Source organism: Bos javanicus, chromosome 25 (assembly GCF_032452875.1).
Source record: "Bos javanicus breed banteng chromosome 25, ARS-OSU_banteng_1.0, whole genome shotgun sequence".
NCBI lineage: Eukaryota > Metazoa > Chordata > Mammalia > Artiodactyla > Bovidae > Bos > Bos javanicus.
This window is the reverse complement of record NC_083892.1, coordinates 33,103,142-33,220,048: the sequence shown is the minus strand read 5'-3', so window position 1 is coordinate 33,220,048 and position 116,907 is coordinate 33,103,142. Positions and strand designations below refer to the sequence as shown.

The 116,907-nt window shown below is 51.2% G+C and overlaps 4 protein-coding genes, 1 long non-coding RNA gene and 1 other non-coding gene across 14 annotated transcripts; 4 read left to right on the top strand and 2 right to left on the bottom strand.

Moving 5' to 3' along the window:
* Nucleotides 1-8,536: 8,536 nt before the first annotated feature.
* On the bottom strand, nucleotides 8,537-11,175 carry LOC133238595 (uncharacterized). The gene is made up of 2 exons (XR_009733576.1): nucleotides 9,428-11,175; nucleotides 8,537-9,225 (listed from the first exon to the last, which is right to left on the bottom strand). It is a non-coding gene; the product is annotated as an uncharacterized LOC133238595 (long non-coding RNA).
* LIMK1 (LIM domain kinase 1) lies at nucleotides 11,113-36,982 on the top strand. Of its 3 annotated transcripts, XM_061401883.1 has the most exons (16): nucleotides 11,113-11,249; nucleotides 12,942-13,038; nucleotides 20,219-20,357; nucleotides 20,674-20,783; nucleotides 22,344-22,550; nucleotides 28,588-28,693; nucleotides 28,793-28,959; nucleotides 29,974-30,157; nucleotides 30,678-30,764; nucleotides 31,073-31,204; nucleotides 31,574-31,633; nucleotides 31,969-32,034; nucleotides 32,397-32,553; nucleotides 35,130-35,185; nucleotides 35,411-35,568; nucleotides 35,678-36,982. In XM_061401883.1, the coding sequence occupies exons 1-16, from the start codon at nucleotides 11,195-11,197 to the stop codon at nucleotides 35,838-35,840; spliced, it is 1,944 nt and encodes a 647-aa protein (XP_061257867.1). In that variant the 5' UTR covers nucleotides 11,113-11,194; the 3' UTR covers nucleotides 35,841-36,982. The 3 variants fall into 3 exon arrangements, with proteins under 3 accessions (XP_061257867.1, XP_061257869.1, XP_061257870.1); XM_061401885.1 differs by lacking the exons at nucleotides 11,113-11,249; nucleotides 12,942-13,038 and adding an exon at nucleotides 16,487-16,629; XM_061401886.1 differs by lacking the exons at nucleotides 11,113-11,249; nucleotides 12,942-13,038 and adding an exon at nucleotides 18,382-19,846.
* A 20,094-nt stretch (nucleotides 36,983-57,076) lies between these two features.
* On the top strand, nucleotides 57,077-78,345 carry EIF4H (eukaryotic translation initiation factor 4H). Of its 2 annotated transcripts, XM_061401881.1 has the most exons (6): nucleotides 57,156-57,404; nucleotides 69,666-69,853; nucleotides 71,988-72,052; nucleotides 72,134-72,230; nucleotides 76,208-76,345; nucleotides 76,430-78,345. In XM_061401881.1, exons 1-6 carry the CDS (start codon nucleotides 57,346-57,348, stop codon nucleotides 76,567-76,569), a joined length of 687 nt encoding a protein of 228 aa, XP_061257865.1. In that variant the 5' UTR covers nucleotides 57,156-57,345; the 3' UTR covers nucleotides 76,570-78,345. The 2 variants fall into 2 exon arrangements, with proteins under 2 accessions (XP_061257866.1, XP_061257865.1); XM_061401882.1 differs by lacking the exons at nucleotides 69,666-69,853; nucleotides 71,988-72,052; nucleotides 72,134-72,230 and having other exon boundaries at nucleotides 57,077-57,404.
* On the top strand, nucleotides 70,723-70,845 carry LOC133238980 (small nucleolar RNA SNORA32). Its single transcript, XR_009733713.1, has one exon. It is a non-coding gene; the product is annotated as a small nucleolar RNA SNORA32 (small nucleolar RNA).
* Nucleotides 78,346-83,711: 5,366 nt separating the features above from the next.
* LAT2 (linker for activation of T cells family member 2) lies at nucleotides 83,712-100,466 on the top strand. 5 transcript variants are annotated; one of them, XM_061401880.1, is made up of 13 exons: nucleotides 83,712-85,123; nucleotides 89,311-89,428; nucleotides 89,896-89,935; nucleotides 93,592-93,635; nucleotides 93,818-93,869; nucleotides 94,094-94,131; nucleotides 94,384-94,419; nucleotides 94,501-94,531; nucleotides 95,085-95,140; nucleotides 96,449-96,511; nucleotides 96,751-96,822; nucleotides 97,291-97,413; nucleotides 99,710-100,466. In XM_061401880.1, exons 2-12 carry the CDS (start codon nucleotides 89,329-89,331, stop codon nucleotides 97,389-97,391), a joined length of 633 nt encoding a protein of 210 aa, XP_061257864.1. In that variant the 5' UTR covers nucleotides 83,712-85,123; nucleotides 89,311-89,328; the 3' UTR covers nucleotides 97,392-97,413; nucleotides 99,710-100,466. The 5 variants fall into 5 exon arrangements, with proteins under 5 accessions (XP_061257864.1, XP_061257862.1, XP_061257861.1 ...); XM_061401878.1 differs by having other exon boundaries at nucleotides 83,713-85,123; nucleotides 89,303-89,428; XM_061401876.1 differs by lacking the exon at nucleotides 83,712-85,123 and adding an exon at nucleotides 86,012-87,538.
* A 1,011-nt stretch (nucleotides 100,467-101,477) lies between these two features.
* Nucleotides 101,478-116,323, bottom strand: RFC2 (replication factor C subunit 2). Of its 2 annotated transcripts, XM_061401873.1 has the most exons (11): nucleotides 115,399-116,323; nucleotides 112,759-112,828; nucleotides 111,214-111,255; nucleotides 110,800-110,906; nucleotides 108,001-108,102; nucleotides 106,662-106,762; nucleotides 105,710-105,867; nucleotides 105,390-105,455; nucleotides 105,064-105,144; nucleotides 103,214-103,327; nucleotides 101,478-102,478 (listed from the first exon to the last, which is right to left on the bottom strand). In XM_061401873.1, the coding sequence occupies exons 1-11, from the start codon at nucleotides 115,503-115,505 to the stop codon at nucleotides 102,368-102,370; spliced, it is 1,059 nt and encodes a 352-aa protein (XP_061257857.1). In that variant the 5' UTR covers nucleotides 115,506-116,323; the 3' UTR covers nucleotides 101,478-102,367. The 2 variants fall into 2 exon arrangements, with proteins under 2 accessions (XP_061257857.1, XP_061257859.1); XM_061401875.1 differs by lacking the exons at nucleotides 110,800-110,906; nucleotides 111,214-111,255; nucleotides 115,399-116,323.
* Nucleotides 116,324-116,907: the final 584 nt, after the last annotated feature.

The window sequence follows — 116,907 nt, the reverse complement described above, 5'->3', positions numbered from 1 at the left end:
GCAGCCCCGTGAAGGCCCGCAGTGCCTGGCCAGAACGGCCAGAGCCCAGGAAAAACGGAGGATGGGTCAGAAGGGGGTAGGGGTGCGTTCGCAGAGACCGCAAGGGGCTGCGGTGACCATCAGTGAGGAGGGACAACCTGCCCAAGAGCAGTGGCAAACGAGATCGATTCATCACTTATTTGTTCATCGAAAAGATCCCTTGCTCATTACTCCACAAGCTCTCCAGACTCTGAAATTTGGCCGGCTCCAGCATTCAGCCCTGGGGGCCCCCTGCTGTGGTTTCTCATAATTTATGACTTTAAATACCATGTACGCATTAGCAATTCCCAAACTGATACCTCCAGCACAGACCTCTCCCCTGAACTCTGGACCTGCACGTTCACAGCCAGTTCCTAACATCCCCACCTGAAAGTCTCATAACCCTGAGTGGCATGGGTTCCCCCCTCCCACCCCCACCATAACCTGCTCCCCTCTGCCCCTCGGCACCTTCCCCATCTCAGTTCCAGGGGTTCAGGCTGCAGCTTAGGAATCCTCCTCTCCTCCCATTTCACACACCAGATTCACCAGCAAACCCCAGGGCACCACCTTCAGAGGGTGACCAGGGTCCAACCACCCCTCCCAACCTCCAGGGTCCAGGCCCTGGTCCACAGCAACTCTTGCCTAGACAACTGACACAGCTTCCAGACTGGGCTTCCCCATCCTGACCTGGCTCCTTTTCAGCCTTCGCTTCACACAGCAGCCAAAACAATCCTTTTAAAACGTAAAGTCAGCTCAGGTCATGCATCTGCTCAAAATCCTGCAGCGGCTGCCGTCTGCCCAAGCCAGAGGCCCGTCCATGGCCGAGGAGCCTCTTAACTGAGTTAGACCAGCTGTTCTGATCTTGCATCCTGCTACCTGGCCCCCTACCAGCCACCCAACTACCCTGCCCTCTCCCCATTCCTTGCGGGCAGAGGCCACCCCATCTCCGGCCACCACCTCTGCTGTCTCCCTTGCCCAGAACGTCCTTCCCTCTGCTATCGACGTGCTTGGCACCCTCACCTCCTTCAGGTCTTGACTCAAATGTCACCTTCTCAGAAGGTGCTCCCCTGACCCTGTTTCTGAAATTGCAAACTCTAGGGAATTCCCTGGTGGTCCAGGGGCTTCCCTGGTAACTCAGCTGGTAAAGAATCCCCCTGCTGTGCGGGAGACCCCAGTACAATTCCTGGGTCAGGAAGATCTGCTGGAGAAGGGATAGTATTCTTGGGCTTCCCTGGTGGCTCAGCTGGTAAAGAATCCGCCTGTAATGTGGGAGACCTGGGTTTGCCCTGGGTTGGGAAGATCCCCTGGAGAAGGGAGTGGCTACCCACTCCAGTGTTCTGGCCTGGAGAATTCTATGACTTGTACAGGCCATGGGGTTGCAAAGAGTCAGAGATGGCTGAGCGGCTTTCACTTTCTTTTCCAGTGGTTGGGGCTTCCCAGGTGGCGCTAGTGGTAAAGAACCCACCTGCCAAAGCAGGAGACATGAGTCCGCATGACTGAAGCAACTGAAGTGGTTAGGATTCCTGACTTTCACTGCTGAGGGCAAAGGTTCAGTCCCTGATTGGGGATTTCGAGCTATACCTTCCTCCAACACTAGGCCCTGCCTTCTCTTTCTCCAAGCACCCGTGACCAACACCCACTGTCATGTCGCGACGTAACACAGCACACTTTGTTGTTGTCGTTTAGTCATTAAGTCGTGTCCGACTCTGCGATCCCATGGACTGTAGCCCGCCAGGCTCCTTTGTCCATGGGATTTCCCAGGCAAGAATCCTGGAGTGGGTTGCCATTGCCTTCTGCAGGGGATCTTCCTGATCCAGGGACGGAATCCGCGTCTCCTGCACTGGCAGGCCGATGCTTTACCGCGGGGTCATCAGGAAAGCCCAGAGTGCACTTTGCTTCTTTGTTTACTGTCTATCCACACCATAATGCAATTCCCTGAGGATAAACTTTGTTGTAAGAATAAGAGAGATTAAACTCCCTGCTGTCACTAGTTATACACGCTGGGAGAGAGATGGTGATTTAGTCGCTAAGTCGTAGCCGACTCTTGCGACCCCCGTGGACTGTAGCCTGCCAGGCTCCTCTGTTCATGGGATTCTCCAGGCAAGACTCCTGTGCCAGGCTGATAACAGTCTCAAGGAGACCTGGGTCCTAATCCCCGAAACCCTGTAAATACCACCGCTTGCTAGTAGTCTGTTCAGGCTGCCATAGCAAAGTGGCACAGGCTGGTTGGCAGAAATTTATTTTCTCACAGTTCTGGAGGCTGGAAGTCCAAGATCAAGGTGTCCACAGGGCCAGTTTCTCCTAAGGCCTCTCTCCTCAGAGTGCAGGTGGCCGCCTTCTACCTGGGTCCCTGCATGGTCTTCCCTCTGTGCATATATGTCTCCTAACCTCCTCCTCTTATAAGGACACAAGTCGTAGTGGATTTGAGCCCATTCTGACAAATTTTTATTTATTATTCTGACACCATTTTTATTTTAGTTCTTGTATTCATTTCATTTTTGTGTGTATTTTTCAGTATTGATTTATTTGGCTGCACCGGGTCTTCGTTGCCGTGTGAGGGCTCTTAGTTGTGGTATGGGGGAGTCTTAGTTCCCTGACCAGGAATCGAACCCAGGCCCCCTGCATTGGGAGCATGGAGTCTTAGCCACTGGACTGCCAGGAAAGTTCCCGATGACCTCATTTTAACCTAATCGCCTCTTTAAAGATTCTATCTCCAGACACAGTGACATTCCGAGATGTTGGGGGTTGGGACTTCGACATATGAATTTTAAGGGGGCATGAATTTTAAGCCCATGGCAGCTACCTTATATGAAAAAAGTTTTTGCAGATGTAATTAAGAATCTTAAGATGAGGATATTATCCTGATGGGCCCTAAATGCCATCACAAGTATCCTTAAAAGAAGCTAGGAGACTTGTGTGCCAACAAATTGAATAACCTCCAAAAAATGAATAAATTCCTAAAAACACACAATCTGCTAAGACTGAATGGTGAAAAAAAAATAGAAAATCTGAACAGACTAATGGCAAGAAAGGAGAATGAATCAGTAATCAATCCTCCCAACAAAGAAAAGCCAGGACCAGATGGTTTCACTGGTGAATTCTACCAAATATTTAAAGAAGAATTTATACCAATTCTCCTGAAACTCTTCCAAAAGACTGAAGAGGTGAAACAGATCCAAGTTCATTCTAAGAGGCCAGCATTACCCTGATACCATTTCGTTACTCGGAAAGCCGGACAAAGATACCACAAGAAGAGAAAAATACAGAGAAATGACATTAGCAAGGTTGCAGAATAGGAAGTCTTCAGCCCACATACCCTCACAGAAACAAGCCTAAAATTCATCCAGAACCTCAAAAGACCTCAAACAGTCAAAACAGTCTTGAACAGGAAGAATAAAGCTGAAGGCATCACTCTTCCTGACTTCAAAATACATTACAAAGCTACAGTAATAAAGAAAAAGAGAGAGTCCAATGGAACAGAATAGAGTCCAGAAATAAATCCATGCATTTACGATCGACTGATCTTCAAGGGCTTCCCTTGTAGCTCAGTTGGTAAAGAATCCGCCTATAATGCAGGAGAACCGGGTTCAATTCCTGGGTTGGGAAGACGCCCTGGAGAAGGAAATGGCAACCCACTCTAGTATTCTTGCCTGGAGAATCCCATGGACTGTAGCCTGCCAGGCTCCTCTGTCTGTGAGGTCACAAGAGTCGGTCACAACTTAGCGACTAAACCACCACCACCAATCTTCAACAAGGGTACCAAACACACAACGGGGTAAGGATAGTCTCTTCAATAAACGGTGCTGGAAAAAACTGAATATCCAGATGCAGAAGAAGGAGGGTGAACCCCCATCTCACACCGTACACAAAAATCGACTCCAAATGCATTAAAGACAACTGTAAGGCCTGAAACTATCAAACGTTAGAAGAAAATAAACATGTAGAAGAAAAATATATTAGAAGAAAACATAGAAGACAAGCTTCCTGACCGTGGTCTGGGCAACAGTTTTTTTGGATAAGACCCCAGGGGAACAGATGGCAAAAGCAAAAATGAGCAAGTGGGATGGTTTTAAACTAAAAAGCTTTCTCACAGAAGAGGAAACCATCAACAAAGCAAAGAGACCACCGATGAAATGGGAGGAAATATTTTTGGATCGTATCTTTGATATAGGTAAATAGCAAAATGTATTTGAAACTTAAGCAACTCGAAAATCTTTTTTTTTTTATAATCCAATTTTTTAAAATAGGCAAAAAATCTGAGCAGACATTTCTCAGGAGAATGCATCTACGTGGCCATTTGGTAAATGAAAAGGTGTTCAGCATCACTAATCGTCAGGTGATGCAAATACAAATCAAAACCACAATGAGATATCACCCCTTTCCTGTTAGAATGGTTTCTTATCAAAAAACAAAAGATAACAAGTGTGGGAGAGGACGTGGAGAAAAGGGAACCCTTGTATACTGCTAGTGGGAATGTAAGTTGGGACAGCCATAATGGGAGAATGGTATGGAGGTTCCTTGAAAAAATTAAAAATAAGGATTTCCCTGGTAGCGCAATGGATAAGAATCTATGAGTGGATCGAACCCTAGTCTGGGAAGATTCCACATGCCTCTGGGCCTGTACGCTAAAGCCCACGAGACACAACTACTGAAACCCGTGTGCTTAGAGCCTGTGCTCCGCAGCAAGAGAAGTCACCGCCAAGAGAAGCCTGTGCACCGCAACGAAGAGCAGCCCCTCTTGGCCGCAACTAGAGAAAGCCCTTGCGCAGCGACGAAGACTCAGCGCGACCAAAAATAAATAAATTTAAAAAAAAGAAAAGAACTATCATATCAGCAATTTCACTTATGTGTATATAAGTGAAGAAAATGAAATCACTGTCTTGAAGAGATATTTGCACTCCCATGCTTGTAGCAGCACGATCCACATTAACCAAGATATGGGAACAAAATACGTTTCCAACAACAGAGGAATGAAGAGAGAAAATGTGGAGTATTATTCAGCCTTAAAAAGGAAGGAAATCCTAAAAATAAATAAAGGAAGGAAATCCTGTCACATGCTACCACACGGAGGAAGCTAGAGGACACCTTGCTGAGTGCAAAGCCCGTCACAAGGGAAATTCTGTACAATCCCACTTGGATGAAGCCTCTAAAGTAGTCAAATTCATGGGAAAAGAGTGTAGAACGGTGGTCACCAGGGGCTGGGGGAGAGGGGGAAAGAAGATGGACTGTTTAATGGGTTCAGAGCTTCAGATTTGCAAGATGGAAAAGTTTTGCACTCCGTGATGATCTATATGGGAAAATACTCTTTAAAATTTTTTGGCTATATGTGCACATATCACTGATTCACTTTACTGTAAACCTGAAACCAACACGTATTGCAAATCAACTATATTCCAAATAAATAAAGAAAGGCTTTTTTTCCCCAAGTATTGGGGAATTCCCTGGTGGTCTGGTGGTTAGGACTCTATGCTTCCACTGCAGGAGGCACAGGTCCGAGCCCTGGTCGGGGAACTAGAATCCGGCAAACCAAATGGCATAGCCCCCCAAAAAAAGAAAATTAAACTTTTGGAGATCTGTTTCACAACAGTGTGAATGTACAGTTTACCCTGGAACAACATCCATTTCAGCTGGGAGTGTCCATTTATATGCAGATTTTCTTCAATAAAGATAGTACCTGTATTTTCATTTTACAGGTCTTTGATGAAGTGTGGGGAAAAGTTTGTGTTTGAGTAGAGATCGAAATTTGTAGAATCAAAAGAACAGGGAGTTGAGTCCTGATTCTTTCCAGTTTCGGCTTCCTGGCCTGGGTGAGTCATCATCTATCAACTCTTTTGGTTTTAAGGCAGAGATAGCAGTGTGCAGATTTTACGACTGTGTGTGTGTGTGTGTGTGTGTGTGTGTGTGTCTGTGTCTCTGGGGGCAGTGGGAGTGGGCGAGAGGGGGTGTTGGTGGCCCTAACCCCCTGAATTGTTCAAGTATCAACTGTACTTAAACCACTGACATGTACACTTAAAAATGGTCAAGATGATTCATTTATACTATGTGTGTGTTTTTTAAAACACAATTTTAAAAGGAAAAGAAGCCGGAAAGGGAAAGGAACAGATTCTCCTCTAGAGACTCCGGAAGGAATGCAGCCCTTGATTTTGGCCAGTGCATCTGAGTTGGGACTTGTGGCCTCTGGCACTGTGAGCACAGTAATTTGTGACAGCAGCCACAGGAAGCGAACACAGTGAGCAAACAATTAATCCTAACATCAGGCGAATCAGTGCTATGGGGATCAAAAGCCGGGGACGGAGATGGAGAGTGAGGAAGAATGTTAAGTCAGTTGGGATGGTGGGGGACACCTGATCTCAGGTGAGAAGCCCTGTGACAACCCCTTGCTTGGGAAGTTATGAGAGCAGAGAGGTGCACTGTGGTTATTGAAAAAGAGCAAAGGAGAGAAGAAACAGGAGCAAAGAGTAATCAGGGATGAGGTCCCCTAATGGCTGCGGTAAGAGTTTTGGATTTGAAAGTAAGGAAATGTCACACTTTGACCCACGTGTGCAGAGGCATCATGGGGGAATAACCCGGGGGCAGTTGAACCCAGCTAGACCAGGGAGGAGGGTGGCTGGAGGGAGAAGCAGTGGAGTTTGGGATTTACAGGGAACCAGTAGAATCTGCCAATAGGATTTGCTGATGGATCAGGAACTCGCCTGCCAACGCAGGAGACGTAAGAGAGGCAGGTTTCAATCCCTGGGTCAGGAAGATCCCCTAGAGGAGGAAGTGGCAACCTGCTCCAGTATTCTTGCCTGGAAAATCCCAGGGACAGAGAAGCCTTGGGGGGCTACAGTCCATGGGGTTGCAAAGAGTCGGACACAACTGAGTACACACACGGGTGCAAGAAAAGAAATAGGGAGAGAGGAGTTGAGGATGTCTTTGAATTTTGGCTGAGCCACTAAAGGACAAGGGTGTCATTTACTGAGATGAGAAACACTGAGGGAGGAACAGATCCGGGCACCAGTTAAGAGCTCTAATCTGGATGCATTCAGTTTGAGGTGCCCATGTGTCATCCAAGAGATGCCACAAAGATATTTGGGTCTTTGTGTCCACAGTTCAAGGAGAGGGCAGGGGAGTCACCGAGCCACGTGTCTGGGTGAGGTCACACAGAATGGGCAAGGAGGGGGCAGGCTGTATCTGACAGCAGGGATCCTGTGATGCCAGCTCTCTGTCCCTCCCTGGGCTAGAACACTGCAGGCTCTGGCCCCTGTCCTGGGTCACAGTCTTGGGCTCATCCTGTCGGTGTTCCTATGCAGCCTTTTGGCACCAGCTTGTGTTCAGCCAGGCCACAATTTGGCAATTTGGGCAAATCCTAATCACTGACCTGGAGTAAAAGTGAAAATGTTAGTTGCTCAGTTCAATTCAGTTGCTCAGTCATGTCCAACTCTTCGAGAGCACACCAGGCCTCCCTATCCATCACCAACTCCCGGAGCTTGCTCGAACTCATGTGCATTGAGTCCGTGGTGCCATCCAAACATCTCATCCCCTTCTCTTTCAATCTTTCCCAGCATCCCAGTCTTTTCCAATGAGTCAGTTCTTCACATCAGGTGGCCAAAGTCTTGGAGCTTCAGCTTCACCATCAGTCCTTCCAATGAATATTCAGGGTTAGTTGCTCAGTTGTGTCCAACTCTTTGCAACCCCATGGACTGTAGCCCACCAAGCTCCTCTGTCCATGGGATCCTCCAGGCAAGAATACTGGGTTGCCATTCCCTTCTCCAGGGGATCTTCCCCACTCAGGAATCGAACCCAGGTCTCCTGCATTGCAGGCAAATTCTTTACCGTCTGAGCCACCAGACCTGGAGTAAGTCTTTCCCAATAGGGCTCTGGACCCCTAATCCCAAAACTTGTATCACAAACACAATCATTAAAATATTTTTTAGCAAACATCACATATATATTTGCCACTTGGATGGCAAATGGGTACCTAAAACTTAACACCTCTAAGCCAGAGATCTTAATTTGTACCCAAATTACTATTTGGGAATTCTGTGGCAGTCCAGGGAATTTAGGACTCAGAACTTTTGTTGCTGGGGGCCCAGGTTCAATCCTTAGTAGGGAAACTAAAAGCCCATAATCCGTGTGGTACAGCCAAAAAATAAAAATTTAATATTTGTTCCCCAACACACACATAGACATATTCACTTACAAATTACATACCTTCTTGTTTGTATAAATTATTTTTAAAATGTTCGTCACATAACAATGCAAAAACAGAATCTAAGAAGAATGTTCTAAAGATGAAAGTGAAAAGTGGAAGTGTTAGTTGCTCAGTTATGTCCAACTGTTTGTGACCCCACGGACTAGAGGAGCCACCCAGGCAGGGTTCTCTAGTCCATGGAATTCTCCAAGCAAGAATACTGGAGTGAGTAGCCATCCCTTTTTCCAGGGGATCTTCCCAACCTAGGTATTAAATCTGGGTCTCCTGCATTGCAGGCATATTCTTTACCGTGTGATCCACCAGGGAAGCCCCTGGTTCTAAAGATGAGATGAACAATATGTGAATGTTTTATTTATTAAAAGTAAAAAGTTGGTTTGTTGCTTTCAGTTAAAAAGAGACTTAACTTGGATGAGCAATGCGACTGAATATGTCAGATCTGATGAGCTGGTCCTCGGTTTCACGGAAAAACGTGGCTGCCAAGGAGCTCCAGCAAGAGAGGGAAGTGTCAGCTCCGTCTTCTCATGCGTCTTACAGCATCAGCATCATCTTCAATCTCTGCTTTCTTTTCCAGAATCTTACACAGCCACAAGTCTATTCTGTAAGGGTTAATTGTGTTAAAACTGAGTGATTGTCTTCCAGCTAACTGGGCACAGGCCCACAGCACCTCTACATCCCCCTTGGTAGCCCCCTGCACTGGGGGCCTCTCCCAAGCCCCTTCACCCAGGAGTACTAACTGCTGCCACACTGAGGCTGTGCCTGTCTTCATGGATTTCCCTTAACTCTGCCCAGTCCATTGTCAAATCTCCTTTATTAAACTCCTCAGTAATCCCCACTGACTGCTCCTGTTTCCTATATCAGCCTGGACCCTGCCTGATACATACCTTGAAGGAAATCAACAAACAAGCAAAGACGTTGCTGGCCAGCCTCTGAAGACCTACACACCTCCTTAGGACACTTTACTCTAAGTACTTTAGGGCCATCTGACCAGCATAAAGTGAGGACAAGCATCAACCCTGCATGTTAAGAAAGGAGGGAGGAGGAAGAAGGGAGGAAGGAAGAAAAAGAAAGAAATAAACAGGTAGGGAGGGAAGAAAGAAGGAAGAAAGAAAAATTATGTTTTGTTTCCTCCCCCAGGTAGTTGTTTTGCACCCAGAGGTGACTGCCCCTCATGTAGGCCACTGGACAAAGCCCTGGCTAGAGAAAATTTATACACACGATGGCTGGAGTTGGAGCATAAACAGCTCTGCCCCTTGTTCACTGGATGAACTTGGGTACGTGGGTCAGCCTCTCCCCGTATAGGCTCCCAGGCAGTGGGATGAAGTGGGAGGGTGGATCTCAGAGAGACAGTTGTAGGCAGGGTGCTCCATACTTCCAGGGCTGGAAGGAGCACCTGCGCTTTGAAAGTGAAAGTGAAAGTGTTAGTCTCTCTCAGTCCTGTCCGACTCCTGGAACCCCATGGACTGTAGCTCGCCAGGCTCCTCAGTCCGTGGAATTCTCCAGGCAAGAATACTGGAGTGGGCAGCCAGTGCCTTCTCCAGGGGATCTTCCTGACACAGGGACGGAACCTGGATCTCCCACAGTGCAGGCAGATTCTTTATGGTCTGAGCCACCAGGGAAGCCTGTGCTTTGGGGACCACCCAATTCCTCCGGCCACTTCTCTCAAAACCTCCTTTTAGCGGTACCTCCTCCTGAATCCTGGGCAGGGTGGCGCCAGCTCCAGGGCTCTAGCACTGGGAGAAGCAAATCCCTGGGCTCAGTTGTCACCGTCTCCCCTGGGGTCTGAACCTTTAGCACACTGCCTGGCTGGTGAGGGCCTCACCTCTCCTCCCCACCCAGCACCCCACCTGCCCCTGGTGGGGCCAGCTCTCACTGCAGGCCTCAGAGAGGGAAAGGATCTGGCCGAGGCCCCTCCCCCAGGCAACTACTATGGACCTCAGGGTCCCGCGACGTCTCTTTCCGATAGGGTCCCGGTTCTCAGCCCCCACCGAGCAGGCCTGGATCAGACGGGCTCTGCGCAGGGAAACCGAGGCTCCTAACTGCGGGCTTCTGGTTTTTCCAGTAGTCATGTATGGATGTGAGAGCTGGATCATAAAGAAGGCTGAGCGCCGAAGTATTGATCCTTTTGAATTGTGGTGTTGGAAAAGACTCTTGAGAGTCCCTTGGGCTGCAAGGAGATCCAACCAGTCAATCCTAAAGGAAATCAGTCCTGAATGTTCATTGGAAGGACTGATGCTGAAGCTGAGACTCCAATACTTTGGCCACCTAATGCGAAGAGCCGACTCATTAGAAAAGACCCTGATGCTGGGAAAGACTGAAGGCAGGAGGAGAAGGGGATGACAGAGGACGAAATGGTTGGATGGCATCACCGACTCAACGGACGAGTTCGAGCAAGCTCCGGGAGATGGTGAAGGACAAGGGAAGCTGTGCTGCAGTCCATGGGGTCGCAGAGTCGGACACGACTGAGCGACTGAACAACTGCGGCTTCTACACCCTCTAGGTTGCCGCATCAGAGCACACATCCCACCTAAGCCGCAGTTTTCGGATTCCGGATTTGCCTAGGGACTCGGAGGAGTGCTCTCGCTCTGGGAAAGATGAATGAAAGGAGGAGTGGGGCGGGGCCCGGCGGGGAGGGGGCGTGGTCGCTGGCGGGGCGGGGCTGCGGGCGGGGCGGGGCCGCGCAGGGCCGTTCCGCAGCTCGCCGGCGCCCCGCCCCGCCCCCGTGCCGCAGCTCGGAGGCCCCGCCCCGGTCCGCCCCTCCGCTCGCTCCCCAGGCCGCCGCGGTGCGGAGTGGTTGCCGGAGCCGGTATCCGAAACGCGGCGGCGGCGGTGCCGCGAGCCCCGAGCCCAGCCCGGCCCGGCCCGGCCCGCGCTCTCCGCCCCTGCCTCCCTGGCCGGCGGCGGCGGCGGCGGCTGCGGGCGAGCGCGCGGGGCCCGGGCCGCCCCCAGCCCCAGACCCGCCGGGCCCCGCCCCCCGCCGAGTGCATGAGGTTGACGCTACTTTGTTGTACCTGGAGGGAAGAACGTATGGGAGAGGAAGGTGCGCGGGATGCGGGCGGCGGTGGCGCCGACCTGGGGGCCGGGCGGGCGGGGACGCTGCGCTGGGGGGGAGACGGAGAAGCAAGGGGGGCCGGTCGCGGGGAGGGGGCCGGGCCTGCCCGCCGCGGAGGCCGGGTCTGCGGCGAGGCCGCGCCCCTGTGTCGTCCGGGATGAGCTCGTCCTTCAGAAGCCCGCAGGCCCCTCCCTGGAAAGATCCCATCCCGTTTTCCCCTCCTCGGCCCCGGTGAGATGCTCCCTCCACCCCTCGCTGGCGGAGAGCCCCCTCCTCCCTTTCATCCCCGCCTTCTCCCATCCTCCGACCGACGACCACCCCGGAGGAAGCCCGGGCACAGCCCACCCGGCCCTGGCCTCCATCCGCGCGTGCTGTGTCCATCCCAGGCTCGCCCTGGGCCACCCCTTATCGCGTCTCTAACCGGCCCTTGGAAGAAAGAGTCGTTGGGAAAGCCGCAGCCCTGCGTCCGAATCGCAGCCCCAAGTCTGGGCCGGCTCTCTGACCTTGAGCCAGGCGCTACCTTCTGGGCCTCAGTTTCCTTGTTTGTACAGTTGGCCCCCGCATAGTTGGCGTGCCTGGGAATCTAGGGGCAGGATGGGCAGAGCAGAGATATGAGTCCGCCGAAGCTTGTGGGCAGCGGCCCCCACCCCACCCCCTCCCTGCACCAAACCCACTGCCTGCTGTCAGTCTTGACTGGGAGGATGATTAGTCTTTCTTCTGCCCCTTTCACCTACTACGGTCCAAGGCTTGGGTTTGCAGGACAGTTACGGTAGGAGGATCCCCACGATTCCCTCCCTAGCGTCTCCTTTCCTGGGGTTCCTCCTCTGAGCCATCTCATAGGCCCACCTGGTCCAACAATGCTTCTACTCTGCCAGCTCCTCCAGCCCTGCCCTCCCCCCAGGTCCATGAAGGCCCACTTGGAGCCACCTTACGGAAGCTCCTAGGCCCCTGAGTCCTCTTGAAGGGGCAGGCTGTGGCCTTGGAGCCTGGTTGGTGACCTTGCAAGCTTTATCTTGTCCAGGGCTCAGTCTTCCCATCTGTGCAATGGGAAGGGGCAAGCTGGGAGATCTTGCAGGGCCCACCCTGCTCCGAGGGTGCCAGGCCCCAAGGATGACTAAGCATGCCTAGTGGCCCAGCTTAAAGAGGTGCCAGGCCTCCCTGGGAGCAGGTGTCTGGGAGCTCAGCCCTGAGGCCCTGGCCCCTTGTGAGGCCAGGGCATAGCCAAGCCTTCCAGGGGTCTTTAATACAGGATGCACCAACTTAGTGCTGTCCACTCCCTGCCCTTCAAAAGAGCTCCTCTTCCTGGGCAGGCAGCAGAGGAGAAGGGGCTGTGACGAGAGTGCCAGCCACTGCCTTCCATCTAAATCATGCTGCTTTCTTTTTTCACATTTACACTGCCAGAGCCTGAGCTGAAGAATGCTCTTGCTGGGGGGTGGACCTCTGCTACCTCCTCCTTAGCTTACATAGAGAAAAACTGAGGCCCTGGGGGCTTGGAGACTGAGCCATGGTCTCAGCAACTCTCATTCTGTCTCCTGCTCTGCACGGACACTGCTCAGCTTGGGTGCTGCGTGTGTACAGGGGGCTTTGTGGAGGTGTACATGGGGTCCAGCGAGGCAGGCCAGGCCTACAGCAAATGGCCCCTCCTGAGTATGGTTCCTAACGCCCTTTCCACCCCTGCAGGAAGCGAGTTGCCCGTGTGTGCGAGCTGCGGCCAGAGGATCTACGATGGCCAGTACCTCCAGGCCCTGAATGCTGACTGGCACGCAGACTGCTTCAGGTAGGGCAGGCTAGTGGGGGCTGGGGTGCCCGAAAAAAGGCTTGCCAGAGGCAGGGGGATCTCTCTCTGGTCCTGGGCCTCAGTTTCCCATCTGTAAAATGGGGCATCTGGCTTAGAAGCTCCCTGGAGGCCTCTCTTTTTTGTCATTCTACACCTCTGAAGAGAGAAAAGGAGAGATCTGCATTTATGCTGATAATCCCAAGGCCTGATGGCACCTTGGCAGGCAGGGGAGTGGAGGGTGATCCACCCTTACCTTCTGGATGCTGGTGCTTCAGGGAGAAGAGGCAGACCAAGCAGGCCTTGGGAGGAGACGGGCCCCCGTCGTGGCCCCAGGCTCCTTGCAAAGATGCCTAACCAGGAAGACCAGTCCCTTCCGTCCAGGACACCAACTCCCAAGTATAGGAGAGAAGGATCAGGGTTGTGGTGGTGCACGTGGGGACGCAGAGGTGGCCCAGCAATCCAGTACCACCATCCTGAGAAACAAGGCCAGAGGAGGGCCTTAGAGAGCCCTGTGGGGCCTGAGCTGGGGTCCAAAGGATGGGAGATTTCCCAGGTGGAGAAGTGTGGTAGGAAGCAATTCTAGACAGAGAGCCCAGCAGGTGCAGAATGAATGAATGGTAGAATGAATGGTGACGGGGCCTGGCCCAGTCAGTGGCCAGCAGAGTTCAGGCAGAAAAGCACCAAAAAGGAAGGGAGGTAAAGTTGGGGAGGCCCTGCTGGGGTCAGGGCCACTACCACCAGCTGAACGAAGGGTTAAATTTGGGCACTGGGAGCCGCCAACGAGGATTTTTTTTTTTTATGTTTGAAAAATAATTTCTAATATTTTCCACACTTTAGCAAGGGCTGGACACTGGTTTAAGGACTCTGTATAGTTGGATATGTGTGGTCTCCTTTAGTTGGGACACAGAGTGGTTAATTCTCTTGACCAAAGACACACAGCCGCAGGGGTGAAATGAACATTGGCTGGGGAGCCCAGAGGAGAGGTGAGGTGGGTTCCATGTCCTGGGCTTCCCAATCAGGTGTTCAGAAGGAGGCATTCGAGGAGGAACGGGGCTCTGAACAGGCAGAGAAGACCACATGCACGGAGACAGGGAAGGGGGAACAGTGCCAGCAGCTGAGGCATGGGAACAGCTCATCTGGTTGGAGAGAGTGAGTCGAGGGATGTGATGAGGAGGCAAAGTTAGGACTGATGTGTGAAGGGCCCTGAATGCCAAGATAAGGAGCTTCTGAAGGCAGTAGGGAGCCAGCGGAGAGTGTCAGGAAGCAGGGGAGGGTTGTGAGCAGAAGTGTTACTGAAAAGTGCCATTCCAGTGGGCAGATGGTGGTCAGGTGACAGGGAAGGGACTGTCACAGTGGTTCAGGGATCTGTGCTCATAAGACCCGACCTGGGACAGTGACTCAGAGCAGAGAGAGTTTCAGATCTGAAAGGGACGCTATTTGGCAAGTTAGTCATATTAGCCACTGTTCATCAGTGACTCCTGGATGTCATGTCCTCAAGCCTTCACCACAACTGTAGGAGGTACCATCATTTGCCCAATTTCCATGTTAGAAACGGAGGCTCAGAGAAATCAAGTAACTTACCAAAAGTTGCAGCAGCGGAGCTGGGACTCGAACCTGTATCTGTCTCACTCCAAGTCACTGCAGAGTTGAAGAAGTCAGGGACCATGGGGGAGGAGCTGGGGGCTGGTGAGTGGCAGGGGCACACTAATCTAAGCCATTTGGTTCTGCACCCCCGGGTGCAAAGGAGACGAGTGGTCCGTTGGGTCTGGTGGAGCTGGGGGCCAAGTTGGCCATGAGTCATGCCCTGTTCTCTTTGAGTTGGAGAAGCAGTAGGTTAACCAGAGTGGCCCTGCCCTGCCCACAGCTGGCCGAGGTGATCTGAGACCAGTCCCAGGCGGAGAGATCAGAGAAATCAGCCCACTGAGGGCCGGCAGAGGGGATTGAGATGAGGCTGAGAGAAATCAAGGGAAGAACTTTGGGGGTCCCTGTGTGTGGGGTGGGGAGGGAGGGAGAGTCTTGGGAGACGTGGGGAAGGGGCAAGAGTGCGCCTGCAGAAGCCACAGAAGGGCAGAGTGGGGCAGGACGTGTGGAACCCAACTTGGGAGGGGTCCCTGCCCTGTTCACCAGCAGAGGAGGGAGGCCCCAGGTGGGGACAGTAGGGAGGGGGCACGTTGGGTTTGTCCCTGGTGTGGTGGGGCCACAGGGAAGGCTCCCACAATGGGGCAGGGGCCCACAGGCAGTAAGAGTCGTGGCTTCCCCTGCTTCCATGACTCCCACAGCATTTCAGGCCCCACGCTGTGTGGTTCTCCCAACAGCCCCCAAACCTGGTTAAGGCCACCAGTCCTCACGCCCATGACAGGAAAGCAGCTCATAAAGGAGGGACTGCTTGCTGGGCCCCCTGGAAGTGCTAGCCCCTGGGCTTCAAGGCCTCGCAGTGGGAGGGTTGCTGTGGGCCCACGGAATGCCTCTGGCGTTAGCACTAGGGGTCGCTGTCACGGCAGGGCCACCCCCTTTCTCTGTCCCAGCCTTCTAGAAGGTTGGGGCCAGGCCCAGGGTGGTCCAGGCTTCCTTTGGCCCAGCTGTTGCCTCCGGGAGGTCCATTCTCAGAAAAGCATGATGCAGGAGCCCCAGGGCTGCTGTAACTCTGGTAACATCTCCCTGGAGGCTGGTGGGGCCTGGAGGGCGAGAGCTCAGTGCGCAGCTGGCACTGGGGGCCGGAGCCTGGGCTGGGATGCCCCCCCCCTTTTCAGGGGACTTTCAGGGAAGGAGGATAGACTGTTCGTGGAAGTCAACCTCTGTTCCCTTGGGGGCAGCACCGGAAGAAGCAGCTGCTCCCTGTCCCCAGAGAGTACCCGGAGCCTTTCAAAGCAGAGGCCAAGGGGGACTTCCCAGGCAGTCCAATGGTTCAGATGCCACACTCCCAGTGAGGGATTCTCAGGTGGAGCTAGTGGTAAAGAATCCAGTTGCCAAGGCAAGAGATGCAAGAGACACGGGTTCGATCCCTGGTTCGGGAAGATCCCCCTGGAGGAGGAAATGGCAAGAATTTCAGGAAATTCTTGCCTGAAAATTCCATGGACAGAGGAGCCTGGCAGGCAACAGTCCATGGGGTCACAAAAAGTCAGATATGACTGAACACACACACACACACTCCCAATGCAGAGGGTGCAGGTTCGATCCCTGGTCAGGGAACTAAGATTCCACAAGCTATGCAGCAAGGCCAAAAAAAAAAAAGAGGCTGCGGGCTGTGGAGGGTGCCTTTCTCTGATGGTGCAGGGCTGAGGGCAGGGTGGCAGCCAGGCCTCCCTGTCTGCACCAGAGCCCAGGCAGTAGGGCCTTCAGCTGCTTCCTGTTCTGAGCTAAGACCAGGTCCGCCAGCACCCACACTGCCGCATCCTCCTCCCCTGCCTCGTGGCCACGCTCGCCCCTCCCTCGGCAGCCTCCAATCCTGAGTGCCTGGAGTGGGACGGGGAAGCAGCTCTGTCGGCCCACCCCTGTGCTCCCCGCAGCCTCCGGGGGACCCAGAGATAGGCAGCAGCGCAGGATGCTGGCCTCCCCCCTGAGAAGACGGCGTGTCTTCATCAGAAGGGCCAAGTAAGTGGAAAGCCCCCCTCCTGTCCTGTCCCAGGCCTCAGGCAGGGCCTGCGGTGTGAGGGCTGGGGCTGGCTGGGGCCTGCTGGGGCCGGAGGCCACGGTGGGACAGACCCACCTGAGGCCGGGTTCTGGGGCAGGAGAAGTGAAACTCCTTGGTCACTGTTGGCTGCTGGTCGAGGGGGAAGCAGGCCGAGGCTGCGGCCCCTGGCCCTTCTGGTACAGGTTCCCATCAGGCTGGTCCCCCAGCTGCTCTTTTGCACCCTTGGTATCCAGAAATATGATTCTGGGTAGAGGGCACCCCTGGGAGGGATTGCTCTTTCCTTGAGGGGGTCATCCCGGTTTCCCAGCCTGGCCTGTTCAGCCCCCCCCACTCCACCCCACCCCACCCCACCCCACCCCACCCCCAGTGCCCTTCTCTCCTGCCCAAGGTTGGCTCTGCCATTGCCTGCTCTCAGGGAAGGTACAGTATCCTGGGTATTCCTCTCTGGACACCCTTTGTAGGGACATGACCTGCCCCACCTGCCTCCTCTGGCTCCTGCCCAGATAGGGGCCTGAGGGATGAGGGGATGCCCAGGGTCAGGGGCTCCTGTGTGCCTGCCATCAGCAGAGTCCACCGAGGCCCCAGGGGGCCGGCCACTAAGCCTCTGTGTGACCCTAGGCTGGGTCCGCTCTCTGAGGTGGAGGTCCCCTGGCCGAGGTAGAAGCTGAGCCCCAGGCTCCTGGGAGCAGTCCCGAGGACGCTGGCGGATGAGAACTGCTCCAGGCTGACGGAAACACTTATGTTCTCCGCGAGCGGCGAGCACCGTTTAAAGGTGCCTGGCCTGGGCCCTCAGAGAGCCGGCAGGTTAAAATGGCAGAGGCTGGGGGGATGCAGGCAGCGTGGGGAGCCCGTGGTGGGGCATCGGAGCAGGCTGCGAGGAAGTGGTTATTGGGGAGCTGACTGCAGTCTCAGCGCGTGAGTGAATCAACAGTCGCGTCTTCCAGGGCTGCTGCAGTGTTGAGTGCGTGAGCGAAGGAGTAGTTCTCCGGCAGAAGAGCAGTCTCTGCCCTGGAGGAAGGTGACTGCCGCTGTCCCGCCCACTGGGGCGGGGGAGGGGGCTTCCAGCCGCCCGGAGTCGGGTGAGACTCCCGCGGGGACACTCCCGTGACGCGGTGGAAGGGCGCAGTGACTCCCGGATCGGGGTGCGGGGCGGGCGCGCCCCGCCTCTGTGCGGAGCCCGCTCTCAGGCCGCCACCTTCCCTTCCGCGCTGGGTTAGAGCCCCCCGGGGGCTGCGCTAGGGACTTCCCCTAGGGACCTCCCCACCCTGGGCGTCCTCCCGCCCCCTGGCTCGGTAAGTTCCTTGCCCGTCGCCCACCCTGCGGTAAGACGTCCACCCACCATAGGGGCCGCGAGTGTCGGGGCAGGAAGGGCCGCGGGGGCGCCCGATGACGTCATGGCTCTGGTCCAGCCGCTTCCGCCGCAGCGCCGCCTCCCACATCCCAGCGCTGCCTCCAGGAGCTTTCCTTGTCCCCTCCGCCCACCATTGGAGGTTTCAAAACCTGGGCATTTTGTGCTCCTCTGCCACCCGCCCCCACCCAAAGCCCTGAGCTGTGGTTCCCAGCGCCTCCCTTCAGGCTCCCAGACAGCAGGGAACCTGCTGGATCCTCTTAAAGGGACAGCGTCCCATCAGCGCTCTGGTTGCTGTCCCCTCCCTCCTCCTCCTCCTCCTCCTCCTCCACCCCCCTCACCCCCCCCCCCCCCGCCAGTTGCCTAGTTCAGGAGCAGTTATGGAGCACAGTCAATGAGCCCTGCCACTCTGCAGGCTACAATAGAGTGGAGGCCTCCCCGGCTGCCTGGGGCACGGGGCTCTCTGACCCAGTCCCAGTCTATCCTGCCCTCCTCTCTCCTAGATTGTTCCTGCACCGAGCTAGGAGCTCTAAGCCTGGTCCTTCTATCCTTGTGTGACTTTGGCACATCATGCAGAGCACCCAGACAGCAGCAGAGCTGGACGGATTCCCTAGCAGTTCTCTGCATGGCATGTCCTCAGCTCAGACATACCTGTGCACGCCAGGACCCCGGTCAAGCTCTACGAACCCAGCAGGGCTCATGCCCAGGGTGGAGGGGCTGTTGGTCACTCAGAGTCCATTCTTGGATTTGTTCACCCTGGCTTAGCTGGGCTGCTGGTCCCCACCCCACCAGGACCCTTGAGCGTAAAGAAGCCAGGCGTGCCGGTCTAGCTCCTGGCTGTGGAGTTGTGCCTAGGAAGAAACCTGTACCTCATTTCTCTGCACCTGCCCTTCAGGGGCTCCACCAGCCAGGCCTCCCTGCTCCCTATGCCAAACCCTGTTCCTGTTACCGGCAGCACCCATGGGGCTGGCTGGAGTCTAGGAAGCCAGGAGATTTCCTTGTCTTAGCTAACTGACTGGTCTACACTGAGCTGAACTCCTGCCTTCTATCTTAGTGCAACTGGGAACATCTTCGTGGGGCCTGTGCTGCCCATCTGTATGACCCTGAGTGGAACAGACCCTCTCAAGTTCATCTGCCTCGTCTCTAGAAATGGGGATAGCCATGCCTGCCTCATGGTAGCCTGTGAGGACTAAGTAAATTTAAGCAAGAAGGTGAGCCTGTCATACAGAGTGAAGTAAGTCAGAAAGAAAAAACAAGTATCATATATTAACACTTATCTGTGGAATCTAGAAAAATGGTACTGATGAACCTATTTGCAGGGCAGGATAGAGACACAGACGAAGAGAACAGACTGTGGACACACCTGGGAAGGAGAGGGTGGGATGAAGCGAGAGAGCAGCTTTGACGCTTATACACTACCATGTGTAAAACAGATAGCTAGTGGAAGCTGCTGCGAAACACAGGGAGCTCAGCTTGATGCTCTGTGATGACCTAGGGGGTGGATGGGGGGGTAGGAGGGAGGCTCGAGAAGGAAGGGATATGTGTATACTTACAGCTGATTCACGTTGTACAGCGGAAACCAGTAGAACATTGTAAAACAACTATACTCCAATTAATTTTTTTTTTAATGGAAAGATGTGAGCACTTAATAGGTCTTCACAGCTCCAAAAAGACACCTCCATTTACATCAGCAGCCTCCCCATTGCTGGGAATAGGAGGACAAGAAGGGAGAAGAAGCAGACTAGACTAGATGAGTGGGGCTCACAGTTTGTTCCAGTGCTCCCCGCAACATGAGTCCTGGGCTCCCAGGTTCTTCCCTGGGCCTGAAAGTAAGTCTTCTGCCCACACTTGGCCCTCTTCCTTGCACGACAGGGGATGGGGGCCTCAGATGAGGAGCACTTCTCACCCCAGGGCTAGCAGGTGGACCGGACACTTTGGGTGCAGAACTGCTGTGGTGGGGGCACGGGGGTTGTGATTTGAGGTTGCACACAGGACCAAGGCTTCTGGCCGAGGGACCATGGTGGAGGGAGTGGGGTGGTCACCAAATCCATCCCTGAGTCCACTCACCAAGCCTTGTGCCCAGAGCAGGCTGCCTCCATCCAGAGAGCACACCTTTCTCTAATGCTGCCTGGAGACTGGCAGGGCCCAGGTGTGGGGGGAAAGGGTGGGCCCCTCTGAGTCCCAGCTCCCCTTCCACCCAGGTGTTGCGAATGCAGTGCCTCCCTTTCGCACCAGTACTACGAGAAGGATGGGCAGCTCTTCTGCAAGAAGGACTATTGGGCCCGCTATGGCGAGTCTTGCCACGGATGCTCAGAGCACATCACCAAGGGGCTGGTCATGGTAAGTACGCCCCCCAACCTTACCTGGTGGGTGTGTGTATGTGTTCACAGGTTACTCCCTGCCCCAGATCTCTCTCCCATCATCTCTCTTGTTCTTTTCACTGGTTTTCTGATTCCCCAGTGCCTCCTGAGCCTGTGTGTCTGTCTGTATCCCTCAGTCCCCATCTGTGGAGCCAGCTCTGCCCCCAAGTTGGTTTGGGGCTGCCCTTCTGAGAGGAGGCAAAGGGGAGAAGCTACAGGGGCTGAAGGAACCTCTGAGCTGGGTTGTGGTCCCCTTCCCTGCATGCCCCCCCCTACACACACACACTTGCTTCCAGGTGGCCGGGGAGCTGAAATATCACCCCGAATGCTTCATCTGCCTCACATGCGGAACCTTCATCGGTGACGGGGACACCTACACTCTGGTGGAGCACTCCAAGCTGTACTGGTGAGCGCCAGCCCCTCCCTGATTCTGGCGTGCCCCCAGGTCTCCCACGCCAGGGCCCTTCCCCTTTCTGCGAGAGGGCAGTCATGGTGACAGTGCAGAATCCACTGGGAAATAAGACACCGAAGTCAGATGGAGGAAGCCTGAGACATCAGCTCTCTTCCTGACATCATTGCTGTGTAACTCTGGCACCAGCGTGAGCACTAACCCTGTAAGCTCTGGACTCATCCCCAGCAAGACCGCCCACACCCCAGACCCAAGTGCAGGGGTCCCCAGGCCACTCACACTTCTGACCAACCAACTGCAGACTCAGGGATCCCCACAGCGCCCTCAGATTTGATACTTTACTCAGTGACTCACAGAGCTCAGGAGAGCACCACAATCACAGTTTTTACTAAAAGCTATACTACAAAGCTACAGTCATCAAAACAGTATGGTACTGGCACAAAAATAGAAATACAGATCAATGGAACAGGATAAAAACCCAGAAATAAACCCATGCACCTGTGGTCAATTAATCTTTGACAAAGGAGGCAAGACTGAAAAGCTAAAATCAGGACCAGCCAGGTGGAGACACACAAAGGGCAAGTCCGGGAGGTCTGGAATGCAGAGCTTCCACGCGTTCCACTCATAGAATCAGGATATGTGATCTGTCCTCGCCAGCATCACCACAGTTTTTATTGGAGTTTCGTTATGTGGCGTAATTGACCGAATCACTGGGCATGGGGTTGAACTTGGGCTCCTTGAGGTCAGACTGGATCAGGATGGCAGCCTCTCATCACATGGTCAGTCTTTCTGGTGACCAGCCTACCCCTACCCCCCTACCCCCGCCTGAATTGGCTCATTAACATTAACTCAAAAAAAGACAAAAAATAAATAAAAATTTTGGTTCGATGCATGGGTGCTCAGGGCTGGTGCACTGGGATGACCCTGAGGGATGGGATGGGGAGGGAGGTGGAAGGGAGGGTCAGGATGGGGAACACATGTACACCCATGGCTGATTCATGTGAATGTATGGCAAAAACCACCACAATATTGTAAAGTAATTAGCCTCCAATTAAATAGAAATTTTGAAAAAGAAAGAAAAACAGATAAAAGCAAAACCAAAAACATTAGCTCAAGTGTGGGTTGAGGGACTCATGAAAAAAGAAGACACACTCCTCTTCTGAGGATTTAGAGCCTCTTTCGCAGGAACCAGGGACAAAGATCAGAGAAATCCTTTAGTGTGGCAGCACTGATAAAGCTGGATTTGAGGGCAGCATGGCTTTTGAGGCTCCCACATGGACTTTTAATGACTTCCTCCCAAATGGGATTTATCCCCAGGTCTCATCCTGGCCAGCTGACAGTGTAGACAACCCTGAATGACTGAGCCCCAGAGAGGGGCAGGGCCTGCTCCCAGCCCACCAAGCAGCCAAGACCCTCCTCCTCCCATGGGGAGCAGGAAGGCGAAGGTGGAAGGAGAAGAGAGCCCGGGCCTGAGGGATTGTGGGGGGTGATGCTGCTGACTGCCCTGACACACTTTTCTTCCCACTCTTGGGTCCCCACCGCCGGCGGCTCTTGCAGTGGACACTGCTACTACCAGACCGTGGTGACCCCCGTCATCGAGCAGATTCTGCCCGACTCCCCTGGCTCCCACCTGCCCCACACGGTCACCCTAGTCTCCATCCCAGCCTCAGCTCATGGCAAACGTGGCCTCTCGGTCTCCATCGACCCCCCTCACGGCCTGCCGGGCTGCAGCACGGAGCACTCTCACACCGTCCGCGTCCAGGGGTGAGTGGCTAGGCTGCCAAGGCTGCAGCTGGTGTGGCTGTGGGCACGGATGCCTTAGGTGAGCAGGCCGACTCGGGCGGGGACTGAGAACGGGTAAATGTGAGCCCAGATGGAGCCCAGCTCCAACAACCTGCTATACCAGCTGTCTGATCCAGTCATTCCTCCAAGAGAAAAAAATCTGTAACAATTGCCAGATAAAATATTTAAAATGTTCTCTTTACTTACTGCATGACCAAACAAGAAAGAGAAGCAACCAGGTCAGGAGCAGGTGAAGAAGGGAGCCTGAGGGTGTCAGCAGAGCACGGAAGGCAGCCATACCTTGAGGGCAAATCTAAATCGGGGGTGGGGGTGGGGAATTAAGTTTCACTTTTGAAGTCTTCTTGTGGCTGAGCATCTCTCAAAGCCCAAGCGACTAGCTCTAGGAAAGTGAGTCTAGTAAGAGAACACTTATCCCTTCTCCATAAAGTTGGGACACCCCCCGCCCCCACAAAGTGCTCTCAAGGTGAGGAAGAACAAAAAATAAACCGTGCCTTCCACCAGCGATTTCCACCCCTCCTTCCCAGAACTGGAAAATAAACTGATTTGAACCTGAACAGAAGGGGAGAAGGAATCTCCCCTGAGAATTCAAACACTTGAGTTTGCCAACCAAATTGACAAGCCTGGGTAGTTCAAAAAGCCTCCAGGAGAAGTTGTAAAAGTTTAAAGTACTTCACTGGGAATGTCCCTAGGCCCTGACAGAAGCAGATGCAGGTGGGACCCACCTCCAGGCTTCAGAGAATTTCCTGAGATGAGTGTCCCAAGGAATAGGAGCCGTTCAGTCAAAAACCACAGAGCACGTGTGGCAACAAGGCACTGTGAGCGCAAGCCGACAGCAGCAACGGGGCAGGAGCAGACCTACAGAAACTGCAGAGAGCGAGATTATCAGAGACCATGTAAAATGTGCACGCTCCGTGTGTGTTCTTTTTCTGTTTACTCCTGTGTTTTAATAAGTAAGAGATGCTTGGGAAAAGTGAGTAAAGAGCAAATGAATTTGGAAAAGAACCAAATAGCACCTCTAGAAGTGAAATACAGGTTTAGTACTAGTAGAGCAAGGTTTTAAACAGCTGAAGTGAGAAGCAGAAACACGAGATGAAAGTAGAGAAAGAAAGGCTAAGATGTACTAAGAAAGTAGAGAGGCTTAAGAAAGTAGTGAGGCTAAGAAAGTAGAGAAAGAGAGGACAGAGTGAGTGGATCTAATTATCCATCTAGAATCCCAGAAGAGAGAATGGGAGAGAGGCAGTATTTAACAGCTGAGAACTTCCCAGAGGGGATAAAAGATGTCAATCCACAAACTCAAACCCAGTAAATCCCAAACAGAAAAATAAGAAATCTACCCATGGATCACCCCACAAAGGCAAAAAACATACATATCTTAAAAGTAGCCATAGGGAAGAAACAAATTTCCTTCAAAAAAAGACCTGACTGTGGTCTGGTGGTTGAGACTCCAAGCTTGCATTGCATCGGGCTCAGGTTCGATCCCTGGTCAGGCAACTAGAAATCCTGCATGCCGCAACTAACACGTGGCGCAGCCAGATGATTTTAAAAAGACAAAACAGAATTCTATACTCGATGAAAATGTCCTTCAAGGGTGAAGGAAAGGGCTTCCCCGGTGGCTGAGTGGTAAAGAATCTGCCTGCCAATGCAGGAGACATGGGTTCAATCCCTGATCTGGGAAGATCCCACATGCTGCAGAGCAACTAGGTCCATGCACCTTAACTATTGAGACTGTGCTCTGGAGCCTGGGAGCCACAACTGCTGGGCCCAGGCGCCTGAAACCCGAGCTCCACGATGAGAAACCCGCACACTGCAACACGTAGCCCCCACACACTGCAGCTACAGAAAAGCCAGCACTGCAACGAAGACCCTGCACAGCTCCAAAAAACAACAAACAGATAAATCAATTAAAAATTAAAAAAAGGAATGAAGGTGAAATAAAGACATGTTAAAGCAGACAAAACAGGATTTGATACCCGCAGATCATCCCTAAAGAAAATTCTAAAGGTTGTAGAAAAGGCCTGAGATGCAAGAAGAAATGAAAGTTAAGGGGCCAAGCCAGTGGCTCATATGCTGTGTGACACTGAGCTGCTTCCTTGTCCTCTCTGAGCTTCGTGCTGCTGCTGCTACTGCTAAGTCGCTTCAGTTGTGTCCAACTCTGTGTGACCCCATAGACAGCAGCCCACCAGGCTCCCCCGTCCCTGGGATTCTCCAGGCAAGAACACTGGAGTGGGTTGCCATTTCTTTCTCCAATGCATGAAAGTGAAAAGTGAAAGTGAAGTCACTCAGTCATGTCCGACTCTTAGTGACCCCATGGACTGCAGCCTTCCAGGTTCCTCCATCCATGGGATTTTCCAGGCAAGAATACTGGAGCGGGGTGCCATTGCCTTCTCTGAGCTTCGTAGTCTTTGTCTAAACCATGAGGGAGTCAGATACCTTGGAGCCTTCTAATATTTCTCCTGGGCCTTCAAGGACCCTTGAGAAATAGTTGTCTGAGTGTAGGACAACTACCCCCTTGGAGTCAGTGAACCGTTCCTTCCTTGGGAGTCAGTGAACAGTTCTCACACGCCTGCTGGGTACCAGGCCAGTGCCTGGTGAGAAGTGAAGATGGTTGGGGCAAGAGTGGAGAGGGTAGCGGGGGAGAGGAGGAGGCTGGACTTGATGCTGTGTTTCCAGCCCCATCTGGAGCATCAGCCAGGCCAGCAGCTGCCTTCCGCACACAACTAAGCAGACAGACTGGTGAGAGACAGGGAAACTCCCAGACCAGCTGGACCCTGACAGCAAGGCAGAATTTTAGAAACAGAGAGTCAATGACACCTCCTCCCTGCCTCCCTCACTGGGCGAGCATTCTTTCCAGCCAACGTCTGCTTTCCCAGCAGTCTGCGAGGGGCCACACCCTTCTCAAAAGCATCCCAGCTTGCCCAAAGGCAGCTGGCCAGATTGAACTGTTTGTTTGAAGAGTCTTAGCTGGCCACTTTTTATTTTGTTTATGTGTATTTTGTTTATAGCAGCATTGAAAGGGAAGTTAAATTTATCTTTGCCCCAGCCTCCCCGCTACTTGAGCAGGAGACTGAGGCAAGGGAGACGGAGAGTCTAAGGAATATATATATACACGCTTTCCTATTGGTTTTTCGGCCAAGCCGTGCAGCTTGTGGGATCCAAGTTCCCTGATCAGGGACTGAACCCAGGCCACCCCATAGTGGAAGTGCAGAGTCTTAACCACTGGACTATCAGGGCAGTCCAGGAAATATATTTTTAAGGCCATATCCTTGGAAGAAAAGTTACGACCAACCTAGATAGCATATTAAAAAGCAGAGACATTACTTTGCCAACAAAGGTTTGTCTAGTCAAAGCTATGGTTTTTCCAGTGGTCATGTATGGACGTGAGAGTTGGACTATAAAGAAAGCTGAGCACCAAAGAATTGTTGCTTTTGAACTGTGATGTTGGAGAAAACTCTTGAGAGTCCCTTGGACTGCAAGGAGATCCAAACAGTCCATCCTAAAGGAAATCAATCCTGAGTATTCATTGGAAGGACTGATGCTGAAGCTGAAACTGCAGTACTTTGGCCACCTGATGCAAAGAACTGATTCATTGGAAAAGACTCTGATGCTGAGAAAGATTGAAGGCGGGAGGAGAAGGAGCCGACAGAGTATGAGATGGTTGGATGGCATTACTGACTCAATAGACATGAGTTTGAGTAAACTCCCAGAGTTGGTGATGGACAGGGAAGCCTGGCATGCTGCAGTCTGTGGGGTCGCAAAGAGTCAGACACAACTGAGTGACTAAACTGAACTGAACTGATCCACAAGAAGTCTCTGTGAAAATATAGTCGCGATTTAAAAATTTTTTATCTTGAAAAATACCAAATTTACAGAAAAATTGCTGAAATAATAAGTGTATTGAATACCTATACACCCTTTCGGGCTTCCCAGATGGCGCTAGTGGTAAAGAACCCACCTGCCAATGCAGGAGACATAAGGCATGTGGGTTCAATCACAGGGTCGGGAGCATCCCTGGGAGGAGGGCATGGCAACCCACTCCAGGATTCTTGCCTGGAGAGTCCCGTAGAGAGGATCCTGGGGGGCTAGAGTCCAGGGGGTTGCAAAGAGTCAGACACAATTAAAGTGACTTAGCACATGTACATCCTTTACCTAGGTTCATCATTTTTAACTTTTTGTCACGTTTGAGATATGTGTGTTTTTGTCTATGTATATCTAGGTGTGGGTGTATCAACATATATATATATTCATTTGTATATGTTCATACACACATGTGCATGTATTGCTGTTATTTACTGAATCATTTGAGAGTAAGCTGTAGGCACCATTGACTCATCCTTTCCCCAAATACTTCAGACATTCTCCTGAAACTAAAAGCATAAATTCTCTTTATGTAATTACCCACTGTGTCCTATAGTGCAACTATATGACAGTTAGGAAATTTACCATCAATATAATACTTTTATCCAGTATACAACCCCGAACTCGGATTTTGCCAGCCGTCACAATGCTGTCCTCAAGTGTCTTCAGCTTCTTTTAACCTGTGCCAGTGCCTCCGCTTTCCATTGTCCTTTATGCCCTTGACATCTGTGAAGAGTCCAAGTCAGTCGTTAGGAGGATGTCCCCCTCCCCCGCACTTGGGTTCCTCTTCCCTAGATTTGGGTCGTGCATTTTGCCCGTGTAACTGATGCTCTCTCCTCCTCTGTGCATCTTAGTGGTAGACACAGGAGGTATAAAGTGTACCCTTCACTGGGGATGTCAACTTCGATTATTTGGTTAAAGTGCAGTCTATTCTCTCCGCTGTAAAGGATTTTTTTCCCCCTTTGCAGTGTAACCAGTGAGTCGTCTGTGAGATTTGAGTCTAAATATCCTGTCCCCAACCACCTTTCACTAAATGGTTCTTGCCTTCATGATAAGTCTTCCCTATAGCAGTTACTACTGTGATGGCTACAAAACGATGATTTTTCTAGCTCTGTTCTTGCTGCTTCATTTGTTACCTGACTTCCCTGTGTAAGGAAGCGCTTCTCCCCCACGTGAGAATATACTCTCAATAATTGAAAAATTGCTAAGACTGTTTTTCTTAAAGCTCTGTCTCCTTTCTGTCCTGCCACCACCACAACCATATCCCTCTGCCCCAGCCCTTCCGCATCTCAAGGCAGAGACAAACATTCCTTGAAAAGCTTTAATGAGGACAAAATGAAATCAGATCATTAACACTCAGGAGGAGTTAAAAGAAGCAAAGTAGTGTGGCAAGTTGGCCATCTGTGACTTAGCTCGTGGCCAGCTAATGGAAGTCACCAGCCCCACCTCACCTGTAGCTGTGGTTCAGGGAAGGCTGCTTACCCCTTCCTGCCAATCTCGGAGGAGTGGGAGCCTTAGGCTCGTTTTGCAGGGCATGTTTGGGGGTCAGGCAGGAAGCCAGTAGGTCCAGACCCTCTTAGGCCTCTTTGACACTCGTCTGCTCCAAGCATCACAGGCAGTTGGAAGGAGAAGTCTGCCCTCCGTAGCAGAGACAATGCTCTGTTGAACAGGAGCCCCCGAGCATCTCGTTGTTGCTGCTGTTGCTGTTCAGCCACTAAGTTGTGTCCAACTTTTCTGCGACCCCATGGACAGTAGCCTGCCAGCTGCTCTGTCTCTGGGACTTTCCAGGCAGGAACACTGGAGTGGGTAGTCATTTCCTTCTCCAGGGGATCTTCCCGACCCAGGGATCTAACTGCATCTCCTGCATTGGCAGGTGGGTTTTTTTACCATCTGAGCCACCAGGGAAGCCTGACCATCTCGTATAGCAGGGCAGATACCTCGGGGCATGGCACTTTCCACCACCCATGGCAGGCGTTGTAATTAACGTAGAACTCTTCCCACCACCCAGACTTCGGTGTTCTGGACAACTGCCACCCACCAGTCATGCAAGACAGCATGGTTTGCCCCCACACTCCTGACCTGATCCCCTTGGCCTTGGCTTCCTGGGGCAGGCAGGGGTCTGACCACTGCCCTGTGCCCACAGAGTGGACCCAGGCTGCATGAGCCCGGATGTGAAGAATTCCATCCATGTCGGGGACCGGATCCTGGAAATCAATGGCACCCCCATCCGGAACGTGCCCCTGGACGAGGTGCGGGTCCCAGGTCTGGCAAGCGGGGTTGGAGGTGGTGCCTTTGTACCTGCTCGCCACCACCTGAGACTCACCTGTCCACGCGCCTGCTCTCCCCAGATTGATCTGCTGATCCAGGAAACCAGCCGCCTGCTGCAGCTGACTCTGGAACATGACCCCCATGACAGCCTGGGCCATGGGCCGGGGTCTGAGCCCAGCCCCCTGGGCTCCCCGGCTCACACACCCAGCGGGGAGGCGGGCAGCTCCGGCCGGCAGAAGCCTGTGCTGTAAGTCAGCCCTGCACCGTGATGCTCTGTATCTTGTTACTTTCACTGACACTGGGCCTCAGTCGGGGTGGGGAGGGGTGGTCCCTGCCCTCTAGTTGCTCACAGTCTGATGGAGAAGTCAGCCCTGCCAAAAAAAAAAAGAACACGCCAGCAAGGGGTGCAGGGAGCTGGGAAGAAGAAGGGGAATGAGAAGGAGGAAGTGGGGAAGCGGCGCCCCCAGCCAGGGGTGACAGGGCTCCCGGGGTGGACCAGAGCCCTGGCTTCAAGGAGCCGCTGGCCTGGCGCTCAGGATGCTGTGGCGTCTGGTGTGTGTTGAGAGGTGGGCTCCGAGGCGGCAGCTGGTGGCCAGGGTCTCACAGCACAGTGATGCGTCCCACAGAGACCACTCTGGTCCCCTTTGCGAAAAGGTGCTCAGGACCAGAGACAGCCGGAGGGCTGTGATGTGGTCCAGGCTGGAGGGGCCAGGGGCACCTCTTAAAGGGAGGTGAAGGGTGCAAAGAAGAAGCCCAGAGACAGCCTGGTCCTCACGCCACTCCCTCTGGGGCCTGCTCAGGACTCCTGGTCAGGGGCACACCTGGGGTGACAGCCTTTACACTAGGAAGCAGTGACCTCGAAGGCCTGTGTCTCCTCCTCCCCCGTTTGGAGCTCAGGTCACCCTGCAGGGCCACCTAGGGGCGTCCTGCGCAGGTCGTCCGCCTCTGCACCTCAGGGCCAGGACTCAAATGCTGGGAGACAAAGCATCTGATCCAGGGTCGTCAGGCAGAGAAGGCCAAGGGCAAACATTCCTTCCTGAACGGGAAGTCCAAGCCAGACAGGGCACGGAGTGCTCGCATCAGGGCAGGGCAGGGCTCTCATGATGGTCCCTGGAGAGCTGCCCGGTCCCACCCTTCCTGACTACGGGTGATTTACATGGACTGGCATCGGTGGGGCATGGCAGGCTGGGGGAAGGGGCAGGGCCCTCGGCCAGGGGCCCACCTGACACCGGTGGCACCTGGCACTGGTGTGTCTCCCCAGGAGGAGCTGCAGCATCGACAGGTCCCCGGGCGCCAGCTCGCTGGGCTCCCCGGCCTCCCAGCGCAAGGACCTGGGTCGCTCCGAGTCTCTCCGTGTGGTCTGCCGGCCGCACCGCATCTTTCGGCCTTCGGATCTCATCCATGGGGAGGTGTTGGGCAAGGGCTGCTTCGGCCAGGCCATCAAGGTACGGGGCATGCCAGGGAGGGAGGGGACCACCTGGGGGTGACCTGTTGGCCCTCCACCCTCTTCCCACCAGTGTCCCCAGGAAGCCACAGTGGAAAGGTGTCTGGCTTCCAGGCTCCCTGGCCAGGGCTTGCCTCCCCCTGGGCCTCCTCGAGCTAGCTACCGTATGTAGGTAGACTGCGTGAAGGAGGTCGTAGGGCAGTGGCTTCTCAGAGTCGGGATGAGAGGGCAGCCCAGACTGACCCTGAAGGCTTCCTCCCCCAGGCCCCTCTACTCAGCCCAATGTGGGCCGCTCACCCCCTTCACACTCTCACGACCAGCCCTCTCCTGCCTCTGATGTTCTCTGGCAGTGACCAGCCTAGAAGGTTCAGGTTTATAGAAAAGGCACCAGCCAGGTTGCCATGTCCACCAGCCAGGCCTCAGCCCCTGGCCCCGTGTGTCCATCTGCCTGGGGTGGGGTGGGGTGGGCCTCCTGCGGGGCGGCCTGGAGCAGAGCCCGTGCCCTGCGTGTCCCCATGCAGGTGACGCACCGAGAGACGGGCGAGGTGATGGTGATGAAGGAGCTGATCCGCTTTGACGAGGAGACCCAGCGGACATTCCTCAAGGAGGTGGGTGAGGGGCCTGCCCCACCCTTGCCCATCGAGAGGGGGTGGGTGGCAAAGGGCTCCGGGAGGAAGTGACACTCAAGCCCTCATCGAAAGAAGACAGACTCTGCCAGGAGGGCGAGAGGGGCAGGGACATCCCTGGGGGTGGGGGCAGCCCAAGCAAAGGGCAGGGCAGCGGCAGGTGAGGCAGGAACCCCCAGTGAGGGGGTGGGGTGTGGAGACTCCCCCTCCTTCAGAACTGCCCATGGCGGCTTCTGGTGGGAGGGGCGGGAGAAGATGGGGGCGCAGTCTGTTTGCACCCCACTCCCCAGGTGAAGGTCATGCGATGCCTGGAGCACCCGAACGTGCTCAAGTTCATCGGGGTGCTCTACAAGGACAAGAGGCTCAACTTCATCACCGAGTACATCAAGGGCGGCACGCTCCGGGGCATCATCAAGAGCATGGTGAGTGCCGGGCGGAACCACACCCTCCCCCCCACCCCACCTCCACCCCCACGCCCACCCCCATCTGCATCCAATCCCAGCCACTCCCACCGAGGGACCCTGGACCCAGAGGCTCCTCCCTGGGCCCCAGTCTCCCAGGCTCTTCACTGGGGATCAGCCTCTGATCTCAAAGCCGCTCTTCAGGAAATTGTTTGGAATTGTTCACCCACACCCCTTGGAAGGAACAGTTGGGGGTGTCGTAGAGAGTGAGGGGGTGATCATCAGCCCCTACAGGACACTCACCCCCTCCTGCTTTTCTCACCCACTGTCCTGTCCCTGTGGCCCTGTTGGCTCATCCTGGACTTTGTCCCCCCTCACCCCCACCCCCAGGACAGTCAGTACCCCTGGAGTCAGAGGGTGAGCTTTGCCAAGGACATCGCTTCTGGGATGGTGAGTAGGCTCTGATTTCAGGGGCGGCACGGAGTGGGGGACTTCGCTGACGGTCCAGTGGTTAAGAATCCATGCTTCCACTGCAGGGGACATGGGTCTGATTCCTGGTCAGGGAACTAAGATCCCACCTGCCTTGCTTTGCAGTTCCCCCTCTCCCGACCCCTGCCAAAAAAATTCTCTACCATTCTCCTAAATTCCATAGGAAGCTTCAAGAGAGGACATAGGGAACCCAGTGGGAGGGAAGATGGGAGCCTTGCGGAGGATGACGGGTTATCCTTGTGGCTGGGGTCCCTCAGCGCGGCTGCCCCCTCATCTCCATGCCCCTCTACCCTCAGGCCTACCTCCACTCCATGAACATCATCCACCGGGACCTCAACTCCCACAACTGCCTGGTTCGCGAGGTGAGCAGCCAGGGCTGCAGGAGGGCCCAGTGGGACCGCCACCCACCACACTTCTAGCAGGTTGGGGGTCTGCTGGGAGGGTGACTGTCACAGAGAATGGCCCACAGTGTGGCCATGGGCCACACCAGGCTGCATCAGCCCAGAGGAGGGCCTGGATATGGGGCTGGGGCAATCGGGAGGTTTACTGAAAGAGATTTGGGGCAGGGAGATATACTTCAGTGGGAGGCAGTGGGAGCAGGCAGCCCGGGGTCTAGGGGTCAGTGATGGGGAGACCACAGGCTGCCCCCAGAAGGCAGAGGAGGGAGTGAGCAGGTGGTGGTGGGAGCGTGTCTCAGCGCGGCCCTGCTTCCCCATCTCCCCAGAACAAGAATGTGGTGGTGGCCGACTTCGGGCTGGCGCGGCTCATGGTGGACGAGAAGACGCAGCCCGAGGACCTGCGGAGCCTCAAGAAGCCAGACCGGAAAAAGCGGTACACGGTGGTGGGCAACCCCTACTGGATGGCGCCCGAGATGATCAACGGTGAGTCGGGGGCCCCACAGGGCACATCCCTGGGGCCGCATGGTCCCAGGCGGAACTGCAGGAGGCAGAGGTCCCGGCCGCCTCTTCCTCCTCCTCGAGTCCTAACATAAGTTTCCTTTTGCTGCTGCAACAGATTATCACAACTTGGCTTAAAAAACACAAATCATCCTAGGGACTTCCCGGGCGGTCCAGTGGGTAGGACTCCATGCTTCCAATGCAGAGGGGCACAGGTTTGATCCCTGGTCAGGGAAGTATGAGCCCACTGAAAGTGACAAGTGAAAATGTTAGTCACTCAGTCATGTCTGACTCTTTGTGACCCCAAGGACTGACTGTAGCCCACTGTCATGAAATTCTCCTCTGTCCATGGAATTCTCCAGGCAAGAATACTGGAGTGGGTAGCCATTTCCTCCTCCAGGGGATCTCCCCAACCCAGGGAGCAAACCCGGTCTTCCACATCGCAGGTGGATTCCTTACCATCTGAGCCACCAGGGAAGCCCTACATGTCATGAGGTTCACCCAAAAAATTTAAAACCGCACACACAGATTATCCTATAGTTCTGGAGGTCAGGAGTCCAGTATCAGGCTCGCTGAGCTAAAGTCCAGTGTCAGCAGGACTGCGTTCCTTCTCGTGGCTCGAGCGGGAAGGATCTGTTTCCTTCCCTTTTACAGTTTGCAGAGGCAGCCTCACTCCTTGGCTCCTGGCCCCTCCTCCAGCAAGGCCAGCAGCGCACGCAGTCTCTTCTTTCCGACACCCGTATCCACCGTCACCTCTCTTACCCTGACCCTGACTCTCCGTTCTCCCTCACAAGGACCTTTGTGATCAGAGGGCTCAGCCAACTAACCCAAGATCATCTCTCCATCGCAAGATCCTTAACTGAGTGACACCTGCAAAGTCCCGTAAAAGGCAGCACATTCAGGGTCCAAGGGTCCAAGGAGCAGGCGGTCCCTGGACAGGGTGTAGGGTCTCTCAGGACCATTATTAGGGCTCCCACAGAGTCCCCTTCTCCCACCCCATTTGTTTTTTCAGGCCTGTCACACAGTGATCCCGTGTGTGCCCAGACTGGGGGTGATAAAGTCCATCCACAGGCAGGGGATGTGCAAACACAGGGTCAGGACAGGCAGACTGGGGGTCACCTTAACACCAACTCTGATCAAAGTTAATATAACCCACCCCCTAATAACATAACTGGTAAAGTAAAAGAAAGTGAAAGTGTTAGCATTAGTTACTCAGTCATGTCTGAACCTTCAACCCCATGGACTGTAGCCCACCAGCCGCCTCTGTTTATGGAATTTCCCAGGCAGGAATACTGGAGTGGGTAGCCATTTCCCGCTCCAGGATATCTTCCCGACCCAAGAATCGAACCCAGGTCTCCTGCATTGCGGGTAGATTCTTAACCATCTGAGCCATCAGGGAAGCCCTTGTAAAGTAGGGTTAATAGTCCCTATCTTGAAGAAAAGAAAAAGAATAAAATAAATAAACAAGAGTCCCTATCTTTAAGAAGTGGTATGAAGATTGGGTAAGATTTGTAAACTAGTCAGGATTCAGTGAGAGTGGTTGTCCTGATTATCTGTAACATTATTAGGCAGACGGTATTATTCCCATTTTACAGCTAAGGCAGGCCGAGGCTCAGAGTCTGTATCAGTCCCTGAGGCTGCTGTAACATGTGCACAGACTGAGTGCTCGCAGCAGAAGTCTGAAATCCAGTAGAGCCTTGCTCCCTCCAGGGATTTCAAGGGAGAGTCCATTCCTTGCTCTGTCTAAGCTCTGACCCTGGCATTCCGGGCTTGTGGCCACATCGGCCCAATCTCTGCCTCTGTTTCCACATGGCTGCCTCCTCCTGTGTATCTTCTCCTTTTCAGTCTCTCTTATAAAGACAGTTAGGATGGCATTTTGGGGCTTCCACGTTGGCTCAGTGGTAAAGAATCTGCCTGCACTGCAGGAGATGCAAAAGACTCGGGTTCAGTCCCTGGGTCGGGCAGATCCCCTGGAGGAAGGCATGGCATCCCACTCCAGTATGCTTGCCTGAAAAACCCTACGGACAGAGGAGCCCAGCGGGCTGTAGTCTAAAGGGTCACAAAAGCTGGACACAGCTGAGTGAGCACACATGCAGGAGGGCATTTAGAACCTGCCCAGATAATCTAGGGTGGTCTCATCTCAGGATCTAGAATTGTATCTTCAAATCAATTCTTCATCTTTCCAAAAACAGTAGCACAAACGGGCTCTGAGGGTCTGACAGTTATCTCTCAGGGTCACCACAGGGTCCATGACATGCCCGGAGTCACAGAGTTGGTTAGTGACTGAGCTGGACTTGGAACCCCTTGCCCAGGGCTTTCACCCTGACTCCCCCCTCAATCAGCCGCCAGCCACCCCTCCCCCGCCAGCAGGCTGGCTCAGCCTGGGTGGGCCCAGGTAAGGTCAGAGCCCAGGGCCTGATCCCGCGGAGGCTGCTAGCACCTGCCTCCTGGTCCCCACCTATGGGTCAGCACATCCCCCTGCGCGCAGTCCCCAGCCTGGCCCCCTCGCCAGCTGGCACCCCCGGCCCTGTGCACCTGCCAACCGTAGTCTCTCCATCCAGGCCGCAGCTACGATGAGAAGGTGGATGTGTTCTCGTTCGGGATCGTCCTGTGCGAGGTAGGCCCAGGGGCGGGTGGCAGCTGGCTCCAGCCCCCTCCCCACGCACTCTGAGCTGCAGGCTGGAGCCCTACGGGGTCCCAGGTCAGGGAGGCTGTGGGGACGGGCTGCCCGCCACTGCCTGCATCCCCGTGGTCAGATGGGTACCAGACCCACCCTCAAACCCATCCGGGTGGCACCCAGCCCCAGGGCCCCCCAGGTAACTGCCGGGCCTCGTCTGGACAGATCATTGGGCGAGTGAACGCTGACCCGGACTACCTGCCACGCACCATGGATTTCGGCCTCAATGTGCGAGGCTTCCTGGACCGCTACTGCCCCCCAAACTGCCCCCCAAGCTTCTTCCCCATTACCGTGCGCTGCTGTGACCTGGACCCCGAGAAGAGGTGAGCGGGATGCGGGGCTTAGGGCGGGGTGTGGGTGGGGGCATTCCCGAGCAGAGCCAGAACCCACCATGCCCCCACCTCCTGTCTCCCACCCCCCACCCCCACCCAGGCCCTCCTTCGTGAAGCTGGAGCAGTGGCTGGAGACCCTCCACATGCACTTGGCTGGCCACCTGCCGCTGGGCCCACAGCTGGAGCAGCTGGACAGGGGCTTCTGGGAGACCTACCGGCGTGGCGAGAGTGGACTGCCCGCCCACCCCGAGGTCCCTGACTGAGCCCAGCGCCCCTGGCTGCCCCTGTCCGCCTCCATGGAATCTGCCCGGCACTGGATTCCTCTACAGGAGGCGGCCTGGGTGTGGCGCCCTCACCGGGGCGGCGGGCACCCAGACCCTCCCCCGCGCCGGGCCCTGCCTTGCCCCATCTCTGCCCCCGGCCCCAGAGCTGGTCTGGCCTCACACACACCATCACCTCACCCTGCCTTACCTCTGTCTTGGTGGGGCCGCCCCCTCCCGCCTCTCCTTGCATGAGCTGGAGGGCCCGTGTGAGCTGCGCCCTGTCCCGCACCTGCCCCCCGGCCCACCCCCATGCACACTCCGCTGTCTGCAGCTCCTCCGAGGCTGGGCTGGAGGACAGGCCGCCCCCCCGACTGTGGCCCATCATGCGTGTTCCTGGGAGCAGACAGGGAGTTTGGGGCCCGTCAGCCCCCCGGGGGGTTGTTTCGGTAGCAGCAGGTATAGATAATTATCCAAACCCCAAAGGGAGAGAGGTCTGCTCCCGTGGGGCGAAAGTCCCGGGGGCCAGACAGCAGCCCTGACTCGCTTTGGGTCTTTTCCTTTCTTTATTGAAGCCACTTTAGTGGGAAGCAGGTACCAGGCCTCAGGGTGAAGGGAGGGTCCCTGGAGGGGGAGGGGAGCCGTGGTCCGGGGGCCAGAGCTGCTGGGGGGCGCCGCAGAGGGTGGTTGGGCAGAGTCCCCCAGCCTCCCAGCCCCCTGAAGTTCATCTCAGCACCCCCTCCAGGCCTCTCCCCAGGCTCCTTGCCAGTGGCTGAAGCAGCCCCTGCCCCTCCCCACACCCCTCTGTCCTCTGGGTTCTTTCTGTGTAATCTATTTTTTAAGAAGAGTTTGTATTATTTTTTCATAACGGCTGCAGCAGCAGCTGCCGGGGGCTTGGGGTTTTATTTTTTCCGGCGGGCGGGGGTGGGGGGCCATTTTGTCACTGTGCCTCAGTTGAGCATCTAGGAAGTATTAAAACTGTGAAGCCTTCTCAGTGCACTTTGAACCTGGAAAACAATCAAAAACAGGCCCATGGGACTATGACTCAGGGAGGTGACAAGAGTCATCTCCATCCAGGAGTGGGGACGTCTAAGGAACAAAACCCAGACTCAGAATAATAAAATAAATTCCGTACTCCCCCCCCAGATCCCGCATTGTGACGTGTGTCTGGGGGCCCCAAAGAAACAGGAGGAGAGAAGGACCTTTTGATTCAGAAGCCTGGTCTGAGAAGACAGGAATGGAGGTGTGGGTGGGGACAGATAAGAGGGCGGGGATGGAGGTGTTGGCCCAGCTTTGCCAAAGTTGAGTTTGAGGGTAGGGGGAGGAGTAGGGGGAGAGCCAAGGGAGACTAGGGAATGGATTGCTCTTATTTCATGCTTGCTTTTTTTTTTTTTTCTAAAATGTAAAGAGTCCCATCGGGAAACTGGAAACCACCCTAGTTATTTCAAATGTAGGTCATTTAATCCAGGGAATCGTTTAATCCAGTGGAAGGACAAAAAGTGGATACTGAGATAACCATTTCTGTTGAACTGTAGGAAGCGGCCACCCCTTGGCTGGGGCACTTAAGGAAATAAGTTAATTTCGTTATCTGGTGCCAAGGTTAACAATTCACCCCTTAAATTTGGTGGCTTGAAATAACAGTGGTCACTTGTGGCTCAGAACTTCTCTGTTAAGAATTGGGAACATCTTGGTGAGTGGTTTTGGCCTGGGGTCTCTCCTGTGTTTGTGGTCAGATACTGCCCGGGGCTGCAACGCTTTGAGGGCTTCACTGGGACCAGAGGGGCCCTTTCCAAGGACCTTCTGTACATGGCTCATGCTCATGGCTGCAAACTGGGCTGGCTGCTGACTAGAGGCCTCCGTCCCTCTCAGAGGCCTCCCTACAGGGCCCCTTGAGTGTCCTCACAGCATCCTCGAGAGTGAGCATCCCAAGAGAGCAAAGCAGAGGCTCCACTGCCTTTTAGGACCTAATCTCAGAAGTCACACAAGCTTGCTTCCACCATATTCCACCAGTCACACAGACCAACCCCGATCCAGCATGTGAGCTGTCTATACAAGGCCACAAATACAGCCCAGGAGAAATCACTGTAGTCATCTTGGAAGCTGGCTAGAGATGTGGAGGGCGGAGCCCCAGAACAGTGCTTAGATTTTTGATGTGTGTTGGGGGGAAGGGTTGGATTCCAGTTGGTGCTGGAACTTCTTACTAAGAAGATAGCTGCGGGACTTTCCCAGCGGTCCAGTGCTTAAGAGCCCACCTTCCAGTACAAGGGACACAGGTTCAATCCCTGATCAGTGTACTAAGGTTCCGCATGCTGTGGGTCAACTAAACCTGTGTGCCCACACGCTCTGGAGCCCACGTGCCACAACTAAGACCGAATGCAGCCAAAAGTAATTTAAAAAAAAAAAAGATGCAGAAATAGTGCTAGAGCTAAACATTGGCTCCTGCTGGACAAGGGCAGAAGAAAGTCTCTACCTGCTCCATGTTCCAGTCTCTCTCAGGGGACCACTGTTAGCAGGCCCACCTCAACAGGAAGCCAGTTGCAAGGAAATCTGGGAAATGTAGTTTTCAGCAGTCCAGCAACACTATCACAGAACAGGCTGTGGAGCGGGCGTGGGGCTGAGGTACCGTGAGCAACCAGCACAACCCATCCTTTCGGCTCCTCACCCACACACACCTTTCTGCCATATTTGATTTCCATACAACTCTTAACAATGCTTCCACATAACAAGATGCAAATATCTTTTGTACACAGATGTGTCATTCTCTTTCTAATGCCAAAAATTAGAAACAGTACAGGAAGAGGAAAATCAGGCACCATTGTTGTCCTAGAAATACCTAAAAAGAATAATATACTATGACAAGTAGGATTTACCCCAGGAATGCAATAGTGGTTCAGTATTTGGAAAGTAAATCCGTGGAAAACCACAGCAAGATACCACTTAGCACCCACAGGATGGCCACAATTTTTAAAAAGAAAGGAAAAATATGTTGGTAAGGACGTGGATAAATCAGAAACCCCCTTCTCTGTTAATGGGAATATAAAATGGGCCGCTGCTGTGCAGAACAGTTTGGCAGTTCCTCAAAATGTTAAACAGCGTTATGGGGCTTCCCTGGTGGTCCCGTGTTTATGAAATTGCCTGCTAATTCAGGGGACATGGGTTCAACCCCTGGTCCAGGAAGATCCCACATGCCACGGGGCAACTAAGCCTGTGTGCCACAACTGCTGAGCTTACACTGTAGAACCCACGAGTCACAACTGCGGAGCCCGAGGGCTGCAGCTACTGAAGCCAGCCTGCCCTAGAGCCTGTGCTCAGCAAGAAGACGCGCCACCGCAATGAGGAGCCCCCTCCCCGTAATGAGAAGCAGCCCCTACTCACCGCAACTGGAGAAAGCCCTGTGCGCAGCAACAAAGGCCCAGAAAGGCCAAAAATAAATATTAAAAAAAAATTTTTTTAAACACAGTTATGACCCAGCAATTCCCCTCTCAGGTTTACAAACAGCAGAGGTGGAAACATGCACATAAAAACTTGTACATGAAGGTGCATAGCAACATTATTTGTAAGAGTCAGAAAGTGGGAACAACCAAATGTCCATCACCTGCTAAATGGACAAACAAAACTAGTATATCCATACAATGGAATATTATTCAGCCATGAAAAGGAATGAAATAGTGATACATGCTACAACGTGGATGATCCCAGAAAACACAATGCTGAGAGAAAGAAGCCAAACATAGAAGGTCACATGCTGATGATTCTGTGTACACGAAATGTCCGGAATGGGCAAATTCATAGAGACAGAGAGTAGATGAGTTGTGGGAAGGGTAGCTGTGTGTGTGCGTGTGTGTGTGTGTGCGCGCGCGCTCAGTCATATCTGACTCTTTGTCACTCCATGGACTGTAGCCCATCAGGCTCCTCTGTGCATGGAGTTTTCCTGGCAGGAGTACTGGAGTGTGTTGCTATGCCCTCCTCCAGGGGGTCCTCCCGACCCAGGGGTGGAGCCCGCATCCCTCGCGTCCCCTGCATTGGCAGCGGGTTCTTTATGACCAGCGCCTCCTGGGAAGCCGCTCCTACTGTGTTAAATCCACCCCTCGAGGGCTTGATTGTGCCCTTTCAGTGACTACATTTTCAGTTTTTTAGAAACTTTATTTGGTTCTTTGTCAGATGGAGTGTTGTCTAAAAGTTTGGGTTTATTATTTTATGTCTTTAAGAGTCTTCAGCATACTGAATTTTATGTTCTCTTTCATGTTGTTGTTGTATATCCTCAGGATCTAGGGGCTATAATTGTCCTAATTGTAACTTTGATTCTCACATGTGAAAATTTGTTTAAGGGCTTCGATACTTCTTTTTAAAAATTGCTTTTTTTTTTTTTTTGGCTGCGTGGGTTTCCATTGCTGCACACGGGCTTTCCTTGGTCGTGGTGAGCGGGGCTACCCTTGGTCGTGATGCACGGCTTCTCTCTGTGGTGGCTACTCGTGCTGCGAAGCTAGGTGCGGGGGCTGCAGTAGTTGTGGCTCATGGGCTCAGGAGTCGCAGCTCACAGGCTCTAGAGTTCTGGTCCAGTAGTTGTGGAGCACAGGCTTAGTTGCTCTGCAGCATCTGGGATCTTCCCAGACCAGGGGTCAAACCAATGTCCCGTGCATTGCAAAGCAGAGTCTTAACCACTGCACCATGAGAGAAGCCCTCAACAATTTTTTTTTAATTGAAGGATAATTGCTTTAGAGAAATTTGTTGTTTTCTGTCAAACCTCAACATGAATCAGCCATAGTATATGTATATCTCTTATATGTATACGACATTTCTTAATAATGGGTACAATTTTCATTGTAGGTGAGTCCAACTGCCACACTTAGCCCAAAACTTTATGTATACATAATACATCCTGAATTAGTCTGTATTTTTCTTTTTTCTTGTAAATCTCATCTCCTGTCACTCCTGGTTACAGACCCTCACTAACACCTAAGGGAAGACACATTATCGACTCATTGTCGGTCATGTGTGGTGTTTGCTACTGCTAAGTCACTTCAGTCGTGTCCGACTCTGTGCGACCCCATAGACGGCGGTCCACCAGGCTCCCCCATCCCTGGGATTCTCCAGGCAAGAACACTGGAGTGGGTTGCCATTTCCTTCTCCAATGCATGAAAGGGGAAAGTGAAAGTGAAGTCGCTCAGTCGTGTCCGACTCTTAGGACCCCATGGACTGCAGCCCACCAGGCTCCTCCGTCCATGGGATTTTCTAGGCAAGAGTACTGGAGTGGGGTGCCATTGCCTTCTCCTGTGTGGTGTTTAGTCCCGTTTGTTTCTGGACTCCTGGGTTTTCTGTTTCTTCCCTGGGAGCTCAGCTGTGCATCTGCTGCTGCTGCTGCTAAGTCGCTTCAGTCGTGTCCGACTCTGTGCGACCCCATGGACTGCAGCCTACCAGGCTCCTCCACCCGTGGGATTTTCCAGGCAAGAGTACTGGAGTGGGGTGCCATTGCCTTCTCCGCAGCTGTGCATCTAAAATTAATTTGATCAAACATTTCAAAGGGTTTTACTTGTCGAGTTTTCTGGTTGTCCTAGCTGCCAAATCAGAAGCACGTGGGGAGGTTTCTCAGAACATGTTTCCTAGGCCTTCTTCCCCTGCCAAAATCCTGACACTGCCTCCTAAAGAGTCTGCCAAAATCTGGGTGCATCTGGGGCCAGAAATGGGGTGACAGTGGGGATTGTTCCTCTGTAACTTGAGAAGCGGCGCTAGTGGTAAAGAACCCACCTGCCAGTGCAGGAAACTTAAGAGATGTGGGTTCGATCCCTGGGTCAAGAAGATCTCCTGGAGGAAAGCATGACAACCCACTCCAGGATTCTTGCCTGGAAATTCCATGAACAGAGGAGCCTGGAGGGCTACAGTCTGTAGGGTTGCAAAGAGTCGGACACAACTGAAGCGACTGAGCACCCATGCACAATTTGGGAAATGACACAACTCACTTCCCCAGTGTTCTGATTCAGTTCCTGGTGTCTTAGACTTCTGTGCCTAATGCACCCATTGAAGATGCTGAGTAAATGTACAGTGAATACGTGAATGCATGAAAGATGACTGGCTGACGCCTGTAGTCAGTGTAATACCCACTGCAGGTCTGATGTGTGATTAAACCAGAGAGCAACTGCTCAATAAAGATCATTTTCCCTTCCCCTAAAACAGGAAGGAGGAGCTTACCACCACCCCCACGGACTTAGCAGACCCAGGTCAGACTACCCTCAGGGTGGACAACCTGCATTCCAGCCTCTGTCCGGGTCTCTGAGGACCTCGATGGAGGTCATGCGGGAAGCATGCAGGTTGGCCTGGATTCCACTCTGTGGATTTACACCCACGTGTGCTTGATGAGTGGGCCAGTCAGCCTGGAGGACAGGCCCTAGAGGTATCTCAGAGGTCCGCATTAGGCCCCACCTGTTTGTCCGTTCTGGGTGTGACAGAGTGGAGAAGGATCAGCAGGAGAAGAAGGGGGTGACAGAGGATGAGATAGTTGGATGGCATCCCTGACTCAATGGACACGAGTTGACACAGCTCTGGGAGATGGTGAAGGACCAGGAAACCCTGTGTGCTGCAGACTCCATGGGCTTGCAAAGGGTCAGATATGACTTATCGACTGAACAACAACAAAGGACCCCTTAGGTGAAAGTCAGGACCCTGTAGGGCCTCCTTTTGCCCCTCAAAGCCTCAGCTTTCCTTCCCCATCCCTTCCCCATTCATCCTGTCCTCAACCCTTTCCTGACTCTCGGCAGAGAATTTCACCTGCAGCAGGGCTGCCCACCCTAGGGCCTCCAACTCATCTCTCCAGGTCTCCAGCTGGTCGCAGGAAGACCCAAAGACTCCTCAAAGGCCAAGTGCCCAGACACAGACTTCAGTTTCCCCCAAGCATCCTGCCCTCCTTCTGGGATCCCAACTCCAAAGTGTCATCCTTAGCCATCCAACCCACGCTGACACCTGGGAGTGACCCTGGACTCCGCCCTCCTCTTTCTGAAAGTTTCCAGGATGGAATCTACTTCTGGGCATCTCTGCAGTCAGGCCTCTGCCTGCCACCATCCCTCTGCACCATCATCTGAGGTCAGCCACCAGCATGGCCCTCTGGGTCATCATACCTCCTAACTCACCCGCAGCCTCTAGTCTGGGGTTGGTGGGCCCCTGCTCAGGGCCTCAGACTCGCTTTGTCTGCCTCCAACCGTGGTTTGCTTTCTTCTTATTTTTTCTTAATTTAAAAAAATATATATCTGGCTGTGCCAGGTCTTAGTTGTGGCACATGAACTCTTTAGTTGCGCCACGTGGTTCCCTGACCAGCCATAGGATCCAGAAGCCCCGCTTTAGGAGCTGAGTCCTAGCCACGGGACCACCAGGGAATTCCCTGCTTTTGCTTTTAAATGAGCTAACACTATACAGTAGATTTCACATACAAGGAAAGAACTCTGGCTGCTCTTGAGTGATTTATTGGGCCCACATGCATGTTCTTCCCTTGGTGTCCCCAAGTGGCAGCCATACCCTGATGATCAAAGACCCCCAAGGACAAGCCTTGCTTTTCAGGGCACTTGAGATTAAAGCTCTTCCCCTGTCCATCGTTACTCTCTCTGCTCCCAACTACAGCCCAGAGTTGACCCCGTTCGGCAGCTGGTCCAAGTCCCTGCAGAGGAAATCAGCCTCTTTCCCCCGGCATTTGAGGCCTTTCCCCAAGCCACCCAGACCACCCTCCAGCCTCACCTTCTTCCCTGGAGAAACACAGCTTACTGGCCTCACAATTCCCAGATACCACCTGCTTTCCCAAATCTGTCTCCGTGGAGTTGAGCTTTTGTCTGCTTGGTTTACATAAGCTGACTGTACAGAACCACATACACAAAAGTGGGCACACGGAGTATAAAACATAATCTGCTTTTTTTTTTTTTTTTGAGACATTATAGAGTTCTGCTTAAAATATTTATTTGGCTGCATCAGGTCTTAGTGGCAGCATGGGAACTCATAATTTCGCACGGGGGATCTAGTTTTCTGACCAGGGATCGAACCTGGAGCCCACTGCACTGGGAGCATTGGAGTCTTAGCCACTGGACGATGATGGAAGTCCCCCAGTGGGCTGTCTTTAAGGAAAGATGTTTCTGCAAACTTTTCATTATGAGGCATTTCAAACATTAAGAAAACTAGAAATAATAAGTTAATGAGTCCCTTACGCCCACCACCTACATCCAACAATTGTTAACATCTGCCAGTGTGTGTACAAGGTTAATTGTTTGGTTGGTTTTGCTGAACTATTCATTTGAAATCACTTTGCAAACATCATGACATTTCACTTCCTGAACATAGCGAATACTTCGGCATGCAGACGCCTCCTAAAAATACATTATCGTCAAAACCACAAAACCATGATCAGACTCAAGAAAATTAACAATAGGGACTTCTCTGGTGGTCCAGTGGCTAAGACTCCACGCTCCCAAATGCAGGGGGCCCAGGTTCAATCCCTGGTCAGGGAATTAGATCCCTCATGCTGCAACGAAGACCCAGAACAGCCAAATAAATATTTTTAAAAACGAAAAGACAAATAACAATAATTTCCAGTATTACTACGTATCTAGTCAAAAGTCAGTTTCCTCAGTTTTCTCAGCTAAGCATTTTATAGCTGAGTTGTTATTCTTTTGCTGGTTGCATCAGCACCCAGTCAAGGCTCAGGGCACCTTTGTCTGTCATTCTCTTTCTTCCTGTGACCCCACCAATCCTTTCATCCCTGGTATTTTTTGTTGTTGTTGTTCCAGGCCAATCGTCTTGTACAAAGTTCCATCTTCTGGATCTGTCATTTTCCTTGAGGTGGCACTTACCTCATTCCTCCATCCCCTTTATTTTCTGCAATGGGAAGAGAAGTTAAATATAGAGACTTGACTGGGGTCAGTTAATTGTTTTGACGGAAACATCTCATGGCTGGAGTTCCCTAGTGGTCCAGTGGTTAAGACTGCGCTTCCAATGCAAGGGGGCCTGGGTTCGATCCCTGGTCAGGGAACTAGATCCCACATGTTGCATCTAAGGGTTTACATTCTGCACCTAGAGATCCTCCCTGATGCTGGGAAAGACTGAGGGCAGGAGGAGAAGGGGAGGAGAGAGGATGAGATGGTTGGATGGCATCACCAACTCGATGGACATGAGTCTGAGCAAACTCCGGGAGATAGTGAAGAACAGGAAGCCCAACATGCTGCAGTCCATGGGGATGCAAAGAGTCGTTCATGACTTAACAACTAAAAAACAACTAGAAGTCCTGCATGCTGCAATTAAGACCCAGCACAGCCAAGTAAATAAACAAGCAAATGGAAAACTTAAAAAGAAAAGAAATGACTCATGGGTGCTGTGCTGTGTTCAGTCGAGTCTGACTCTTTGCCACCCCATGGACTGTAGCCCACCATGCTCCTCTGTCCATGGGATTCTCCAGGCAAGAATATTGGAGTGGGTAGCCATGCCCTGCTCCAGGGGATCTTATTGACTCAGGGATGGAACCCAGATCTCTTAAGGCTCCTGCATCGCAGGCAGATTCTTTGCCGTTGAGCCACTAGGGAAGCCCCTATCTCATGGGTGGTGTGATGTAAACAGGGGAAAGGAGTTTGATTTACTCTCCATGTTTTGACTGATACCTGGAACTAACTGGTGGACATTACAGGGGAAAGGAAGCTGTGTGTGGAGACAGAGCTGCTGAATGCGGCATGGGCTGCCTGGGGAGGTGGTAAGCTCCTCGTCACTGGGGGGTATCCCAGAAAGTTTGTGGACCGTCAAGTGCACTGGTGAAGAATCTCTTGCTTTGGTTAGTGCACCCCAGCCCCCTCTCACCCGCTGGATAATTTAAGGGGTACTTTTGGTCATCATGGTGATTGCAAATATTGTTGATGCACAGTAGATGCTGAGATCCTTGCAACTTTCGAGACAGTCCCGTAAAAAGACAGTAGCCACATACCCAACAGGCTACTGAGAACTTCTGGGCAAGCATTTCATTAGAAAAGGGGCTTTTGGACTCTTTAGCAACAGAGTTATTTTTCAAACAATAGCTTCATAGAACTGAGTACACAGAATAGATTCACAGTGCTTAAAGCTGGGGTCACGGCTGCGGGGGCCCTTCTCCAGGCTCCTAAGGCACCAAAGCACTCCTGTGAAAGCCACAGAGCTGGGGAACCTGAGATCCAGATGCTTCTGAAATTCTCCATCATAGGAGTGGGGTGGTTCACTCCAGGCCTCACTGCCAGCATCGCTCACGCTGTGGGTACCTGCAGGCTGGTGCTGGTCCTCTCAGACTCAGGTGAGGAGCAGGAAGCGTGGTCCACCCAGTGCCTGGCAGGGGCCCCGTAATGTTTCTTAAAGGCCAATCTGAAACATTCTCTCCAATAAGAAATACATTCACGTGGCAGAAGTTCAGGAGGCCCGTGCAATTATACTGTGGCTTTGCAGCAGAAAAGAGGTTCATGCTCTTCCCAGAAAACAGCTTGTTTTTAATGGGCGTGTACTCTCTTTTTCTTTCCATCTCAGCCTTAGAGATCCCTGATTGCAGTATATGGAAAGGTTTCTCATTTCTTTTTTGTAACTTTTTTTTTTAAAGCGTAATATAATATACACACATAAAAGTATATATATATATATATGGGAAAAGCTCAATGAATTTTCACACACCCAATTGACCAGCATCTAGATGAAGCGGTAGGTTCCAGCCTCCCAATACCACCATGTGCTACCCCAAAAGTAACTGCTCTCCTGACTTCTAACACTGGAGTTGAGTTTTGCCTGTTTTTCGGACATTTATTATATAAATAGACTCAGTATGTTCTTTTTTATGTCTGTTTTTTTTTTTTTTTTTGGCTGCACCGTGAGACATGTGGGATCTTAGTTCCCCCACCAGGGATGGAACCCGAGTGCACCCCCCCTGCAGTGGACATGCCGAGTCTTAACCACTGGACCGCCAGAGGAGTCCCTGTGTCTGGCTTCTTTCATTTATCCACATTGTGTGTAGCTGTAGCTGATTCATTCTCACTTTGGTGAGCTACTCCACTGAATGACATGACTACTGATTCATTATTCTGCCACTGATGGGCTTCCAGGTGTGTTCCAAGGTTTTGTTATACCCATGTGTGCCTGTGCTCACAGTCATGTCTGCTTCTTTGCAACCCCTTGCACTGTAGCCCATCAGGCTCCTGTCCATGGAATTCTCCAGATAAGAGTACTGGGGTGGGTTGTCATTACCTCCTCCAGGGGATCTTCCTGACCCAGGGATCAAACCTGCATCTCCTGCATTGCAGGAGGATTCTTTACCACTAGCACCACCTGGGAAGCTCCTTGTTCTACCTAATAGAGCAGTTTATGGATCAGGAACAAATCCGGCTCCCACGCTGGGACCCTGGGGGAGCTGGTGGGTGCCTTTCCCAGTTGCACTATCTTTCATTCTCATGGCAGGGGTCCATGAGTTTGAGTTTCAGTCCAGACCCCTCATTACGGCTGTGTATTCCCTCTTTCTATCCCTGTCCTCAGGTAGCGGTGGCTTGCCCAAGCATCAAGCCCTTCCTTAGGTCTCAAAGAGCCTACAGAGAATAAGATTATCCTGCTGTTTTCCAGGCAACTGCTGTGAAACCCACATGGCCCTTGAGGAAGGGTGTTCACAGCCTCGAAGCACAGCAGTTGTCTTTGTGGTGTGCTACTAAGCACAGTGCAACCCCTCAGGGGGACTCTGTGCAACCCCATGGACTGTAGCCTGCCAGGCTCCTCTGTTAATGGGGACTCTCCGGGCAAGAATACTGGAGCGGGTAGCCATGCCCTCCTCCAGGGGATCTTCCCAATCCAGGGATTGAACCCAGGTCTCCCACACTGCAGGCAGATTCTTTACCATCTGAGCCACCAGGGAAGCAGTTGTCTTTGGGAACAGGAATTGGGTGGCCTGGAGCCCAGGGCGTGGGGGAAACAAACTTTTTACTTTACACTCCTGGGTGGATTCTGAATCTTATGCTATAGAGTGAAAGTGAAGTCACTCAGTCATGTCCGACTCTTTGCAACCCCATGGACTGTAGCCTATCAGGCTCCTCCGCCCATGGGATTTTCCAGGCAAGAATGCTGGAGTGGATTGCCATTTCCTTCTCCAGGGGATCTTCCCAACCCAGGAATCGAACCCAGGTCTCCTGCATTGCAGGCAGATGCTTTACCATCTGAGCCAGCTTACTCTTAAAAACAAATGTTATCCATGTGTATATGTACACACACCTGTGTACATACATATTAGAACACGGACGTGTATTAGAATATTTGGGGAATAGAGAAGTTGGGCTTTTGGGGGAGGTGACATTTGAGACTGCCTTTTAAAAAAAAAAAGTTTTTATTTTGTATTGGGGTATAACCTATTAACAATGTTGTGATAGCTTCAGGTGGACAGTGAAGGGACTCAGCCATACACATGTATCTGTCACGCGAGTGTATGTTCCTCGGTTCTTTGTCTCCTCACAACAAAGATTTGGAGCAACGGACATTAAAGCCCTCGGCGCATCACAGCTCTCAGGTCTTGGACAAACCGTGCTACAGCTCTTAGGCAAATCAGTGTTACAGCTCTATTTTATTTAGAAGATAGCAGGAGAGTGAGAGAGAGAGAGAGAAAGAGAGAGAGAGAAAAGAGCGCACGCACGCGGAAGAGAGAGTCCCAGAGAAAGCGCTTCGGCTCCTCCTTTTATATGTTTTTTCCTCCACCTGGGCCTGCCCTATGCAAATTGGGCTTAGCCAGGAGTGCTGTTTGTTCTGCCTGAAGTCTTCACTCTGGTCCTCGGACCTTCCTTGTCTTTTAGCCACCGCCATTTTGGACTCCTTTTCCCTATTCTACCTACCTAACATATCCATTCTCTCCCAAACTCCCCTCCCATCCAGGCTGCCACATAACATTAAACGACTTCCCTGGGCTGTACAGTAGGTTCTTGTTGGTTTCATGCTAAGTGTGTGCTAAGTCGCTTCAGTCCTGTCCAACTCTTTGCAACCCCATGGACTGTAGCCCACCTGGCTCCTCTGTCCATGGGATCTCCAGGCAAGAATACTGGAATGGGTTGCTATGCCCTCTTCCAGGGGATTTCCTGACCCAGGGATCAAACACATGCTTCTTCTGTCTCCTGCATTGGCAGGTGGGTTCTTTACCACTAGCGCCACTTTAACAGTGTGTACATGTCCATCCCCAAATCCCTAACTGTCCCTCCCCCCATCCATTCCTCCCCCTGCCCCCCACCGCTGGCAACCGTAAGTTCACCAGGATGGGCAGAGGCCTGCAGGCTTTGGAAAGTGGGACCAGTGTGGGGAAGCCTGAGATGTATTAGGCTGTTAGCGAAGCATCCAGGGGAGCTGGAGTCCCTGGAGGAAGAACTTTCCAGGAAGAGTCTGGGGTCAGGAAAGGGCTGAAGACAGAATAGAGGAGTGGGGTGGGGAGAGAGAAGGAACGCTGAGGCTTTAAGGGACAAAAGAGGTCATCCAGGCTCTTGACTGTCACCTAAGTTGCCGTGGTGATTAAATTAAAAGACGCTTACTCCTTGGAAGGAAAGTTATGACCAACCTAGATAGCACATTCAAAAGCAGAGACGTTACTTTGCCAACAAAGGTCCGTCTAGTCAAGGCTATGGTTTTTCCTGTGGTCATGTATGGATGTGAGAGTTGGACTGTGAAGAAGGCTGAGCACCGAAGAACTGATGCTTTTGAACTGTGGTACTGGAGAAGACTCTTGAGAGTCCCTTGGACTGCAAGGAGATCCAACCAGTCCATTCTGAAGGAGATCAGCCCTGGGATTTTTTTGGAAGGAATGATGCTAAAGCTGAAACTCCAGTACTTTGGCCACCTCACGCGAAGAGTGACTCATTGGAAAAGACTCTGATGCTGGGAGGGGTTGGGGGCAGGAGGAGAAGGGGACAACAGAGGATGAGATGGCTGGATGACATCACTGACTCGATGGACGTGAGTCTGAGTGAACTCCGGGAGTTGGTGATGGACAGGGAGGCCTGGCGTGCTGCGATTCATGGGGTCGCAAAGAGTCGGACACGACTGAGCAACTGAACTGAACTGAACTGAAGTTGCCATGAAAGTGAAAGTTGCTCAGTCATGTCCAACTCTGTGACCCCATGGACTATATAGTCCATGGAATTCTCCAGGCCATGGGTAGCCTTTCCTTTCTCCAGGGGATCTTCTGGACCCAGGGATTGAACCCAGGTCTCCCGCATTGCAGGCGGGATCCTTCTCAACTCTGTCACACTCCAAATGGACATAAATAGGTGGGGCCTAATACAAATCCCTGAGGCACCGCCCAGGGCCTGTCCTCCAGGCTGACTGGCCCATTTCATCAAGCACACAGGGGTCCAAACCCACAGAATGCAATCTAGGCCAACGCAGGAGCTTTCCAGGTGACCTTTACCAAGGTCCTCAGAGACCTACATGCGGGTCTGGAATGCGGGATATCCATGTTATCCATGCCCTGGGGTTAGTCTGACCTAAGCTCCTCCTCCCTTTCAAAGGCTGCACTGTCCAGTAAGGGAGCCACCTGCCACATGTGCTATTTAAATTTCAATGTCGTTTGGTTAAAATTAAACAGAATTTAAAAATGAGTTCCACAGTCGCACTAACTACCTTTCAAATGCTCAGGACCTCCTCAAGTTGGACAGAACAGAAATTACTTGAAATGCTCAGCTGAGGTCCCAGGAAAGAGAGAAATCCCAGATGCCAGAAATAAGAGGGGGCTGACCCCTGCAGAGAACAGCTTGCCCTACTTCTGGGGTGAGGACAGGGGGCACAGCAGGGGCTTGTGCTCAAGTGTATGTGGGGACAGGAGACAGCCTTGGGAGCATGCCTAAGCTCGGTGCAGGTCCTGAGAGCTCTGTCAGGACTAACCCCAGGGCATGGATAACGTGGATATCCCGCATTCCAGACCCGCATGCAGGTCTCTGAGGACCTTGGTAAAGGTCTGGACCTTTAAAGAACTTGAGAAAAAATGCCCATCTAGGGGGCTTCCCCCGTGGCTCAGTGGTAAAGAATCTGCCTGCCAATGCAGGAGACATGGGTTCAATCCCTGGTCTGGGAAGGTCCCACCTGCCATGAAACAGGTAAGCTCGTGCACCACATCTACTAAGCCTGTGCTTCAGAGCCCATGCTCAGCAACAAGAGAGAAGCCACCACAGTAAGAAGCCCACACACCACAACCAGTAGCCTTCCACTCACCAAAAATCTGAGAAAAAGCCCATGCAGCAATGAAGACCCAGCATACCCCCAAATAAATAAATGAATAAAATTATTTTTAAAAATGCTCAGCTACAAGGAGGTGACAAGCAAGCTTGTCTGTCGCAGCCTGAGAATCAGAACTCCCAACCCAGCATTGTACTGGACGGGAATGGTTCAGAAAACTCCCAACTCTAAAGACAGAAGTACTGAACAAAGCCTGAGGATACTTCTGGGGGAAAAGTGAAAAGGGGAGAAAAAAGCTTGGAAGTTGTGCTCCCAAGATCCAGGCTGCAGCAGATTCTATTGGAAGGAAAAAACAAGAACCAGCCACCCTAAGGATGAGCTCACAGTAAGAAATGTCAAAACCCCCGGGGGCACGATTCACTGGGGTGGAAACTCTGAAGACAAAACAAACCAGAGGCCCCAGGTCTCCAGAATACAGGACAACAATCTGAAAGAGAATACAAAGTAAGTCTGTTAAAGGTGATAACGGAGTGGTTGCCGGACTTCCCTGGAGGTCCAATGGTTAAGACTCTGCACTTCCACCACAGGGGGTGTGGGTTTGATCCCAGGTCAGAGAACTAAAATCCCGAGTGCCAAAAAAGGGCAATAGCACCCCACTCTGGTACTCTTGCCTGGAAAATCCCATGGACGGAGGAGCCTGGAAGACTGCAGTCCTTGGGGTCGCTGAGGGTCAGACACGACTGAGCGACTTCACTTTCACTTTCATGCATTGGAGAAAGAAATGGCAACCCACTCCAGTGTTCTTGCCTGGAGAATCCCAGGGACGGGGGAGCCTGGTGGGCTGCCATCTATGGGGTCGCACAGAGTCGGACACAACTGAAATGACTTAGCAGTAGCAGCAGCCAAAAAAGGAGGCGGGGGGAGGAGAGTGGTTTCCTTTAGGGGTGGAGTGGACATGAAGGAGGCTTCTAGGGGTACTGGAATATTCTATGTCCTGATCCAAGTGCTGGTTACCTGTATTTGTTCAATTTTTGAAGATTTAGTGACATGCATACATAGGATTTGTATACTTTTTCAGATGTATAATTCAGTGGCATCACTGACTCAATGGACAGGAGTTTGAGCAAGCTCGGGGAGTTGGCCATGGACAGGAAAACCTGGTGCGCTGCAGTCCATGGGGTCGGAGTCGGACACGACTGAGCAACTGAACTGATGTTATAATTTAATACAATAATTTAACAAATGATTAAAGGAAAAATATTAGGAATTAGAAAGGTAAAGAATAAGACATTATCGGGTAGAAACAGAGGCAGGGTGGTTTTGTGGGGTTTTTTGGGTGCACCTTGCAGCTTCTCAATAAGGGATGGAACCCATGTCCTTGGCAGTGCAAGCATGGAGGCCTAACCACTGGGCCAAGGAGACAGGTTTGAAGAAGAATCAAACAGAACTTTTAAAGATAAAAATGCACGCAATGTAACACAATTTTAAAAGGGAAATCAGTAACGTAACAAGTTACATGAATCCGAAATGACAATGACTGACCTGGGAGACATATCTGAGGAATAGATTGTGCTCAGAATGCACAGAAGGGTAAAATGGTGGAAAACATGAAACTGAAGTCAGGACACACAGAAGGAAGAATAACAAATTCACACAGGTCTAAGAAGTTCTATAAGGAGGCACAAAGAATGGGGGAAAGACAATATTTAAAGAGGATGACCACTAATTTTCCAGAATTGGCAAAAGACAGGATGTTAAAGATTCAAGAAGCAGAAAGCCTACTCCTGCTCAAAACAGGAAGCCCACATGTATTTACTTATTAGCCGCGGGTACAGCATGTGGGTCTTAGTTCCGCGATCAGGATCGAACCTCGGCCCTGGCAGTGAAAGCACTAAGTCCAACCACTGGACCACCAGCCAATTTCCAAAATGAAAATTTTCTGTGCTTCAAACAGCACCATAAAGAAAATGAAAAAAGACCCATAAACATGTGAGATGGCTATAATCAAAAAGACAGATTAAAAAGTGCTACAGAGGATGCAGAGACACTGGGACCCTCATGTACTGCTGGTGGGCATGTGAAATGGTGCAGTCACTTTGGAAAACAGTTCAAAGAAAGCTCCTCAAATTGTGAAACATAAGAGTTAACCACACCCAAGAGAAGGGAAAACATGTTTCTACACAAAAACTAGTACACAAATGTTCATGCAACCTCCTTCATAATGGCCCCAAATGAAACAACCCAAACGTCCACCGACCGCTGAATGGATAGATAACATGCAGCATGCCCACACGATGGAATTTTATTTCACGATAAAAAGGAAGAAAGTGCTGCCCAAGGATGTATGGCATGGCACAGCATGGGCGAAGCTTGAAAATATTAGGCTAAATGAAAGAAGCCAGTCGCAAAGGAGCACCTTTGATTCCAGGTAAATGGCATGTCCAGGGGAGGGAGGCTCAAGAGGGAGGTGGTACATGTGTGATTGTGGCTGACTTGCCTTGTATGGCAGAAACCAATACAACGCTGTAAAGCAATTCTCCTCCAATTAGAAGACAAATAAAAAAAAAAACAGTAATAATAAATGGAACATTCACAATGGACAAATCTATAGACAGTAGATTAGCTGGTCTCTGACTCTGGGGTAAGATGTGGGGAGTTAAGGCTAAGGACAGCAGTTTCTTCTGGGTGTTGCAAATGTTCTGAATTTGATTGTGTTGATGGTTGCAGAACTCCGTGATTACACTACAAACCACTGAATTACACACTTTAAATGGGTGAATGGCATGGTACATAAATGATATCTCAATAAAATTATTAAAAATAATACTAACAAAGCACATGAATGGTGCCATTATTGAATTACAGGGTGTCTTTGTCTACAGAGCACCAGCAGTGGCCGCGGAAGCTCTCTGCAAGGCTACCCCAGTGGAGGGATGGGAGGAAATGGGATGATGAAGACAGGGTCTTAGTCAAACTCCACATATTTTCATTTGATACCCAGTTTTCATAGAAGCAAGCGGTATTTATTGAACTTCCTCTGTGAGTCAGGCCCGGCTTTCAGGTGCCAAGACTTCATCTGCCAGCAAAACAAACTCCCCACTCTTGGGGAAGATGGACTTTAGATAAGAAAATGCCAAACAGGTAAGAAGTCAGCTTAGACAAGCTGGAAAAAGAACCAGCTGGGCAGAAAACAGAAAGTTGGTTCAAGCTTTTCTGCACCATCTAATGGAAAAACCCAAATGAACGTTTTGGCCAACCCAATATTTTGCATACAACAAGTTAGGAAGCCTCCTTTGAGAAGAGGCCTGAAGGAAGCAGCGGTGGGTGCTGTGTGGGTATCAGGGGGCAGGAAAAGCAAAGTCTTGAAGTGGGAAGGTGATCAGGGCGTTAGAAGAACAAGAAAGAAAACAGGGTGGTTGGGTGGATGAGTGATGGGAGAGACAGGGATGAGGGGTTTGGAGGGTGAGCAGACAGAAGGGCCTCTGGCTCCTTCCCAGGATGATGGCAGGGTCCAGAGCGCCCTAACTCAGGTTTTAGAAGAAACACTATGACCACTTTGTGGAAAATGGACCAAAGGGCCAGAGTTGAAGCATCCTTCTTCTCCAAATAGTTTCGCCTCTTATTCAATAGATTTGAGATCTTTCTGAACGGTTTTGTTTCTTTGCAAAGTCTGCACACTTTTAGTGCCACTAAGCTATGGTTTTGGTTAAAAAGAAAACATATTCAGTATTTTTTATTTTCATCATGTATAGATGGTGGTATCATTTTTTCTCATATTCAGATTCACTTGTTTGGCAAGTTTTTGACCTAAGAGTAACACTCAGGCTTGTAACAGAAGCTTGGCAGTAGCTCAATACAGATGCTTATTGAGATTCACATGGGCGGATCTGCATAGATTTATACAGTATCAATATGTCTTTTCACATCAATTGGCTAAGTCATTGATCTTAGTCTCAACATAAAAATGATTCACATTTGAGATTATTTTAGATAAGTTAACAGCATTTCACCAAGAAAACACCAACATTTCAGAACTTAAAAACAGCTGAATATTAAGACTATTGTTCTTTTACAGGCAAAGAATTGACAGAATAAAACCACTTCTGGAGATCACATAGCTAGTAGTTTAAGTGGTGTGGCCAGGATTTAAACACAGGCAGTTTAAAATGCAATCCACAAGGGACTTCCCCGGTGGTCCAGTGGTTAAGACTCCCAGCTTCCAATGCAGGAAGCACGGTTCAATCCCTGGTCGGGAAACTAAGATCCTACATGCGCTGTGCAGTCAAAAAATAAGTAAAATGCAACTCATAAACTTCACCACTACACTAAAGGCACCTCCCAGAAAGAGGCATCTGAGTTGGGCCTTCTAGCAGGTTGCACCTCCCCACTCCCAGGATTAGAGGGAACTGGTAAAGGCTGGCATATCCATTCTGGGGAAGGAGTTAGGGAACAAACGAGGATCCCAGCTCATGAGGACAACCTCAGCAGAGGCTCAGCATCTTGTTTTACCATGGAGGCAGTCAGTGCATTTATGGAAATTTCTAGGGTTGGCCTTAATCTTCCAGATCCTGTGTGGGGTGGAAGCTGTGTGGCTGGAGATCAAGGGAGGGGAAACGAACGGCCTAGAGACAGTAAGGTCTTGGAAGATAGTGAGGATCAGGAGTGTGGCACGAGATTGGCAGTGGGTGTTGGCTAAGAAGAGAAAGGACGATTAAGCCTGGTGGGAGTGGTGGCCCTTGGATGGTCCTGGTGCTGGGAGAGCCCCAGCCATAGGCCTTCCTACAAGTCCTCCCTCCTTTTACTTCATTCATGATAAATCACACTCTTCTCCCTCACACAGTGCCCTGTGGGAGATGACAACTCTATCAACAAAGGCTCCCGTCCTTCAGAATCTCACCTTGAGGTGGTTGTGGGCTGGGAGGCTTTGGTATAAAAAACTTTTCATTTAATCTTTCCAATCTGAGGAGGTGGCTGGTATCTTCCACCTTAGGATAAAATGATGATAAAACTGGGACCTTAAAGAAGCTAAGTGACTTGCTTGAGATCACACAGCTAGTAAGAGGCAGAGCCCGGGTTACTTGAGTTAAAAGCTGCTGTCAATGCTAGCACTGGGGAAAAGTAGCAGAAAATGCTTAAATATACCAATAACGGACGTGAAAGTGAAAAAAGTGAAAGTGTTAATTGCTCAGTCTTGTCCCCACTCTTTGCGACCCCTGGGGACTGTAGTCTGCCAGGTTCCTCTGTGCATGGAATTCTCCAGGCAAAAATATTGGGGTGGGTAGCCATTCCCTTCTCAGCCCAGGGATCCAACCCGGGTCTCCTGCATTGCAGGCAAAGTCTACCAAAGAATTCTATGAGGTTTTCAATTTTTCCTAGACAGCTCTAGAAGGGTTTAAGAGCATCCGCTATTACCACAATCTCAATCACAAACCTGTGAAATTACCAGCATAATGAATTTCCACTGCCTTTCTATTCTGTGCTATTGCTACAGGGAATTCACTCAGGATAGAATTCTTTTCCAAAAGCAAGATGCAACAAACTCTCTGCTTCAAGGACAACTTACACTCCAATCACAACACCCCTTCCCCAAGACCGATACCTAGCTGGCAGTTAGAATCTCGGAGGCAGGACTCAAAAGGTCATCCCCATGGCCTCGCAACGCTCAGATCCTGACCCCCAAACTCCACCTTCCAGGCCCTTCGCCCCTGTGCGTTCTCAACGGAATGCTCAGCTCAATGTGGCGGGGAGGTGGGAGTGGGGGTGGGGGAATCGGGGGCGGGGTTCTCCATCCTGGGGGAGGTAGCCCTTACTTTGGTGTTAGCGAGCGACACCCTGGCCGGGTAGATGTCGGAGTGGGACCAAGTGGAGGAGAGCTCTGGGGTCCCTGCCAGGTCTGGTGTTCGGAAAGCTTAGACCACAGACAGCACCGCCGGCCCGGCGGAGATTCCAAAGACAGCCCGGAGAGGAACCCTCGCTGCGCGCTGCAGCAACCAGAGGAAAGGTTCGGGAGGTCAGGCCAGGCTCCCGTCCACTGGCGGGGCGGGGCGGGGGCCGGAGGCGGCCGCGGGTGAAGCCCGGATGCTGGGGGCTAGCACACAATGGGCCGGAGCACACGGCAGGGCGCGCAGCCAACGCGCCGCCGCACCACGTGGGCCGCAAAGCGCGCAGGGGCCACCAGAGGCCCGTCGGCCCAGGCCGGGCGCGGCGCGGCGTACGTGCGCGCACGCGCGCGTGCGTGCGTGCGATTTGCGATCAGGCGGCGCGGCGGACAGCCCCGGCGGCGGGGCGGGGGGAGTTATATTGCGGGGTCCTTCCTCGCTCACCCTGGTTCCTCTCGGAGCGGAGACGGCAAATGGCGGACTTCGATACCTACGACGATCGGGCCTACAGCAGCTTCGGCGGCGGCAGGGGGTGAGGCGGGCGTGCGCGGGCCCCGGCCGGGCGCGGGAGGCGGACGGGAGTCGGAGGTGGCGAGGTGGCGGGTGGGGGGGCTGGCCCCTGGGCGGCGGCCTTCCCGCGCTCACACCAGGGGCGGCGAGCCGTAGGGGCCCGGCTGGGCCGGCGGAGGCCTCGTAGAGGCGCCTGGAGGACCCGGGCCTGGAAATGGCGCGCTTGGGGAGGGTGCGGCGGCGGTTAGGCTCCCAGGGGCTTGCTCGCGGGACAGACCCCTCCTTGTGTCTCCTCCGCCGCCCGCGACGTGTCTTTCCTCTTCCTCGGCCGCAGGGCCGGGCTGCCGCGGCGCTGAGGGCCCGGGACGACGGGCTCCCGCTTCCAGCCCCATCCCCCAGGACGGCAGGGCCAGCGCGGGGCTCTGCTGCAGAGCGGGGGTGGGGGCCCGCTACCTGCCCGGCCCCAGCCCGGGTCCCGGCCGCCCCTTCCTGTTGTCAGCCTGCGCTGCAAGTGTGTTTGGCCATGAGACCAGCGGTCTGTGTCGGGTCGGAAGGCCGAGAGAGAGGTGATTCTCTTCCGTTTTCGGGTGAGGCTGGGATTTGGCAGCTGGAGCCCAAGAAGACCAACCAAAACAAACACACCGTAGCATTTTCCTTTTATCCTTCCTTAGATCAGAGTGCCTTACTAACAAGTGCTACGTGCTTACTGGCAGATATATGTTATGACCTGGAGAAGGAATCGCATTTAGCTTCCTTCTGATTCTGGTCATACACAAGCTATATGTGCACCTTGTTTAAAAGAAAAATCCTTGTCTAGTGAATTAAAAGCTTATAATGCTTAATTCCAGGGACCTGCTCTGCATTTTTTCTTTTTTTTCTGCACGAGTAACCTCGTACAGAATTTAGGAGATGGGCTATGAACATCTTTCTGTTTGTCAAGGGCACACTTTGCCTTTGTGTGATTTGCAGAAAGGATTACTTTCCCAGGAAAACACCACAATAGTACCTACTGAGGTGTCCAGTCTCCTGAGTTTCAATCCCAAAAGTATCTTTGTTTGGTGAAGAAGGACCTTTTAATACCTCGGTTTTGGAATGGCTCAAATAAAAGCTTGTTTGGGTGCGTGAGTGCACCAAGTACCATTCATGACTGTAGAACATGGAAGTTGGGGGAGGTGGAGCCACCTGTTATTTCAAAGAATACTTTATTTGCTAATAAAAAAGAAATAGATGTTGGATTACATGTACAATTACTGCCTTTGGGGTAGGTTTCTACACATCAAATTTGTAGTTAAGTCATCTTGAAATTTAATGACCAGTATTTTTTTTTTCTCCTAGTTTCAAAAAACATTTGGAAGAACCCAGGAAAACTCTTAAGATTAAGACAGATCCAGGGAATTTTAGTTGATTTGAGACTACAGTGTTAGTTGTAGTATACAAGACCTGGGGATTTTTTTTTTTTTAATTCTTGGCTTTTGACAAATGTACCAGATGTTCTGGTGACTTGAGGTGTTAGTCTTCCTGTGTGTATCAAGTTTTGACAGTTGGGCTGCCTTGAATAACAAGTTGATCAAAAGTAAAATTCTCGTTTAAGATGCTTTTTATCAGAATATCAGAAAAGACAAAAGACAGTGTTAGCCATTTGCCCAGATGTACTCCAGAAACTGATATGAGAGAGTAGCAGTTGGCCCCATACATTTCCTAAGCTTTTTAACAAAAAATCCTTTTGCTATTAAGCATCTTCTACAAATGACCTTGGAATTTTCCACTTGACTTCATCTTTATATAAAATACATAGGAGATATTGCTCAGGTAGCTAAAAAGTAGTTTTAAAAAACCTGTTGGTGAATTTGTGTGTTATTTTAGGCAGTGTCTGGAGTGGGTCCAAAAACTTCACGGAGGACCAGACAGGTAGTGGTGTGATCTGTGCCAAAACTTTCTTGTTCCAGATGGTTAATGTTAACTTCATCAGGTCTGAAGTTATCAGTTATTGGGATCTTTGACATTTAACAAAATGATAGGATCAGATGATCATCTTCAGTGATCGAGTTATGTTCACATCAGTACTTGTCTCAGGGCTTCCTGAGTGGCTCAGCGGTAAAGAATCCGCCTGCCAACGCAGGAGCCACAGGTTCCACCCCTAGGTTCAGAAGATCCTCTGGTGAAGAAAGTGGCAACACACTCTGATATTCTTGTCTGGAAAATTCCATGGACAGAGGAGCCTGACGGGCTACAGTCCTTGGGGTTGCAAAGAGACACGACTGAGCATGCGTGCACAGTACAGGTCTCAGTGCTGTTTATGTCAGATGCGATGCTTCACCATTATGGGTGATCACCACCTGTGGAACGGTCCTGTGTTGTTTCATGCTTGTTTCTTTTTTTTTTTTTTTAATGCTCCACCTTTTTTTTTTTTGGCTTCACCCTGTGTCGTGAATCTTTGTAGCTCCCCTAGCAGGTATCAGCCCACGCTGCCTGCAGTGGGAGCGCAGTCTTAACCACTGGACTGCAGGTATCAGCCCACGCTGCCTGCAGTGGGAGCGCAGTCTTAACCACTGGACTGCCAGGGAGGTCTGTGTTTGGCGCTTTTGTAAAGCACCTTGTCCCTAGTCTGGGCTTCCCTCATAGCTCAGTTGGTAAAGAATCCGCTTGCAATGCAGGAGACCCTGGTTCAATTCCTTGGTTGGAAAGATCCGCTGGAGAAGAGATAGGCTACCCACTCCAGGATTCTTGGGCTTCCTTTAATGGCTCAGCTGGTAAAGAATCCGCCTGCGATGCAGGAGACCTGGGTTTGATCCCTGAGTTGGGAAGATCCCCTGGAGAAGGAAAAGGCTACCCACTCCAGTATTCTGGCCTAGAGAGTTCCATGGACTGTACAGCCTGTGGAGTCACAAAGAGTTGGACGCAACTGAGCAACTTTCACTCACTTCTCTCATCTAAAACACCTTAGGTAAGATGTCTTAACTCTGTACTCAACTTGGGTCACAGGTGAAAGGGATGGCAGGTTTGTCAAAATCTAAAAACTTGGGTTTTAATAATTATTATACATTCCCTGTAAGTGTATTTTGTAGTTGTGTGTAATAACCAGTACGGTTGTCAGGAAGCAGTGTTGAACAACTGCTTTATTTCCCCAGCCTCTGAAGGCCTGTTCCCAGGAGCAGAGGGGAGAACCAGGGACGGCACTGTCGCTCAGAAATCGAGTCAAAACAGAATTCCAAATTATCAGTTGATTGTACCAGATCTTGAGTGTATTTTTGTGTTGCACTTTGCTAACTTATCTTTCTGAGGATCTGATTTTGCATTTGCCTTTGGCAATAAAGTGCCATTGACACTAATTTTACATTTCTAACTACAAAAGGTCTTTTGAGTGCTGAACCTAAAAGGAGCATCAATCCTGAGAATTAGATTGGAACTTAGAATTAGCAAGAATTGATATTGCTGGAATGGTACCTGCTAAAGATGAATTAAACTACAAAGTTAAATATTCTTTATTAAGTTCTAGTGGGGGGAGGTTAGAATTCTGATCTTTGAGTCTTATAGGACTTAAGCTTGGCATCTGTGTCTAAATGTCTCCGTTTATTTTAAGTCTTATAATGTAGAAGAAAGTGTATGAAAGCTGACTGACTAGTTTCACTGACAGGATCTGTAAAGGTGTTGAAAGGCATATTGTGAAAACCTATCAAATGGCAAATTGTTTAGGTTTATTGTCATCCTGCTCTCCCCTCCTTAGTCTCCCGGTGCTTGATCCCAAGTCATTGTTCTCTTCAAATACTTGGTTTTACCAAGAGGTCTTTGAAATGTCAGAGATGTTCGGGCAGAAGCCATGGCATTAGAATGAGTCAGACAAGAGCTCAAGTGTTCTCTCAGCTGTGTATTAGCTGTGTGGTCTAGACGAGTTCCTTAACCTCTCTAAGCCTCATTTTCCCCACATATAAGATAGAAACTCCTCTGTAGAGCTGTTGGAATATTAAATGAGATGTTAAACTGCAGCACGGTATCTGGAACATAAATGCTTAATAATCGGTAGCTGTTGATTTATAATTTTTTACTTCTTAAAATATTTCCTTTGGAGTTAGTAAGAATGGGGAAGTTTCTATTGAGAGTTAGCTGGAATGAGTTATTGTTTTCCTGGGTATATTTCTAAAGCCAATTAAGGGAATGCTATTCATTTTATAGGCATAAAACATTTATAATAAGCATATATAAGTATCATAAATTAGTGTTAAGTAGTTTGTTCTTGTACATTATTGGTTTGTAACAGTTCATGTTGGACTATTAAAATGCTTCTGAGATTTCTTAAAAAAAATTCTTAAGTACTTTTAAAATTGATATTTCTATTTGAAATTACCCTTGGTGTTCTAGAAAGACTTCACACAGAATCAAGACATCTTCCCAGAAACTTGGAACGTACAAAGCGGAATGTTTGGCTGAGAGGGTCAGGGCATCGGGGAGTCGGTCCTGGATCAGATCCAGCTTCGCCTGGAAACAGGAGTGTTGGGCAGGAGACCCTGCTGCCTCTTTGCGTTCCATCGTTTGTACAGGTGGTAAGACTTGCACACTCAGGGCGCAAGTGACCAGCTGATTTTGATGGCACTTCATAGCTGTGATGTCTAAGTTGTGTTTGTGAATCATTGAATATCCTTGGATTTTTTAAGTTTGCCAAGCATATCATAGTTTTTTTTAATGTTCTTGAAAGGACCCTCAGGATGTGTTCAAGTATATTGATACTCTGTTGAAAACATGGCACCTCCACTGTGCTCCAGCACAGGGTAGATGGAGCTGGTGATCCCCCTTGCTCCACATGCTATTCTTCTATAATTGAAATAATCAGTTGCATTTTTGGAGGGCACCCCCTAATTTTTTTGGCCAAGCCCCACAGCCTGTGGGATGGTAGTTCCCTGACCAGGAGTTGGCCCTGGGCCCTCGGCAGTGAAGGTGCAGAGTCATAACCAGTGGACCACCAAGGAATTCCCTGGGGCCTTTTGAATCCCTAGCTTAGTAGGAGACAGTTGGCTTCTCATAGCTGCTTCTGTGTTCACTCTTAAGGCAGGTGGCTTGACATTCATGAAGGGAGAAAATCCAGCCTTAAACAGATAAACAGTTGGAAGTGGGAGGATTGTTTTAATGGACTTTTTAGATAATTGTAGGTACTCTTAATTTTTAACTACCAAAGCTTGCCAGGTGGTAATTTCCATAAAGGGTAACTGTAACAGTCAACATCTCTTACATTAAAATCCATATAGATTTGTCTTACGTTTTGAGTGTGTCTTTTACCTGTGCATTTTTGTGGTAACGTGATGTATTGGTCCTTTGGAAAATACCAGTTCACTGAGTTATGCAGAGCTTCCAGAGCTTCCAAAAGCTGACATTTCACTCTAAGCGTCAAAAATCGGGTTCATCAGTGTCACCGTCAGTTTCATCAGAGAAATTTCAGGAATTGGGAGACTGTCAAGCGTATGTTGATAGATTCAAGTTTGCTAAAGTTCTGGGTTTTGCTTGAAAGCCTGCGTTTTGTCATTGGCAGCAGATAGTGTTGTTGGTTTCCTGAGAGGGACAGGACTCGCTTCATTTACATGAACGCGCCTGACACCCGAGTCTGGACCACGGTTGGTTAGTGCTTTCAAGTAAAAGTGTTGTTCCATGAAGTGAATAGCTGATTCAGCTTGGAACTTACTCACAGGAGTGCTTTTCCTCAAGCTAACCACGTACTTCTGTAAGCAGCAGAGTGCTTCATTCCCATTTGGTAACAGGATATTTTAAAAATGGGTCAGTATTTAATAAAGTTAATCATTTTGACCACTTTATCAACAAACATTCTTTGCTAAAGATGGCTTTTTATTTTTTGTCTGAACCACTCGTGGGATCTTAACTTAGTTACTCGACCAGGGTTTGAACCCAGGCCCTTGGAAGTTAGCGCATGGAGTCCTGACCACTGGACTGCCAGGGAATTCCTCCCTCCCCTTTTTTCCCCTATTTTTTAATTTAAATATTAAAAAAAAAACTTTTACAATGCTGTGTTGGTTCCGCCATACAGCAGTGCAAATCAGCACATTTAAACGTACCCCTCCTCCCTCTCCCCTCCCCCAGCCCCTCCCTCCACCGGCACAGTGCCAGCCTGGGGTCCCCGTGCCGCACACAGCCTCTCACCAGCTCTCTGTCCTACACCTGATAGTGTGCGTATGTTGATGCTTCCCCATTCGTCCCACACTCTCCCTCCCCTGTGTCTATGTCCACAAGTTCCGTTCTCTATATCTGCATCTCTATTCCTTCCCTGCAAGTAGGTTGTAGTACATACATACAATGGAATAGTATTCAGCCATTAAAAAAAGAACACATTTGAGTCCGTTCTAGTGAAGTGGATGAACCTAGAACCTGTTACACACAGTGAAGTCAGAAAGAGGAAAACAAATATATTAATGCATATATATGGACTCTAGACAAATGGTATTTGATGAACCGTTTTCTTTTTTTAAATACTGCAAGTGCATGAGTAATGGTGCGGTGTGGTGCCCTGTCTTGATTTACGTGATGGCCAACAGCATGATCTGTGGAGGTCTCTGCACTCTTTGACTCAACAGGACTACTACAGCTGGTTAGCCCACGGAACTCTTAAATGGAAGAAAGGTTTTCCTCTGGAGAGACAGAGCCAGAACCAAATAAAGGATGGTTTAATGTTCTTTTAGGGGCCATCTGAAAATCTAAATGAGTACCTATCTTGGTGAAAGAGGTTACTTGCAATCCTAAAGTAGTTGGCAGGCTTGTGGCTTCATTCCTTCTACCCTGATAAGTAGCAGATACTGTTGCAGTTTTGGAGATAAAGCAGTGAACAAGAGTTCCCGCCTCAGAAGGTTGCAGTTCCCTGCACTGCTTTTTGTATCTTTCAGATGTGACTGAATTAGGAAGCTCCCATTCACAGCAGAGAGAGCCCCTTGAAATAGGGCTCGTTGAAGAACTCACCCCAGACACTGCCCCCCACACCACCCCCAGTGTTCACCAGAAACTTGGAGAGGCTTTCATGCACATCCTGTAGTAATGATAGTTGTCAGGATAAAGGGATTTAATTTTGGGTGCTAACTAAAGGCTCTGGGAAATCCATACACTTAGAGAAAGGTCTGCTTGGGAGTGCAGTGTCTTCAGTTGGTCCATGGGCTTGTTTTTTAAAACCTAAGCTAAAATTGAAATGTCATGTGACATCTTGGATGGGATCCTGGGACGTGAAAATGACAGACAGTAGGTGAGAGCTAAGAAAACCTGAATAAACTGAGCTTTATTTAGTAAATGTGTTGATGTTGGTTCAGTGATTGTAATCAGTGTGTCTTACTAATGTAAGATGTTAATAGGTAAGGGGGCTGGTAAGATGTTAATGAAATGAGGGGCTGGCTTTTGACAGCCTTACCTTTTTTGCTTATTGTCTCGAAACGAAGTAAATTACACATTTTGACCTTCTTTGCACGCTCAGAGGATTTTGTCTTTGTTGCTTCCTTGCATTTTATTCTCAGAAAGGCAGTCTTACTGGGGTTTATATAGGATCTAGGAAGAGTGCCTCATGGCACGTGATATATGCTAGTGTTTGTGGGCGGCACGTGAACAACCAAAGCTGTTGATGAGCCCTGGAAGCACTGGAGGCAGAGGAGGCCCGATGCTCCAGGTGGCCCAGAGGCTAACACCCAGGCCAGGGCACCTTGTCACTGGTCCTAAATGGCAGCAACGAGACCTACATTCTGCATAGTGGTTTTTGTTCGTTTTTGGTTGTGCTGGGTCTTCACCGCTGCACCTAGGCTTTGTCTAGTTGTGGCGAGTGGGGCTGCTCTGCAGTTGCAGTGGGTGAGCTTGTGCAGTGGCTTCTCTCGCTGCGGAGCGCGGGCTCGGGGGCATGTGGACTCGGTAGTTGCAGCGCACGGGCTTAGTTGCTCCACAGCATGTGGAATCTGGCCGGACCAGGGATCGGACCGTGTCCCCTGCGTCGATTGACACGCGGGTTCCTATCCTGGCCCCACCAGGGAGGTCCTGCTTAGTTTCTGATTCACTTAGAAGTCTTTCCCAGAAATAACAGCATGTGTCCTTCATTATTGATTATCTTACATACTTTGGAAGCAAATCTTGAGCGCTTAGTTTTGTTTCATCCACTTACTGCTTGTAATCCCCGTCCCATTTATCTCTTCTCTTCTCTTTTCTTACAGTCACCCTTCCTCCAGTCACCTCTCACTCCTCTTTATCTTTGCTTATTCACATTATCATTTTGAGTTCAGTGTTTCGTCTGCTGTCTGGAAAATAGAGTTAAAGTGGCTTTTGCTCCACGCTGCAGAGATGGTGCTCATTACTGTCTCCTGAATTTTCCGTCATCTTTTACGTGGGATGTGACTTCTTCTTTGTAGATACCTGGACCTCCTTAGCTGAATTATCAGCTCCTTGCTAGTAGGAACTTAGGTTTAGGTTTGTGCCTAAGGAACTTTGTGACTTAGGAACTGAGTCTTAGGTTTGTGCCCTTAATATGGTGCTCTGTATGAAGAAATGTGACCACTATAGGATTTTGGTCACACATGGAGTTGAAAGTTGGCTTTCTGAAGTGACTGAGGGTGTAATTATTACTTTAAAACTTTCATATATATATATATAAAATCAATAGGCTGTCCCTGTCGGCAGCAGGCATGAATGGGCAGGACCCTTGCTCGATGGGGGCTGGTGATGGGGCCTGGGAGCGCAGCACAGACCTTCAGCTCAGTCTGTCTCTGAATTGCAGCTTCGCCTCGTCTGTTGCCTGTTTTTTGTCCACAGCTGCTAATCAGGCTGCTTCTGCGTGAGCAGCGTATCCCGCAGGGTGTTTAATCTACCCATAACACTTCAGAATTGTTATTAAACTTTTATAAAGCAGTCAGTCTTGTGAAGTATTTTTATGGTCAGTCTCAAGCTCCTCTATAATATAAAAATTTGAATATTTGTAAAATAACCGATACAAAAACGGAGGTACAGGGGTGGTTTAGAAAAGGTCCTTCACCAGGCTAAGGTGCCAGATGAGTCTTCTGTGTTTTAACCCATTTTAGAAAGTGCTTTCGTGTAACATAGCTTATTTGGAGTAATAGTCCCCTCTAAACTTAAAAGTCTCTCCTAAGAATTCTAGCTCAAAGGCTTTCTGACATGTGACTCTTTGATTGGTTGATGACACGTGTATCGTTTTATTACTTGCATGCGTTTGCTCGGGTTTGTCTCAAGTTGCTGGCACACTGTAGACTCTTGGTAGAGTGAATACACTGAAATCTGTCCGGCTCCAGTCCCGTTGCGCTGTAGTGTCTTCAGTGAACAACTCAGTGAGAAGCTAAAAACCACTCAAGTCCTGTAGAGCCGAGGGCATCAGGTAGGACAGTATTTAGGACTGCCTCTGTAATTTCTTGAAAAAATCTACAGTGTTAAACCACTGGCAGTTGCGTGAGGCTGGGGTGAAACGAGAGAGTTCAAGGGTCTGAGTTCTGAGTTTGCTCTTTCCACAGCTCCTGCTCTTAAAGTACTGCTTGCCTGTTCTTCAGTCTTCATCTTCCCAAAGCCAGAGCTGGCTTCTGATCATCCTGCGTTCTTGCTAGACGCGATCCTTATCAAGGCTCAGGTGGCTTTCTGCACTCAGTCAGAGGCCGGTTCACCCTGTCGCTTCCGTCCTCTGTCCAGCACCCCACAGAAGTTCCCACATGCCCTTTTAGCAAGTCTTTCTCCCTCCCGTGTTCTTGGTTCATTAAAGGTACCCTGCCAAAGTTACCATTCTTTCATCCTCACCTTCTCGTTGATTTTTTTTTTTAAGATCATTTTAGCCCTTTGCCTTTTTATGTATCTGTGTAAGTACATACACAAGCATGTTCGTATGCATTTACAGTTATTTTTGTTTTATTTGTGCTATTCAGACATAAGCTACTTGAGGGCAAGGGGCTGTTTTCCACCAGGTGTTACTTTAAATGTTTTAAATTACAGTTGGTTCTCTGTTTTGACAATTTTCCGAGTGTTTGTACTCTTTTTATACATTCAGTACCCAGTCCCAAGGAGTATCTTCCTGAAAATATTTTAGGTTTTATGGTTATTGAAATGCAAAATAAGCCACATTCACTTGTAAGTCTATTTTTCTCTTATTCAAGTGTTGTCTTAAAGGTATTTATTATCAAACATTTGAGGTATCTGGAATTCATGTCAGGCAAGTTGTGGAATTTCTTTCATGATATTTCTAGCACTGTGTGAATTTTAAAGTTACTTTCCAAGACTTGGTATTAATATTATACCCTGCAGAAGAAAGAGAAGGTTGACTTTGGGCAGACCTTTGACTCATGTGAGGAGACTCATTTGCTTTAAGTGTCTCTTAAAAGTAGCACCTCCCTCTTTTAAATTTTTTTCCTCTAAACCTTTTATTTTGAAATCTTTCAGGTCTCCAGTAAAGTTGAAAGAACATGAGACAGTGGACCGTAGTAGAGTCGCAAGTTTCACAGCTGTTTTGTCTTTATGCGTTCATGTGCACACACGACATTTGTGCCAGACTCCCTGAAAATAAGTGGCTGTCCTGACTCTTCATTCCTAAGTAGTGTGTCTTCCTGAGAACAGAGGCATCCTGCTAACTGTAGTACCAGTTATCACTCCTAAGAGATTTAATGCTGACAGTAATACTTACACACGCCAGTTTCACATTTCTCCACCTGCTTTTTCTTTTCCGGCTGTTTGTTCTAGGATCCAAAGATCATACGTAGCACTGGTTGTCATTTCGTTAGTCTCCCTGCCTTAAAGAAGTCTTTCATTACTTTTATGCATTTGAGGAGTCTGTGCCCATTTACAGAGGGCATGTCGTTTAAGTTTGTCCCGTTACTGGAGATACTAAGTTCGGTTACCTGTTTACAGTGGCAACTGAGCCTTGCCTGAATCAGTTAGTATTGTGTTGGTGTGGTTTTCTAATTACATGATTCCTCCTGCATTTTTTAGCTGACATCATTATTAATGTAAAGAAGAGCTCCCCTGCCTTCCATTAATTTTAGCAGACCAGTGTAGGTTCAGAGCAGAATTGGTGAGAAAGTCCCGCGTTCCCCTGCCCCCTGCCCGCCCCCACTGTGGACGTCTGCGTCGCAGCAGCGCAGCTGCTCCGGTCAGCGAGCCTGCACTGACGGCTCATCACCCAGTGTCCGCAGTTGGCAATAGGGTTCCCTCCTGACGGTGTGCGTTCCATTCCGTGGGCTTTTGCAAATGTGCAGTGGCCCCGTTTACTTTTAAATTGCCTGTAAAGCATTGTAGCTCTCCGCTGCGGGTGGCCTGGTGGTGTCATGTACTCTGCACATGCGCACGGTGCATAAGCAGCGTGTGCAGCGAGCACGTGTGTGGTTTCTCAGGAATTCACTGTCTTTCTTCGTATTGACAGTTTTCCAAATAAAGCTTAGAAAAATTGAGTAACTCCTCCAGGTGAGTATTGGTAGAGCTGGGATTTAAACCACTACCTCTCACATTAGCAATGATGGGATGGAGTCAAGGTCCTGCCACTTGTAAGCTCTGTGAAAGGGAAAGTCGCTCAGTCGTGTCCGACTCTTTGCGACCCCATGGACTGTAGCCTGCCAGGCTCATCTGTCCATGGGATTTTCCAGGCAAGAATACTGGAGTGGGTTGCCATCCCCTTCTCCAGGAGATCTTCCCAACCCAGGGATCAAACCCAGGTCTCCCGCATTGCAGGCGGATTCTTTACTGACCGAGCCACCATGGACAAGTTAACGCTTCTTGTCTCAGCTGAGGAAATTGCATTGAGGCTTAAGTGAATTAGTCATATGCACATATATTTGAGGACCCAGTGAGGTAGTGCGTGGCAGAGTGGAGAGTATGTATGTACATAGTACTTGCTACACAAAAATCTGTATGAGAGCATATTATCCATCATCAGACAACAGCAAGAGACAGTTGTATTGTGAATGAGTTAAACTTCAGCTTCAGGACAGTAAGTTGGACAGTTCATTTCTGTATGTGTTAGTATTACTGGGTGTGAGGGAGGGCATTGGCTTAGGTTCTGTTCTTCCTTTCTTATTTAGGGAATAGGAGAACCCCTTTTCTGTAGGAGGATGTTCTGTTTGGATTTGATCCTCTAGGGAAATCTGTGTTTACACAGATTGTGTATTTCTGGACATTTTTGTCATCCAAAAATAGGCATATTTTCCATAAATGAATTTTGGAATTCTTTGTCATTTCAGGACAATGTACATGGTGGTGTGCTGAGTGAGAGGCATTTTCCTTGGCCTCTGGGGCAGGAATGCTCGGGCAAACTTGAATCCTGTCTTTTTCTCCCTCCCAGGTCCCGTGGCAGTGCTGGTGGCCATGGTTCCCGCAGCCAGAAGGAGCTGCCCACAGAGCCCCCCTACACAGCATATGTAGGTAATCTGCCTTTTAACACAGTTCAGGGCGACATAGACGCCATCTTTAAGGATCTCAGCATAAGGAGTGTACGGCTAGTCAGAGACAAAGACACAGACAAATTTAAAGGTGAGTTCAGGGCATTTTTACTGGGTTGTTGTAAGGGGGAGAGAGGGTCTAACGCAGAGGGCTCTAATTATGAAAGTGTTTGGAACATTTGCCTGGTCCAGGTAGTTGAAATAAACATAGCCCTTTAACTCATAGGTCTTCAGTTCTACGTGGCAGGGAGGGGAGGTATTTATAATCTAGTTTGTAGAAAATGTGACACATGCCGAAGTAAATCTGGAGTGTGCCTAGCCTGTGTAGCAGTTCTGTCTCTGCCAGAGAAGGAGTTCCCAGGAACGAAATGAAGAAATGGAACCCAGGGCTTCTCAGGTGTGCATCACTTTGGCTGACTCGTGCACCTGGGGCTGGTTTTCCTGTGATCTGGTTTATTATGAAGTCCAAAGAGTAACCTGGTACTTGTCACTCTACATTTGTGACTTCAGCGCATGTGTTTGAGGAAGTGATGGGGTCAGATTTCAGATCAAGTTAGTGTCTGTGGATTAGTCTCTTTAGGGCTCTTGAGCAGAGAAGGACTAAGAATGGGGAATCAAATGGCATTGGCGTCTAGCTGAATGAAGGGAGGTGTGCCTGCATTTAAGTGCTTGATGCAGGGTCCAAGGGCATTTGGTTTGCTTTATTGACCCAGAAATGCACCCATGAAGAGCGCAGAGAGGCTGTGGCAGGGTGGGGGCTGTGCCCGAAGCAGCGGTGTGCTTGGCAGAGTGCTTCTGTATTTTTGTCGTTCTGAAAGCTTTCTCACCTAAGAACCTAGACCCTTTTCATTGTAAGTGATCAAATAATGAAAACCCGTGTACCCGTTAGGCTTGTGGAAGTAAGTCACACTGCGAGGAAGCATTAAGAATTCAAATATAAGGTACAAATACGTGGGTGAATGGTCATTACCAAGGCATTTAGAATGCAGTTTCTCATTTGCTGTGGACATGACCATAAGAGATGATTCCCACTAGGTTTTCTTCCTGCTACTTGGTTTGCATTCAGCCTATTTGGGAACATTTTATCTGAGGGGAATACAAATGTGGGGGTGAAGCCAGCCTCAGGGCCGAGCCAGCAGCAGCAGGTTTTAAGAGTTTGTCTCATACAAGGGCATCTTCGGCAGCTCTAGTGTGAGGCAAGTGTGAGCTCTAGAGGGACCAGGCGGCTGTTGCCTGTTTGAGTTTGGAAGTGGTTTTCTCGGTTCCTCTGAACATTGAATCCACGTGGGAGAGGCATGGATACAGAGGTGCAGGCCGAGCTGGGGACGGGGGGCTCTCCAGCCATTCTTTGTGTGAGCAGATGGTGAACAGGAGAAGTTAGGACGCAGGCTGTCGCGCTTGCCATCCTAGTGGGGTTTGAGGGTGACTTGTGATCATACAGGAGGGGGAGGGGAGGGTGGTAATACAGGGTGCAGTGTGAGCACAGGGGGCAGTGGGGAGAGGGCTCTTAACCCAGATTTAACCCAGGGGGCAGGGAAAGGGCATGGACCAGAGTGTGGCAAGTAGAAGGAAAGGCTTATTCAGAGGTTTAAGCGGGGAGAGAAGGGTGTGTGGTTTCCTCTGCCAGGAGTGTCCTGTTTACAGGCCCGTGTCAGAATCTAGCATCAAGGACTCGGGTTGTCAATAAAGCACCCAGACTAGCTGTCTTTAATTAGCCTCCTGAAGAGCATGTGCTTGTTGCTGAGGGTGTATTTTTCAGCTTTGTAAAACAGATTTTATACCAACTACCTGAGCGGTAAGTAATAGGCACCTTCAATGTAGTATTCCTTCAAAGTGTGTTTAGTATCCAGTTTGAAATCTGTGTCTTCAAGCCCCGTTAGATGTGTTCAGAAGTTAGAAGTCATTCAGAGGTCAAAACTAACAGCTCTTCAATGATCCAGGCAAGGTTTTAATATTATGGTTAGAAGGTAAAGCTTTATAAAAATAGCTACTATTTCATTGCCTGTTTGGTTAGCACTTTCTGATAGAATATAATTAAGAGGAAGGACTTCCAGGCAAATTCTATTTATTAGAAAGTAAAACATGCTCTTTCAGGTTGTGCACGTCTGAGGCCGTCTAGGTGAAACAGAAGTGGTAGTTGTGATGTAGGGAAGGGTACAGACAGGGTCCCGCCGTGTCTTTAACCTAGAGTCCTGGAGGAAGTCAGGGTTTGTTTTCTCTTACAGGATTCTGCTATGTAGAATTTGATGAAGTGGATTCCCTTAAGGAAGCCTTGACATACGATGGTGCAGTAAGTATATTCGGGTCTTCTCTGTGGTGATAGTCGCTGGATTTTGTCTTGCCAGTACTTACCATATTTTCCCCTTATTAGCTCTTGGGTGACCGGTCACTCCGTGTGGACATTGCAGAAGGCAGAAAACAAGATAAAGGCGGCTTTGGCTTCAGGAAAGGTGGACCAGATGACAGAGGTGATTGGTTCTTATACAACTGAACATAAAAGTTGCTGTATGCCCACTGATTACAAGTCTTGTAGGTTATAGTAGACCTCTTATCTCGTGGGTCTGATTAGGTATTTATGAGCTTTTGAAAACGTGTAAAATCTTATAAAGAATGGATGATGCTTCTGCAAGCCTGGGTTTTTTTCTTCTTCCTTTTGGCAGCAAAAAACTTCTCTAAAATTTCAGTGAGGTTCCCATCACATGAGCTATACGTCTTCCAATGAATTGCCCCATGTTTGTGCAGCAAGGTAATGATCAACCTCAACGTTACCTTTTTTGTGTATTCTCAGGAATGGGCGGCTCTTGAGAGTCTCGTGGTAGATGGGATTTCCGGTGTCAGTATTTAAAGTGTCCCCACTTAACCTTTTTGGTGGCCTTGCTGCCGTTGTATGGTTCTTGTGAGTAGCCCGCCTGGCCGGACTGCTGCCTTCGATCCTCTCACAAAAGAAACTTTCCTGAAAGGTACCCAGGCACGCATCAAGCCTCTATTAGAGCCTCTGTTTTGGGGTAGGACTTCACCGACTCTACTGGAGCCCAAGTTGAACTGATCCACCTTGTTTTGTTACCATTTCTTTGCTCTTACACATGCCTGTATCTTACACTGAGTCTTTCCCCTTGATGGGGTCTAGTGTGTACGGCACGAATAGAGTAGTGTTATTTCTAGAAGTAGTGTGGAGGTTCTAGAAGCTTACAGAAAGCCTCATACTAATGGTTCCTGGTGGCTCCCTCCTAGATGGTAAGAAGTAGTCCTGTTGACCTCTTTGTTTCTTAAAGGTGGACATAGTCCACTTGATGATTGCTTTTCTTAACTCAGCGAAGCAGACTTGTGGGCACCTCCTTGTGTCAATCCGTGAGGTCAGTTTGCATGCCAGGCTTTGAAGAGTTGATGTTCTAAACATTTCTCATCTCTCTCTCTCTCTTTTTTTTTTTTAATGATGAAAGTAGTTAATATTTGGTCAAAATGTCCATTGTAACCATAAGGTAGAAAATGAAACACAGGTCTGTTTTCTTTCCTGTAAACTGGAGATCCTCTGCACTGGCCACCTTGTTAGAGGAGAGCATTAGTGCCTCCCTGCAACCCTATCATCCCCCTCAGAGCAAAACTCGATAGAAGGTGACTGCCAGGTATGGGAAGAACTGGTCTTGGGAGTCAATTTCTTAAAGAATTTATTTCCAGTACTGCTTTAGCTAAACAGATGGCTACTTATATCTCTTGAATGATTTAATTACCCCAGATCCTATAGCCAGTCAGAAACGAGCTTATTCACAGAAGTACAGCATAACCCAGTAGACCTGTAGTTTTATGTGTAAGCTCGTTTCTGATTGAAAAGTGCAGCAAAGTCATCTCAGAGCCACCTCAGGGGTAGTTAGTGACTCAGTGAATGGTGGCCCCCATCTGCCAGTTCTGCATTCCCTGGTACTGAAGAAATGGCACAGCGAGTTCCCAGCTCTGAAGGTTACCAGAGGAACCAACACCTTTCTACTGTTCACTTAGCTTGGGTTTTTGTAACTCTGAAGCAAAACATACAGTGAATGTAGCCAGAGAAAGTACCTTGAGACCAGCCGGTGTAGACTGTACTATATCTAGAACAGCAGTGCCCAGGCGGTGGCGTACAGCCTGTGCAGGTTATCTCTATAGGTAGACCTCTCTGACTCTTTAATGATGTCTGTTTTTGACACATGCTCTTGTTAAAAAGAAAAAAAAATTCAAGCAATACAAAAAATAGAAGAAAGCAATTAAGGTCCCTGTCAACCAGAAATAGACAGTATGTTAAACTCAACTTTGTAAAGAAAGCTCAGAAGTTTCTCATGGGTAGTGTGCCTCCTAGAGATCTGTCATCAGACTTGATGGAAGGATGGCTGTTAATGTCAGACCAGCCTTATGTAAGAAGAGATCTTGAAGCGAGGTGGTCGTTAACGCCAACGTACACTGGCTTGTTTTCTCTCCCCTGCGGTGCTTTGTCTCGTGGTCCTGGACGGGGTAGCGATAGCAGTTGTGTTTATGTGCCTTGTCTGTATGGCTGTGCGCCTATTTGTTTTATGCTAAACTCCGAAGCAAAAATTAATCTCATTTAAGGGGAATTTACTGTCATACTTAGTGAGGAAAGGTACACTTGACAGTTTAGTTTGGGGGAAATGTCAGGTTAATTGTTTGAGTACTGATTAAGTTGGTTAATGAATGGTGAATGCTCTGGTTGTTAAAGGTGATTTCACAAAGAACCTTAGACTTGATTGTATGCGTCCAGATTAGGTTTTCCCCAGAGCAGTGCTCCTGCTGGTCTGTCTTTTTACAGTTGTTTTTCATTACTTGTTTTGTTCAAAATGGAATTGTTCAAACAAGTAGTCTCTGAACTGAGTTTCAGATAACTTCATCAACTTACAGATTCCTTGCTACCTTACCGTTCACGGTAGTTGGTTGTCTGTATTCACAATGTTGGGTTGTTGCAAACACCCAGGTAGCGGATCCTGAGCCATTGTTCCTGGGGAAATACTCGCCATGGTGAGGCTCAGGCCTGTGAGCCTTTGGTCATGTTTTTGTCAACCAGTCGATACATCACCCTGTTTAATATATATGCAGTTGATCGGTTAATGGTGAACTCCAGGTGCTGCCTGAGAAAGGCTTCTCTGACCAGGCGTGCCCAGCCTTCTTGGTCTTTGGAGCACTGGGAGCACGTCACTGCGATGTTCACTCACAAAGAGCGCAGAAGAGCAGAAAGCGCAGCGCTAACTGGGCTGTGAAGAGGGCGCTCGTTTGTGTGAGCCGAGGCTTGTTGGTAACTTGATTGGAGTACACGTGTCAGGTGGCAGGCCTGTCCCTGCCCCGTGCGTGTCAGAATGACAGCAGAAGGCCCCAGGTATTGATTTCGGGATTACAGATCAGTTTTAGTGAGTAGACAGATTTGCAAACATGAAATCTGTGAATAAGGGGGACCGACTTCCTCAAGCTCAGGATCCTTCTTCAAGGATAAGTTCCTACAAAGCTTTGAGCAGTGACACCATCCTTAGAGTGAATAAAAGTAGTCACCTTCAGGAGCTTAAACAGAGAGGGCAAGCGCATTTGTTTAATTATGTCTTAAATTTTTATTGAAAGCTAAAGGTTGTACTGTTAAAAGGTTATCTTAAAACAATTCGTCCCCCTCCCCAATGACTTTCAGTTAAATACAAAATAAAGTAAGGCTTAAGGTTCTTAAAAGTCCATTGAGAAAATGGTTTTCACACTGATGACAATTGCAGCTTACTCTAATTTTAAATAAGATGCGATTTACTTATTTTAGCGGATGCACAAAGGTTTGGGGGGGGGGAGCCCTTTGCAGCTGTAAGAGATGTGGGTTGGATGTGCGGTTCCTGCTCTCTGACTCCCTCTTGGGGAAGGGAGTGGGCCTGATGACAGCTTTGTTTACACACGGGTGCTTTGCTTTTAGAATGATCCACACCTGAATGGCAGCAGAAACTGGAAAAAGGGGAGTGGTCACCCAGAGGTGACTTGGTGTTTTTATTTTGTCTTCACATCTAGCTGTGTGTGTGTGTGTGATTTTGCATTCTAAATTGTTACTTCTAAATTTCAGGTTTATCTTTTTTTTTTCTTAACAACTATAGATGATAATCAAAAACAATAAAATGTGCTTTGAGGAGTTTTGTTTTAAGCCTTATTAGGATATAGTCTTACTGGCTTTCCCTGCAAACTTAAGAATTTAAACAGCGCCTTTCATTTTTCTCTCCTAAAATTCTTTTTCTTTTTAATCTTCTATGATTCAAAAAGTGTCAGTGTTGAAATTGCCCAGCAGATTAACATTTGAACCCGTTTTAAGTGCACTTGATCTCGGAAAAATTTCTGATGCTGGACACACTAAAGAATTTTAAATGGAGCGCAAACAGTTCACACAGCTGTATAATCAGCTTTGAGGCGGGAGTATAAAAAATCCTTTGTGGTTCTCTTCCTTCCACAGGTTTCAGGGATGACTTCTTAGGAGGCCGGGGAGGGAGTCGCCCAGGTGACCGGCGAACAGGCCCCCCGATGGGAAGTCGCTTCAGAGATGGCCCTCCCCTTCGAGGGTCCAATATGGACTTCAGAGAACCCACAGAAGGTACGACGGTGGCGTGTAATCGGGTGGCAGGAGGGCGCCTTCTCATGACGCCTCGGTAAACCGCGCTGTGTTTCCTCCCCGCAGAGGAACGAGCACAGAGACCACGGCTCCAGCTTAAACCTCGAACAGTCGCAACGCCCCTCAATCAAGTAGCCAACCCCAACTCTGCCATCTTCGGGGGAGCCAGGCCCAGAGAGGAAGTCGTTCACAAGGAGCAAGAATGAGCTTGCGGTGGGGAGGGAATGGGGTGTGGGGGGCGTTAGAGCGAGACCACAGCCTGGCTGGCCCCCCGGACCGGCAGTCCTGCAGTTACCATTCCTGCGCCTGACCTTTGTCCTCCTTTCTTACAACGGAAACACAGAGCTTGTGAGTGCATGTCAGCAGTTAACAAGTGGTTTTTAGTACATTCTTGGCTTTGCTGTATCTACCTAGTGCCCGTTTTGTGCTTTTTTTCCCCCCGCCACTCCTTTCCCCTTTTCCTTCTGTCCTTTTCCCTTCTCGCTCCTTGTCTCCTTCCAGCACACAAGTTTCTCTAGAGGGGCAGAGGCGGCCGCCGTGCGGGAGTTCTCTGGGTTGAAGTGCTGCTTCATTTCTCTCCATTGCTTTTGCCTTTTACTTCTGCCACACCAGCCTTTTCCTTTGCCTTTTCTCAGTGCTTCTCTTCTGACCTGCATGTCGAGTTCTGTATTGCTGTGGCTTCCAAGGAAGAAAGCAAGTCCCACGTTGGATAGCCCCTTGTTTTTAGTCAGCTGTGATCAACAGACAGCCTTTGGGACACCTTGCTTTCAAAACAAGGATAAAGTATCTGTTGATCTCTGCAGATTCCTTCCTATAACTATTTATAGGTAGTCCTGACTCCACTACCCGCTTCCCAGATGGGCTGTTCACGCGGAAGAGGCTCACGTTTCACACAGCAGAACCCGAGAGAATGGTGTGAACTGTCGGTGGGGAGTGCATGCAGGAGGCAGACTGAGTGCCCTGCTGTGCTCACCTGTGCTTATCACTCTTCTAGCATCGTGTCCACGCTGGTCTCCCTCGGGAACCAGCTGTGTCAGAGGCCCCTCTGTGGCTGGATGTCTAGCTTGCTCCGCCAGGCACAGCGGTGCTTTGGGGGCCGCAGGGGGCGGCGCTGTGCTGGGCTCACCCCGTGCGGACACGGCTTCCTCTTGGGCCCCCACGGTGTGTCCGGCCTCCCTCTCTGGGCTTCGCTGTCCCCCATTGTTAGATCACAGTGACAGCCTGTGCTTCCCACCGCCCCTTAATTTTGCAATGAAAATGGGCCTAGGATCTGGCACTTTACTCTCTCACTTGATGAATTGAGAATTTGACTATGCAGATCTGTCAGGTAACAGGGAGGTGGCCCAAGGTCACCAGGTCTCAGCTTCAGGACGTCACTCCCACATAGAGTGTTCAGCTCTCACCCAGGGCCGGGCAGCTAGGCAGCAGCTTTTGAGCTCAGACACCTATGTGTGAATACATTTTTCAGCACCTGAGTCCCAGTTCATCCCACTGGGAGCAGTCCGGGCTCGGCTAGAGCCCCGGAAAAGAGAGACCCTCACCAGCAAGACTGGAGGGCCGGGGCAGCCGGGCCTGGGCGGCGCGCTTAGGAGACAGCTCCTCGTTAGCTGCCGCCCTCGGCTTCTCCCTGTCCCCAGGTCTCAGCAATTCACAGAACTCTGCCTCCTGTCCTTCCTTCCACCTGTCATCTTTGCTTCTGAGATAAGAACCATTTGTGTAACACCAATACTTACCTAAAGAAAGACATGCATTATGTGGTTGTAATCAAACCTGATGCTTTCAGATGACCTACTTACATCTCCAATGTGGAAAAGATTAAGAACAAAACAAATTCATCTAAACTTCTGGGCAATCCAGTTGACTTTTAAATGTAAGAATGGAATTCCAAACACTTAACACATTCAGCTATATGACAGAAAGTAAATCTATGGATATGGTATTTTGTGAATGATCTTTTAAATAAAAGAAAACCTTACGTAATATTTAATGCTTGTGTTTATTTTTTTGAGTTGTTTTTTAGCTGCTCATAAAATTAACAATTTTATATTTGAAAAGTCATGTCCAAATTTAGTAGGATGTCCTATTCAGTGGGCAAAGCCTCTTGCTTTCAGAAGTTACAAGATTTGTGAGCTTATTTTAGAAGCTTGTAATGATTAGAAATGGGATGCCAATTTTTCTCTTTTTTCCCCCATAAAAATAATTTTCCTCCTGGAGAAGGAAATGGCAACCCACTCCAGTATTCTTGCCTGGAGAATCCCATAGACAGAGGAGCCTGGCAGGCTACAGTCCATGGGGTCGCAAGAGTCGGACACGACTTAGTGCACTGTCTCACCCCAGAGATCCTGCCACATATACCACAAAAACCAAACATCCCCCAATGACCTTGGCCCCACTGTTCCAATCACTCCCAGGTGGGAATTCAGGCACATGTCCACAGAGGTCACAGACAACATACATACGGTTCTGTTATGTCCCATATATTACCCTTTCATGTCCCAAGGAAGACATTTTCTCTTAGAGATTTTCATTTAGTGTATCTTTAAAAAAATCTTGTGTTAAACTTGCCTCCATCTTTTTCTTGGGTAAGGACAACCCAGAAATGGCCCTTTTGTGTCTGTGATGTTGCCATTCACAGCTTTCTTGATAGGCCTAGTACAATCTTGAGAACAGGGTTGCTGTATGCTGAATGTCAGACGGTAGCTCTTAGCTTTGCCTATCTTAGGTAGTTACGCTGTGCATTTTTTATTGGTGTACCATGTTTGATTTGTCCCTAATACCTTTGAAGTTTTTCTGAGAAATGAATAATGCAACATGAACTTATTAAAATACATTTTAAGCCTTTTAAAAAAAATAATAATAATTTTCCTAACAAATCTTAGATGGTGTAGCCATAGGTTTTGGCTGGGTAATCCTGGGCGTGGCTCTCATGCTGGTGCTGGGTGTTGCTGCTCGGCAAGCGGATTGTATGTCGAGGAGGCGCCCAGCATGTGTGTAGTTTGGTGGTTCCTCTGACCCAGTGGGCAAGGTGCAGGCTGCAGGTGGCGTTGGGGAGAGGCCTGACTGCTGGGGAAGGTGGCGAATCGGCTTACCTTGCGGTCGGAGCCTAACTGCAACTTAATCTGGAGAAATGAGCGGGGAGGGTGGGTGTGTTCCAGCAAGTGCCTGAGCGACTGTTGACTTCAGCGGCTCCCCAGCAAGAGGACTTGACGTCAGCTGGTGTTTTCGTTCAGAGGGGAGCGGGAGCGTCCCTGAGGCTGAAAACCCTCTGCCCAGAGTTAAGCAAGTGGGACTTGGTCTCCTGGAGGGGTTTCCTGGAACTGGTGGGCAGGGGCTTGAAAACCAAGTCTGATGATGAGAAGCCTTCCCACGGATTCCGTCTGCAGACCCGTGGACCTCAGAAGGGTCCTCTAGGTCTGTCAGCCGTTCAGAGGTTTCTTGTGATTGAAATGAGACTGCAGCTGACTCTGCCTCCCCCAGATGCGACTGTAACTGCAGTGGTCGCTTCTTCACAAGCACCATTTTTAGAGACCACGAAAATCGTTTTATTTTTTTTTTGAAAATCATTTTAGTACCTGCATCGAAGGTATGTCTTTCCCCCAAATAAGCACCTGAATAAATAGGGTCAGTTTCGCAAATATTTGTACTAACTATGTGAATGTTCCACAGGTCAGTTCAGACGGATCGTTGACATATGGTTTCTCTCTGCTATTCTTGAACTGGCTTCAGAGAAACCGATTTTAGTAGAGCGCCAAGTGAGGCCCTTTTAATAAGGGGTTCAAGTTTCTAAGAATGTTCTTAACTCGGAGTCCATTTTGTCAAGAGGCCGGATTGTTTCTCCAGGTCCCAGGAGAGGACAAGTTTCCACAGCAGGCTTCCAGAAGCCTGAGTTTCCCATCCTGTCTCTAATGTTCCTTCAGGGAGGTCCCGGTGAGCTGGGAGCAGAAAGAGGGCAGTGGTCAGGAGGGCTGTATGTAGAAGGACGGGGTTGTGAAGTTGTACCTAGCGTTCCCTCTCAATTTGTGATTACTAAGGATTAGCCTGGTTCTTTCCGAGAAGGAAATTTCTTGGTAGAGATTAAGTCTAGAAGAACTGATTCTCTTGAGTTTTGTAAAGCCACTCTGGCTCGAGACCCGCTAGAAACAGTGTTTCTTTGCTATGTCAGGAGACGGTGCAATGCAACCTCTAGATACTGTTTGCTTGCTTTTTTGTTTTTTTTAAAACAACCCTACTGTAATTAATCTCTTCATAAGTTGCACTTCGAGTACACTTTGGCTTCCCTTCAGACCTCAAATTCCAAATGGCTGTTGAGGTTGTGCAGGGTCACTTGCGCCACGACGGGGTTCAGTGTTCGGAATGGCAGCCTCACTAGGACCTGATGGCCCCATGCTGTCAGCGGGGCTGCTTAGCCCCCTGGAGGATGGAGTCAGCGAGCTGTTTCCGGCTCAGCTGCCGGTGCTCTCAGCAAAGAGGGACTCCTCACCAGCGCTTTTGTAGGGACGTCAGGGAGGGAGCCCGATAGATCACGTCCTGACCTTTCTGATGTCACCGATGGCTCTCCTGGTTCTCCCCACCCTCCCCAGTTTGCTCAGCCTGTAGGGCAGTGAATCGCCCTAAAAGGTTCCCCTGAGGGGAGGCTGGGCGGACAGCAGGCTACTCTGGGCCCCTGGGCCTGGCCACTTCTGCCCTTATTGGTGAAGAGCTTTGCTCTGTCTTTTGCATTTTCTTGGCCAATCTTTAACACCATTGAGATGTTTGTGTTGCTTTTTATTTGAGGCTAACAGGGTTAAAAACACATCTAGTATCTAAGAGTTTTCCTTTTGCAGTTTTTTGTCATGAGAATGAGCCAGAATAATGAAAGACTTTATTTAATTATAACCTATAACTAATCTCTTCCCACATCTGTAACCACACTCTAACTGTAAAATATTAAATATACAAACAAAAGCGTGCTCCTTTGCAGTGGTGGGCTCTTTGGTTTTCAGTTCAGGAACTTTGAGAAAATGTTTCCTGTACCTGTTCACCATGGGACAGAAGGCAATAAAATCATTACTGGCCTGGAAACATCTTTTCTAAGCAGGATAGGGAGGCAGGGAGATGAGAGATGCTTTCCAGGTCACTGAAGGGTTCTGTAAGTAGCACCAGGATTCCTTGGAATTGGTAGAAGTCTCTCACGTGCATTACACTCCTGAAATACAGAATATACTCAGCAGATTTTTTTAAGTAATATTTCAAAATATAAATGACGATGTTACAAACTAAAAACACATGAAGTATATGAAGATTTCCTGCAAATTGGTAAGAGAACAAGAACTCAATGGAAAACTAAGCACCAGTGAACAGGCATTTCACAGAAGAGGAAATAAAGTGCTCAGCCTCATGAGCAGTCAAGGACCTGCATCAGGACGACAAAGAAAATACTATTTTACGCCCATCCAAACAGCAAAGATGGAGAAGCCTGACAAACCAGTTGCTGGCAAGTTTGTGGGTCTTCACATGTTACAAGTGAGAGTCAGTGAGTACAGCCACTGTGGGAATTAATTTGAAATGAGCATTAGCCCGAAAATTGAATGGTCCCACATTCTAGCCCAGCAGTTCCTCTCCCAGAGATCCACCCAAGAGAAATAACAGCCATACTGCTGTGTTAATTTTATACACACACACACACACACACACACAAAACACTTTACAAATACCTATATACAGAATAGAAAACAAAGTCTTTTAACTATGTATAGCACAGGGAACTAAATTGAGTATCCTATGATGAACCATAATGGAAAAGGATTTTTTTTTTAGAAATGTGTATGTATAACTGAATCACTTTGCTGTACAGCAGAAAGTTATAACAGTGTAAGTCAACTATACTTCAATCTTTAAAAAGTACTTTGAAGGCTAAAATACACAGATGACAAAAACATCACTTCGTTGTGGGGAAGGCAGAAGAATGAGGGAATATTCTTGGTTCCGCTGGGTAGTGAGCTCATGACCAAAGATAAATGCCACATATGCCTGGGCGTGAGGGGGCAGGAGTGATTCTCGTTTGAATCGTAAGTGGCAGCAGCTTTATAGACAGGCTCCAGGGGCTTCTAGAATGTTGTATATGCTTCTCTATGTGCATATACCTGAAGAAAATCCATGACTTCCCATCAGCCTTGAAAGGACGTATGACCCCAGAAGATTCTCAGCGTCAGCGTTAGAACTTAAGTTCTTAGAACTGCTGTGTTACTACTTAGCTTGCTTCTGTGACGGTTGTGCACACAGCTGACATTCAGCTGTGAGCGGAAAAGCCAGACAGTCCTGTTTGGAGTGATGAAGACAAGACGGTGGTGATGGTTGTACGAAACTGAATAATTAATGCCTCTGAGTTGCCCACTTAGAAGTGGTAAAAATGGTAAATTTTATGTGACCTGTATTTTGTCACAACTTAAACACCAGAAACCACTGAGTTGAAAAAACAGTGGGGGACACTGGTATTTATACAACTGGACACAAAATGGCTAATGGTGGAGAGGGGTTGAAATGTCTAGTTTTTAAAAACTTATTTTCTAACTCACATCTGAATGATCTATAAATAAAATAGAACTTTGAGGAATTTCAGAATTGCCTAAAAGCGGGCAGTGGAGGCTCCTGGATTCAGGAATGGATTCAGATTGAGTGGCTCCTCCTCCCACTCAATTTCAAAAAGGGTCTTTGGGTTGAGAGACCCTTGTTTTTATAGATGGAAAATGGGCTCAGAGAGGATCCTGGGTGCCACGGTGGACGGACCCCGAGGCTTTGCTGGCAGTCAGCAGTCAACTCCGCATCCTCCATAAATAAGAAGGCCCTTGACAGAAGCCAGCATGTGAAACAGCTCAATTCCCACTAGACACGGCCCTTCTGTCCCTCTCTGCAGATGGAGAAACCTGGACAAGCACACAGCCCAGGGTTGGATGGGAACCAACACAGACTTGTCCCAGTGGGTGAGGAGGGGCCGGGCGGGCGGTCCCAGCGAGCCCCTGAACCCACGAGTGGTGAAAAGACAACAGGCTTTGGGGTCTGGATTGAAACCCAGCTTAGCCTCTCAGCCTCCAGCCAGCTTGCCCAAGAAAACGAAGGTCTTCCTGCAAGAGTTGCCAAGGGACTTACGCGTAGCGCTGCCCCCACATGGAACGAGGGAGGCAGCCGCGGTTCTCAGGCGCAGGTTTGGGAGTCAGGTGAGGTTGGCTTTAGCCCTGCTGCCCGCACCTGCAGGGGTGAGGACAGCCAGCGCTCAGGGCCCACGAGGTAGCCCAGGTCCCCGCGCCACCCTTCTCCCCCACAGGGTGGCAGCAGTGAGCACCCAGCCCTGGCGGTTCTGTTCTGCTTCCCACTGGGCCCCTGGCAGGGCTGGACTGGACGGGAAGAGAAGCCCCGTCCCAGCAGAGGGGGGCCCAGAGCTGGGGAGCTCAGGCTCCGAGATGCCAGACAGATGCGGGCTTGAGGTGCGACCCTGTGGGCTTCCCTGGGGCCCCTAGCAGGTGGGTAAGAGTTCAGTGGCCTTGGGCAAGTTGTTCGATGACCACTAACAGGAGGTGCTGGGGGACCCGGCCACCTGTCCAGCACCTCCTCACCTCTACGGCCGGATGCTGGGGCAGCAGGTGGAGGGAGTGGCCAGCTCTGCACCTCTATGAGCCTCATCTGGAAAATGGGAGTAAGGGGGCCTGGAGGAGCGGTCACGCATGTCCTTCCTTCTGCCCTTCACCTGGGTCTCCCTTCCTCTGGTGCCGGTGTCTGTCCACTCCGTCCATCTGTCTTTGCCTCTAGCTGTTCGTTGTGTCTGCCCTGGCATGCGTCTGCCATGCATCTCTGTGTGTTGGTGTGTGTCTGTTTCTCTTTCTTTAGCATGTGTATCTCTTTCTCTGTGTGTGTGTGTCTCTGTCTCTGGTTTTCTGTGTGTGTGTGTGTGTATTTTAGTGTGGACGTGTATTTCTGTGTGTGTGTGTGTGTGTGCGTATTTTAGTGTGGACGTGTATTTCTGTGTGTGTATGTCTCTCTCTCGGGTTTTCTGTGTGTGTGTGTGTGTGTGCGTATTTTAGTGTGGACGTGTATTTCTGTGTGTGTGTGTGTGTGTCTGGTTTTCTGTGTGTGTGTGTGTGTGCGTATTTTAGTGTGGACGTGTATTTCTGTGTGTGTATGTCTCTCTCTCGGGTTTTCTGTGTGTGTGTGTGTGTGCGTATTTTAATGTGGACGTGTATTTCTGTGTGTGTGTGTGTCTCTCGGGTTTTCTGTGTGTGTGTGTGTGTGTGTGCGTATTTTAGTGTGGACGTGTATTTCTGTGTGTGTGTGTGTGTGTGTCTGGTTTTCTGTGTGTGTGTGTGTGTGCGTATTTTAGTGTGGACGTGTATTTCTGTGTGTGTGTTTAGTGTGTTCGTGTCTTACTCTCTGGCCGCCTGTGTGTGTCTGTGCAAGCACCCCCGTTTCATTCTTCATTCCCTTTCTCCTGTCTCTCTGTGTGTCTCTTCCTCCCTGAGACGGGTTCACGCGTGTGTGTTCAGCGTGCACGTTGCGTGCGTTTGTGTTTCCATGTCTTCCGTCTCTCTCTGTCTCTGTGTCTCCCCGCCTCCGTCTATTGCAAGCGGGGCCTGTCCGGCAGAGCAGCGGATGTGTGAAGGCTGATTCAGTGGCTGACAGGAAGCCCGTCGCCCTGCCTGCTGCCCGCCAGTGTCTGGCATTGGCATCGGCTCGGGCAGGTGTGCGTACTCAGGATGAGGTGGCCGCAGTGAGGAGGCCCCCCGCTCTCAGGTAAGCCTTTCCCAGGGGTACCTGGAGCCTGGGCCTGAGGCCAGGGGCCTGAGGCTGCCCCCTGACACCCCGGGGGGATGGGAGAGGCCCTGGTGTCCTGGCAGGAGCATCTGGTTGCCCACTGGGTGGGCCGGGAAGAAACCAGGACACCCCACACCTCCTTCCTTAGCCCCCGCCCTGTCCTGGTGCCCCCCCCCCCGGCTAGGAGCCCCTTGCCCCAGCCCCTGCAGCACCCGGGGGCAGTTGTTTCTGGGGCTCTGGCCCCTCTCCTGCCCTCGCCTTCCCCGGCCCAGCCTGCACAGCCCTGGGAAGCACCCAGGGTGGTCCCACCACTTCCAGAGACGGCTGAGGGGCCAGGACAGGGCTCCCGGGGGCTCAGAAGCTTTGGTTTCTTCATCTGTAAAATGGGACTGTAAATACCCTGCCGCGGAACTACGGGAGGATGGGAAAGGCGCTCCGGGCGAGCAGGCCGAGGTCCTGCCCCAGGCCCTGAGGAAGAGCTGTCCGGGCCGCCCCACCCAGCCCCCAGCCTGGCCACCAGGTCCCTGCTGGGGGGGTCGAGAAACTACAGGCCCTGGGGCGCTCCCAGTGCCCTGCTCTGTCAACAGGAGGCCATAGCCTTCCCCTTCCCCTGCCCAGAACAGGAGCTTCCCCGGGGCCCTGCACCAGCGCCTGAGCATTAAGCACCTCCATTAGAGACCTCTGGTCAGCCTCATCTGAAGGCCAAGGTTCTCTGGGGAAACAGAGTAGAGCCCAGCAGATAAAGCCTTCCCAGGGCTGGGATGGAAACCTCTTGACTCCATCCCTACCCCGGCGGGCCTCAGTTTTCCCATCCATAGCCAGAGGAGGGCTGGGGGGCTGGACAGGAGGGTCGCCAAGGGCCTTTGGGGGCGGGAGCCTGGGTCCTGGGGCTGCTCAGCCCAACCCTGAGAGCTCTTCCGCCATGGGCTTGTTGCAAACCTTGTTCATCTGAAAACTGCCCACTTCCCTTTCTGCTATTTTGGCCGGCAGGCCTGGGGCTGCGGCGGCCTCCTCTCCCCTCCCCACTCCACCCAGCGCGGCCTGGCCCCTGGGGCCCCTCCTGGTGCTGCGGGGGCCCAGCCCCTCTCCTTCCCCCTGCCACCGCCCCGCCTGTTCTCAGACCTGGGTGGGAAAACAAGCAGAGGACCAATTGAGTCAGTCTTGGTCTCGGGGAAGAGGCAGCCCTAGTTTCTTCCTCAAATGAATCTTTTATTTTTTTTTTCCAAATGAATCTTTTAAAAGCCATATTGTGTGATTCTTTAAAAAAATGTAATTTAAAAAAGGATTTACGGGAAGGAGTGTAGGCCTTAGAGTCTACCTGCCCTGAGTACGGATCTTGGCCCTGTGACTGCTCAGCTGTGTGACCTTGGGCAGAGTGCTCACCTCTCTGGGCCGCCCTCTCCTCCCTTGGAGAAAAAGGAGCCGACCTCTCCGAGGCGATGCTGTGTGGCTCTGTGACAACTGCGGGGCTGGGGGCAACAGCCACGCTCGCCTTCAGATCCCAGGGTCTCCCAGGGTCCCAGCACGACGCCTGCCTGGGGCAGGCTCAGGCTTGTGTGTCTGGGGGAGCAGGCATGGAGGGCTTCAGGCAGGGTTGCCCCAGGCTGTCCAGTGCAGGCCATCCAGCCAGGATGCAGCTAACCCCTTCCCATCCCGCAGGGACCGTGATGATGACAAGTCACAGAGGTCACAGCCAAATGTGCCCCACGCCAGCCATCAGCAGCACCTCCGGGTGTCATCTCAGTGCTGGGCCTCCTATGATGAACCCGAGGGTTGCGTGTCATTTTTTCCCCCCATTTAACAGGGTGACTGGTGGCATTTGGATTCAGCTGCTGGGGCAGAATTTGTATTCTCATGCCCTGCCCCCTTCCCTCACTCAGTGCCAGGCGGGGGGAAGACAGACCAGGGCTAGGGGCATGCCTGACTGTGCGGCTTATCCCCGAACAGCAGAGCCAGGAAGCAAGAGCACTTTCTGGTGGTCGGGGTTCCTCAGGGAGGGAGGGCAGCAGAGCTCAGCAGCCCAGATCCTTGGGCCTCAAATGCCAAGCTGAGTGTGTGGACTTGCCTGTGGGGTCTCAAGCAGACCCCAAGGGTGGCCAGTGCCAGACCCTTGTCCCATGGGAGTAACCCCCCGTGGGTCTACCCCCAAACCTCCTTGGGGGCAGAAAGAGCCTTCGTCTTGACCCAAAGATAAATGTGTCAAGGATGGGCGCTCGAGGGAACTGTCCAAACCAGCTGGCCGGAAGTGTGACACTCAGCAAGTTTCTCTTCCTGAAACCCTGACTGTGGTCCAGGCTGGATGTGTGTGAAATCCCCACAACTGTTGGAGGAAGGCCCTGGTTGATCCCAGTTTTACAGATGAGAAAAGTGAGGCCAAGAGACCCTGAGATACAGGTAGGGGTCCCCTGTCCAAGACTAGGGGCTCCCAACCTCAGCAGCCCTGGATGGACTTGGGCCTTGGCTGGAGGCCCAAGAGGGAGGCGGCCCTGGACCAGAGGGAGGTCTGGGGAGGGCGGGGGGTATGCAGCCTGGGAAGACGGTGCCCCGGCCCCTAGAGGATGGGGAGCTGAGGTCCTCCCGGAACGATATCTGGGGTGTGACCGATCCATCCTCTCTCCTTATGTGGAGGCCACTGCGTCCCAAGGTCTGGGAATGGTGGTATTCCTACTGACTCACTTGGCATTTGCGGGAAAGAGAGCTAACTTCTTCATGACGGGCCGCTGACCCAGGCTGGGCCCTGCACGGAGATTCCCTGTCATCTTTGAATCAGGGATTCAGGAAGCTTGGGGTGGTGAGCGGGGCCACGGGGTATGGTGCAGGCCTCTGGGGCAGCCAGAAAGAGGGGGGAGGCCTGCACAAAACTCCGGCCTCCTTCAGCCTCACCTCCCGCAGCTGTGAAGCGAGGAGAAGCCTCCTCCCAGGTGGCCGAGGTGGGAGGCACAGGTGTTCAGAGGGGATGCTCCGTAGCATGGGCTCCATGCGCCCACCGTGGGGCACAGGCCCCACAGGACCCCTGCTGCCCTCTGTCACTGGCCTTTGCAAAGGGGGCTGAGCCTCTTTAGAGTTGCAACAAATCTCCCTGGAGGGCCCCTCAAGAGGGCTGAACTTGCACTCAGCAGGCCTTGCTAGGTGGCTGCCTGCGGCTTCGCTGAGGCCCGGAGGCTGGGACCGGCCACTGACCACAGAGCAGCCTCTTAACCCCATCTCCCAGCACGTTCCTCCACCAGCCGCCAAAGTCCCTCTCTGCCCAGGCGCCCTTCGCCGCTTCCTGGTCTCAGGCCCACCTCCTCCGAGAAGCCTTCCTGACCTCCCTCCTCCCAGCTCCCAGGACAGGAGGAGCCAGAGCATCTGGATAGACGGGCGTTTTAGGAATGGAAATTGCACCCCCAGCTTCCCCGGGAGGCCTTGGGTGGGAGCAGAGAATCACCCTAAGGTGGATGGGGGCTCCAGTGTAGAAGGGGCAGTGGATTCTGAGCTTGGGGAACAAAGCTGGGTTCACAGGAGGTTTCATGACAGGATCAAAGAGCAGAACAAGCATTAGGGTCTGGAGTGCTTGCATGCATGCTAGGTCACTTCAGTCGTGTCCGACTCCTTGCGAAACTGTGTGGACTGCAGCCTGCCAGGCTCCTCTGTCCATGGGATTCTCCAGGCAAGAATACTGGAGTGGGTTGCCGTGCCCTCTTCCACGGGATCTTCCTGACCCAGGGATCGAACCCTCGTCTCTTATGTCTCCTGCATTGGCAGGCAGGTTTTCTTTATCACTAGGACTTGCTGGGAAGCTCCTAGGGTCTGGAGGCTGGCATTCAAATCCTGCCTTTCCCCTTTGCAGCTGTGGAATTTGGGGCTTCCGATTCTCTATTTGTGAAATGGCTCGAGCCTCTCCCTCGCAGGGTGGCTGGGTGGACTAAGCAAAGGTGTGCATGGGAGTGTGCGCTTACAGGCAGGTTTCCAGAACCTTCCAGCACTTGATGATGGCCCTGGGGGACCCGAGGTGTGGGTCTGGGGTCAGATGAGCAGACAGGGCTGGTTCTGTCCCCGTCTGGTCCCAGAGCAGGGAGGGTAGGGGACGCTGGGCTGTCAGGGGACATTGGGGGGAGGGTTCCTAGCAGGGGCGGCCCTGCGGCCCCCTACCCTGGCTCACAGTGCCCCCTGTCGCAGCCCTGCAGGAAGAAGAGCGGCCCAGAATGGACATGAGCGCGGACACGGAGCTGCTGTGGCCGGGGGCGGCTCTGCTGCTGCTGCTGGGGGCAGCGGCCAGCCTGTGCGTGCGCTGTTCCCGCCCAGGTAAAGCCTGGGGGTCGTGGGCCTGTGGGAGGAGTAGGCGGTGTCCCCAGAGAGCCGCTCAGGCCCAGACCCGGCTGCTTGGAAGGGGCAGTCAGATAAGCCTGGGGGCGCAGAAGTGAAACCCAGGGACCCGTCCCCTGATCGTTCTCTGAAGACCACGGGTCTGACTCAGTGGGAGTGTTGGTTCTCTGGAGTCAAAGGCGTCTGTCTGCGCATGGATTGCGCCGGACAAGGGAGGGGAGAGGGGGCTGGGCTGCCTGCAGTGTCTGCCTTCATGTTCCACTCTCCTAAGTAAATGGTGAGCAAACCTCACCAGGGTCAGGTGGCCCCCCAGCGATGAGTGGCTCAGCCCCCATATCCGGTCTGAGGCCTGCCCGGGGCAACAGGGGAGATGGTTGGGCCTCGGATCTCAGCTCCCACCCGGCCCGGGGGGCGGGGAACTGGCTAATCTGGTCCTGCTCTTGCAGGTGCAAAGAAGTCTGAGAAAATCTATGAGCAGAGGAGTCTGTGAGTGTCTCCCCAGCCGGGTGATGCCGTGTGTCCTGCCTGGGCGGGGGCCGTCCCTCTGGGCCTCCCCTCGGGCATCCCCACCCCCACCCCTCGCCCCTTCACTCTCACCTCCTCCAGGCCGGGCTCCAGTGGGTCCTCAGCACTTAGGGGAGGGCGAGGGGGTGCCCAGGGACCGCCCAAACCCTGCCCCAGACTAGTCGGGGAGGGTGGGAGGCACGCTCCAACGAGCACAGGAGCGTCTCCAGAAATCCCCGCCGTGACCCCAGCCCAGTGGGGACTAGGCTGTGCTGGGGGGTTGACAGAGGAATCCCGCCCTCCCATTGCAGGGACAGGGACCAGGGACCAGGTGCTGGGTCTGAGAGAGAATGTGGGCATGAAACTTTGGGGGGATCAGGGAAGGCCTCCTGGAGGAGGCGGGAAGAATCTGAAGAGAGACAGAAGGGGAAAGGGGGACATTCCAGAGAGAGAGGGAACAGTGTGGGCAATCACTGACTTAAGGCTGGGGTGGACACCGTCTTGGGGTTGATGCAGCCGAAGTGAACATGTCTTGAGAGTAGTGAGCTGAATTCGGAGGAAGGAGAGTCTTGACCGTGGCCAGAGGCCTTGGCCTTTGTCCAAAGGGCCAAGGGGAGTCGCAGGAGAGCTGGAAGCAGAGCGGTGGTCAGGGGAGATGAAACGCTGTCACTGACCCCAGAGTGTCAGGACCCCGGCAGGAGGGCTGCGGCCAGCGGTGTGCTGGTGGAGGGCTCCGAGACCTGTGTGCACACACGTGCACAGGCCTGCACGCCCACGCACACCCACTGGCTCCCCCAGCACTCATTCATGCGTGCACTTCTCACACACACACAGGGCCTGCTTGCACGCCTGGGCAGGCACTCACATACAAACCCGCTCACACACCCTCTTCTCATTTCCTTTTGCAACTGAAAAACCACAGTGAGATTTGAAAATAGAATTTTCCCATCCATGCCCACTCCTGGGGCTGGGGCTGGACCTTCCCAGCCTTTTGGGGTCCCTTGGTCCTCTGGCTCGCCAGCCCACAACCTCCACCGGGGCAGGGTGGACTGGACTCCCCTGGTGCCCTCCCCCTGCCCCAAGGCAAGTTCCTCAATATCTCCCCTCGCCTCTCCTCCCTTAGTCCCTGCCCACTCCAGGCCCCTGATTAATCTTAGAACTGAAGATCCTCAGAGGCACAAGTTAAACCTCCCCATGTGGGAGGTGGAAAAAAAGGCCTGAGTAGGAGGAGATCAGAGGGGAGACTTGGGCTCTCCCCACCTCAACTGGGTTCAGTCCTACCTGTGCCCGGCCCAGCTCCATGCCAGACTCTTCTGTGGATTTAGGGCCTTGTTCCTAAATCAGATCACTTTCACCCCTCAGGAGTTCCTGGAAGACTGGACCAGGTCACCATTCTGGTCCATGGAAGAAACCCAAAAGGCTTTTATAATTAGCTAATCTGCTCCACTAACCTTAGTGGTGGCATTCATTCCCAAAGGTACTTCATGGACCAAAATGGCAGCTAAAGCTCCAGCCCTCATCTCTGCATTCCATGCAGCAGTAAGAATGAAGAAGGAAGACAAAAAAGGGTGCATCCCAGTTGGGAGTGCCTCCTTTAAGACGCTTTCCTGAAAGCCCAACAGTTTTGGCTTGCATATCATTAACCAGAGTCTAATTACATAGTCACACTTACATGTAAGGGAGGCTGGGAAATAGAGTCTTTTTTAAAAAACAATTGAAGTAACATTGGTTTATAACATTATTTAGGTTTCACATGTAGAATATTTTATTTCTATTTCTGTACACCTTATATCAAGCTGACCAACGAACTTGTGGCTTCCATCTGTCATCACACAGTTCATCCCCCTTACCCATTTTCCCTCTCAACTTAGGTAAACACTACTCTTCTCTCTGTGTCTACGAGTTAGTGTTTGTTTGGTTTGTTCGTTTGTTATTTGTTTGCTTTTTATATTTCACACATGAGTGAAATCGTACTGAATTTTTCCTTCTCTGACATATTTCACTTAGCATAATACCCTCAAGGTCCAACCACGTTGTCACAAATAGCAAGATTTTATCTTTTTATGGGTAAAGAGTATTCCACGGTGTATATATGCCACATCCTCCTTACTCATTCATCTACCTGTTGATGGACACTTAGATTGTCTCTGTGTCTTGGCTGTCGTAAATAGTGCTGCAGCAAACATAGGGGCACATATTCTGTTGTTGTTCAGTTGCAAAGTCGTGTCAGACTCTGCAACCCCACGGACTGCCACGTGCCAGGCTCCTCTGTCCTTCACTATGTCTCAGAGTTGGCTCAAATTCAAGTTCATTGAGTCGGTGATGCCATCCACCCATCTCATCTTGTGCCTCCCCCTTCTCCTCCTGCCCTCAATCTTTCCCAGCATCAGGGTGTTTTCCAGTGAGTTGACTCTTCGAATCAGGTGGCCAGAGTATTGGTGCTTCAGCATCAGTCCTTCCAATGAGTATTCAGGGTTGATTTCCTGTATGATTGACTGGTTTGATCTCTTTGCTGTTCAAGGGACTCTCAAGAGTCTTCTTCAGCACTATATATAGCTTTTAAAATTAGTTATTTCATATTCTTTAGATAAATACCCAGAAGTGGGATTTCTGGATTATATGGTAGTTTTATCCTTAGTTTTTGGGGCATGTCCATATTGAATTTATAGTGACTACACTAATTTATATTCCCCCCAATAGCACACAAGGGTTTCCTTTCCTCCACATCCTTACCAACACTTTTGATTTCTTGCCTTTTTGGTAATATATTGTTGTTCTATCAGGCCTAAGGTGAAACTTCACCATGGTTTTGATTTGCATTTATTTCCCTCATAATTAGTGATGTTGAACATCTTTTCATATCTGTTGGCCATTTATAAGTCTTCTTTAGAAAAAAAAAAACTAAGTCTATTTAGTTCCTCTGCCCATTTTGTTAATCAGGTTGTTTTTTGGCTGTTATGAGTTGTTTTTATATTATATTGTAAGGGACATTAACCCCTTATCAGATATATCATTTGCAAATAGCTTCTCCTGCCCGGCAGATGGTCTTTTGGTTTCATCGATGACTTCCTTGGCTGAGCAGAAGGTTTTTAGTTTGATGTCGTTCATTTATTGGGAAATAGAGCTTTATAGATGGGTGTGTGATTGTCTAAATATAAATCAGGTTCTGTTTGAAAGGAAGAAAGTGATAGTTAGATGCCTAGCTGTGTTTGCTAAGCCCTGAAGTTGCCTCATCCATTACTGGGGAATAAATGGCATGTTTGAACATCTCCAGCATGCCATGCTCTCAAAGGAATCTTAAACATTCCTGGGGTGGTAGGTGGTGGGGGCAGCCTCTTTGTTGCTCCTGGTTGAAGTCACCACCAAGTCCCTGAGCAGCTCTCCCAGCCCTGCCACAGGCCCTCCTGACCGTCTATGTGTCTGGTTGGCTCCAGCCCAGGCCCGTGCGAGAAGGGTGGGCACCTGGTGGGCAGGCAGGGGAGCTGTATAGACGCATCAGGACACCCCGGATCTGAGTCCTGGAGGGCTGGCAGCACCCCCTCACGCTGTGGTCTGTCCCTCCCTGTCCATCTGTTCTCTCTGTCCCTGGGGCTGTGGGAAGCCAGGCCCTGACTCAGCACAGCTCTGTGTGTTTCCAGGCAAGAGAATCAGCAGAGCTTTGCAGTGGCCCGGACCTACACCCGTGAGTCCCCTGGCAGACGGGTCCCAGGCTGGGCTCAGGGTTGGGGGTGTCAGCCTCAAAATCCCTTTTGTCCTCATTGTTCTGAGGCTGTGGCCAGGCCTGATCGGGCTGGGTGATGGGATGAAGGGACTACACCGGCCAGCTGGTCTTGGGCCCAGCCAATATCCCTTCATCCTTTGCAGTGGTCAGGGAGGCCTGGCCCGGGGACACGGCCTCCAACATGGAGTTGACAAGGTAGGAATGAGCCCCCAAACCCACACCCAAGGGAGGTGATGAGGAGGGCCCTGGGGAGTACCCACCTGGCGGAGCCCAGGCCAAGACCCTGCTCCTTCCTCAGACCTCAGAACCCCAGTTCTGATTCTGAGGGCCCCACCAGGGGGGCTGTGGGCTCCAGACCCCCAGGAACCCCGGGGGCCTCCTCCCAGCCGCTTCTCAGCCCTGGCCCCGCTCCCATGCAGGAAGGACAAGCTGTTGCGGTTCTCCCCCAGCCTCGAGGGTGAGTGACCTGGGACACAGGGGTGGGGGCTGGGGCAAGGTGGGATGGAGACAGGTGAATACCTGGTAAGACAGGTACTAAGCACGAGGCCTTCCCAGAGAGACATGCCGGCTGGGCTGGGAGGCCTGATGGCTGGCCCAGTGGGGCGAGGGGACAGACAGCAGGTGTGACACTGTGAAGAGTGGGAAACACCTGGAGGGGCTCCGGGCTGGGGAACCAGCATTGAGCCAATTGGCCTGGACTTTCTTCCAGATTCTTCATCCCCCAGGTACCAGTACTTCAGCAAAGGTAGGTGGGTTCTGGGCAGGAGGGGGCTGCGGTGCGGGCCCACAGCCCCTGCCGCGGCCTGATTCTAGCCCCCTCCCGCAGGAAGCAGACCCAGATCAGAGGAAGCCTACATGTGAGCGGCCTTCTGCGGGCCCTGGCCACCTCCGCCCCGCCCTCACCCGCCCCGCCCTCAGCTTCCTTCCTCGAGAACGGCCTCCTGCCCTGGAAACCCGCAGGCCCGGGCAGGCTCCCCGCAGCACCGTGGCTCCTCAGAGGACCGCGGCTTCGTGGGGACAAGGCCGGGGCAGGGACGCAGCCCTGTTCGGGGGCGGGGCCGTCTGGGTGGGCGGGGCTGTCTGGGGTGGGCGGGGCTCATCCTGCGTCGGCGGACCCTCCAGAGGAAGGGTCCCCAGGACGTCTCCTCCTGGGCTCCCTGTTGGGCAAACTGAGGTTCTGGGGCGGGAGGCGACTTGCCTAAAGTCACCCGGCACGGTGGCTGGAGCCAGGCCACCACGCTTTCAGCCCCAGGGTGGCTCAGGGGTGAGACCCTGGCTGAGCCCCCCACGGGCTCCCGGGGGAGTGACGACGGCTGGGGCAGCCGTGGTCTCACCGCCCCCCACGTGAAGCCCCCACCCCCACCACGGGCCTGCCCCGCAGCTGGTGCTGTGTCTGTGTTTTCTTGTCAGAGACCCCACCTCCACGGACTATTACAATTACGATCCGTTCCAGAAGCCCGTGGAAGGTGAGGCAGAGGAGGCAGCGAGGGCAGATCAGCTTCAGAGCCCACACCCTCGGGCCTGGGCCAGAGAGGGTTCGGAGGACCCGGGAGGACGACGAGGACCGGGGAGGATCTGGGAGGATCAGGGAGGATTGGGGAGGATGGCAAGGACCTGGGAAGACCTAGGAGGACCGAGGAGGACTGTGGGAGGATCGGAGAGGACCGAGGAGGACCTAGTAGGACTGAGAAGGACTTGGGGAGGACCGAGGAGGACTGAGGAGGACCGAGGAGGATCTGGGAGGACCGAGGATAGGGGAGGACTCGGGAGGACCCGGGAGGACGGAGGAGGATGGGGAGGATCTAGGAGGACCTGGGAGGATGGGGAGGACTGGGGGAGGACTGAGGAGGACCTGAGAGGATCAGGGAGGACCATAGAGGACCTAGGAGGACTGAGGAGGCTGGCACTGTGGGCAGGAGCTGAGATGCAGAGGAGGGCAGGGATGGAAGGGAGCAAGAGTCGGAGAGCAGAGGGGAGCTGAGGGCAGGGACCGGGGGTAGGTTGATCCCCTTGTCATTCAGGGCCTCCCTCAAGGCTGGGGACACATGGGTCCTTGGAGGGAGGCCCTGGAAGGGGCAGACTTGCTTGAAGGATGCCAAGCCCTGCCAGCCCTGAAGGTGCTGGAACCCTGGGCTCTTAACACCTTGGCTTTACAGAACAGGAGGGTGGGCAGTGCCTGCTGAAGGGGGCATAGGCCTGGATCCCCGCCTAGGCTGAGCTAGAGTGGGAGTGAAGGTCTTCTTCTCCCCCGCTGCGCTCCTATATTGGGGGGAAAGCCCTCACTTCTCAGAGCCTCTTTAACAAAGATGGAAGCTGGGTGAGGCAGTGTTTAGAGCTTAGCTTGCTCGTTGGGGGGTGGGGGTGGGGTGCAAAGCCAGGGTACCAGGCTCTGATATGCCACACCCAGCCTAGACCCCCAGGCAGAGGATCCTCAGCCTGCCCCCACTGCCTGAAGGGTTAGGCAGGTTCCTGTCTCCTGTGCCCCCAGCGGGGGCGCCTCTTGCCCGCATAGAGATGGGTCTCCCTTCTCTTAACTATCCATGGTGGGCCTGCCCCTCCGCAGAGCATTCAGGGGAATGCTTCTGAAAGACAGAAGGAGCCCAGGGTGGAAGCCACGGAGCCAGGCCTGTGCCCATTAAGAAGCTTGTCCAGGAGAATGTTCGAGGCCCTGCGGGACCTAGAGGGGGCTTGATGAGACAGAGGGAGGGAGGAAGAGCCAGGCTTGTCACGCAGGACCCACCAGCACCCCCCACCCTCTCCCCTGTTCCTGGCAGATGACGATGACACCAATTCCTATGAGAACGTGCTCATCTGCAAGCCAAAGAGAATGGAATCAGGTAAGGTTGCACTGCTGGGGTCTGGAGCTCCCGCTGCAGGGTTCACCAGTACTAGACCTCGTGTCCCGGGAGGAGGCCCCGTCAGTCCCTGGATCTCCCTCCCTCCCTCGAGGGTCTGCCAAGTACCTGAAGGATGCAGGCTGCCCCCCTAGAGGGGCGGCCACGGCACCTCGCTGGCCTGAGGAATGGCCGTGGTGGCTGTCCCTTCCCCAGCCCCTGTCCTGGTGCTCTCTCTGCAGGGGATGAGGGGTCTGAGGATTATCAGAACTCGGCGTCCATTCAGCAGTGGCGGGAGTCCAAGAAAGTCATGGGTATGTGGCCAGAGCCCAGGCATTCCCGAATGGTCACCTACAGCTGGCTTGCATTGGAGGGGGGCCGCCCTAGGACACACAGTCAGGGGGAGGGGGAGAGAGGGGCACTTAGGGGATCTGGGAGAATGAGGCCAGGTGGGCTCCCCCGAGGCCCGTCCAGCTGATCCCACAGCGAAGCTTCTGGCGCATCAGCGGCTGCAGCGGCTCAACCATGGCAGGACCTCCTTCAGAAGCACTGTGGCCTCTGAGGTTGGGTCCTCCTGGCCTGCTGCCCGTCCAGTGGCTTGGATGGAATCGCACCTGCCCTGCTCCGGGCGGGACAGACTGCCGGGAGATCCCAGAGAGGGTGAGACGGACACACCAGGCAGTGTAGCCTTTCCCGTGGTCTGCACGGTACCATCTGCAGAGATAGGGCCGGGCTGAGCGTGTCCATGTGAACCCTCTGACCGTCTGCCCACGGATCCGCAGAGCCAGCCCCGCGGGAAGCACCGCTTTCCCTGGCAGGAAGCCCAGACGAGGACGGGGAGCCTGATTATGTGAACGGGGATGTGGCGGCCATCGAAGCCTAGGGAAGAAGGTGCCTGGAGGAAGGTACGGTCCCCGCTGGTGGGCCGCACGAGGGGGATCACATCCCCAGGGAAAAGCAGAGCACCGGGGCTGGAGGAGCCACAGGAGGGGCTGTGGACAGCACTCACGGGTGCTGAAACGGGGTGGCTTCTTGGGGCACTGGACCTCCCGTCAAGTCCCTGCCCACCCCCAACTCTTGTGGCTGGCGTGGTGAGGTGACATATTTACGGCAGACACAAAGTCTCAGCCCCGGGGGTGTCAGGCAGGGCAGGCTGGTGAGTCTGGGTGGGCCTCTGCAACCTTGGAAGGTGATTTAACCTCCCGTGACCCACTTCCTCGCTTGCAACGTGGAGCTACTGGGACCTGTGTCTTAGATGGGACACGCAAGACCCACACAGAAAGCAGGGCCAGGGACTTCCCAGGTGGTCTGGTGGTTAGGACTCCGGCTGCCGCTGCAAAGAGCATGGGTTTGATCCCTGGTCGAGGAACTAAGATCCCGCGTGCCACATGGTACAGCCGCACAGACAAAAAAACCAGCAGCAGGACCAGGGTGACGTGCCCATGTTGGACGCAGGGATGGGGCGGGATGGGGGCTGGTGATGGTGCCAAGTGCTCACACACCACCCCTTGGCGCCCCCCAAGGCACAGAGAGGACAAGCCACCTGCCGCGGTCCCCACTTAGAGTGCGCGGAGGAGGGGATGGACACACGTACAAAGATGTAGGAGCCCGGCCTTGCCTCCGGGACAGGGGAGTCGACCCGAGGGTCCTGGAAAGGCTGCCTGAAGTCCCAATCTGGGGGACACGGGCAAGCCTGTCACACTGGGGGCAGGCCTGGGCCGTTTGAGAAACCAGCAATAGGATCAGCTGCAGGCGTTTAAGCCCAAAGGGCAGAGCCCACAGTTCATTCATTCACCCCGCAACTAGGGAGCACCTGCCAGGGGCAAGTCCTGTCTTAGAGGCTGGGGACACAGTGATAAAGAGAAGATACATAAATCCCTGTCCACTTAGAACTTCCATTCTGGTGGGAGAGAGCAAACAGGCAAACTAGCTGGAAGAGGAGAGGCGAGACAAGAGAAGGGAGGAGAGGGGAGGGGAGAAAGGAAATTGAGCAGTTAAGATGTTAGGAGTGGGGAGAGGCAGGAGGAATGTGGTGGGGGAGAGGAGGGTGCCCTCATTTAAGCTGGGAGGCAGAGAAGTCTTTCAGAGCTCCCCTCCTCACCCTTCTAGGGGAGGGAAGGACCCCCGACAGGAGCCTGAGTCTGACAAGAGGGGAACAGAACAGAGCGATGGGGGAGTGGCAGAGGTGGAGGGCAGGGCCAGCAGCTGGGTTTTTTCTGAGATGGGGGATGTGCTCAGCAGGGTAAGAGTGACTTGATGTTTCTCAGGTATCACTGCCCGCCACTGTGTAGAGATGTGAATACAGGGACGGGGAGGCAGGGAGGCCAGTACCTTAGGGCAGGAACCCGGGAGGCCGTGGTGGGGGCAAACCGTTTGTGCGGCTGAAGGGGCTCTCTGATGTGCCGCTTGTCAGCTGCCAGGTGGAGTGAGGACTGAGGAGGCCTGGGAGGTTTGCCCGAGTCAAAGGAGAGGGCATCACTATCAGCAACTGAGATCAGGGAGGCGACCAGCAGAGCAGGTTTTGTGGGCAAGGCTGGTTTATGTCTGGGCTTGCTAAGTTGGAGATACCATGCAGGGGGTTGTACGAAGTGGGGAGTTAAGAGACCTGCGTCTGGATTCAGGGAGAGGGCAGGAGGAAAGAGGCTGTGCAGGTTCCTAAGAGGAAAGAAATTAGAGTACGCTGTCTGACAAATGATACGGGGAGCCTCTAGTTTGGGGTTGGACTCCGGCTGGCTGGAATTTATACCCTCGACCTCGCACACAAGGTCTGAACTCCACAAGCTGGTGTCCAAAGTGGCCTGACAAGACTGGGGAGACCTAATCCCTGTGTTCGAGTAGGTGGAAGGGCCACCAGGCAAGGCTGGGGGCAAAGTGGAGTTAGGGCCTGGTACCCCTGGTCAAGTCCCTTCAGGTATTCAAACAAAAAGCAGGCACCTCCCTGGTGGTCCAGTGGTTCGGACTCCGAGCTTCCATGGGGGTTCAATCCCTGACTGGGGAACTAAGATCCCCAGCCTTTCACCTAAAAAAAAAAAAAAAAAAAGGCAGAAGCTCCTAGCTCCTGGAATAAGAAACACGCTTGTTTGATGGGCAGGTTCTCTGCTCACTGACCATCGCTGTGTATCCTCCTGGGGCCAAGGGGACAAAGAGTCAGGCCAGGCAAACCTTTCCCTCTTTAACAAATACGTTTCCTCTTCATTGAAGGAGCCAGGGAACCATTTATCGCCTCCCCAGGACCCCTTCTCCAGAGCCGCTCAGCTTCTACACTCCCTGCTGCACTCCTGGGAGGGGCATCAACGTGTCCTGAGGACCAGCGGGCTGGCCACGCAGCACCTGGCCTGGGAAAGGACAGTTACAGGGAGCCAACCTCTGACCGGCTCCCACGGGCAAGCCTGGGGTCTGGCGGCTCCCGCCGTGGTCCCGTGCCCAGAACTGGGGACAGCTGCGTCCCCCTACCCGCATTGAAAACCTCGTACTACATGGGTGTTTGTGTCCTTTTTTTTCGCTTTGGATTTTGATCCCAAATTGCTTACTAACGTTGGTTGCTGGGATTTCGTGATGGATAAGCTTGTACAGTTAATTTATGCAGGTGGAGTTGTATTTAATATTTTGCATTTCAGGGTAGAGGTTGTGTAATAACTTGTCTCCTGTAAGCATTACATGTACTTCACCTCGACAGCTGGGGGTGCCCTGGCGCTCCTTTCTCTGGGCCTTGGTTAACTAAAGCAGAGGTGAAGCTGCGGCTAACTTTGCGAACCTCTCGTGGGAGCGTCCGCTGCGGGCAGACTGCGGAAGGGGCAGGCGGGGAGGAGTGGCCGGGGCCCCGGCTGACTGGGCAGGAACATGACCGTCTCATGGGACAGGCGGGAGCCTGAGGGACCTTCTGCCTCAGAGAAGCCAGAGTCAGGGAGACAAAGCGCCTCCTCCGACTGAAACGTCTCAATAAACATTTCCAATTTAAGAGCATGATTTTTTGTCTGCTTTCCCCGCCTCACTAGAATCTTCTAAGGCACGAAGGTCAGGCTTGTTTCATACAAAGGGGCCTGAGGGACGTCCCAGGTGGTCCAGCGACTAAGGCTGTGTTCCCAGTGCGGGGGGCCTGGGTTCCATCCCCGCGGTCAGGGATCCCCCAGGCCACAACCAAGAGTTCGCAGGTCGCAGCTAAAGAAGTGCCGCGTGCCACAAAGAAGATGGATGATCCGGCATGCTGCGACCTGGTGCAGCCAAAGAAATACTTAAAACAACCCCAAAACTCTGAGATCTGGAGAGAAGGCTGGGGACAAGAACCTCTTTCCAGATGTCTCATCAGACATGAGACAGTTCTTTCCATGAGAAGTTAATGCTGCAAGTTTGGAAATGAGAGGAAAAAAAACATCTAGAACACAGCTGTTGGCCGCCCGTCCCTTCACGCCCTGCAGCCCAGCCTCACCTGCGGGGAGGACGGCTCAGGCCTGAGCACAGGTGCGGCAGGGCTGTGGTGAGGCCCCAGCGGGAGGGCTCCTGCCCCGCCATCGAGTGTGGGAAGCTGGGGTGTCACAAAAAAATGGGCGCGGGCATCCCTTTGCTTCCCGAGGATCCCAAAGCTCCAGACAAAAAGTAAGACTGAGGAGGCAGGCAGTTCTCTCATGGTCAGCGTTTTCCCTGCAGGGGCCTGGGTTCAATCCTTGATCAGGGAACTAAGATCCTGCAAGCCATGCGGTGCAGCCAAAAAATTCATAATAATAAATAAGATTGAGATGTGCTGAAGCATTTTGTAAAATTCCTGCTTGCAGTTTTTGAGGACCTTAATTTCCACCCCCCCTCTTAATCAAAACCCTAACCCAAAGAGCCAGTGACCTTGGAGACTTTCCTGTGACCATTCAGCAACGTGGTCTTGACGCGTGTCTAACCCCACCGAGGGATTGCTTCAGAACAATCTGGGAATAGGGTTGCTGGGCGGGAATATAGAAAGAACAAGACGGGAATGTGTTGATAAAATTGTTAAAATGAGTTATGTGAAAGTTCACCGTATCATTCTCTGTATTATCTATAATGATTATTTTCCATAATTTTTAAACATGGGGAAAAAAAACAGCATTTTGCCAACAAACAAAGCATTTCTACAACATTCACTGGGAAATTCTAAAGCAACAGATACACCCGGCTACACAGAAAAGGTGACCTAGAGGGAGGTTGCTCTGGGTCTATCTGTACTGTGCTCCTCGGTGACTTTTTTCAATTTATTTATTTATTTTAAAAAACTTTCTGGCTGCCCCTCAAAGCATGCTGGATCTTAGCTCCCCGATCAGGGATCAAATCTGTGCCCCCTGCGGTGTAAGTGCAAAGTCTCCACCACTGGACCGGCAGAGAAGCCCTCCTGGGTGATTCTTGCCAAGCCCTTTATGAAGGGCTCAGGGCCCCGGGCTGTTCTGAGAGGCTGATAAGTTACAGCAAACTCTGCCTCACCCTGTGGGATTGTCGTTATGGCTTCTAGAAAAACTGAGATTAGCCTGTCCAATCTATTATCAGAACACCTCTCTACCTGCAGACGCTAGGGGTATATGTGGGAGATAGGAAGCTGGTTTTCCCTGTGGCCTGGCACTGCCACCTTTCTGCCACAAAACTGTAAGGTTTTATTAGCAAAATGCCAACACAAGCACAGACCGGAGGCCATGTCCTAGAGGGTCTCTTCCCACCCTCTCACCCCATCGTGAGTCTGAGGGTGAGTCTGAACACTCCACGAGCAGGGGAGATGTGCTGGAAGCAAGGTGAAGACCAGGAAGATGCGCTCCAGGGTCGGTCCAGGGCATCACTTTTTCCAAACCAAAGGCTGTGACTCTCAGCAGTAAGGACTCTCGTAACCCAGCAAGAGAGGCTTCTGCTCTAACTGGCCACTGGGGCCATTGTCTTCTGACACAGCCTGGCCAGGAGCCCTGCCATCTGCAGAAGGGAGTTCACACCTTCCGCTATTTTCATATGCGTGTATCCAATTTCCTGGGGGGGGAAAAAATCCAACTTAAATCTGGTTAATAAGTGAGGGAAGAGTCTTAATTCTTAAAACCTGAACATCTGAACCAAAGGTTTGCTCAAAATTGATGCAGGGAACTCAAACTCCAGCTGGAAAATGAACTCTGAAAAGTTCATCTTGTTTCCTAAAAAGAATACTGATAGTTCTTTAATGAGTGCATGCGTGCTCAGTCGCTCAGTCATATCTGACTCTTTGCAACTCTATGGACTGTGGCCAGCCAGGCTCTTTTGTCCATGGGATTATCTAGGCAAGAATACTGGAATGGGTTGCCATTTACTCCTCCAGGAGATCTTCCCTACCCAGGGATCAAATCTGTGTCTCCTGCATTGACAGACAGATTCTTTACTACTGAGTCACCTGGGAAGCTCTTTGACGGGTGCCACTAAGAAAATGAAAAAAAAAAAAAAAGCCAGACTGCATTTGTCAACAGAATTCACCCAAGAGGTTGAATTTTACTCTTATTTAAATTACATCTCAATTAATCTCACTTATATGACAAGTAAATAAATACCTCTCTCATGAACACAGCCATCCCAGGGAACATCAGGTCACTGCCTGGCAGGATTGGCGTAAACAAGCCCCTAGCCCCTGGGACAACCTGCCATTGACTGAGCATCTTCCAGGCACCTGGCCTGTGAGTGAAACAGCCTCAGCGTGGCCCACATTCCTGGGGAGAGAGGCATTGCTCTACTCTCACTGACCTTGATAAACTCCAGTTTCAAGTATTCTGCCATCTGGAAGGTTTTACACACTCGAAAAATGTTGCCGATGATGTCTTCTGGGGAATAGCCAAGATGCCACAGGTGAGCAAGGATCTGGACAAAAGAAAAGACACGGAGGCTGTGCAACTGCTGACGACAAGGATACGGCGGGTGCGGCTCAACCCAAACCAGGGTCGGCCCGTCACACGGCTGGGAGTGGGCAGACCACCCGAGACAGCACAGGCGCTTCTGGGAATCGGCCCCACGGGGCAACCCGGCTCAAGGTCCATGCCCTTTAGGTCTTGGAGGGTGGGGGTGATCCATGTTCCCAGCAGGCAGACAGAACACTGCAAATGTTCTCGACTATACTGCAAGACGAGTCCACCACTGTGCCCTGAAATGTCTTAATCCAAGGCTCTTTTATTTTTTCTTTCCTGTGTTTACTATTTTTTAAATTGCAGGACAGTTGCTTTACCGTATTCTGTTGGTTTCTGCCATACAACACTGAGAATCAGCCATAAGTATACATACGTCCCCTCCCTCCAAGGCTCTTAAAACGCCTTATTAATCATCCCAGTAAGCACCCTGGAGTGACTGCTGTGCTGAGTTGTCACTTGTGACACACACTCACGGCACAATTAGGCCTGAACAAATCCTGACCAGGGCAGAGATGACGACAGAGGTCACAGCCTCCTGCCTTCTCAACCCCAGGCCCCAGTTCCAACCCCAACCCCATCCCACCCAGTAGCAGGGTCTGGAGTCAGTTTCCTTGGCTCCCTGGGGTGCATTCAGGGGCTGGGGAAGCTCTGCGCCCATAAATCTGACGGCTCCCTTCAGTGCCTGGGAGTCTGCCTCAGTCTCCCAGCCTTGTGCTCCAGTTTCATGAGGTCTGCGTGTGTGTGTGCTTAGTCACTCAGTCGTGTCCAACTCTGTGACCACATGGACTGTAGCCCGCCAGGCTCCTCTGTCCCTGGGGATTCTCCACGCAAGAATGCTGGAGTGGGTTGCCGTTTCCTCCTCCAGGGGAATCTTCCCAACCCAGGGGTAGAACCCACGTCCCTGCAATGGCAGGTGAATTTTTGGCCACTGAGGTCTAGCCTTGTCCTAAACCCAGTCAGTTTCTATCCTGGTTTGGTGGCAGTAGGAAGAAGGAACCCGGCTGCCATCAGACCAATGGCCTCAGATCACACCACGGCCCCCATGTGGACTTGAGGGCCACAGGAACCTCAATGATGACCTCTGGAATCGGCTCACAGGACCAGGCCTGGGTCCCTGGATGTCCATTCCCAGGCTCTTCACAGCTCCCCTCCACTGAGAGAAAGATGGCTTCTCCACAAAGCAAGGAATTGGGGACTTCCCTGGTGGTTCAGTGCTAAGAATCCACCTTGCAATGCAAAGGATGTGGGTTTGACCCTTGGTCAAGGAACTAAGATCCCACATACCTCGGAGCAACTAAGCCTGTGTGTCACAACTAAGACCCTATGCAGCCAAATAAACAAATATTAAAAAGAAAAAAATAGGCAAGGAGTTGGGCTGTTCTTTCCTCACGTCCTTGGTGGACAAATCCCTCTTATAGAAAATCTAATTAGAGTAGAAATGCATGATGCTGACTTCCAAGTTGATTACTTTTAAGCTATGTGATTACAGTAAGGAGTCTAGCTTCTGAGCCAGATTTCTCAACTGTAGAGGGTACCCAACTCTTAGCATCAGTTAGGATCGGTTAGAGGATGCTCAACTCCTAGCACCAGTTTAGAATGAGATGGAGTAAAGTGCCCAGCCCAGGGAGCACCCCCTCTGCCCTTCTCAAGGAGCCAGAGGTTTCCCCCGAGTCAAGAAAGGGCGAGACCAACCTTGTAGGCCTCGTCGATGTCGGCGCTCACACAATGCTGGATCATTTCCTTTACCAGCAAGGGGTGGGGCTCATCACAGACCTGCCCAAACCAGAAAGAGATGGCCCATCAGGGGTGGACAGGGCCCATCCAAGGGGGAGCCCTGCTAGATCCATGTCTGGGCACCCTAGGTAACCAAGGTCTTCATTTGCTGTCTGCGTGTCTCCAGCAAGCAGAACCAGGTGTGGGACTGTCTCTCTCGCAACCCAAGTGAAAGCTGAGCAGTTCCAGCGGCCCTGGCAGGTAAATGCTGCCCTGTCGACTGTGATGGCCACGCCGGCTCTTACCTTGAACACATTCTCACTGTTGATGAAGCCAAATCCCGAGTAAGTAGACTGCAAGTTGTTCAACGCCTGCCGAGGAGCAGAAACACGGCCAGGGAGATTATTCCGTCTCTGCCGGCCGCACCCCCTCCTCTTGGGAGTCCGCGTTTAACCCGTTCCTTGCAGGCCCACTCCCCCGAGGCCCGAGGCAACCCCACCACCAGGGTGTCGGGTCAACATCCCCTGGTTTGGCTATGTTCATCCCCATGCAGCAGTCGCCTCCTTCTCCCTATAAAGCGAGGGGTGTGGCCAGTCCGGGAAGCCAGGGCGGCAGCCGCACGCACCTGCCTCATGTCGCCCTGGGCGGTGAAGATGATGGCTTCCAGGCCGTCGTCCGTGTACTGGACCTTCTCCTTCTCGATGACGCTCAGGAGCCTGGCAAGAATCTGCGTGTCGGTCAGCTTCGTGTAGCGGAGGACGGCGCACCGGGACTGAATGGGCTCTGGACCGGCGGGAAGAGAGTCAGGCTCCGGGGCAACGCACAGCCGGACCCTGTCAGTCCTTTAGTTACGGGGAATGAGCCGCACGATGCCCGTGGCCCAGCCACGTGGGCAGCACTCCCCCCTACCCAGCAGGTGCTTAAGGGGAACCCAGCCATCAGGGCTCGACTTCAATCATCAACCAATAAAGGCCCCAGCCTGCACTGCCTGGGCTGAGCTTGGCTGACCTTTCCCAGAAGCGGAAAAGATCTTCGAGGATAGAGACACGCGTGCATCACAGCCCACAAGAGGGTCACTGCCGGCCCAGCTGGGATCCGGAACCACCGTGTACACTGTGTGTGTGGGCCCTCCTGGGCAGGTCACCACCCAGCCAGGCGAGGGTGAGAATGGGGCACCTGCCTGGCTTCTTTAAGCTTCCCTGGGAGACTCAGACGCATGTGAAAACCACCATGCGGACGAATGCGGAATTCTGGGAGCTGTCCCTGAACGCTGTTCAGACTGTGACAACGGTGACTGCATGATCGCCAAGCCCCGGGTGGGTTTCTCTCTCTGATCCATCCTGTTCTGCTGGCCCAATGGCTTTCCTCAAAATGTTCTGGCCTGCCCAGGCAAACCCTTTGACCACCCCGAGGTCACAGTACAGTCCACCTCTGACCCTCGTACGTAAAATCTTCCACAAACCTCACCCGTCTCCACTCTCCAAACCTCCCCATCTGGTACCACACCTTCTCTTCTGCTGCTAAAGAGCCCATGTGAGCGCCACGAGGACCCCGAGCCATGCACAGCTGACCCTCACCTATGATTTTATCTGAAGCGTTACAAGCGAGAGCAAAGCGGGTCGTCTTGGAGTAGATTTCCATGGTCCTCCTCAAGGCTTGCTGGGCTCCATCAGTCATGCTGAGAAGAAGAACACAAGGGGAGGTCTGCAGCTGAGACCCAGATCCCCTCCAAAGGACCCTGGGAAGCCAGCTCTCCTAACTGAGCATGCTCAGTCTCCCTCCGGGACCCCGTGTGGGTCTCACGCCCGCTGGTTGTACACAGACAGAGCACAGGCTGCCTGGGACCGCCCTGAAGCTCCTTCATCCGCTCGTGTGGGGACTTTGGGGCTAATTATCTGAGTCTCAGTGTCATCGCCCATAAGAAGACAATGCTACTGCCCACCTCAGAGTGTTGGTATGACAAACAAGACAATAACACACACAGTGTTCAGCAGAGAACCCGCCAAGATGCAAACGGAGACATGTAAGTGCTGGATAGATGTTACTGCTATAAAAGCGTTACAGTAAAATGGCTAATGTTACGGAAAATGGCTAAGATGCAGCCCCAGGATGGAACAGAAAACAGCAATTAAAAACTATGCTGACAACAAGATTATAACCACATGGAACTCTACTTTTTATAAGAAAAAGCCAGGATATAAAAATTATACTATTATCATCCCAATTATATAAAAACGCATAGTGTAGAAAAACTGTCGATGAAATAAAGCAAGATTGTACTCATATCTTCTAAAATTTCTTCAAAGAACATGAACTCTGTTATTTTTCTAAATGTCACTTGACAGTTTTTCATTTATCCTGGTAATGCGTGCACAACACTGTAACTACCCTCAATGCTCAATGTCACTGAAAGTCAAAGTCGCATCAGTCTCTCTGCAACCCCATGGACACACAGTCCATGAAATTCTCCAGGCCAGAATACTGGGGTGGGTAGCCCATCCCTTCTCCAGGGGATCTTCCCACCCCAGGGATCGAACCAGGGTATCCTGTACTGCAGACGGATTCTTTACCAACTGATGTATCAGGAAAGCCCACTCAGTGTCACTAATGGTGTACTTTAAAGGACTGGAAATGGTAACTTTTCTGTTAGGTGTATTCCACCACGATTTAAAAAAAAATCATTTAAATTACGCATGTCAGTGATGCTAGAACAAACAAATGAACTGTCTTGGATGTTTGTAAGTTACTTAATTAAGATCAGGTTTAAGGCTCAGGCCCCTATGGAAACACGTTTCAAGATGTGATGAGCAAATCTACCACAGAAGTGCAAAGGCATGAGCTTTTCCCTCCTAAGTTAGTAAATCCAGGCAGGAAACTTGGGGATCAAGGTGACGGGTTCTCGGCGAGGCCCCCTACCTGTCTGCTTCATCCAGGATGATGATCTTGTGCCGTCCTTTGGGCAGGGTGACTTTCTGCTGGGCAAACATTTTGATTTTGTTCCTCACAACATCGATGCCTCTGGAACGATGAGCCACAGGTTATTGTCACTGAGACCAATTCAGTTACCTTTATGGGGGACTTTCAACCCTCAGAACACCACCATGGACCCAATTTTGTTTTTAAGTCTCTTTTTTGGGGCAACTCTCATTATTTATAAGGACTGACATTTCATTACTTTTATCCCTTCTTGGAGGTTTTCAGAAGAACAAAGGGAAAAAAAATTTACTTCTTTTTGAAAAACGGAATGAAACTCATTTTATCTTGCAATTATCATATGGGGGACCCACTGGACCCTTTTACAGTCTAAGATATATTTTGGGGGTCTCCATAGTCTTACACTCCCATACTGCACCTGGAAACATTTGCTATTTCATCATCCCAGTAACTGTCGCATCATTCAGTTCAGTTCAGTTCAGTCGCTCAGTCGTGTCCGACTCTTTGCGACCCCATGAATCGCAGCACGCCAGGCCTCCCTGTCCATCACCAACTCCCAGAGTTCACTGAGACTCACGTCCATCGAGTCAGTGATGCCATCCAGCCATCTCATCCTCTGTCGTCCCCTTCTCCTCTTGCCCCCAATCCCTCCCAGCATCAGAGTCTTTTCCAATGAGTCAACTCTTTGCATGAGGTGGCCAAAGTACTGGAGTTTCAGCTTTAGCATCATTCCTTCCAAAGAACACCCGGGGCTGATCTCCTTTAGAGTGGACTGGTTTCATCATTACTCATCAATAATTCCCAACTATGCCACAAAAGACTAAAATAATAAGAAAATGAAATGATGATGGAAGTGCTTAGAATACTGCAATATTGAGGGGGAAAAACTGTTACTAACTACTGCCCCATCCCTCAGTTTCTTATTGTTTTGTGAGGTTCTACATTATCTTTCTAGAAGATACAAAAGTAGTTCAGATACACCACCTGAAAACTCTCATTGACCACAGTGGAAAATTCAAAATTTTCCATTTTCTACCCATAATGCCACAGAGAAGTGGCAGAGGAAGATGTTTCATCATTATTAGACAAGTCAGAAAATGAAGCAGGGAAACAGGATTCTAGACTTTGATGATGAGGGTGAAATTGATCACACGGACAAAATTTCAGGGTTTAAGAGTCTTTGGATGCCAAAATCCCCCATGAATTTTCTCAAACTTAAGAATCGAGGAGTGGGACTTCCCTGGTGGTCCAGTGGCTAAGATGCCGGGCTGCCAATGCAGGGGCCTGGGTTCAGTCCCTGGTCGGGGAACGGGATCCCACATGCCGTAACTAAAGATTTCATGTGCCACAACTGAGACTCGGTGCATCCAAACAAATTAATTAATTTTAAAAAAAGAATCAAGGAGTGAACATATTTCTAAGGACAAAACCTGAACATATTTTCATCCAGTTAGTCACTCAACAGGAAGGACTTAGCTCCCCAAGGTCTTGTAACAAGAACACAGACCATCCCGTTTTGCTAAAAGAGCATTTGACAGTATTCATTCATCTTTGATGAGGTTTGAACACCCACGTTTACATACAGTCTGTAAGCGATCAAAAGCTGAAGGCAGGTGTGTTTGACAAGGTGACTTGAAAGGAAATAGATGATAAAGGAACAAAAAAAAAAACCCATGGTACTCATCACTCTATTAAATCTAAAATTACATATATTTGCAATTATGGGCTATCCTCTCTTCAACAAAATTAAGAGCCACCAAAGTTTTCAAAACTAGTGAGTTTGATGATATATGGGTGTGAAGAAAAGGAGGTAATGGTAAGCTTGAATCAATTCGTATCTGCTACCTGGAACTGGCATTTACAAAAGGCTCAACTGCAGGTGTGCTCCTGATGCCGGATGAACAGTGAGCTGCACTTAGAGCCTGTCTCAAGTCCATACACGTCATCCAAACCAGAAAACACTGCAGAGTGAAAAGCCACGTCCTCAAGGGGACAGCCAAAGGCAGGCTCTGCAGACATTTTATTCAACAGGTCCTCATTTCATAATCCTCAACTATCCCGTATCTAAACAGTAAATCGCGGAGACTTCCCTGGTGGTCTGGTGGTTAAGACTCAAGCTCCCAAGTAAACCAGGGAGGCTTCCCTGGTGGTCTGGTGGCTAAGGCTCAAGCTCCCAATGCAGGGGGCCTGGGTTTGATCCCTGGTCAGGGAACTACTGAAGACTGTGAAGTCAGGAGGAGAAGGGGACGACAGAGGATGAGGTGGCTGGATGGCATCACCGAGTCAACGGACATGAGTTTGAGCAAGCTTCAGGAGATGGTAAAAGACAGGCGTGCTGCAATCCACGGGGTTGCAAAGATTCGGACACGACTGAGCGACTGAACAATAGGGAACTAGATCCCACATGCTGCAAGTAAAGTACCCTGCGTGCCGCCACGAAGACCCAGCACAGCCAAATAAATAAATATATTTTTTTAAATGGTTAAGGTGGTTAACTTTTTTTTTTAAGATGGCAAGTTTCATGTAATGTGTATTTTAGCACAATTAAAACCAATTTTTAAAATCTCCCTTAAAAAAGAACTAAAGCAGTAAGTCAAGTGCCTATGATGTCACATCACCAAGCCAGCAATCCTGGTTCTCTTTTGTTGGAAAGATTAAAGGAAAACACAAAGCTGGCGAGACAAGCTCTACATGCTACAGAGATCTGAAAAATAGCTGTTTCTATGACAACCCAAAATGTACAACATGCGCTACCCTTCAGGCCTAACTTCCAAGGCGTACCTGTCGTTTGAGGCATTGAGCTCCAAAACCGCATCCTTGAGGGCCGGGCCCAGCAGGGCTCGTGCCAAACACAGGATGCTGGTGGTCTTGCCGGTTCCCGGGGGGCCCTAGCAATGAGGTCTCCAGTAAGTGCTTTGAGCCAACAGAATGAAGGTAACCAAACTCCCTCTTTACTGCTCACCACTGTACCCGCTCACCCCCTCTAGAACTGTCCTCACCCCAATCTGCAGCCAATCTCCACAGCAACCAGCCCGCAGGTTGGGAGGGAACCCTCTCCCATGGTCGAGGGGAGTGGTCTGGGCTCTGTGATCATGAGCCTCCTTGAGGAGGAAGCTCTGTGCACAAGAATGTACCTAAGAGGGGGGCGAAACCCAGACTCCAGGACGTGGCACAGGGCCAGGACCTGGTACTCACAGCGATAATGATGTTGGGCACGTTCCCTTCCCTTGCAAAGACCTGAGGGAAGAAACGCTTGTGAAAACTGGTTCACCTGCCAACTTGACCGGTCAGGGCCCCCCAGCCACACAAGCTCTCTCACTTCGGGGTCTCTGCACATGCCATTCCAGCCTCCTCTCCTTTCTCCACTCCCTGCCCTGCCAGGTCTGACTTCCAATCACTTAGCTTTGGTCACTTCTTCCACTTGGGGCTTAAGGCACTGTAATCAGGCTAACTCTTTCCTGAACTCCTCCCATGTACGCCCACGGCCCCTGGACTTCCCCTAACTGAGCGTTGATCACATGGCCTGTTGCCGTTAACGCTGCCCTGGTGAGTCTGTGAGTCTCATACAGACTCGGCATCAGTTCTATTCTGCTCACCAGGATATAAACAGTTCCCAAAACCACATCGCATCTGGCCCAGAGAAGATACTCAAACATCTGCAGATGAATAAGTCTGTAAAATAAATACCTTGGTAGCCACTGACGTCTAAGCCCCAACGACAGCGGAGACCCCCTCTGTCATATCTCAAATAGCTGGGTTTCTAGACTCCACCTAAAGACCTCTCGGGCTGGAAATTCAAAGCTCGCTCTACGCCTGAACATTTCTGCTTGTCCTCTACACGTGTCACCCTGAAGCCTGTTACCTTGTTAATTAGTTCCTTCAGGCAGGGCTGGCCAAGCTATGGTGGAAGGGAAGGTGGCGGGGCGGTGCGGGGGAGTGGGGATAACCCAATCTGGGGCCTATTTTTATAAGCCCCCTAGCTAAAAATGGTTTTCACATTTTTAAAGGCTTGTTTAAAAAATAAAGAATATTTGGACCTCCTTGGTGGTCCAGTGGTTAAGAATCTGGCTGCCAACGTAGCAGACATGGGTTCAATCCCTGCTCCGGGAAGATCCCACATGCCATGGGGCAACCAACCCGGTGAGCCACAACTGCTGAAACCCGAGTGCCCTAGAGCCCCCAGTCTGCAGTAAGAGAGTAGCCCCCGCTCGCTGCAACTAGAAAAAGGCCCAGCACAGCAGCACAGACCCAGCACAGCCAAAAATAAAGAAATAAAACAGTTTTTAAAAAACTTAAAAAAAAAAAAAAAACAGAATATTCGACAAAGACTTTATATGGTTTCAAAGTCTAAAATACCTATTCACTGGCCTTTACAGAAAGTTTGCCACTGATGCTTCTGAAGAATACAAAACAATCTGGTAAATCCTCTCTAACAAGCCAGCCCTTCAAACATCTGAAGTTACCCACTCCAGCTCCTAAGTTTCTCTCCAAACTGAGTATCTCCTATTCCCTTAATTCTTCTAGATTCGTGGCTATCTTCCTCCAAATGCCTTGAGCTTATCAAAGCCACAGTAATGAGATGTTTAAGATCATCTTTCAGGGACTTCCTTGGTTAAGACTCCACGCTTCCAATGCAGGGTTTAGGAGTTCCATCCCTGGTTGGGGAGCTGAAATCCCACAGGCTGCATGGCACAGCCAAAAAATACAAACAAAAATCAATCACCTTAAAAACTCACTCACCTCCAGCCGGCTCACGGTGTCTTCATTCCCGACAATTTCATTCAACTTTACTGGTCTGTATTTTTCAACCCTGTTTTTAAGAAAATGCAGAAAGATGTTGACGAGGCTATTTTCACGCTACCCAAAAAGAAAGCACAAAAGGGCGATGCTGGGAGCTTTGTCAGAGATGATATACTTTCAGTAAATATATAGCAAATGGTTGCAGGTTTTAAAGAGGTGTTCGAGTGCTGTTTGAAAAGTCCAGTGCATGTGAATCGTGTACCAAAGGCTTCAAACCCGTCACAGCAGAGAAACACCTGTTGCTGCTGGAGGAGGGCCAGAGCCGGCCATCTGGAGCAACATGACGCTGTGGCATCACAGCCTTCCTGTCACAACAGAAGGCCAGTGCGTGTGGCACTGACATCACTTGCTCTGACAGACACCGAAGCAGCCGAGCCCCCGTCTCACCCCTCACCTGCCAGTGTCCTCAGAAGCATGCCAGGGGCCCAGCAGGGCCGGCTAGACAGAGACCACAGGCAGACTGGACAGGCTGGTGGCCTGAGGACAACACTTCTCTTTCTTAAAAAATTAATTTGCTTTTGGCTGTACCACGTGGCTTGTGGGATCTTAGTTCCCCGATCAGGGATCAAACTCTCATCCCCTGCACTGGAAGCTTAAGACTGCTGGACTGCCAGAGAATTCCTAATACTTCTCTCTTTTAATTAACAAGCAAGCTATGTGATGAGAGAAAAATTATTTTCTTCAGCTCTGAGAACAGAAATGGAAGTAGACTTGCTGGGATTTGACCATCAGGATTTCCTCTGTCCTTTACCATACTCCCTGATTTACTCTGAGCTGGTACCCACTCCAGGTACTGGTCTTGCCCCAAAAGCAGCAGGACGCAAAGAAGCTTGTTTGCCACATACTGCAGAAAATAAAGGGAGAGCTCTCCTCCAAGGTCAGCAGATGAGAGCATGCTTGGTCCTACTCATTTTTCTTCACATACAGCCCTCCTCCAGGTACCAAGTGCCGTAGAAGGATTTAGAACTCTCAGGAGGAGAAAAGTAGAAGGTGCAGAGATGAACAAGACACGGTTCTTGCCATCAAGGGCTTTCCCACTAGAGGGGAGATACAGCTTAGCAAATTCTATGACAAAGCTAAGCTGTTTATATAAACCACGTGCTGCGGAAGCCCGGGGAAGGAAGAATTGTCACCTGGGGATGTCTGGAGCTGAAATTTGAGCTAGACTTTGAACAAGGCAAACATACTCCTCCTCAAGGGACTTCTCAGCTGGTTCCCCTGCCTGAAAGCTCTCTCTCTGCACGGCCAAATGGCTTACTCCCTAAATTCAGGTCTTTACTCAAATATCATCTCATCACAGGCCTTCCCTTACCTCCACAGCTATTTGCTCCACAGAGCCTGTCACCATCAAATACTGTTGCTGTTCAGTCTCTGAGTCAGATCTGACTCTGCAACCCCAAGCACTGCAGCACGCCAGGCTTCCCTGTCCTTCACTGTCTCCCTGCATTTGCTCAAACTCATGTCCACTGAGTGGGTGATACCATCCAACCATCACATCCAGTCGCCCCCTTCTCCTCTTGCCCTCAATCTTTCCCAGTATCAAATGTACTATATGTCTACTCGTTGATTTTTCACTTTGTTGTCTTTCTCTATCAAATGTGAGCTCTGTGGCAACACAGTTTGCTTTGCACACTGAAGTATCTTTAAGCATCTAAAATAGGATTGTGCCTGAAATTTATAAGGCAAACCACATACGTCATTTTACACTTTCTCGTAGCCACATTTAAAAAGGTAAAATTGGATGAGCTTAATTTTACTAACATAATTTAGAGAACCTAATACATTCAAAGTATTATCATTTTCAACATGTAATCAAAATTACTGAGATTAAAAAAAAAAAAAGTCCTTGAAATCCGGTGTATGCTGTACACTTAAAATCCATCTCAGTTCGGACTAGCATCATCTCCAGTGGCTGGGGGACGGCGCGGTGCAGCGTATATATTCCAATAAGTTATACTGCCCTTTATTTAGATATCTGTTCTCACTCACAAGTGGGGTGGGCTGGAGGGATGGGAATACACAGCGGAGGCAGGGAGGAAAGCATTACGACGCCCAGTGGCGAGAACTGTGAGAGGTGCGCACAGGGAGCGGGACACCAGCAGAGAGCCTGCCCCACACCTGCGCCAGGGGCGGGTGACTCCCCACGTCACCATTTCCTCCCAGGTCCCCAGGATGTTGCTATTTAAAGTGAGCAAGCCGCGGAGAACAGGCCGGTGCCTTCTGCAACACCATCCCCGATTCCGAACCTGCGTCCGACACTTTTCGCTCTGTGATCATCAGAGTCCCAGCTGGCAGAGCGCCTGTGCAAGAGTGGGTGGTGGCAAGGGGTAGCTGTTTTCAGCGAGCACTGTGGTGATCAAAACGCCGCTTCCAGAGTCCAGGCTGGCCACTCTGCACCCCAGATGGGCTCAGCGACCCACAACTCTTGCCGCCTTCAAATAATAACCCACCACGACCCCGGGACCTCCTGCTCTGCTCAGGTGAATGAACTCCCGCCTCTGCGCCACCCTGGGACACACGGCCCGCCGCTCGCCCACCCACACGTCCAGGGGCCCCATCGTGGATGGCCTGGGTCCTCACCACGGCAGCTCGTAGTGGCCGGCGCTGCCGGGGGCCTTGCTGGGGCCTGGAGCAGCGTCCTGGGCCCCGCACTCGCCAGTACCACCACCGCTGTCCTGCGCCTCCATTCTCGCGCCGCCTTTTCCCGCCACCGGGGACCCCCGCCCGTGACGCCATCACGCAGTCCCCGCCCCTATTTCCGAAGGACGCTGGGCGCGAGCGGAAGCCGTGGGGCCGTCCCCTCTCCGCGCCTGCGCAGAGGGACTGCCCGGGCTGGCACCCGTTGCTATTGGCCGCAGTTGCTAAGGGAGACCTGGCGTCCGGCCTCCTGACTAAGAGGAAGGCGAGACCCGACTGCGCGGCTTTTCGAGATCGCTGGTCGCTCCGGGAAGGGACGTTGGTTGGTTTTCGTCTTTGATTTGTCTGGGAGGCCCTCTCCGCGTGGCGCGTCGGGAAGCGCTGTGCTGAGATGGGGCCTCGCGCCGGGCAGGCCTGGAGGGGTAGGAGCATCCTGCCTGGTGCGGGTAGGAGCCGGGGCCTCTGGACCTTCCGGCCAAACCCAGGACCCGACAGCGAACACGCACAGGGGCTGACGTCCTGCGGCCTTGGAAGGGGGAAGGCCGGAGCTGGGACGTGCCCTTGGCCAGTTTTCCCGACTGCCCAGAACTCCCCTAGCGGAACACCAGCTTCCATTGGGTGGGCTCCTGCACTCTGGAACTTGTTTACTATCAGGAAATTCTCACAATGCTACAACATGGGACATACTCTCATTTTGCCGGGAAGAAACTGTGCCTCGGTAAAATGTGACTTAATTTCATTCCAGAAAAATAGGTACTGCATATTCACAAGTGCTTTGAGCATTCTTTTGGGCTGGTTTTCTACCTGTTGAACTAATCTTTCCTCCCATAGCCTAATTGTCATAATAATGACAAATAATAAAAATAACGAGTAGTGACTCTGTTTGCTGTCCTCTATTATGCATTATATTTACTGTTATGTACTAGTCCCAAAGTGGGTGCTTACAGTATCCTCGTTTTACAAGAAACAGGCTTGAGAATGATTAATTTGTCCGGTATCATGAGGTTGTACGTGGTGGAGCCAACCCACCATGTTTCCAAAAGAATTTGTATAAAATTCTGTTTTATTGCACTTCAGATCAGATCAGATCAGATCAGTCGCTCAGTCGTGTCCGACTCTTTGCAACTCCATGAATCGCAGCACGCCAGGCCTCCCTGTCCATCACCAACTCCCGGAGTTCACTCAGACTCACGTCCATTGAGTCAGTGATGCCATCCAGCCATCTCATCCTCTGTCGTCCCCTTCTCCTCCTGCCCCAATCCCTCCCAGCATCAGAGTCTTTTCCAATGAGTCAACTCTTCTCACGAGGTGGCCAAACTACTGGAGTTTCAGCTTTCCCATCATTCCTTCCAAAGAACACCCAGGGCTGATCTCCTTCAGAATGGACTGGTTGGATCTCCTTGCAGTCCAAGGGACTCTCAAGAGTCTTCTCCAACACCACAGTTCAAAAGC

What these genes read in the sequence shown, in the direction of transcription:
- LIMK1 (XM_061401883.1), top strand. Translation starts at nt 11,195, where the DNA reads ATGAGGTTGACGCTACTTTGTTGTACCTGGAGGGAAGAACGTATGGGA. An exon ending in CACACCGTCCGCGTCCAGGG is followed by an intron (nt 22,551 to 28,587) that starts GTGAGTGGCTAG and finishes CTGTGCCCACAG; the next exon opens with AGTGGACCCAGGCTGCATGA. An exon ending in AGGACATCGCTTCTGGGATG is followed by an intron (nt 31,634 to 31,968) that starts GTGAGTAGGCTC and finishes CTCTACCCTCAG; the next exon opens with GCCTACCTCCACTCCATGAA.
- EIF4H (XM_061401881.1), top strand. Translation starts at nt 57,346, where the DNA reads ATGGCGGACTTCGATACCTACGACGATCGGGCCTACAGCAGCTTCGGC. An exon ending in AGGTGGACCAGATGACAGAG is followed by an intron (nt 72,231 to 76,207) that starts GTGATTGGTTCT and finishes TTCCTTCCACAG; the next exon opens with GTTTCAGGGATGACTTCTTA. An exon ending in CTTCAGAGAACCCACAGAAG is followed by an intron (nt 76,346 to 76,429) that starts GTACGACGGTGG and finishes TCCTCCCCGCAG; the next exon opens with AGGAACGAGCACAGAGACCA.
- LAT2 (XM_061401876.1), top strand. Translation starts at nt 87,503, where the DNA reads ATGAGAAAAGTGAGGCCAAGAGACCCTGAGATACAG. An exon ending in GTACCAGTACTTCAGCAAAG is followed by an intron (nt 94,420 to 94,500) that starts GTAGGTGGGTTC and finishes CCCCTCCCGCAG; the next exon opens with GAAGCAGACCCAGATCAGAG. An exon ending in AGATCAGAGGAAGCCTACAT is followed by an intron (nt 94,532 to 95,084) that starts GTGAGCGGCCTT and finishes TTTTCTTGTCAG; the next exon opens with AGACCCCACCTCCACGGACT.
- RFC2 (XM_061401873.1), bottom strand. Translation starts at nt 115,505, where the DNA reads ATGGAGGCGCAGGACAGCGGTGGTGGTACTGGCGAGTGCGGGGCCCAG. An exon ending in GGCCACTACGAGCTGCCGTG is followed by an intron (nt 112,829 to 115,398) that starts GTGAGGACCCAG and finishes TCTTAAAAACAG; the next exon opens with GGTTGAAAAATACAGACCAG. An exon ending in ATCCTGGATGAAGCAGACAG is followed by an intron (nt 106,763 to 108,000) that starts GTAGGGGGCCTC and finishes TCTTCTTCTCAG; the next exon opens with CATGACTGATGGAGCCCAGC.